The following is a 101,885-nucleotide window of genomic DNA, read 5'->3' as shown; positions in this document are numbered from 1 at the left end:
TTGTTTGTAGGTTTATTTGAAATGACTGATAACTTTATAGCTGTGGAAGAAATGAGTAAATGTATGGGCATTATTATTATAGCTAATATTATTAGCTTTATTAGAAAGTGTGAAACCATTGTCTTTGAGCAGTGTCTTTTTATATTTAAATGCTCGTCAATTCACATATATCAGTAAGGATGAAGGCAGTTATCTTTGCATTTTGAGAGATTGGTTCTATTGACTCTCTAATTATAAAACACCTGGCACCTTACTTAAAGCTGCCTTTTAAACAGAGGACAGTTGCTCTTCCACCTCAGCGTATTCACACTAATGCGGCACCCACCGTTCTGTGTTAATTGTTATTCACTGCAGACTATGCATGTAGTAGTTGGGTTTAACAAGAACTTATTCTCCTGTCTACAGTGTGTGCTCAGTGATGCTATAAGTGTTTGTTTTCTGCAAAATACCAATTAACTCTGCGAAATAATCCTATGTGTACTGTGTGTATAGAGGATTACATAGCAGATGACTTGGCCCGGCTGCTGTTGGCAGATTTTACAGCATAACATTTCAAATATGCACCATTGATATGCAGCTGGTTTCATTTCTTCTGATAGGAATGTAACATACTGGACTCCAGCCCTGAATGCAAACATTTAATCAGTATGTTCTTCTCATGAATCATGTTGATGCCACTGTTAGATTCCATTAAGGGGTTAAATGCTGTTTCCAAAGCCTTCACATTTGCGGACTAACTCCCTGCACTATTTTGAAAATGGAAAAATATAAAAATTTCAAGAATTGCCACCAAATTTCATGGATCAGTTCTCAGGTACTGTGCTATATAAAGTCAGTATCCTTGTGAATTCAGAAAGCTGACCTAGCATGACGATGTGTAGACAATACAGCTTGTTTACATTGGTAAATATGTCCTGAATTTAGAGGACACATCTGCTTTACTGTTCACTTTCAAGTCTTACATTCAAAATTCAAAAGTAATCAAATATTAAAAGTTAATTTAAATATTTTTATGGGGTGGTATACTATGACCTGTTACATTTTTAAAGCAGGCTTCACAACACTACTTGTTTATGCAATGTGCTCTACATCTCCAAAAGTTGATTCTGTTCATCTGGACGTAGCGTTTTGTGGGAGAAACGTTTCGTCATCATCAGGTGACGTCTTCAGTCTCAGCTGACTGCAGGTTTCAGTCTTATAAACAGGACATTTGCATAATGACTGAAACCAGCCCACTGAAGGAACAATGGGCTGGGAGGTCAGTTCCTTAATCATAATTATGCAAATTCTCATGACCATTGATCAACAACCACTGATCAATGGCCATGAGTCCCATTCACAGAGAGCTGGGGAATGGCTGCAATCACAGCGTTGTAAAAACGTGCTCCACAGTTTCATGCATGTTGGCTTCTCTGTGGCATGTTTTCTCCTTGGCTAATTGCTGGTGTTTCTTATTCTTTTTTTTTCCAAGTCCTGTTATCTTCCCTGTCTTTACCTATGTCCCTCTCTTTGTTGTTACTTCCAGTCTTATTTTATAAGTGGCTTGTGTAACCAGCACAATAGTGCACCTATGTGGAGTTTGCAAGTTCTCCCTGTGGCTCTGTGGATGACCTCTGCATTCTCTGGCTATTTCCCATAGTCCAAAGACAAGTTAGGCCATTCTAAATTGGCTATGGATGTGAGGTAGAAAAAATACCTAGAAAGTATAAAACAAAACACTGTATGTTTGCACGGTTAAATGTGGCCTTGGTGCTCACTTTTCAGTAGGACTAGAAAAGTGCTAAGCAAATCGTTTCTTATGTTTTTTACTCGTCTCCCTGCCTTTATTCTTTCCCATGTCCCATTTTCACTTGTGTTTTTCTTTGGTTCCTGTTTTGTTTGCATAGACTTTTGGACATTTGTGTTCTTGTAAGTTTGAACAAGTTTAGTTAAAACTAACCTTTTATTAGACCATTTGCATTGGGCTTCTCCTTTTGATAATCAACCATGCAGTACATCAACCAGATTATGATGAAATGCTAATATTCTCTGTGCTTTCATTGATCGGGTGAAAAAACAGCCACAACTTCTCTATGATCAACTGATCTGACCACTCAAACAATCACAGTTACTTTCAGCCTTATCTGGCATTAATCTGAGTATGGTTATCACAATACTATTATCCAGTCTTAGACATGTTAAAGAGACATCTGTCTGTTGGCTGGAGATACTGGAGTCGACTGCAAGCACTGTGTTTGAGTCAATAATCACATTTCTGGGTTTCTGTGTTGTTGCTCTGGCATTGGATCCCTGAGAGCACAGCAGGTCATGATAGTCTCACCATCTGCATCTCTGAGCTTCTAACCAACTGTGTGTGTGTGTGTGTGTGTGTGTGTGTGTGTGTGTGTGTGTGTGTGTGTGTGTGTGTGTGTGTGTGTGTGTGTGTGAAAGTTCACCATGGCTGAACAGCCCAACATCTTCATTCACTGCCTGTCGCAATAATCTGATACACTCCTTCACCTTTCACTGAAGCCTGCACACATGTGTGCGTGTGGATGTGTGTATGAGTGAGTATAGTGTGCGCAGCTTGTGGCATATGGACAGTATCCTGTCACGGTCATCAGCATGCTTTCAATCCTGCAGGTGCTCAAAACTCCTGCTAATCTTTTCATGAACAGCTTTGCCACAGCAAAAATCTGTAGAGATGTGTGTGTGTGTGTGTGTGTGTGTGTGTGTGTGTGTGTGTGTGTGTATTCATAACTACATCTTTGTGTGAACAGAACAGAACTGAGCTTTAGATGATGAGAGTGAGCACAGAGGCAGGTTTGGGGAGTGAAGTATGCCACTGAGGGTAGAACAAATGTATGTTTCCATTTGCTACATTTGAGGAGACAACGTGGAAACACTGCAGACATCACTGAATAAAACTGTGTGGGCATTGAGTTGGTATGCTTTATTTTTCATAATATGGTTTCTGCTGCTGCTGGGCCGTCTGTTAGACAACAAGGAAAACATAATATTAATATTACATAGGATATTACGTGCTGTGCATTTGTCTAGAACATTGCTCAACAATACATAAATAAAGAAGAAGGACCATAGTTTATAAAAGATAAAGATGTCACTGTGACATCATCACAGGTTTACAAAGGCTTGAGGTGTTCTCGCCATCACCTTTTCAACTCTTTCATAACTCAGGCCTCACCGCTGAACTCAAGGACAACACATGCTTATCAGTCAGCAGGTAGTCCTTCAGTATCCTGTTTTTCCTCTAATGTGGAACATAATTTACTAAGTGGACATCACTTAGTGATGTTAATGAGACATGTCTTAGAATAAGACTATTTTCAGTCTCATTAGTTAATAAGACATAAAACTATGAAAGAAGGGAGATTTAACACGCATCCCCACTGGCTTTATCTTCCGTCATCTCAGGTACATATAAGACAGTACTACAATATTAGCTAGTTGGTTGTGTCACAGTCTGCAGAAGCAGACACAGTCTGGACGGCGCGTTAACGAGCTAACCTCGCGTCAATCCGCGCTAAGACCCGAACTCTTTCACGGCATTTTTAATTTCTCTTTGATATTTGGGCATATTGGGACTCGATGAATTTAAAAACAAAGAATTACCACTTTTTTTTTGTTTTTTTAAAAAAAATTTTACCTAATTTTTGTTTCTAAGAAACATCAGAGCCACATATGAGGATATTCGTTTAAACTTTCGATAGAACAGTAGCAGGATAATGTCCTCGTAAGTAGATATCAGGCCCTTATAGAGCAAAATTGAGTATTTTGGTCTAAATAACCCAAAATGTGATGTCCACATGTGGACGCCAGGTCCTAGGAGTATATGTATATAACTGAAGCTTCCAATGAGACAAAACGGAGGACAAGGCTCCCAGGGGGCGGACCTTCAGGAGACAGCATGACTTTTGAATATCCTAAGAATATGTGAAAAGCACAAGAACAGAATGTGGTTAGGTGAGAAATACAAACTAGAGGATATAAGATATACATGCAGTGAATTTCCAAATGCAGTAACCTTCCAAATGCCATTTGTTTTTCAGAGCAAAGATGTGCATGTATCCATTCATTTTATTTATCCTTTCCTAATGATGTCCATTCATCTATTTCCTTATTAAACCTATTTCTAGTTTCTTTTTATTATCTCTCTCTTAGCTTTTCAGCTCCACCTCAAAGTGCTTTTCAGCGCTTTGAGTGCTCAGAAGAGTAGAAAGGCGCTATATAAGAACCAGTCCATTCCAACCAGTCCACCTTTTTACATTTGCCTGCCCAACTTTATCAACCACTTCTTCCACACACTTTAGGGTGGGTGCACAGTAGCTCATAACCTGTCATATTACCAGTCCAGCTCTGCTTGTAGTGTGGAGTCTGTCTCACAAGAGCTAGTTACCAGTCTCTTCCCACTTTGCTGGGTGACCTTTTTAACATTGAGGTAGTGGGCACTGTCAGCCCCAGTGGCGAGCTTTCTAAGGCTGCCAGTTTCCATCAAGCTCTGTTGCTGTCAGGAGCCTAGCACAGAGTGAGTGGTCCACAGAGTGCTTTTCTTTGGTAGCCATATCTGTAATCTACATATGTGGGGGTGGGGGAGGGGGGCATCTGCAGGTTGCTCATTAAGCCTGTGTACTGAGGGCTTACCATATAAAAATATCAGGCCATATGCAGCTCATCGAGGTTACAGACATACACCAAGCACACACGCACACATTTAAGCTCAGTGTGGTGCTTCAGCCACAGAGTGCCTTAGCTAATGAGATCTAACCAGCAGAAGTGGGAATGAAAAGCACTCTGTGTATTCTGTGATTAGATCATCCATCATCAGGAAAATGTCATTTCCTTTTGTCTATTTTACTGATTTTATGTTTAAGTTTTGTAATACTTGTTTGCCACGCCACTACAGTCACTACAGTCACTTTTAATCTAATGTCTAAGCATTACTCAAGCTCATTTACAGCTTTTTTCTGTTGATCGCTATCACTGGTCCTGAATGCATCATAAATTAATCAGATAAAATATTTGCGGTTTTAAAACTGTTCATAGCTTTGAAACATATGTGTTCAGGGAACAAAAGGAGACCTATATCTGGCCTTGGTTCCAGAGGTCTGTCAGCAGTTCTGCATCTCGTATACATACATGCTTTCTCCCCCAGTCCAAGGATGAGCTTTTCAAATGGTCTGGAGACTAAACAGCTCATGTGATCATGTGAAACCACCTTCCCAGACTATTGCAGCTTATGGGTGCTGTGCTGGGAGAGGTTACAGTGGGAATGAATGACAGTGAGACTTTTATGGAATACCAACAAAAATGAGGCTGCATCCTTCTGCTCATGCCCTGAAAAAGGCCTTTATTGTGGGAGCTGGCTTAATGCACTGTGCCATGATCATAGGGCATAGACTGCTGACCAAAAAAATCATTTCAGTCCAATTAGTGTTATACTGAACACTTGAGTATAATTAGTTGTTTGTTTCTTTTCTCTAGCCGCTAATCTCCTTATTCACCTTATATTCACCTCTGCACTGCTGTTCATGACAGGGAACAGAGCCAAACAGCTGAGGAAGTAGAAGAAGAAAGTCAGCGAAGGTGATGATCTGGGGCCATAAGGGAGAGTGAAGAGTGCTGAGATGGGATCTGGACACTGCGCTATTCCATGTCAGCTGAAGGGCTTTTTCCATCATCTGTCAGTTTCCTGTAGAGAGAAACCTGCTGATGGCTGGAAGATCCTCTCAGCTGGGTCAGTCTCCTCCATATGTTTCTTGCAGGCTGTGTCAGAGTCTGTTAAAGACTGCGAGGAGCCCTGATGGCTGACAATATCCAGAGTTAACACAGGGCTCTTAAGGCTCTCTACTGTAAAGATGGGATCCCACCACCACAATTCAATTCATTTAATTCAGTTTTACTCATACAGCACCAAATCACAACAACAGCTGCCTCAAATCACGTTATATTGTAAGGTAAAAACCCTGCAATAACACAGAAAACACAAACAGTCTATGAGCAAGCACAAAAAAGTTTCCTTTTAACAGGAAAAAGCAGAACCAGGCTCAGGGAGGGGCAGTCATTTGCTGCAACCATTTCGGGGTGAAGTGAGGGAGACAGGACAAAGACTTACTGTGGAACAGAGCCAAAGATTAATAATAACTCGTGATTAAATGCAGGGTGGTGTGTAAACACCTATTAAGTGAAAAAGGTGTGGAAAAGAATCATGAGAGGCCTCCAGCAGTCTACACCAAGGATTCATATAGTCCTAACTATATGTTCTGTCAAAAAGGAAACCACTAATGGCATGAAAGCATGGATAAGTCTAGAAGTGGTATGTAACTGTGTACATTCACTCAGTACATTTATATTTAAGAACTTTACTGAAGCAGAGTTTTAGTGTATTTCTGTTTCTGCATTTTGGTACTTTCTACTTCAACCTCATATTTTGGATGCAATATTTGACTTTGTACTCATACAACGACCAAGGAGGAGAGGAGGCTGCAGTGGAAGCGGGTCACGAGAGCACCCCGACTGTCACAAAACGGCCGGAGGCCGAGCACCAAAAATCAAACCCACGTGCAGAAAACCCAAAGCGGAGGCTGAAGAAAGGGTTTAGCAAAGGTTTATTAACTAGCACAGAAATGACGTTTACGATAGTCCTTGATGTAAAGCTTGACACATGGGGCATGAGAGTCTTGGCCAGGGGAGAGGGATAAGCAAGGGGACAGGTCCAAGAAAGCATCGGGAGCTGCTGGTGATTAGGTACGTACTGGAAGAGAGGAGAGCAGTGTTAGAGCGGTAGCCAATGAGGAGTTCTGGAGAGGGTGGAAGCTATGAAAATCTTCGTCTTACTGTGCAGGTGGGAGATGGAAGTGTCGAAGGAGAGGTGGTGCGGTTCAGGTGGGTTTGGTGGTGTGTGGCAGCTGTCCTGAGCGGTGAAGGTCCAGAGGTGGTGTAAGGGCAGGAGGGCAGGCAGGTGAGGCAAGGAGATGATTCTGAAAGCAGGCGGGTTAACCAGATTTCCAAGACGAGAGGTTCAGTGTGATGGAATTTCCAGGAGTAACTAGAACACAAGATGCAAGCTAAGTAGAGCACTTGAGATTCATAGACATGAAGCATGATGCCTGGTCACCAACATAGGGTAGTTGACGAACTGGCGAGGAAGCAGCGTCAGCAAGCAGCTTAAATCTCCAACCTGATTGCCTCAATCAGCTTCAGGTGAGGGAGGCAGTAGGCCCTGCCCATGGGTGGATACCAGGGAGGGCCAGACCTTCAGTGGAATTTTACAGCCACACACCCAGACCATGACACCGACCTCCTCGAGCACCGGAGCTGCCTTCAGCTGTTCAGCGCCAACTTTAAAAAGAATGAAGAAATTAAGAGATATTGGAGAGCAACAAGGAACCATTTACACTGAAGAGAATTCTCGGTCTCACTGCCAAGGAGGGTCTCCAAGTTGTTTTCTGCTGTGGTAAAGAATGTTGCGAGTGAAAATATTGAACTCAAGAAGCTGGTGTACGTGTACCTGATGAGGTATGCCGAGGAGAAACAGGACTTGGCATTGCTGTTTATTAGTATATTCCAGCGGACCCTTAAGGACCCAAACCAGTTCATTAATGTCATGTATATGATTCTGAAAAGCATCTTTCTATATTATTATTATTATTATGTGGCCTTGCAGCAAGAAGATCCCCAGTTCAAATCTGCTGGTCAGCAGGACCTTGGTCTGTGAAGTTCGCATGTGGCTTCCCTCTGTTCATCGTGGTCTATGGACCACCATGAACTTAAAAGGCTGCAGAGACAGATATCACCGTGTGATCCAGGTGATGGCATCCTTTCATCAGGTCCAGCATCCCCCACAGCTTTCTGCCAAACACTAATTCAAAGGGAGAAAATCCTGTGGAGGCCTGGGGCACCTCCAGCACTGCAAACAACAAAGGGTCTAACCAGCGATCCCAGTTGCGTTCATCTTCGTGAGTGAATTTATGAATCATGGACATGTCAGAGGTTGGTAGATGCTGGTCCAAACAGATTTAATGTCCAGTAATTCATACAGTTCTTTTACTTTGTGAGACATGAATATTGTGCACTGGTCAGTCGATATCTCTTTCAGGATGCCAAGTAGGGAGATGACCTGAAACAGCGCCTGTGCTACACTTGGCTCGACAAGGTCCATGCTAATGTGCTCAAATGGGACTTCCATTAATGGTAACGGGCACAAATGCGCTTTTGGAATTACCAACTAGTTAACTAGGCTGAGCTGAGCATAGGGTGTCGTCACAAGTCTGTTCTAGTGGAAAATGTTCCATGAAGTGAGTTACCGGGACCGGCGGTGCCTTCACGCCCCCCTCAGTGTCGGACGACTGCTTCGCTGCTGAGCTCAGCACAAACCCTGTATATACCCTTTGGCACCTTATTACACTCAACAAAAATATAAACGCAACACTTTTGTTACTGCTCCCATTCCCCATGGGATGGACATAGAGACCTAAAATTCATTCCAGATACACAATATAACCATCCCTCCCAAACAGTGGTCACAAATCAGTCCAAATGTGTGGTAGTGGGCACATCTGCTATATTGAGATAATCCATCCCACCTCACAGGTGTGCCACATCAGGATGCTGATCTGACATCATGAGTAGTGCACAGGTGTACCTCAGACTGCCCACAACAAAAGGCCACCCTGGAATGTGCAGTTTTTTGCGCTATTGGGGGTCTGGGGACCCAGAACCGGTCAGTATCTGGTGTGACCACCATTTGCCTCATGCAGTGCAACACATCGTCGCATGGAGTCTATCAGATTGTCAATTGTGGCCTGTGGAATGTTGGTCCACTCCACTTCAATGGCTGTGCGAGGTTGTTGGATATTCGTGGGAACTGGTACACGCTGTCGTATACGCCGGTCAAGCACATCCCGAACATGCTCAATGGGTGACATGTCCGGTGAGTATGCTGGCCATGCAAGAACTGGGACATTCTCAGCTGCCATCTGCCCTGAACAATGTGAACCATGATTCATCCGTGAAGCGCACACCTCTCCAACGTGCCAGACGCCATCGAATGTGAGCATTTGCCCACACAAGTCTGTTACGGCGACGAGCTGGAGTCAGGTCAAGACCCCGATGAGGACGACGGGCATGCAGTTGAGCGTCCCTGAGACGGTTTCTGACAGTTTGTGCAGAAATTGTTTGGTTGTGCAAACCAATTGTTCCAGCAGCTGTCTGGGTGGCTGGTCTCAGACGATCTTGGAGGTGAACCTGCTGGATGTGGAGGTCCTGGGCTGGTGTGGTTACACGAGGTCTGCGGTTGTGAGGCCGGTTGGATGTGCTGCCATATTCTCTGAAACGCCTGTGGAGACGGCTTATGGTTGAGAAATGAACATTCAATGCACGGGCGACAGATCTGGTTGACATTCCTGCTGTCAGCATGCCAATTGCACGCTCCCTCATTGCTCGTGGCATCTGTGGCATTTTGCTGTGAGACAAAACTGCACATTCCAGGGTGGCCTTTTGTTGTGGGCAGTCTGAGGTACACCTGTGCACTACTCATGATGTCAGATCAGCATCCTGATGTGGCACACCTGTGAGGTGGGATGGATTATCTCAATATAGCAGATGTGCCCACTACCACACATTTGGACTGATTTGTGACCACTGTTTGGGAGGGATGGTTATATTGTGTATCTGGAATGAATTTTAGGTCTCTACGTCCATCCCATGGGGAATGGGAGCAGTAACAAAGGTGTTGCGTTTATATTTTTGTTGAGTGTAGAACCCAATACGTCTCTCTGGGGGAGGGTGTCAGAGGGCCAGCAACGCAGAACACTAGTCCCACCTCCATCAGACACTGATGCGATCGCCAGCCTCAGCTGTGAGCCTTCCAGCCACACTGACAGGTGGTCCTCGGCCAATTTTACAGCAATTTCCAGGATAACCAGCCGATGAAAGTGGACCCACTCCACCGTTCCAGCCCGAAGCCACTCGTTCCACATCCCTGAAGGTCCTCTCCATGACAGGGAGGCTCATGGTGTAGTCGGGCCTCTCCCCACAGGAGCGGCAACAAGCGGTAGGGCCCACTCCTCCTCCGGCCACCAGCACACCTCCACCATGGGCGCAGAGATCTCCTTCTCCTAGGCGTCATCTCCCTCCACCATCCGGTGAAACATCACAGGGAGTTTTCCAATACCTCTGTCTGTCGCTCGGCTTGGCCCTGCACTGCCTTCAGTCATTTAGGATGACTGTTACATTACCGCAACTCAAATCACCATTTGCGCCAGTGACTCAGGCGGCTGCGCGGGACGAGGCTCCGACATGCCGGCCGGGTTTTGGCACCATTTAAAAGGGCCGGCACAACTCAGTACTAAGCCTGTGTTCTTTGTGCTTCTTTCACACATGCCTGCTTTTCCCAAGACCTCGCACCCAGAGGTGGAGTGCCTGCTTGGTGCTCCGTTCCAGTCGTTGCTCCATCAGCTTCTTCGCACTCTCTCCTCTTCCCAGTGGCTACTAAAATGTGGAAGGCATGATTAGATGACGTTCACCATCTGTGACAATCAGCCTCCCCCTGACACCATGCCCTAAACCCACTGCTCCACCCGTCCTCTGCAGTTGAGCCACCAACCACACCCCACGACAAATTCATTCATTTCTCATTACTATGCATTACTCTCATATACTGGATCATGTATAACATGCCTACAGTCTCACACACTTACCTAAATCCCTATCTAATGAGGACACGCTCCCTTTGAGTGTTTATGTTTTTAACACAAGCTAACAGCATAGCTGAAAATGACGATGCGTGCACTTCAGGTGTTCATTGTCAGCCAAGGTTTTTCTGTCTTGTGCGTAGTTTGCACTTTAAAATCACATTCATGTGATTAAAAATAAAATCAGTCCAATGGCTACTCCTCAGATGTTGCAGACCTCTCTTCCATATCCTCCTCCTTCCACATGAAATGAGCTAGGATGACTTTATGTACTTTAAATATTCTTTAAAGATAAAATTTTGTTACTGTGTCAGGTGTGTATGTGAATTACGTGCACATACAGTGTGTTGGTAAACTTAAAAGCATAAAAATGCGGTAATTTTATTTTTCTGTTTTTGTTGGCCATGGCACCTAAACTATGTAGCATTATCTGTCTGCACTGACATGAGAGTCAGAGAAGTATTAGCACACAACTTCTGAGGCCAGTAAACAGCCCCCTCTGCTGGGTATCCTAGCAAACTACATGGAGCCGGTCTCTGGTACCTCTGCAGCCTCTTGATTTTCCAGGTAATTTCCAACCGCCTCAAAAGTTTGAAAAAAAAATCTCACCTATACAATCTAAAACTATACAATCCATTTTTTTCTATCCATCCATCCATTTTCTTTTCTTTGTCTGTGGCTGGGTCGCAGGGGCAGCAACCTAAACTTATCTGAGGGAGCACGAGGCATATCGAGGCCAGTCGAGAGCTGGGGCCTTCTTCTGGTAGGTAATGCCTGAAACACCTCACTCAGGAGGCATCTTAGTCAGATGCCCAAACCACCTCCTCTCTCAGGTTGCTGAACGCCTCACCCTATTTCTAAGGCAGAGCCCAGCTACCCTTGGAAGAAAGCTTTTTTTCAGCTGCTTGTATCTACAATCTCATTCATTACACTAAACACATAAGTGATTGTGGTGTCGTCCAAATCCAGCATAACATTCTGCCTACTGACAGGTAAATTGAATAACAGTGATTATCTCTTCATCATGGCAGCTGTGAGTGGGTGGAATATATTAGTGAGTAGTGAACATTTAGTCCTCAAATGATGTGTTGGAAGCAAGAAAATGTGCAAGTAGAGGGGTTTAAGAAAACAAAGCCCAGATGACTGGATCAGAGTATCTCCAAAACTGCAACTCTCGTGGGGTTTTCCTGGTCTGCAGTGGTCTGTCTAACAAAAGTAGTCCAAGGATGGAAGGGTGGTGAACCAGAGACGGGGTCATGTAGGGCCAAGCACCACTTAAGCCCACGTGGTCCAATCCAATAGATGAGCTACTGTAGCTCAGACTGGGAAAAAGGTTCATGTTGGTTCTGATAGAAAGATGTTAGAATACACAGTGCATTGCAGTTTCTCAACTCACAACTTAAAGGACTTAAAGGTTACGGTTGTCACTTAATTGTCCAGGCTTTCTTCTAGTTCGTTTTTGTAGTTCATGTGTTAAATCAGCTTGCCTTGTGTTTGATATCATTCACCTACCTGCTTTCACAGACCAGTGGATATGGGCTTTGGACTCATAGTAGACACAGTAGAAGCCTGCCTCCACATCAAGCCTGCACAGCATGTCATACATGCTCTTATTCCGGTCTGAGGTGGTGATATCCACCGCTCAGCCGTGATAGTGCAAAGACTCTTCAGAAAAATAGCCATCCTGATATTTCTTTCCATTAGCTTCAAAAATAATTTTAAGTTAAGCTACACCTCATGATATAATAGTTTTCTGTATTTTTGTATTTCCACTTAGTTTTTTTTAACTAAACAATGACCTGGTTTAATATGTCTTGTTGTTGATCTGACTTTGCATTTAAATCATTTTAGAAACTGTTTCGGACCAGCTGATTCTTTTAAATAGCATCCTCATATGCAAACCATTAAAGGTGGTTGGGTGTCATCAAGGGGTGTAGACTAGATCTCCTGAAAGCTGCACGCTCAGTCCTGTCTAAGTTTACATCCACAGTCACAGTTTGTATTTGTGAACATTGCAGCATCTAACCTTTGGATGAATTAACTGGGATATGTGCATTACCCGTAGATTAAACAGAATATAAAAGAATTTAAAATGAGCTTTAAACCTTCCCCAAAGGTTGATTCGGTTCATCTGGACGCAGCGTTTTGTGGGAGAAACGCTTCGTCACTCATCCAGTGACGTCTTCAGTCTCAGCTGACTGCAGGTTTCAATCTTATAAACAATATATTTGCATAATGACTGAAACCAGCCCACTGAAGGAGCAATGGACTGGGAGGTCATTTCCTTTAACTGACCTCCCAGCCCATAATAATGAAAACACAGATGACATCTGACCAGGATTTTTACATTTAGTCTTCAGTATGAGGTCCATTTTGATTTGTTTGAGTTTAGGTACCAGAACTACATCCTTCGGCTTTGGAAAATATTTAGAACTGGGTTCAGACACAGCCATTTAAACCCTTCAATACATTCAAGAAAAGTCCATTCTCTTTGATCCGTGTCGGTTCTTAGCCATCCAAGTCATTGTAGAATAAGAAGCTTGGAAAGAACGCAGCTGGACTTGTTTAAGTTTCGTGGAGAAGTTTCACTTCTCATGCAAGAGGACTCTTCAGTTCTGAGAGTACTCTGAGCAGGTCATCTTGAATACATCTGGATGCCTAAATACACTTCCTGCAATTTAACTATCCAATTAGTATAACCGCACAGTAATAAACGGGTATACCTAATGAAGTGATTGTTGAGTATTAGTACACTGTCTAAAAATACCTTAAGCTCAAGTATAAATCTTAGGGGTTTTTGTTTGTTTTTTAAAATAAGGATTCCAATTCCTTCATGTTCAAATGACATCCACCTATACAGTGTGTAGTGTTACTTTCCTAAACACTTAAGTCACCCTCGCCAAACTCCCGGTGGCGCCATCTTACCTAAGGTGTCCTTCTGTTCAACTTCCCTGTCAGACATGCACCATACACACAATGCAGTTAACTGATAGCATTATTTAAAAGCTTTATTCAACTGAAGCTGGATATCTTAGTTTAATATCTTAAGTGACCTAGCCTACCTACTTCCAGAGGCGCAATATCCACAGACTCAGTCAATACAGGCTGATGGACATCTCAGCCTGCACGCGTGCGATTGTGACTTTATGACGACACTTACCTTTGGTTTCAGACGTGGAGCACCTGAACTGGCTGCTTTCCAAAGCAATGCTGAATGGTCTGTGACAGACAGGGTAAGGCTGTAGCTCAGGAGGCTGAGCATCTACTGATCGGCAGGTTAATGGATCAATCACAGGCTGTTCTGGTGAAGCGCTTTGAGTGCTCAGAGTAGAAAAGCACTATATAAGAACTGTTCTAAATATATTCAAATTTTGATAATTATCAATACAAATTTATATACTATGCCATCCAGAGACCTGAAAGCGGCACTGTTTAGTGCACAATGAGATGGAAATGTCCAGTGAGATCCCATTTGTGGTCGTCTGTCCTTTCACAGTGGCCTGACATCTAATTATGACACCTTATTTATTCATCATTATCTGTTTCTTATGTCATGAACTGGCTCAAAGAAAGCAGGAGATTGCAGGGTTTACTTTAATATCGAGTCAGCAAATCAGTGTATGCTACTCGCTTCAAAGTCCGACACATTTTAAAAATGCTTTTTATGCTTTACATTTCAGTGTACACCATTTTAACCTGCCTGTCACTCAAAGTACTTGAGTTTGCTTTACAGTAAAAAAAAATGCAGCATTATCATTGGCAGTGTTCCAGTCATCCTTCAAGTCAAGACCGTAAGCAGAACTACTGCCTACCACCTACGTCATCAGCAAGATTTACTGTATACGGTCCACGTTGACTGTGCATCTGAGAAAACCGTGATGATGGCTTGATAGTATTCTTACTTTCCGGAACACTAAGCAGCAAACAAAAAACCTTAAATTAAATAGAACTTGAATAGTTACATAATTATCATTAAAATACAGACTATTTATTCAGAAAGGTGTTCTGCACTTGCACCGATGGATTAAACATTTCCCGTGAAACGCTAATTACATCTATAATAAAAATATCTCACAGGCTACACTGATGTGGCTCCGTTGAAAACTCACCACCATCAGCTGACCATATTACTGTATTGACTATATTTAAAAGAATCAAACGTTGAACTGTTTTCCCACTCAGAAAGATTCTGTGGAATACTCGGCCACGCCCACTTGTTGGAGATTTCCCACCAGGTGTTTCTTTCAGCATTATACAACTTCTCTTAACTCTCCTCAAACTTCTTTTGAAATGTTTTGCTGGTATAAAATGTACAAATGCATTTCAAAAAGGTCATGATTGGTTTCGTTTTGTATCATTTCAATGAGGTCTGCAAATCCCAGGATTATATTTTTATTACATTTTGCACAGTTGAGTCTAAATTCTAGCACAATATGTATTGTATACATTACATCAACACAAATATTAAATGTATTAATAGCACAGGGCATCTCTCCAAAGCACGGAGTTGGTATCTAATCAAAACGCTGATTTTGACAGTGGTCAAATTAAAGGAAAAAGAGCATCTCACTACGAGTTCAAGCCGCCATGTGCCACTGATTCTCCATGTCTATGGATCTGTAGTGGAGAGATGGGCCGCAATTCTTCTGTAAGATATTCCATGTTTTGATGATGAAAGTGGAGAGCGTTATCTAACACTGGTCCAAACTCTCCCCGGACGGGGGAGATGTCACTCATTTGCAAGTCTTCCTTGCAAAATGTCGCACAGAGCCGCCTCCACGGTGCTGCTCATCAAATCTGAAGCAGAGCGCTGTAGCTCTAGTCAGGCTCACTGCTGCTGGGAGAGGACGGATGGAGCTGGGTGCAGTACTTCAGAGGGACGTCCAGACCCACCACAGGACCCACCACACTGAGCCACAACAACACATAGTTCACTGGCCTGCCCACACACACACAGACACACACACATATGTATGAATCCAGCTTTTCAAAAAACAGAGGAAGCAACAACTGCATCAAAAAGAAAACTGCAAAGAGTCACGATGTTTGAGTCGACACCCTCTGTCAGCTCAAACTTTTATATACTGGGACAACAAAGGAACCAGATCTTTACCAGGTTTTAAAATGATTTAAATACAGACTCGGATAAACAACAGAACATGAGGTATTATACCACGCTGTTACTTATTGAACAAAAACTAATCCAAAACGCAGAAGCAGAGATGTCGACAGCAGGACTGTATTTCATGTTACTGTTCTCAGACTGGTTTGATGTTTCAACGCAAGATCGTAGTGATGTTAAACTCGTGTTGCAAATGACTCTGAAAAGCAACGAGACTGAAAATGTAACGAGTTGAAATCACAGATATTCGTATAAAAATGAAGGAAGATGTTAGAAAAATAAAGAAAAAAGTACCTGAAAATTCTACTTAAGTACAAAATCAAAGTACTTGTACACACACACACACACACACACACACACCTGTATTTCTGCTTCGTTTTGTTAGTTCCAATATGTCTTGTTGTTGATCTGACTTTGTATTTAAATCATTTTAGAAACTTTTTAGGATCAGCTGATTTTCTTAAACAGCATCTTCATATGTCACCATCAGAGGTGACAGAGGGTGTAGACTAGATCTCCTGAAAGCTGCACGTTCAATCCTGTTTAAGTTTACACCCACAGTCACAGAGTAACAACCAGAGCTACGAGTGGACAGCTGCAGAGTCCTACGGTTCCCGAGTTAATACTTTGAACCAAACTGACATTCAGTTAGTGAAAGCAACAACATGGTGTATGCGTCAGTGTGACACCATGTGTGTTGATGTGATCTGATTTTGCAGCAGCAGAGTTGGTCTTGAAAAAGCGTCCAGTTTTCACTAATGTGGACCTAAAAATAAGTTTGTTTTTTGAAATGCAATCCAAATCCAACCAGGCTAAAAATACAAAATCAGAAACATGCCACAAAAGCCTGAGAAATATTTTAATACAGGAGTCAATGTTCCCGAGCTGCCTGATCAACAGAGCAACACTGAGCTACCTCAGAGTTTTACATCAACAGCGCTGTGGTTCGGCGACCCTACCTGGGCTGTTCCTGAGCCTCCTGCAGCACAGGCCTCATGAACTCCTCCGTTCTACAGGGGTGGAGCATAAAGAAAGGCTGACCCAGCAGAGGATGCTCCTGGCACACAGACACAAGAGTAAGTGGACTGTCAGGAGAAAAGTAGAGATAATGATGCCGAGACTTCCTTTACCTGTTGAGTGATTGCAGTCAAAGGACTGTTCTGAAGGCAGTGTCTGAAGTTTGGATGAACAGAGCTCCACACGTCCTCTAACATCAGACTCCGACCCTCTGACAAAGAGCAGTGCAAAACGGGTGAGTTTATACCACAGGGACCTGCTGAGGGACGACCTCCTGCCACAGGTTAGTGCATCATCACCAACATTAAGTCTGAGTCGCCTTCATACTGATGAGTTTAGTTTTCATTCTTCTGCCCTTTGTTCTGCTGTTTATGTTTCGTGGTTGTGTTACTCGAGTTTAACCAAACATCATCACTTCCACCTGTGTACTTGATTTACACAAAATACCGAGTCCCTTGAAAGAGCTACACAGCAGTTGTGGAGAAAGCTGCTGCGGTGAAACATCATGTTGGTGGCGAGTGGCAGCAAAGGCAAACGCTGCGGTATCCTGCTCAAACAGGAGGACACGGGGGTAGGTGTGTGTGTGCCGTGGCTGCCGTATGTGTGACTAACCCAGGGTGAAAGCTCTGAAATACAGCACAGGAGCGCTGTAGCTGCAAGAGTACAGGATGTGATACTCGTACTGAAGCACGTGGCTGCTGCCTTCAGACAGCACGCAGACTGCATCGTCCTCATCACCGCCGTCGCCTGTGATGCCATCAGAATGAAAACGGGTAGCAACAACAGGCTGTGGAGGAAGAGACACATTTAGTGATATTTACTGGAGAGACAGCTGGAAAATGAAGCGCTGTTCAAGTTTCACCTGCGTCCTTTCCTGCTGCTGCAGTTCTTGGATGGGGTGAGCGAAAATAGGGGAAACTGAAGCAGCTTCCTTCTGTTTCTGTGCATCACAGCAGTCAGCTACGACTGACCTGAGAACAGTCTTCCTGAGGTAGCCCTCTTCTGAACCCTGTACCAAAATCAGACTGCCTTTAAAGCACAGCTCCAGGCTGCTCATCAAGATCAAGATTGAGAGGCCTCCTCACCTGGACTGCCTCCCAGCTCCAGCCATCTCTCAGATGCTCAGACTGCTGCAGGAGGAGCTGACAGCAGGAAAAGAACTCCTTTTCATTCAGCGCACACCCACTCATCTATGCAGAGGACACACAAAAACAAAACAGTATTTCATGTATAGTCAGACTGTGGATGCACGTGTGCCGATATAAGTTGGGTGCATAAATATCAGGACCAAGACAACTCAGATGCAGGTGAAGTGCAGCCTTTCAGCTTTCATTCAGCAAGTTGAACTAAAAGTTTGCATAAAAATATAAGTAACTAAAGCATTTATTTAACACAATCCCATCATTCCAGGGGCTCAAAAGTAATTGGACAAATCAAATAACTGAAAATAAAATGTTCATTTCTAATACTTGGTTGAAAATCCTTTGCCGGCGATGACAGTCTGAAGTCTTGAACTCATGGACATCACTAGATGTCCTCCTGACTCTCCCAGGCCTTTACCGCAGCAGCTTTCAGTTGCTGTTTGTTTGTGGGCCGTCTGTCTTCTACATGTGAAATGCTCAGTTGGGTTAAGATCAGGTGACTGACTTGGTCATTCAAGGATATTCCACTTCTTTGCTTTAATAAACTCTTGCAGTGCAAGCTGTCCAGCGTTCTTCATGGAACACTGGATATGGACACGCCTTACTCATGGAGAGTGTTGTTCACGTGATTGGCTGTTGTGAAGTCTTTTCTCATCACCATGGTAATGATTCTGCAGTCATCTGTAGACGTCCAGGTCTTTTTGTGTTTCTGACTTCACCAGTGCTTGCTTTCTTTCTCAGGATGTACCAAACTGTAGATTTTCCATATTGTGAAGACATTTCTCGGATGGGTTTGTTTTTGCAGCTTCAGGATGGCTTGTTTCCCCTGCATGGACAGCTCCTTTGACCACATGTTGTCTGTTCACAGCAAAATCTCCAAATGCAAGCACCGCACCTCAAATCAGCTCCAGGCACAAGGAAGGAACTGCCCACACCTGCCTGTGAAACAGCCTTTGAGTCAACTGTCCAATTACATTGGTCCCTTTAAAAACAGGGTGGCACATGTTAAGGAGCTGAAATTTCTAAACTCTTCATCCAATTTGAATGTAGATAGTCTACACATCATGTCCACGTCCATTATAGAACTATAACTGGAATATGTTTCAGTAAACAGGTTAAAAAACTAAACTTGTGTCAGTGTTCAAATATATATGGACCTGATTGTCTTTGAGCTCATTTTACGTACAGATGCACTGACCTCATATTTAGATGGAATATTGCTTAAAGGCAAGATGACTCGTGTATTTCACCCTTGCTGTGACAGCGTTTTTCCTACGTTTGCATAAGTGTTTAAGTTGACTGCTAACTGTGAGTTACCAAACCTAAATGCGCTCACGCTAGAGATGCTCTTCTGCTTCTTCACTCCCTCTTGCTCATTATGGTTGATGTAACAGTTGTTGGGACACTTTTGTTACACTTACAGTAACGTAAAGCATAGTCTTAATTGATATTATCCCTTATTGTCAGGGATTCCACATGGGAGGTGAAGAACCACAAATTGTTCATAGTTAAAGCAAAGTTACGTGCTACATATCTTTATGCATGCTCAAACAACTGGGTAAGTACATCCCAGAAAGTTGATTCTTTTCATCTGGATGCAGCATTTTTGGTGGGAGAAACGTAATGCAAGCTCTTCAATGCAACCACAGCATTGTAAGAGCTTGAAAGTACCCTTAGTGCACAACCAGCCAAAGCGCCACAAAGACTGCGGGCGCGACACGTGATGGGACACAATCAGTCTCCTCAGACCGTGACCTGTCCTGATGATAAGAGGTTAAAAACAGAGCCAAAGGGTCCGACTGTCCAAGGTGGACGGCTGTGCAGGTCTTGGAGGATCCTCTGATGTTGGTGTAAACCTGATCCAGTGGTTTTCCATTCCATGTTCCAATGGGAACGTTTTTGTGGCACTTTGGTAACACAGACTTCAGGTTTGTGTGGTTAAAGTCCCCCGCCATAATAAAGGAACTAGCCGGAAGTCTTGTTGTTTACTGATGGCATTATGCGGTCTACTCACAGCTAATTTTGCACTGGTCCATAGATGACTGTACACAGCAAAGACAAACAGTGTGCTACGTTCAATGCTGAGATGAAAAGGTGTCCATTTTAGCAATGTGAACTCCGAGTCTATGGAAAATGTTTTTCTCCAACAGCAACATCAGTCCAGAAGTTGTCTTTCAACAAATGCACACACCTCTTCCTTTGTTCTTCTCAGCCTCTGGTGTGCAGTCCACTCTGTAGACACTGTGTCCCTGTGTTTCCACAGCTGCATCTGGCATGTTCTTAATACAGCCATGTCTCGGAAATTATTGTTCCACACCTGTCACTGACAAACTAGAGCCTCAAATCATCCGTTTTGTTGAAAAGTGAGCGAGAACTAAACTGTGCCGAGACTAACGTAGCCCGGCTCTAATCAGAGAGTGTGCAGGTCCAGTCGGTTTTGATTCCAGGGCCGAATTTCTAAAAAAGAGATTTAGCTTTGAGGTGGATCAGTGTTCTTTTTGTACTGACGAAAATGAAACCCTAAAACATTTCTTCCATGCCCTATCACACAATGCTTTTGGTGTGACATAAAAAATTGGATTTCTCTAAAAATGAATGATGTGCCACCATTTGAACTATATCATGTTTTTTTATATGGATCATCTAGCTTTGGATGTCTCTGTCAGAGATATTTACCCAACATGGTATTGAGTAAATATCATATCCATTGTGCTAGATGGGGGAACTCTAAGCCTTATTTCCCTGGTTTTATTAATGATTTTAAGTTTTTTTTCTTCGCTTAAAAAGACAAAGAGCAAATATGCCAAACATTTTTACCAGGGTATTGCCCATCTCCTGCTATTCTAAATTTTGACTTATTTTATGTTTTTTGTTTCACTGCTCCCTTTTATGCACAATTTAAATGCCTGCCATGTATCTTTTGTTTTTTTAATTGTACTTTTTTATTCATTTACTTTTTTATTATTACCCTAATTCTGTATTTCTTGTACTGTTTCTAATTTTCATTTGCATTATTATCCGTGTTCCTCTTTGAGAGTTTGTATTTTGCAATTGCTCAATAAAAAAACAGTTTGTTTTCCGGATCACGTGACCACTGCGTTCATGATTCATACGTGGGTTCCTCATCCGGCTCCTGAGACGTGTTTATACCGCCGCCATATTGCAACGGGGTTCCTCGGGTCAGCCCAAAATAACAGAACATGCCAGACTTCTGTGCCGCTCTCGGGTGCTCTAATCAAAGGAACGCCAACACCAAGCAGCAGGGAATAACTTTCCACAGGTGAGCCGCTACAATACTACTGCTGTACGACCATAGCATCTAGTTTACGACTATTAGCGTTTCTTCACACAGCAGAGTGTCAACAGCTTTAACACAGTTATTTAACTTTAAGCTGCCAAACCATTAAAGCGTCAGTGAGGCTGAACATGGAAGCTGTGAGTCAGCTGGGTGCTGTAGTACTGACCCACGGCACGCGACGGATGCGTTGTCTGTGGTAATGTTGCTCCTGTGTGCGGGTAGAAAACGGCTCCAGTTTATTTCATCTGCACTCACCAAGCACAGCACTGCGCGACGGGTCCCGTACGAAACTGCCACATCCGTTTTACGACAGTTCCTACCGCTTTCTGTCATGGCACCGAGTGACGTTGCAGCAAACGTATTTATTATTTATGCCACAGTGATGTGCGACACCACTGATTTCCTTTCCGATCCTTTGTACAGAAACTTCGTGTGATTTAAACTTCTAGCTTCATAACGATCACAGGACATCAGACAACTTGTCCTTATTGTTTAATTATGAAGGATTATCATGTAGAAATAAAAGCCTGAAGTTGTGCGTTAACTGACGTTATGTGAACACGTATATCGTGTCATTTAACATGTATGTACTTGCCTGGACATTTCAACAAAAATACTCTATTCACACTTTCCCTCATCCACGGTAGTGCAGCGCCACACTACAAATTTTGATACCAAGTAAACACAGGGCCACTATTGCCGATATCCGTACCAATAATTGTAAGTTATTCAGGCAGCTGATTGGGGGAGAGTGGTGTGCCATCACTTACCAGATTAAGTCTCAATTTGCAAATTCTGAGCACATTTTGTTCACCACTATATCACTGTCATTGTTACTTTGCAGAATAATTAGTTAACACAACAAAACACACCTTTCAGCTTGTCATGTGTTTTGAAACTGGGTTTTTGGGGACCTGGAATGTAAATGTTTCTGTCTCTAAAGCACACAAAAAGGTTTGGAAATTTTTTGTAGTGCATGTTTGAGGTTTATTTTTTCAAAGAAATAATTAACACAGTTCAGCGGGCTACATACTGAATTTGAAGGATGAAAGCGAAGTTGGACCGATCCACCCGCCTCTAACGTTTACGTTGTAAAGTGGGACTCCAGTTATTGTTCAGACAACAAGAACAATGAATTGCATGGCCTTCTAAAAGTGATATTGGAAAAAAAATAATAGCTGATTTTTGAATCCAGTAAGTTCAGGTAACAGATGTCTTCATGTACCTGTATGGAGATATTTCCCCATTCAAACAGCAGTGCCCACTTTGTCCCAATGCGCCTAAACAAGAGGAAAATGCTGCTCGTTTGTTTCAGGCAATCCAGCACACCCAGATCTTTGGAGAGTCTCAGCTGCTGGAATAGTTTTTGATCATTTCAGTTTCTTCAGATGTTAACTGTAATTATTAGAGAGATTATTATATTTTTGTCACCACTCTTCCTTGAATACTTGAGATAAAAAAAATCTAACTTTAGTGCTTTGTATGTTAGAACTTTACTCTTCTCATTGACTGAAGCACCAACAACAGCACAAGCAAGCTTGGGCCGGGGGCTAGTTACGTGGTGCAGACGGGGGGGCCTGTGACTGCCCCTGCCATGCTTTGTGTTCCCCTGCTGAAGCATGAAAGAGGCTGGGGGTTTATGAGTCGTGGTTCAGTAGAGCACGCCTGTCCTTGCAGTGGTTTGTAGCCTCTTGGATGTTGATGTGACTCACAGCCACAGGTTCAGATTCAATGGGGGAAAACAAGAGACAGTTCATCACGAGAATGTGCTGAATTTCAGATCTTATCTTTCAGATATCAAAGTGAACATGAAGCTCATTTTCCACATTATGGTCATTCTAGGAGCCAGAAAAGAGAATTCTCCTGGGTATGCCCACTGGGTAATGACTTGCAGCCAATCAGTGCACAGTGTCCTTTGTTTCTCAGTCAGAACCAGCACTTCCACACGGTCAAGGGAAAAACGGCTTAAGGCTCCATAATGGGATATGGTGAACACAAAAACAGGCAGCTGTGTTGAATCAGCAGTGCTAACATGAAATGAGAAAAGCTGAGAATAGTTCATTAAAAGGAGGACAGGGTGCATCAACATGTGGTTGTGTGTATACAGCGTTGACTTTGAAGCTCAGAGGGGGGAAACCTCTGAGTTCTGAGGGACCACAGTAGTGTACTGTGTACCTTGTTGCTACAGACAACAGGACTACATGCTGTTCTCCTCATAAGGCTCTTATCTCTGTAGGTTCCCGAAGGACAAAGTTAAAAGGCAGTTATGGAAAATGGCCCTGAAGAGAAGAGACTTTGAGCCAAATGACCGCTCGGTTGTCTGCAGCTGTCATTTTAAAGCAGAAGACTTTGACAGGACTGGACAGACAACTCGTATAAGAGAAGGAGTGATCCCATCAGTTTTTTTATTTACAAGACATCTTGGCAAGGTGAGTATCACATATCACAGGCTGTGTTGAACCGAGTGATAACTGTGAGGAAAACCTTTTGCACTCTGAACCTTCCCAGGCACATACTGCAACCAGAACAAGCAGGACCTCTCAGAAAGCTGCAGAAGAACCCCCACAGGTGCAGGATGTGGAGCAAACAGCATCTGTGAGTGACAGCTGCCGTTTACACATTCTGGACCGTCATCAGTTAGAAAGCCACTTTTCATTCAGTCGTAATATTTTTCAGGATCATCAGTATGCGCTAGACCCAGTGCAAGTAAAAAAGCGGTTAAATGAGGCCCGGGAGAAGTTGGAAGAATTGCGTCGGGACTTAAGAAATGCTAAGGATCGGGAAAGAAGGCACAAAAAGACAGTAAAAAGCTTGCTGGAGGATTTGAAACACAAACACATGCTCTCAGAAGAACTGCAGCAAAGACTGGATGATATTCTGCTTGGCTAAACCGTGGCCTCTCTTTGTCGCTCCACTGGCCTGCGATGTTCCTAAAAAAACAAAAAAACGTTGCTCAGATTTGATATTAAAGTTCTTAAAAAAACAGTGTTTCCGTGACAACATGTGGGTTATATTAGTGTGATCCTTTGTAAATGTTCAAAATAAAATCTATAACACTTTTTTAAAAACCATAACAAGTGAAGTGATAAACAGTGATAGAAGTTTATCAAACATAACATTCATACTGGAAGCAAAGGAACCTCTCACTCATGTCTCATTAAGTGCTCGTCAGCAAGCAGTAGACAAACGTAGCAGCACAGGTCGCTGTGTGCTGCTGTTCCAGGCTTTAGAGCAATTTAATGGAATAATCTGACAAATAATCTGACCTGCTGTGTTGTGGTTTCAAGGCCTGATATTGCACATAACCTAAGTAGTCTTGCAGACACAGCATGCTAACGATGTCTTAGTCAGGAGCGTCTAAGATCCACTCCAGAAGGCTCGGCTTGTATCTCAGGGCAGAATTGTGAATAATCCCGCAGCTTTTTACTTTCACATTAGATTTTATGTGACTATTATCAATTCTTTCCCGTTTTGTTGAACTATTCCATTGTCTGCTACACAAACCCAGATTCTTAAGCATTAACAAGCTGTTCTTTTAAGCTTGGTTCATGCGTGTTATAGAGCTCAACCTTCGTGCAGCTCCTCTGCAGTAACATTAAGCACACCTTTGATCTCACGAGTATCCAATCAGATCTCGAGACATATTTTTGTACTTACAATAAATCATTTCATCTCTTATAGTCACTCCCATTTATATTTATTTAAAAGCCCAGCTCTATCATTTAGAGTTGCTAGTATTGAACCGATCATTGTAATACTTGAAGTTAACAACCTTCACCTTGAACGAGTTCAGTTTATTTCTGTAGCACCAGATCACAGCAGTCGTCTGTGCCAGCCCAGCTTCACGTTTGGACTGAAGAGAGCAGCCGCTGCTCAGGTTCCACCATCTTAGTTTAACAGGTCAACACTTACAAACATGAGCGGCAAGACATGGGAAAAGAAGACATTTATTGAAATAATGCAAAAGAAACTAAACACGAAGACATTTTTGTAATTTTTTTCTCCCAATCAAGCAAAATGTAACAGTTTCCACATCAAAAAACATGATCAACACTGAAACAGTCATGCCCGGCTCAATCCGACAGTTCTGTTTGAGGGCAACAGCAAAACAGCAGAGCTTTGTTCCCGGTCTTTTATAACACAGAAAAAACTGAAACACAACACACCGTCCTTTGAAAATCAAATATACATTTTCTTACAATATTTACACTTTGAATGAAAAGTAAAACAATTACCACTCTACATCCTTCTGTCCCGGAGTCAAAGGAAAAGCACATCATGTCGACAAAAGTGAAAATGGCACACAATGTCGCTGCTGCCGTACCATGCTGTCAGGGAGAAGCAGCAGGGTTTGCTTGATTCCACAAAGGATGCTGGGAAGACGTGAGACAAATGAAGGGTCAGGAACATGCTCAGCCTCAGGACAGGGCCAGTCCTCCAGCTGGCTTCACTTCACATCCACTGTCTTAGGAACATTAAACATCCCGCAACTCATGACAACTGTGTCCACACACTTTAGGATCACTTGGTTGGTGTTTTGTCTAATAACTCTGAGCTAGGGGTGGGGTTGTTGCTATTGTGAATGGGTGTATGTTAACCTAAATCATCAGAAGCCCCTCGGACACTGCACGACTATGGTAACGAGTGTCCTGCTTTACTGTTAATTATCTTTTACACAGGAAGCATCGCATTGTGTTCACTAAAACATCAAACTAGTGACTAAGACCAAAAACATAGTAAAAAAAGGGTTTAGGAGAAGTGGGCTAATTGTGTCACACATTTGCATACATGCAGTTGGAGGGCTCCCCCTGCTTGTCATTAAAAACAATGCTTTGACTTATTAAACATTTTAACCCAAACCACATAACCTGCAGCTGATAATCGGGTGTTGTCGCTGCATGTTCCTAACCAAACAGAGTAGAAAAGCGCGATATAAGAATCAGAGTTTAACAATGAATTTCATGACTTTTTTTTAATGTTTTCAGAGCACTAGTTTGACATTTTTAGAGGTCACATTTATATTCAGTATGCTGACAGTATCACTGTTCAGCATCATCTAATTATATCCTCTCCAATGTTAAGTGGGTATCTTCAGTTACTACCATTTTCACTTGTGCTGGCAGTGTGTGCTCGCTGACTGAAGAATCAAGCGCTGGTTCGGGATCTGACGAGAGCCTTTTATACTGACACTTGGACTCAAGACACAACTCATTGCGTCTCCTCTAAGGTGCAGAGGCTGCTGGGAGAATGATGAGTCCTCAGAGAAAACCACTGCTTTCCTAGTACTTGTTTCCTTGTTTCCTTGCAGCTGAACTGAGTTTTTGTGTTTCACGAGGCACGTGTTATTTTCAAGAATTTGATGTTTGGAGGGTTTTTGAGATTATTACAGCTGTACACTTTGTTCATAATTACTCAGAAGAACAAGCATTATACTGTGACCCTAACTGCTCCAGCTCAGCAAAGACACGTCCCTGTGCATCATTTCAGGAAACAAGAACTTGTTCCTGTACCTGAGAGCACTATGTGAACAGCTAACCAGTGATGTACATTTAGAAATGTTTCATATGTTACATTCACTTATGACTGCATCTACGCTGCACCTGGAGTTCTGCAAGTATGAAACATTCAAAGCTGTAAGACATCTGGCAGCAGCTGTGTCCATTAGGTGAAGCTTTTCCATTCTGACACTGATTGTAAGCACGAAGGTGCTTTGAGCAAGCACCTTGTTTTTGGTTGCATTTGAAAGTGGACGGCTTTATAGGGAGCTTAACTAACATGTGAGTCATCTTACCCCCAACCCAAATTCAGTTTAACGTGGCAGAGCAGACTCCAGCTGTTTCAGACGTTTATGCTTCCACAGCACCAACACTATCTGCAGTGCAGGATGAGGGGCAGTGAAGTGAAGCCAGCAGGGTGCTTGGACCTTTGCAGACCTGTAAGTGAGCTAAAAGGAGGTGGTGGTGGGGTAGATGGAACTGCTGGCTGAGGCACTGCATTCACACCCATATGGCTTCAGGCCTTCAGACATGTCAGCGGCTTGCAGACAGATGTGAAGGGTGGTGTGGAACTCAGTAATCCGGCCACCGTCATTATTAGGAGCAAACAAAGGCAGAACGAAAGACTTTGCTCCTGTGATGGACTGACTGAGGGTTTGGATACAGTAGAGAGATGGAGTCAGCGCAGGGTGGCAGACGCACTGCTGGAGCTGTGTGTGGCTGCAGCGTGCAATCAGCGTGAGCAACACTTCAGTCTGACACCTTCATACACTGTTCTGCACTGCAATACGGTATGCATAATATTGCTTTCAGTGTAGGTGTTTGCACGTGGTGACACATGATGATTTGTACCAACACTGTTTCGACAGGAGAGTCTTGGTGTCCTGCAGCTTCACTCACGTTCTCAATAAAGGTTTGGACCGTCTGTGGATACATCTACAGGTCTGATTGTTTCAGCTTCTTCAACACCGGGCGTTTGGTTTATTTGGCTGCCACCAAAGAAAAGTCAGTAGTTGTGGTCTGTTTAATAGTCCCACTGACATCGGCGGCATGAAGTCAAGGTTTGGTACTTTAACACTTCTGTTGATGTCACCCTACGTCATGAAAGCAGCCTCACGGAAGAAATCTGTTCATTACCACAGTTAATTTTGACTTGAGTGGTACAATGGCTGTCTGAATGGGGAAAGGCTCCAACCCTCTGTGACCTTAAGATGGAGAAGTAGTTGGGAAATTCCCATTAAAACCACGGCTCTAATATCAAAAGCTTTCAAATTGAAACTAGAGGTCATGGTTTTCTCTAGAATACTGTAGACTCTTCACTTTACAGTGTAAAGTGCTTTGAGGTGACTGCTGTTGTGATCTGGTGCTAAATAAATACACCTGAATTGAATATGTCGTCTACAGATATCCCACCACAGGACACCTAAACTCTCCGCTGAAATGTTCTGTTGGCTGACACGGCAGCGTAATGAGACATTTGGCGATAAAGGCCAAAGAGTGCAATGATTTGATGGTGTAACCACATAAATATGCTCAGAGTTTGTGACATTAGTTTTTGTTTCATGTTCCTTGCTTTCCTTCTTGTCTCACTCACCACCCGCTCCGATGTCTTTATTTTGCAACTCTAACACCGTCTGTATTTCAGAGTTTTTCAACAATTTGCAGCAGCTTCATTGAGGCAAGTGACGAAGTCATCAATCCATCCTTTAACAGTCACTTTACGCAAATATCAAGTGATTTTACCGAGTTTGCTCTGACAGTTCAGTCGTGTTTGCAGCGGCGTCTTTCACAAGGTGTGTTTAGCAGCCTCATCAGCACTGCGTGCGGGCTGTTCTCACAGTGGACATTTGGACTTGTTACTGTAGGAAAGCACAGACGATGACTCCGTTCCACCAACTTATGAACAGTGACAAGTTATGGAAACAGGTGCTACTTGATAAGGATTTTCACTTTTTATTTAAAATTCATGTGCTGTTTAACCGTGGGTTATAGCAACAGGCATTTTATTGGGGCCATTTGTTAACTGCACTGTTACCCAAACCTCACAGTGTTGCTGTCTGGGGTTGCCAATTGCCCCGTTTTAGCTGTATAATGAGCAAACACTGGTTTGCCCCTTAGTCCACTTTAAATGTCCCATTTATTGACCATTACCTGCAATGTCACATACAGTGCATATGTGCACTACACCCAGCTGGTTGTGTATTGTGCTTCTGGCATGCCAGAGTGTCCCGTATTTGTTAGCTAAAAAGTTGGCAACCCTATTACTGTAAGTGAATGATGCTACTGATGTTTCTGATAAGGCAAAAAGCTGGAAACTGGGGAGCTGATCACCTCAAACAATCAGAAAAGTACTGTGAGGAAGAACTTCTGTGAGGTGCTAGACAAACCACAACGAGTGTGACGTCATTCACCAATGGTTTAGCAATAAGCTACATGCGCTGCATTGAGTGCAAATTTAGGCAGAAGACAGCTGCCTCCGTCCAAGAAATGTGCTGATTTAACGGGTCTTTGTTGTTTAAGCTTTCAGTTTATCACATGTATACATTTACTATGCAAACTTAGTCACAGGGTCAGAGGTTAGGTTTTTTTTGTTTCTTAGTGTCCCAAAGGGAGAACATATCCAAAGTATCTGTAATGAGCGATAAATGTAAGCAAGACTGAGGCCTGTATAAAATATTTCTGTGCTAGCTAAAGACAGTTAACCTGTAGCTTTATTTTTCTAACAGACAGCATTTGTGAGGTAAGATGATGTTCAACCACTTACAACTGGCCGACTGTTTCCTACTTAGGATGTGACCATGAAAGAGCACAAAAGTGGACTGAGGAACATTTCAAAGACGATGAGTGCAGGTGTCAAAGGCTACATTCAACAGAGTGTCAGTCGTACTGATGTCTGACAAGTCCAAATGTCCTCTGTGAGAAACGTCTTCAATCCTTTCTACTGCGATGGCCACATTATGGATCCTTGGACAAATGTAGTGCATTTCACTTTTGTTCCTGTTGCTTACACAACAGTTCATACAGTGTCCACAGAGAAGCAGTTAACGGCCACTCTAGAGTAAGCACTGAATTTGCTTTTCCTCTTCCTGTTCTTGGTGTTTTTCTTGTTCTAAACTTTGGAGGACTGCAGTCTTTGTCTTTTCTATAATCTTCAGACACTATTTTGTCTCTTTCCTTACCTGGCTTGGGTTATACCTGTGCACTCCTCCCTCTTTCATTCAGCTACACACAGTTGAAAAAGTTTTCGTTCAGCAATAAGACAACAGCCTCTTTATCTGTGAGAAATGCCGCTGCAGTGATTCCTTCAGAGATTAGGACAGTTTGTCTTTAGCCTAAAGAACCTCCACTTCTAAACATGGGACACTTTGTGTGACTCTCTCGCCTGCTTAATGCTATATAGCCATTTAATGACCCTTGCATTTCGCTCCACAGCCGAAATGCCATATGGCACACGCTCCCCAGCCTCCTCCTCTTCGTCCTCACCCTCATCCCCATCTGACAGACCATCATTGGAAGATCGCCGAGAACGGTCGCAGTCAGAGGAAATCATAGAAGCTGATCGGAAATTCAAACTGACGATATCCGAGTTGGCCCGTGCAAAGTTCTCCGGACCAACCGCCTCCAGCTCCTCAGGGTCGAGTCCGCAGTAGTTAAAAAAGCGTTCCACATCAGCTCCGGCCCGGGCGTAACGGTCTGACAGGTCTGATTTAGATCTGTGCAGCGAGGAGCGACGTGCCACTGACGAACCAGGTTCTAGCTCGAGGTTAGGATCAGCTAACATTTTTGAAGGATCTCCAAGATCACAAGGTAGCGACTGAGGGGTGGTGTTGTCACAAGGTGAGGGGGATGGGGCAGGACGAGGGGGAGGCAGTGACAAAGAAAGTGCAGGAGGAGGGAGGGAAGCAGGTTTGGGTTTTGGAGGGAGGGGCGGAGCTGAGGAGCTACTGGATCGTGCAGTACGGAGCGGCTTGCCATTGCACAGTCGCAGGAGGTCGGAGGATGAGTGGGAAGTAAGCAGAGGTGGCAGCGGGGACCGAGAACGATCCATAACGCCTCCTTCGCCGCTTCTCTCATCTTGGACTCGTCTGCTGAGATTCAGGTTTCCTCCCTGTTGCGGACTGCGACGCCCCCCGCTGTTGATCGGGGGAACCTTCAGTGAATGGGAGAAGGATCGGAGGGAGTGTGAGGTGCTGGGACTGGGAGTCGAGTCGGGTGGTTGTTCGTTAAGAGTCATGGTAGACCGATAGGTTAACGGCATCCTAGGAGCAGAAAACAGAAAGCTAAAATCCAAGGAGTCCAGCACAAACTAAATAAAGACACAGACACAAGTATTTGGATGGTAGCTTAGCTTTTGAAAACTTGCCTTTATAAACCACCACCATCAGCAGCCAAGTTAATGAACACCAGCCAACTGAGCGGTTGCTATAAGCACAGAGCTAGATTTACTTTTGATGTGCACCAGAGCAAGCCCCGATTTTGATGTTGGAACCTCCTGGTACTAAAGAGAATCCGTGACCGCACAGCTGAATGTTAGCACCGCCCACAGCTCTTACAGTATTTGGCTATGTTAAATAGGTACCATCTGTGGACAGCCGAGTCAGTCTGGGCTGATGTCACCACGTGGATTAGCATTCACAGCGGAGTATGGAACTATATTTATTTCAAAAGTTCAGAGTGAGAAAAAACATTATCTAAAGTCCTGTCACGTAATTTCAAAGTGCGTGCTGTGTGCATGCTTCTGCCGTTTAGCACACACATGCCGCTGAACGCGCTCAAAGCCAAATCCTGCTCGCCAAATTACTTTTCACAGTTTGGAGGCCAAAGAAAGAGACGCCCTGATGTGACAATGTAAAGTTTGTGAGTTGCATCATGGCAGCAACACGAGCACCGTTTTACATCGGATTTGTTTACAATTTGGAAAATAAGTTATTATCAGCAACTATTGTTTACTGTGTAGCAGTAGAAATGCTGACGACTGTCACTAGATCACTTAAATACTGAAGAAACACTTCAAACCAGAAGATTTTAAAGTGTTGAAACCATTATTCTGGTGTACAATATAACATACCTTTAAAAAAACAAAACAAACAATCGTCATATCAAGGAGCAATAAAAAGGAAAAGTATTTTTTGTAGTCAGTTGAGTAAACTTCCTTTTTCAGCAGCAGTCCTGTGAAAACTAAACTGAACCACCCTGAGCAGCCATAGCTGGAGGAGTCGTTTTCTTTATGGTTTTATCAGACTCTCACATTGCTGTGGAGAACTTCTGTCTCCCTCTTCTTTACAAGTCATCGAGGTTTTTGGATCTTTGTTTGCGCTCGGCTAGCTTAAGGTCTGTCCACAGCTTTTCAGTCAGGTTGAGGAAAAGAATCAAGCCTCTGCAGTGGTCCAGTCATTCTGATAGAGTTGTTTCTGTGATTGGGATAACTGGGCCTTATCACTAATACGTCCCAAGAAATATCAGGATTCTTGAAACGTGCCCACCAACCTATTTTGTTCTTACAACTAAACTAAACCAACAGCCAAAGTGGAGAAAGAGGTAATGATGCTGTAAGACAGAAGCCTGCACCGCTGAGGGAAAAAGAAGGACAAAGTTTGACTGAACCTGAAACTATCAGAGGAGGAAGCCAGAAAGTTGTAGTGATGACTGCAGTGACGAGACAGGAAACAAAAGTAATTCACCAAGAAAGCAGCAAAGCTCGAGCTAATAAAAACAGAAACCAGGTACATTTCTATCAGAACAAAAAAACTCACAAAATTGAGATTCTCCAGCATCTCTGGGAAATGAAACTGTAAGACATTCAGCAACAACGGAAATCATTTCATTCTTATTATCATCAGTAATAGCAAAAGCAGTTTTCAGTGTCAAGGCTTGTCTATGACAGCCTGGTCTAAATCGTACTTCATCGTCTTCATCTGTGGGTCTCAGTGAGTGTGAGGCGCTCAGATCATCATCCCACCGCCGCCATGCTGACAGTTGGTGTGAGAGGTTTGTGCCGTTTGGTTTTTCTCTTAAAGTAGAGATGCTGCTGTCTCCACTTTGGTCTCGTCTGTTCATAGGACATTAAACCTAATTGAATCGCGAGTACACAAAAATCTGTACGTAAATTGTGTATACAAACGTTACACGTACAAATGTTGGTTATTTATCATCTAGCTGACTTTGTTTGCGCTTCATGAACACATATTTAAAGTGCAAACAAACAAGTTATGACGGCCCGGCTGTCTTTTGGTCATTATCTATAGGTTTCGAATACACCAGAAGCCACATTTGTCTTCACTGCAGCTCATCTCAGGCTGACACTTCACTTCCTGCTTTCTTATTTTGCTTGTCATATTTTTGTCTTTTGCATATCAACATTGACCTCCAGACTTTTTGTTTAACTTAGTCACAGTGAGCATCTTAGCAGAAACTATTTTCAGAAGCTTTTCCGAGCTGGAGCTTTGATTTTTCATTATTAATATTTTTTAAAACTGTCCTCACAACAGTGGAAACATTTTGGGAAGCTGTGCCTTTTCAGGCTTCCTCTTTGGACACAACTTTTACTTCTTTCAGTCAGAGCTTCTCCAGTTTTGCTGGAGGCGGTCGTGTCTCAGGTGGTAGAGCACGCCATCTACCAATCAGAAAGATGGTAGATCTATCCCTATCAGCACTTTCTCTGCTTCACCTGGAGGTAAACACTACACGTCTTTGGAACTTCATGTCAGGGGTTTGATTCCTGACCAGGGCATCTGTATCCAGTAAGGGTCCCTAGGCTAGACCCCCCTTCAGACTCTGCAGGCCTGCTAACTGAGGCCTGCAGAGTCTGGCGTGTAGCTCGTGGGCTTTTTGCAGTTTCTCTGAAGGCTGCATGGTCTGAGCTGGGGGGAATTTGCTGGAACGTGCACTCCTGGGAAGACTGTGGCATTGTGTTAACACACCTGACTGCTGCAGACTAGCAAACTGCCAAAACCTCTGATTTTACAGCTGCGGTCACACTTGATGATCAGTTAATCAAATGCTTTTGATTAACTGGACAGCAGTGAGGTTGTATATAGCTTTTCACAGGACTGTACCAAATATAACATACATTACCAAGTTACACTCAAAGTAACACGTTTAGAGAAACTTTCTGAATGGAGATATTTGAGCGCCACATAATTATTGATTACATATGTACACAAGATAAAAGTATATTATTTTACCCCGATGGTGTCCAACTCCTGGGCATTCCACCTGTTGACCTCATATGCACAGCACTCTTAGCTCCACCTCCAGATCCTGCTGCTGAAGAAGACGATGAGTTTAGCAGATTTTTTAGGATCTCTAGGTTTAAATTCTCCCGTTTGATGCTGCCACAGCTTGTTGCGCACGTGTCTGACTTGGCATTGTTATTGGATGCTTTGAAAGGTAACCCGCCTCCACTGCCTCCTCCACCGATGCCAGGACCTCTCTTGGATAGCAGGGGATGGCCAGCAGGTGGTTTAACGAGCACAGGTGGTTTGATTGGCTCCTGCTTGGCATTGATGACTTCCTGGCTCTTGACATACTTGGCCTTATCAGCTTCTAGTCTTTCAACAGCACTGAGGCGCTTAGGGTTTGGTTCCACCTGAGACACAGGTTAAAAAAGAGAGATGGCATTGAATCAGTCCCTTACCTTATTCTATATGCGTGCAGCAGGGGTAGGAATCGAGTTGTTTTGGGTTATTTCTGTGTGTTTTTTAAAAATCTGTTATTGTGTTCTTCTCACTCCTTGTCTGAAACAAGCGATAGGAGACAAACATGATACAACCCCGTTCATTTGGTGATGCAGCTGCAGATCATCTCGGAAGAGATTCACGAGTTCATAAAGTCAGGAAGTGTTACACTGCCTAATGTTGGGATACAACGAGTGAGCATTGGAAATTTATCCACTCATCTTTTTTCCCTTTTGCATCACATAACGTTTGGACACTATAGAAACAGACACTGATACATCCTGATTTTTACCAAAGTCTTTCTACAAGCACGTCTCACCTATGCAGCACTGATGTACAGAATCAGCAAATGTTATTAAAAATGCTTTAAAATTTGGCAGCTTTGCCTTAGAAAAAGCTTTAAAACGCTTTTTCCCCAGCACGTTATATTTGTACTATACAGGCACAGCTTCGCATCTGTACGAATTCTCTGGCTCGCCTCAGCGTTTTAAAGGAAGAATGCAGAGGTGATGAGCATTACAGGAACAAGAAAAACGACAGCACGCAGCTCCACCTCTGATGTGCATTTGGAACTGAAACAAGATAATGGCTCTGTGGTGATCGGGGCAGGTTAACTGCCATCTTTGCCATTACACAATTCTATTCTATGCTTATTTATATTTAGGACTTTCTGAGTTTCTCACAGCCCTAAATTTGCAACAAGCTTCCACACTTTAAACATTTACAGCTAAGTGCATATCTACAAGGTCATGTAAAAGTTGTTGCAATTGTGTCTACGAGCAACTTGACGGCAACAGTGACAGCCTACATGATCAGCAACAGACGATGGAGCCCCGTCAGCAGAGCACAGCAATACTTCATACAACTCTAACTGTGACGTGGATTAAGACCAGTCAAAGGAGCTTGCAAAGAAAAGCGTCTGGACTTCTTTAAGTTGCTTGAAGACGTTTCACCTCTCATCCGAGAAGCTTCTTCAGTTCTAAGATCAAATGGTGGAGAGTCCCAGATATAAACCTAGTGGGAGTTTCCCCCCACAGAGGGACAAAAGGACCCCCTGATGATCCTCTAATCGCCTGAGTCAAGGTGGGAAACTGGGTGTGGGTCCCAATCAGCCAGAGTTTCGGGTGTGTTCATTGTGAAACCTGGCCCCACCTTATCATGCGAATTCCTGAGGTCAGATGGCCCAGGATGTGAGTGGCCGTTAAGGCGTCTGGGAAGGGATCTCAAAACTGGATTATAGATGACAGACAGTTGGTGTCGTAAACCCCCGCCTCTGTTCAAAGATGGTCGCTCACAGTGGACATAGATGGCTTCTTTCACTCCTCTTTCAAACCATCTGTCCTCTCTGTCCAAAATGTGAACATTGGCATCCCCGAAAGAGTGACCTTTGACCTTTAGATGCAGATGGACAGCTGAGTCTTGACCTTAGAACTGAAGAAGCTTCTCGGATGAGAGGTGAAACGTCTTCAAGCAACTTAAAGAAGTCCAGACGCTTTTCTCTGCAAGCTCCTTTGACTACAATGACCTGGATGACTGAGAACCTTCACAGACAGATTAAGACCAGTGTTAGTTCCAAATGGATGGACACCTTTTTCTGACAGTGGTACAGTGGGTGTTACTACAACAGGATATTAATTGCATTGTAAAGCGCTAACTAGTTCTTTTTAAGACAAGTTTCACTGTACAATACAGTCACAAATGGTGCAGGCATTTTGATCAGCGCTTATTAAAACACGGTATTATACGACTCACAAATGACCAATTATTATGGAATTATATTGGTTATACAAATGAGCTCGACCCTGGAATTTTGTGGCCAAAACACTTAAAGTTATGACCTCTGATGCTTCAGTTCAATCCCACATTTACCTGAACAGATCTCTGTACATCCTAACACACACAGTACCTGTCTCCTGAAGTACTCGGGGCCCTTGTTGAGGATGCGGAGGGGTACAGTGGAACTGAAGGGCGTTGCAGGGCCAGCAGCCTTGCTATCTGGCAGGGCTGGAGTCAGTGTCTCTGTCGGCATGGCAACAAGGCGATTGGGGTGGTCTGCCGTGGTGGCAACGGGTGTGGGGGGGTCGACACGGGGTGGGGGCACCTGAGGACCCCCAAAGCATGAAGACAGAAGGTGTAGAAGAAAGTGTCTAGAGAAAGATGAAGCTCCTGGCTCGTCTCATCGCCCGTGGGACTGAACCGAACTCTGTGGGTGGGGGCAGTTACATCCACTTGTGTTCTTTCTATTAGCAGTGCTTCTACAGAAACAGCTGAGATGGTCTCCTAGTCTTTGGCGCTTGGATTCTGTTGACCTATTTGTCGAGCAAGATGGGCAGATAGATGATAGGAGAGTGAACGAACAGGAAGAACAGTAGGAGTGTACTGGGCAGTGAGAGAAGTGGAGTTTCCAGCAAAAACACGGGACAGCAGGAGACCAAAGTCCTGCTGCTCTCCACCTTTGCTTCAGCGTTCTTTTCAGTTCACCACACGATCTGAAAGAGGTTAAAAAAACAGAAAGAAAGACAAAAGCCAATCAGATTAGGGTAACACACTGACATGCACCTAGCAACAATAGCAGGAATAGCCAGGACCACAGAGGAAGTCCCTGCAAAGTGTCATGAATGGTTTGTCATCACACCAACAACAAGCTACACAACATTAAAAAGTGACAACAGTTATATAAACATCTTAAAACGTTGTTGCCTTCATCCAATCTGGAAAATACATTTGTTCAAACACAAGGCGCTTATTTTGGGCATTTCATCAGTCACACAAACTGATGGCTGCACCAGGGACAGTTTAGGATTCAATATCTTGGTCAAGGACACCTTGTCATGCTGTGAGCCACAGTGGGCCCACTGTCCACGCACAGTTCAAAGCTAGCATTTTGCACAGCACGAGTAGCTTAGAAGATCTTTGGGGGTGTTAAAGCAACACATGTTGGTACCCAGATGTCTTCTTCTGGAAAAGTCTTGATTACTTCAGAAATTCAGTATCAGACCACACTCCTGATGTACAGCAGCATGGCTCCATATCACAGACTGCTGGTTTACCTGTCACCCACTGAAAACACTGGGACCACTGTAACACAACAACAGTCCTGGATGACTGAGCAGCTGAAATCCTCTATCAAGCACCGATGGGAAAACCTTTGCCTTCCAAAGAGCTTTCTGTTTTCAGAATTTCTTCTCTTTTTATTTTCATTGAATTGCTAGTTGTGCCTTTCTGTTTAGCTAATATCCTGAAACCAAACGCTGTTCTTCGACCATGCAGCAGAGATTATTCAAAACGTAGAGACTGCAACGGGATAAAGAAGGCACTAAAGGAGAAAGGCATTCGTTTACAGACACTAATAAGAGAATCGACTGTGACAACGGAATCTGAACCTACAGCAACGCACACGAAGCAGCGCTGAAACTAAAGAGACGCAGCTTCAGCGTAGTGGTATCCGCTCTGAGAGAGGAGGATGCCTCAGCTGCAACCAGACGGAAGGAGCAACTAAAATGGCAACGCCTGGAAAAGAGCCAGAAGGAAGGCTGATCTACAGCTGCAGGGAGAGCCAAAGAAAAACTCTGGATATTCAAAAGGAGCACCCCGGAATGACTACGATGGTGTGGTGTGGGAACAACAACGGGTCAGATGTAAATTTGCTTCAGATGCTTATAGCTGGGAGCAGCTTTCGAAATTAAGAGCGCTGGACAAATAGGATGGTGCTTGTTTCATCACTAGCCCCCAGCGTAGGGCCTTGTCTTTACGACAGGCCTTTCCCATGACCCACCAGCAGGGTTATGGAGCAGGACAGTTATCTGCCCCACCATTGGAGTTCACAGTATTATTTGGTCTTCTTCCATGTTAGATGTTCCATTACAGTTCTGGACTCTTATAGAGTATCATTTTTGTTTATAGGGCTGACTGTTGGAATGTTAATGGTCTTGGCAATCCTATAAAAAGGAGTAAAGTCACTGCAAAAATGAAAAAGGCAAGAGCAGCTTCTCCCAGAAACACACATGAAAACGAACATGAGAAGATGAAAAGCTAGGCCAGGGGTGGCCAACCCGCGGCTCTCGAGCCGCATGCGGCTCTTTGCCTGGTTTCATGCGGCTCTTACGTTCATATCAAAGTTTATGTTTGTGTTTTGATTTTTTTTATGTTGTTGTTTTAAAATGTGCGCGTTCGCTTCGCTTGAGTTCAATACGGTATTTTCATCAAATGCGCATGTGTGTGAGATGAAAATACCGCAGTTTCCCAGTAGGAGCAAGTTCGCCCTTAAAATGGCAGGAAAAAAATGCACAGCAAAAAGAAAATATGAAGATGAACACAGGACGTTTTTAACAGAGTGGGAGAGTTTATATTTTTTTGTTGAACGCAATGGTAAGCCATTCTGCCTTATATGTCAGACGTCATTAGCGCATTTCAAAGCTTCAAATCTTCAGCGCCACTTCAGCTCACTCCATGCTAACATCGACCAGGAATTTCCAAAAGGGACTGAACTTCGCAAGCACGAGTTGGCCACTTTGAAAAGTCAGGCAGAAAAGCAGATACAGTTTTTCCAAAAATTTACGAAGCGGTCAGAGACCATAACGCTCGCATCCTATCAGCTGGCTTGGAACATTGCACGGGCTAAAAAGCCATACAATGAAGGGGAGTTCGTTAAAAAATGCCTCAGTGATGTTGTTGAAATCTTGTCTCCTGAAAACGACAAATTAAAACGCATGGTATCAGACGTCCAACTGTCCCGCCACACTGTTGAACACAGAATATCGGACATTAACACGGCTATTGAATCACAGTTGCACTCTGACCTTCAAGCATGTGAGTATTTTAGTGTCGCATTGGATGAGAGTTGTGATATACAAGACAAGCCTCAGTTGGCAATATTTGCACGGTCTGTTTCAAACGATTGTGTGATCAAAGAAGAACTCCTGGATATTGTGCCATTAAAAGACAGAACCCGTGGCATAGATGTGAAAGAAACCATGATGGCTGCATTTGAAAAAGCAAATCTGCCCATAACGAAATTAACTGCAATAGCCACGGATGGAGCACCAGCCATGATGGGATCTGTGAACGGGCTTGTGGGGCTGTGCAAAGCTGACCAAACTATTCCTGACTTTTGGAATTTCCACTGCATCATCCACATGGAGCAACTCGTGTCTAAATCATTGAATTTAGATAACGTCATGAAGCCTGTGATGGAAATCGTCAACTATATCCGCACACATGCGCTTAACCACAGGCAATTCAAGAATCTCATCGCTGAGCTGGACCAAGGGCTTCCAGGTGACCTGCCGCTGCACTGCACACACCCCACTTTGCAGTTATTTATTTGTAAAAAATGTTTGGAATCATGTATGATTTTTGTTCCACTTCTCATGTGGCTGTCAAAAGGCCAGGTACTCTCTCGCTTCTTTGAGCTTTTGGATGCCGTGAAACTGTTTATGGAAAAGAAGGACAAGGACTATCCCGAGCTCTCGGACCTCAAGTGGATTATGGATCTGGCCTTTTTGGTCGACATGCTGTGTCACTTGGACAGACTGAACCTGACCCTGCAGGGTAAGTTAAAAATGCTCCCTGACCTAGTGCAAAGTGTGTTTGCGTTTGTCAACAAACTGAAGCTGTTCAAGACACATATTCAAAAGGGAGATTTAACGCATTTTCCCACTCTGCTAAAAGCCAGCGGGCAAGTCGCCAGTGCTGCCCTGAGTAAGCAAAGAGCCAGATATGCAACGCTGATTGAAAACTTGCACGAAAGCTTCGTGACCCGGTTCCATGATCTACAATTGAAAAGGCCACAGATTACGTTCCTCGTCGACCCATTTAATGCAGAGACCGGCTGTTTGAAAGTCCCGCTAGTCACAGATGAAGCTGCGGCTGAGTTGGAGATGATCGATCTTTGTGAAGAGGACCAATTGAAACCTGCTTTAAGGGAAGGGACCATTGAGTTCTGGAAAAGTGTGCCAATGGAAAAATACCCCAATGTCAAACGGGCTGCGCTTAAGATACTGTCAATGTTTGGGTCAACATACGTCTGCGAGTCTGTGTTTTCTACCCTAAAACATGTGAAATCAAAGCATCGATCTGTTCTGACTGACACACATGTGAAAGAATTGCTTCGAGTGACAACAACGGAATACAAGCCAGATTTAAAGAGGATTGTTCAAGGCAAGGAATGCCAGAAGTCCCACTAAACAACATGCATTATAAAAGTAAATGCTATTGTAGATTATTATATTTTTGTTTGTGGACTTGGTTGAACTGAGAGTTTGTGTGTGTGAGACAGTGCACACAATGTTCATTGTTGAAAATGACTGGCCTGTGGTTTTAGTACTGTAGGAGTCCATTTCTGTCATTATCATGTTGGTGTGTGACATTTACAATAAATCTGGCTGAGCAGAGATGTGTGTATTTTGTGTGTGTGTGTGTGAGTGTGAGTGTGAGTGTGAGAGAGAGAGAGAGAGAGAGAGAGAGAGAGAGAGAGAGAGAGAGAGAGAGAGAGAGAGAGAGAGAGAGAGGCTCTTGGTCTCTGACTGGTTGGCCACCCCTGAGCTAGGCTATATAAACTCTTTCTGCAGTTCATGTAAGAACAGCAGAAGGAGGGGGGTTATTACACTAATATCTAACCGCGTCAATTTTGAAGTGATGAAAGTGGAAGCCAATAAAGATGGTAGAGATGTCATTGTTAAAGGCAGAATCAACAGCACTGTGTCAATATAGACGCACCTCCAGAGAGTGACCTGACATGTCTCAGGCTTGTTTTTGATCAAGTAGTCTCCCTGAGTGAAGGTATTTATAAGAAGAAGGAATATTATATCAAACTACAACGAGCACTGGACAGCATTCACACAACATACTGTGTCTAAAAATGTGGAAATGTTTTAAAAAATTAAGGAAAGTGAACTATTTGAGGTGCTGAGGGATTTCCATCCAGAAGAAAAAGACATTACACATTACTCTGCAACTCACAAGGTCTATTCCAGAACTATTTCCTGATGAACACTACAGAGAGACAGAGGGTCTCAGATTGTACAATTGGGACAGCTGACACATCAGATCATAACACCATTCACCTGACAGTTAACCTGGAAGACTTAAAACGAAGGACCCAACAGAGACTAAACATTGGAATTTTGAACAAAAAAACAATAGTGCAGGAAATAAAGAAAGAAACTCGAGATTGTAATAATTTAAACAAAGATAATGAAGTGGAACCCACAACAGTCTGGGATACGGTTAAGGGTGTAAACTGCAAACACTGATGAGCATCTGGTTTAATCACATTGTCAAACACCAAAGTGGTCTCTAACAATGAAAAACAAAGCGTTTCTTTAAATACAGGGGTGAACAAAAACACACCTCTTACATATTGTCCCATCGCATGAGCCTATACCCTCAGCTCCCTCCTTCAAACCTTTCCTTTAAACAGAGAGATGCACCCTTGTTTTTCACTTAGCCGTCACCCAGAGATTTACCTCTCGAATCCTCCCTGATAAGGGAAGGAGCCTCACCATCTGTTTAATGTCTCCCATGAACTCACAATGCCCCACTGTGTGTGTGTAGAACACATGCGATGCTATCCTACATGTATATAACTACAGTGGCTTGCAAAAGTATTCGGCCCCCTTGAACTTTTCCACATTTTGTCTCATTACAGCCACAAACATGAATCAATTTTATTGGAATTCCACGTGAAAGACCAACACAAAGTGGTGTCTGTGAAGGTTCTCAGTCATCCAGGTCATCATAGCCAAAGGAGCTTGCAAAGAAAAGCGTCTGGACTTCTTTAAGTTGCCTGAAGACGTTTCACCTCTCATCCAAGAAGCTTCTTCAGTTCTGAACTGAAGAAGCTTCGCAAGCTCCTTTGAATACAAAGTGGTGTACACATGAGAAGTGGAACAAAAATCATACATGATTCCAAACATTTTTTACAAATAAATAACTGCAAAGTGGGGTGTGTGTAATTATTCAGCCCCCTGAGTCAATACTTTGTAGAACCACCTTTTGCTGCCAGTCTTTTAGGGTCTGTCTCTACCAGCTTTGCACATCTAGAGACTGAAATCCTTGCCCATTCTTCTTTGCAAAACAGATTAGATGGACAGCGTTTGTGAACAGCAGTTTTCAGATCTTGCCACAGATTCTGGATTGGATTTAGATCTGGACTTTGACTGGGCCATTCTAACACATGGATATGTTTTGTTTTAAACTGTTCCATTGTTGCCCTGGCTTTATGTTTAGGGTCGTTGTCCTGCTGGAAGGTGAAGCTCCGCCCCAGTCTCAAGTCTTTTGCAGACTCCAAGAGGTTTTCTTCCAAGGTTGCCCTGTATTTGGCTCCATCCATCTTCCCATCAACTCTGACCAGCTTCCCTGTCCCTGCTGAAGAGAAGCCCCCCCAGAGCATGATGCTGCCACCACCATATCTGACAGTGGGGATGGTTCAGAGTGATGTGCAGTGTTAGTTTTCACACACAGCGTTTTGCATGTTGGTCTCATCTGACCAGAGCAGCTTCTTCCACATGTTTGCTGTGTCCCCCACATGGCTTGTGGCAAACTGCAAACGGGACTTGTTATGGTTTTCTGTTAACAATGGCTTTCTTCGTGCCGCTCTTCCATAAAGGCCAACTTTGTGCAGTGCACGACTAATAGTTGTCCTATGGACAGATTCCCCCACCTGAGCTGTAGATCTCTGCAGCTCGTCCAGAGTCACCATGGGCCTCTTGGCTGCATTTCTGATCAGCGCTCTCCTTGTTCGGCCTGTGAGTTTAGGTGGACGGCCTTGTCTTGGTAGGTTTACAGTTGTGCCATACTCCTTCCCTTTCTGAATGATGGCTTGAACAGTGCTCCGAGGGATGTTCAAGGCTTGGGAAACCTTTTTGTAGCCTAAGCCTGCTTTAAATGTCTCAATAACTTTATCCCTGACATGTCTGGTGTGTTCTTTGGACTTCATGGTGTTGTTGCTCCCAATATTCTCTCAGACGACCTCTGAGGCCATCACAGAGCAGCTGTATTTGTACTGACATTAGATTACACACAGGTGCATCTATTTAGTCATTAGCACTCATCAGGCAACGTCTATGGACAACTGACTGCACTCAGACCAAAGGGGGCTGAATAATTACGCACACCCCACTTTGCAGTTATTTATTTGTAACAAATTGTGGAATCATGTATGATTTTCGTTCCACTTCTCACGTGTGCACCACTTTGTGTTGGTCTTTAACCTGGAATTCCAATAACATTGATTCATGTTTGTGGCTGTAATGTGACAAAATGTGGGAAAGTTCAAGGGGGCCCAATACTTTTGCAAGCCACTGTAAGTGAGAAAGTGATATTACTATTACCAAAGTGATCAATACATTAAATAAAGGAATTTCCATTACAAGAGGTAAACTGATTTCTTGAGTTGAATATGACAATTTAAAAAAAGGGAACTAGGAACTAGGCAACACCAAACTGACCGGAGTGAGGAATTATCAAAAGAAATAAGAATAATAAAACACACCCTGGACAAAAAACACATGTGAAGAACGGGGAAAGAAAATGCTAAACAAACATTTTATGAATTGGGATCAAAAGCAACACAAATTCTAGCGAGGCGCCTTAGAACACAAAGAACTAAACACTCAATACCTAAAATTAGAGACCTATCTACTAATGAATTTACATTCGACCCAGAGATGATTCAAACAATCTTTAAAAGTGCCTATGAGATGCTGTGCTCTTGTTCAAATTGGACCTTCCAACAACAGACACAAACCTGAGCGAAGCATTAACATCTATGAAGGAATTAGACAACGTTAGCAAACTGAAGGCAAACAAAAGCCCCGGGAGTGACGGAGCTTTTCCTTTAACTGGACACTTAAGGCTACTATCCAGCCCTCAGGGACGCTGTCATCCCAGTAATCCCAAAAGAAGGCAGAAACAAAGACTACTGTGAGACTACTGTTCTCTGTTATAGAGAGGATGGGTTTTAGTAGGAATATACAAGCCCTTTACATTGAACCAATGGCACCCTTCCAGACAGATTGACACTCTATAGAGCCGCTACACTTGCTGTTTAAGCCCCTCGTTGTTTGTCTTGTTCACTGAACCCTTGGCCCAAGAAATCAGGCAAAACAGTGACATTAGAGCAGTGGTTCACAAGTGTGTGGCGCACCCCACCACACACTTGTGAACCTCGCAGAAAAGTCATGCAGAACTAATGTTGAACATCAGAATCACTTTTATGGCGCAACAAAGAAATTTAATATACTATTTAATAATATGTGCATCCGCTGCAGCCGCTGAAAAGCTGCAGCCGCTGAAAAGCTGCAGCCATGTGTGTGTCGACAGCCGCAATAAGAAGTGTACTGAAAAGTGTGAACATGTGGTCGGGTCTGTCATACATCGTTTACAGTGATGCCGAAACCCAGGATTGGGGCACGAGACACCCAGCCACATGTTCGCACTTTCAACTTACACACGCGGCTGCAGCGGCTGCGCATATTATATATTATATAAATATCAGGCAGGCAGGAGGCCAAGGGTTTAATTCAAAACTTTGCAGTTAGAGAAGGAGCACGGAGGACTCTCTTTACCGAATTTAAGATAACGTTTGTGTCATGGTCCGTGGTCCTGTGTCTGTGGAATGCGTGATGCTCGGGTAGCCACACCCCCGGGCTGGGCCATCACCAGCACACCTGCTCTCCATCCCGGTGGTTACACGGAGATCCACTTAATCCGGCGCTGACGGATGCTCCACGCCAGTTCGTAGTCATCCCCACAGTGGTAACCAGACTTCCACGAAAAGTGTGCATTCTCTTCTGCTTGGAACTTTGTTTAACCTGCCTACTTCTGTCCAGGTTTCTACTCGGCGTCTGCTACCTGCCTGTCCTCCGGCTCAACTGGATCTCGCGGTGCTCACCTGGCCCACTCGCCATTCCACGGACTTCCTGCCCCCACGGACTGCCACACTTCCCTCCCGAGCTCCCACGGTTCCGTTCTATCGTAAGCCCCTACTCTAACTCAGTCCTGATATGTTCTCCCCGCTTCCTGGCTCCCTAGTAATCATCTCCCCTTTCTATTGCAGCCCCCCGCCGTCCCGATCCCGGCTTCCTCGTGTCATTGTTTCCCCGGATTTTTAGTTTCTGTTTTGCTCTCTACTTTCCCCGGGTCGCCTTTCGTTGTTTTATTAAAGTGTCTTTTTGTTAGCTCGGAGTCTGCGCCTGGATCCTTTCGTGCCCGCGCACCACGGCGCATGACAGTTTGTAGTCCACCCAAATGAGATAAATAGTGTGTTGATGCTCTTCAGACTTCCACTTCCAGAGTTCCACCTCAGGCCAGAATATGAGAGAAATATATCAGACCCCAGGAAGAGGATAACATACTTGTAACAGAAACACTGGCAGTATGGACAGAGATAGTAAAGAGATATGAACTGGAGGGAGAGTGCCATCTGCTGCTGTGGCCTTCACACACCAGGAGAGACTGACCAGACTTTTACAAGTGGACCGACAGAGGCATAACAGCAACAGGCAGCGTGGCTGATGGAAATACCTTTAAGTTATTGGAAAAAGTAAAAGAAACAAATAATTTAAAATAGAGAATAAAGACTTGTTCCAGAATCTGCAGACACTTCTATAGTCGTGTCCAAATTCATGGGCTGCATCCTCCTGAGGACCCGGCCTTCGCGGTCTACGTGGGCCGGGTCCTCAGAAGGTCGGGTTGGCCGGAAGTAAACGGCTGTGAAATTGGACGGTCTAGCCTTCTGATTAGCGTCACCGCTGTCTCAGCGTCTGCTCCTTGATATCTAAAATATAACAGGACACTGGTGTAAATTCTCGACCATCTCACACTTCTGTTTAATCAGTTTTCTGTTTGATGTTTATTCAGCTGTGTAAAAACCACCCGGGGGATTAATAAAGTTTTATTTTATCTAATCGAATCTAATAACTTTAATCTCAGCCAAACCGATTTACTCACGAACAAATAAAACACTGAAAAAAGCCAAACATTAACATTTTTAGATTATCTAAGTGAATTATATATTACGTTTAACCTGAGTAGCGAAAGACCGCGGTGATCTGAAAATGATGTGCCGGGAGTTTGCTGTTCTCGGCGGCTCCAGTGACCCTCGAGCTTCCAGCTATCTATCGAGCTGGTGGGTAGCAGACGTCTCCGAAAACGTCGGAGCACTTTTGAAAATATGTGATAAGATAAGATAACCTTTATTAGTCCCACACGTGGGAAATTTGTTATCTTGATAACAAATAATATAATATCTTGATAAACTGACAACCAACAGCTACATTCTCGCCTGAAAATGTTTATTTATAAAAGTTTATTTTGTGACCCAGAAAGAGTAATAAGAGTAATATTAAAAACTTAGTAGCGTCCGCCATTGTTGAAAACTGGAATTGGCTGAGCTGTGCTATGAATTCTAGGATAAGGTGGGCCACGAAGGACACACCCGACCCATCCTTCAAATTCGGAGAAAAGGAGGACACATTTGTCGGCTGTGTTCAGAGGAGTCCACGAATTTGGACAGCTTTCCGTCGCATCGCTGTGATGTAATCGGCCTACAAATGCCTCAGGAGGATGCAGCCCATGAATTTGGACACGCCCTATGACACTCAGGTGAAACCACAGCTACCAGTTAACTGTAGTATGCTGATGAAGACGATGTGGAATCCTATCAAACAGGTGCCATCTACAGCAGTTTCTAAACTTAACAATTGGTACTTTTAAATACTCTAGGAACAACAAGTAGGCCTGCAGAGCGAGAGCGAAGTGCTCTAATGGGGTGATATGGTACTACAAGGTCATTAAGATAAGATGGGGCCTGATTATTTAAGACTTTGTATGTGAGGAGCAGGATTTTGAATTCAATTCTGGATTTAACAGGAAGCCAATGAAGGGAAGCCAAAACAGGAGAAATCTGCTCTCTCTTTCTAGTCCCTGTCAGGACTCTTGCTGCAGCATTTTGGATTAGCTGAAGGCTTTTCAGGGAGTTTTTAGGACTTCCTGATAATAATGAATTACAGTCGTCCAGCCTGGAAGTAATAAATGCATGAACTAGTTTTTCAGCGTCACTCTGAGACAGGATATTTCTAACTTTAGAGATGTTGCACAAATGGAAGAAAGCAGTCTTACATATTTGTTTAATATGTGCGTTGAAGGACATGTCCTGGTCAAAAATGACTCCAAGGTTCCTCACAGTGTTACTGGAGGCCAAGGTAGAGGCCAAGGTAATGCCATCCAGAGTAAGAATCTGGTTAGATACCATATTTCTAAGCTTTTCAGGGCCGAGTACAATAACCTCAGTTTTATCTGAATTAAGAAGCAGAAAGTTAGCGGCCATCCAGGTCTTTATGTCTTTAAGACATTCCTGCAGTTTAACTCATTGGTGTGTGTTATCTGGCTTCATGGACAGATAGAGCTGGGTGTCATCTGCATAGCAGTGAAAATGTATGCTATGTCTTCTGATGATGCTGCCTAAGGGAAGCACAGAGATGAGTCCACTGTCAGAGGCCATAAGAAGATCATTTGTAACCTTCACTAAAGCTGTTTCTGTGCTGAGCTCTGAAACCTGACTGAAACTCTTCAAATAAACCTCTGCAGATGATCTGTTAGCTGTTTGACAACTACTCTTTCAAGGATTTTTGATATGAAAGGAAGGTTGGAGATTGGCCTATAATTAGCTAAGACTGCTGGGTCTAGAGATGCTTTTTGAGTAAAGGTTTAACTACAGCCAGCTTGAAGGCCTGTGGTACATAGCTGATTATTAGAGATAGGTTGATCATATTTAAGATCGAAGAATTAATTAATGGCAGGACTTCTTTGAGCAGTTTTGTAGGAATGGGGTCTAAAAGACACGTTGATGGTTTGGAGGAAGTAATTATTGTAGTATTATTGTATTGTGGTTCTCTTATTTAAAACTGAAGTAAAAAAACAAAACAAACAAACCCTGATTTTCTTTTTTTTTTCTTTCAATTTGAATTAAGCTGCAAGCACCAATCAGCAGGCCCTGGCACCTTTGCTCACCTCCGTAGTCATAGCCCTTTATTGTGAGGATGTAGCCCCAAATGTAGTCATGTAGTTCTAACAGTGATCAGTATGAATACATATTGTGCACAGTATCATTTAAGCAATGCTATCAAACCAGATTAGATCAATATTAAATGTGTTCTATATTTGAAAGGTAAGCAGCAGAGCTGCTCTCCATGCTATTCCAAATAGCCTTCTATAATCTCAACTTTGGTCAGACCCCCCCTAACCCTGACCCTTATAGAAGTGCTCTATAAGGGTGACACGGTACTATGAAGTCTTTAAGATTAGATGGGCCCGGTTATTAATGACCTTATCTATGAGGAGAGGGATTCTATGTCCTTTTCTTTTTCAAAGTCCTCCATTTGGAAACAAATGTCTCTTTGTCCAAATTATTAATTATTAATTAACTGTATAAAATTACAGTAAAGTAACAGTAAAATTTGTTTTGTTCCCAAATGATTCTGGAGATCATCACAATGAAAAGTTAGTCGACACGTTTGCATTGCCCTTTTTAAAATTATGCTTTTGTGACATGAAAGTGCGTCAGGTGGTGGTCAGGGCTATCCAGACTGACAAGTGGGACATTGAATTCCACCTCTCTGGTGGGGAGGGAGCCTGAGATTGTCTAAATTGGGGTCTGTACAATAGCAAATGCAGAAAAACATGTTTTAAGAAAGCAAATAAGTTGGTGTTCAAAAGAATATGATCGTTTGCTTGCAGAACACCAGGAGAGACGAGTCCTCCGTCACAGATGGTGTGGTCAGTGAGGATGGTCACCTGCAGGTTCAAGGTCATTGCATCTCCAACCCACATCCACTCCCACTGTACCTAAGGGAAGTTCTTCTGCACATACATTTGGATCACCCAAATCCATGACAGTCGTTCAGGCAGTCATGCCTGGACTGGAAACAAACATCTCTAAAATATTACAACATACCAGCTTCTGTGACTGAATGCAAAACAAATGTGTTGTTTGACCTAGAGACAATAAATACATTTTATATTGATTATATCAGTAATGTACCTTCCAATACAAAGTTATGGAAAGTCTAACCTTCAGACTAATTTCAGAATAATTAAATCTTTCTTTCATTGTAAGGTTTAAATTGTCCATCAAATAAATGTAAAAAATTCTTTTTAAGGCAACGAGTTTGCAGATTTTTTAAGTTCAAAAAAGTTCAAACTAATTCGATTGAACAGTAAAATTACAACAGGATTTGAAACGGTGCAGCATATTGAACTGAAGGTTTTAAATTCTAAGGGCAATGGAGAAAGCATCATCGGATGGCTGTTCCTGCTCTTAATGTGTTATAACCCGGTCCTCTCTGGCACAGCTGGCTGCCGGCAGAGCCCGCGGGCACGCCACTGCAACCCCCTCTGGCCTCTGCTCCGTAGCTGCGGGGTGACCTCTCGTTTGGGGCTCTACTCAGCTCTTCCCAGGATCGTGGCACGCCCCCCCCCCTTTGGTGGTCCTCCTCGGGTCCTTGTACTCTGGGGCCTCTGGATATCTGGGGCCTGGATCTCCTCCATACCTGCTTCATGCCCTGGAGGACGGGGCTGTGGCCCCCCCACACCCTAGCAGATCGTTACATGGAGAAACCTTTGGAATTCAAGCATGCTGATCCACACAGGTGTGCACACAGGTGTACACACGGGTATTCACAGACGCGGACTACAGCTTTCTTGGCTGCTGCCTCAAAGCACATTGTGCGCTGTCTATCTTGCGTGCTGCACAATATCGTTTATTATTTAATATCTACTGATATCTACTGCTAGCTAGTTTATTGTGATGGTGCTGTTTTTTTTTATTATGTTGCTCTTTGTTGTTTGCTTTCTCTTCTGTTTTTTTTCTCCATACAGGTGACCCAGGTGTTTTGTTTGTTTTTCTTTTTTTTCTTTCTTCCCCCCCTTCTCACCGTCTCTTCTCCCCTCTGGTTTTCTTTCTCTCCCTCTCTTTCTTTCATTCTTTCTCCCTGTCCTATCCCCCAGTCATGTCTGTCCCGTTTGTAGCAACTGAAAATAAAATAAATTCATAATTTAAAAAAAAAAAGTGTTATTGCTACTGTTTTTTATTTTATTTTTCATTATTTTCCCAGTTATTTGGTTATATTGTAGCGTTGTACGGATATTTAAAACAGGTCACGTGTCTTAGTGACAAGCTGAGCTTGCCATTATTAGATTTTGCCAGCAACAAAGATTTGGAGAGGAGATTGCTACGTTGTCAAGTGGGAAAGGTTCTGTGAGCAGACACAGCTCAATTTATAGATTAGATCCTTATCTTGACGATGAAGGCCTCTTAAGAGTTGGGGGACGACTGACAAAGGGCTCCTTATCAGAAGAAATAAAGCATCCCTTTGTTCTTGCAAAGGATCAACATGTAGCAAGTCTCATCCTAAAGCACATTCATCAACAGCTTGGTCATAGCGGTCGTAACCACACCTTATCCACACTAAGGAGAAAATACTGGATCACAAAGGCCAACTCAGCTGTAAGGAAGGTTATCGCAGAATGTAATTTTTGCAGAAAATATCATGGAAAAGCCTTGGAGCAAAAGATGGCAGATTTACCCAAGGAAAGAATTTTGCCAGATAACCCACCATTCACCAACGTCGGAGTTGATTACTTCGGACCTATTGAAGTGAAAAGAGGACGAGGTACAGCTAAACGCTATGGAGTCATTTTCACCTGTTTAGCCAGCCGAGCAGTGCACTTGGAAGTGGCTAGCTCTCTAAGCACAGATGCCTGCATTAATGCTTTGCGCCGTTTTGTGAGTCGAAGAGGTCAAGTTGCTCACATCCAATCGGACAATGGAACCAACTTTGTCGGAGCAGACAGAGAGTTAAGGGAGGCTCTTGAATTGCTGAAACATACCCAAATAGCGGATGCTTTGCGACACATTGGAATAAGATGGAGTTTTAATCTGCCTGGAGCGTCACATCATGGTGGAATTTGGGAACGGATAATTCGTATGATCAGAAAGATTCTGAGATCCGTTCTTCAGCAACAACAGTTGGACGACGATGGATTAAATACGGTTCTATGTGAAATTGAAGCAATTTTAAATGACAGACCCATCACAAAGCTTTCTGATGATCCAAAAGACCTAGAGCCACTTACACCAAATCACATCCTCCTGATGAAAGGAAAACCATCTTTACCACCCGGACTATTTGACCCTCAGGATATGTATCTGAAGAGAAGATGGAAACAGGCTCAGTACATCTCAGATCTTTTTTGGAAACGATGGATACGCGAATACCTGCCTTTGTTACAGGAGAGACAAAAATGGAACCAAAAGAAGAAGAATCTAAAACCTGGAGATATAGTCATTATAATGGATTCTTCTGCACCACGTGGTTCCTGGCCACTTGGAAGAGTTCTGGAAGCCATTCGTGACAAAAAGGACTTGTGCAATCTGCACGTTTAAAAACAAAGACTAATATTCTGGAAAGACCTGTAACTAAACTTTGCTTGTTACATGAGACTGTAATCTAAAAGTGTGTTACTTATGTTTATTTATGTGAATGTATAGGTCTAAAGTAGACTGTATTAGTGGCTCCTTATTTTCTTTGTGATTAGAATTGCCATGTCTGATAGCCATTTCAATTAGGGGCCGGGGTGTAGGAGCCATTCTTGGGTTAATACCTTATGTGGTCACTAGAGGTCACCTTTTTCTGTTTTGATTATGTAATGTAAAGGTATTTAAGGTAGACGCACGTAATCGGTGTCAGGTGTGTCATTAAGAAGGCAAACAGTTTGTGACCGTTGCGCTGTTATGCTAAGTCGATACGGAATAAAGACCAAAAAGGACAAGATACATACTGCTGGATTTATTGGACTGTGAACTTAATTCATGCATACCAGTGACATCGCGTCACCCCCGTTAACGACCACCTCAGTGGCTTCAAGCGTAGGCTTAGCCTCTACAATCTGTATAAATAAAGGTGAAATAAAAATTAAAAAAAAAAAAACCCTCTGCAACAAAAACATAACAACATGGTCAAATACTAAAGCTGTGCTAAAATGATAACAGTCCCCGCTTTAAACATTTCTCAAAGAACCAGTCATATAACAGATAAAAATGTGTTGGTTATTTTGTTGTTTTAGAGCCCGATGGGGAGTTTACAGAGGGACAGGACTGATGGTAAATGGAAATGAACTGGTTCTTATATAGTGCTTTTCTACTCTTCCTGAGCACTCACAAGTTTTATACAACATGCCTCATGATGATATATTTGGGCATGCAAACTGGAGCAGCCAGACTGAAAAAACAGCCTTCTGATTAGTACATGAGCTGCTCTACCTCTTGAGCTACAGCCACTCAATCAGGAAGTCAACTGGAATTCACTTTGGAAGATTTATTGGCTTTTTAGTAATCTAAAACTGTATGGGCACAGCCTGGGTCTTCTTTATTTATTTGTTCTTGTCTCCTACATTTAGGCAAAAGTAAAACAGACGCCTGTAGCACTTTGACCATGTTGGGATCTCAGTGTTAGCATGGTTCACACCAGCAGGTTGGGAAATGAAGGGTCTTCTCACTGAGTCGGCATCAAGAAACCGTGTGTGATGACTCAACTCCACCTCCTCTCTTTTTTCTCATTTCTCTCTCTCTCTGTTACTTCTAGGCATAGAGCCAAGGAACACAAGCAAACACACACATGCTCACATAGCCTCTAGCTCTTTCTATTTCCTGAGTTAGCAGCATGGTGAGCAGAGGCAGTACACTCCACATTCCCACCAGTATTCATCATACTTCAGCGTCTCTTTCAGAAATGAGCTTTTGGTTCACAATAACCTGGATGAGCAGAAATATTGATTTACATGACCTCCAAGCTGTATTTTTACCAACAGACAGGTAGTGAGGAATAAAGCAAGCTGACACCCATCAGCTATCTCACGTCAACATTCAGATGCAACATTTTCTTTTTATATGATTGTTTCTGAACCTCTGCGCTCTCTCTACACTATACACTGAGAGGGTACCAACCAAGAAAGAAGGCCCTGCTCTAAGATTGACACCTTCAAGTTTGACTGACATTTTCAGCTGCCCACATGAGCAAGCCAAAAGCCTTCAATCCTAAGAACACTGTTCCAGATGTCAAGCATGGTGGTGGCAGCATGATGCTCTGGGGCTGTTTTGCTGACAGTGGTACATCACACAAAGTACACTGAATAATGGAGGACAGCCTCCAAAATCTTCAACTCATCTTCAAACTCAACAGCTAGACATGTGACACTTGGAATATCAGGCACCTCTGGCAGCTTGGAACACATTGAGGTAGTTACACAGCTGATCAGAGAACCCCAGAGAACACAGGTGATCTAGTCGTGCTGTGGTTGGATCTGGCTAATGCCTACGGATCGATACCGCACAAACTGATTGAACTTGCACTTCACCACAACCCTGTTCCCAAGAAGATTAAAGACCTAATCCTGGATTACTATAACAATTTCAGGATGCGAGTCAGAAAAATCAGAATGGCATTGCCTAGAGAAGGAAAAATAACAGGTTGTACCATCTCTATAGCTGCGTCAGCTGAGGTTGTGTGCAGAAGACCCCTGTCCAAGTCTCAAGTATGGCAGCCCCACCTAAGAGCCTACATGGATGTGAAAGAGTGAGCAGCAAGGAGCATGGTCAAGGTGGGTACACTCCAGTTTAGGATTACCAAACTGAATGCAGGCAGACACACGGTTGGGCATTAAAGGAATCGCCAAGGAGAAGCCCATTCAAGCCACACAGACAAGGTGGCTTTAGATTAAGGGGGCTGATCAGTGGACTGCTCCTGGGACATAAGTCGAGGCCTGATCAACCCCAACCGGGTCACTTGGGTGAGTCAGCTAAGACCCAAAACGCCCCATGACCCCAGGCAACGGGACTGTTCATAAATGGTAAATGTACTAGTGCTTATATAGTGCTCTCTACTCTGAGCACTCAAAGTGCTTTACACAACAACACAATATCAATGATGATGCACACCAGCGCATCCTAGGAGATGTTTCTTGCATATGTACATATCCTTGTTTCTTTATGATCACTTCCACCTAGATGAGATTCCCAGTTCCAGACTCACTGAAGCTTCCCCGCAGCATATTACTCCAAACACCATGTTTCACTCACAGTGTGCACTGTGTCTCTGCAAAAGTGGAGGCAGTCCATTCTTGTCCAGGGTTTTGGTGCTTTCCTTCTTTGAGACTACGATGGCCGACTTGACAAACTCATCCATTAGTGTCTTTCTACAGTTACTCTGTAGAAATTTGGAGCTAACCCTCAGTTTGAACTTGATTTTGCAAGCTTTGTGCCTTGGCTCAATAAAATAAAGATAATTTGTGCTTTCTGAAAAAAATAACTAGTATGTTTAAAAATGCACTTTTCATTTTATTTTTATAGGAGGGAAAATAATTTTACCCTCATCTGCACGCGGCCATTTGGTTATAACATCAGTGATACTACAGCCTGGGGAGCTGCTATTCAAATTCCAAAATAGCATTTTATATGATATGATGATATTGCAACTTAATGAATTACAATTTCTACACTAATACAACACAGACCAGGAATTCTGCTCTCTTGGGTTTTGTTTATTCATAAAATAATTTTGGTAAGCTGTTGGATCTTCAAGCTGCATGTCTCAGGTTTTTTTTTAAACTAATAATATCTTTAAAAAAAATGTCATTACATAAACTGAGTTTTTTTACTTGTTTAGAGCAGTCGGCCTCCCTGGACGCTTTAAGCTTTCGCTATTGGCTGTCAGAGCTGGACTCCTCCTCCTTCTCTGCCAGTTGCTCCAGATTATCAGTCGGTGTCACAGTGCCTAAAGAAAAGAAAACACATTAGAAAATAAAAGATTTGATCATGATGAGTGACATTACTGACATCGAAATAGAGCATCTTACATCACTGGTGCTGCTTTTACTCCAAACATAAGCAGCGAGCAATATAAGCAAATCGAGAAGCTCGCTATATTCCAAGATCTAGAAATGAAGCCATTTAAGCACATGTTGCAAAACAATCCAGAGAGATAAATATCAGAGAAAAGGATTCCTTGATGCATGTTAGTATCACAGAAAGTCATTATTATTATTATTATTACTATTATAGCAGTGTCATTATTATAAAACATTATAAAAACAGACAGTAAGAGTGGGAGGCCAGTGCTTAATGGAACCAGTCCTGTTGTTTGTCCCAGGATTTGGACTACTGATATGTTACACATATCCATCCATCCATCGCAGCCAGGTCAGCCAAATGTCCCAGAAACAGAAAACTGTGATCTAAAAGGAGTTTGACCACCACAGCTAGAACAAGCTGCCTCCATTTGAACCAGATGCAGGTACGGCCTTTTCTCCTTGACCTTTCAGTGCTACTGATGCTTCAGCTGATTGATGTGATGATAACTGAACTGTACGCATAATGCGTGCTGCTGGAATGACTTTCAGTAGTTGAATAAATTAACAAAAGCTTATTTATCTTTGCTTCTAATCAGGATGAAATATGAGAATTTAAGGCCCTTTTGAAGTGGTTTTCTTTCTTCAAACATTTCAGACATTTGCTATCAACCTCTCTCCTCAGCTCTCACACACTGTAGTTCAGCGGTCCCTAACCATTTTTTGGGCCACGGACCGGTTTAATGTCAGACAATATTTTCACGGACCGGCCTTTAAGGTGTCGCAGATAAATACAACAAAGTAAAATGATACGACCAAGACAAAAACTGTGGTATTTTGTAAATGAAGTAATTAAAGCGAAGTCACTGTGCAACTGTGTAACTTTATTAGCAGCGTACTCCTGAAATGCGGCAACAACACTGAGAGTAACATCCTCCTCTCTGCCTATAGTCTATGGCTGTATCCCAATTCAGGGTCTGCAGCCTTAAAGGCCGCATTTTAAGGCTGATTACGTCACAGCGACGCGACGAAGGCTGTCCCAATTCAAAGGCTGCTCGAAATGCAGCCTCAAATGCGTCCTTCATTTCCCTGAATTTTAAGGATGGGTCAGTCTATCCTTCGTGGCCCAACATATCCCAGAATGCATAGCGCAGCGGTGGGTGTGGATAATTTTGCCAAAAAAAACGGCGGAAATGGGGCGGCCAAAGAGTAAACTTTAAAAAGTAAGTACTGAATATTATGTCACTTATTTATGTGCGAATGTTTAATAAAGAAGAACATTAAAGCATTACTGTTGGCCACATGTCGGCAAAGTTATGTGACATTAGCGATGTTAGTACTGACTTGGTTTTAAAGCCTTTACTTTTAAATATACGCCGTTCAATAGTCGACCTTAATCTTACAGAGAATGTGATGATTTTGTGGATAATTAAAGTCAGTCATATATCCACAAACACAACAAGCTGAAAGTCAGTGATGCTGCTCGGTTTGCAGTCCTGAATATCACGGCACAAGCAGGATCCACTGCACTGTTAATGTTAGCTATGTTATATTGCTGCCTCTGTTCGGTGGTGTCAAGCCAAACGGACTTTAAAGTGTGTTTGAACGAGCTGACGGTTTTTATAGGCCGATGATTTTTTGTAACGGTATAAACAATGAAAGGTGGTGGATTGGCCAGATGCTGGCAGATGTGTAAAAATAACTCAGTTGTTTGGTGGTGGCTATTGCGGAGCTTCCACAGAGGCAGCAGGTGGATGAGAGAAAGGGGAGGCAGGAGGAGGAGAGACCCGAGGCGGCCACCGGTCCGAGTGTCAGGTGAACTGAACTTCAGGTAAGAAGTTATGACCTGCAGTCTCTCTGGGTCAGATATAAACCAAGTTTAGGTGGAGTTTATTTTCGTTGTGCTGACTTTTTACAGTCAGTTACAATAACTCGTGCTGCGTGCTAGCTAGCATGACGGAGTTTCTATACAGCTGGGTGGGTGCTATGATGTTACTGATGGTGAACTTTATTTAATTCATAAGGTTAGTTAGTAGAGTTACCAAATGTTCCGTAAAAAATGGAATCGTCTCGTATTCAGAGAAAATATTACGCGTTTCATGTTGAGCTGAAAAAGAACAGTTTGTCCCGAACTTCAGCTACAATGGAAAAGACACAAAGCTGGAGTTACTCTGTGTTTACGCTGCACAGCTGCCTCTTCTTCTCTCCTGTTGCTACTTCAATCATGAAACTGATCAATGATCAGCTGATCGGCTTTTCTCTCTTCTTTGTTTATCGTCCACTTTGTGCCAGAAACAGGAAACCAGTGGATGTCGTGCTAAACAACAGCAGCACGTTTAAGCTTGATCAGCTGTTGTTAGAATTTATTTAATATTACTTTCTAGTATCAGCTGATGTTTGCTGGAGCCACAGCTGTAAAGCTGCTGGTCATGATGTCGGTTTGGATATGTGGTGAGAGGGAAACATGAAGATGAAACCAGGAGATGTCCTTACTGAACCATCAGAGCTGTGATGGAGAAACAGGTTTACCTTTTAGGTGACATGAATGAGTTGAAGGGAAGTTATGAACTGTTTCTGAGAGACAAATAACACCAGGATCCTTTTCTAAGCAGCTGACAGCTGGTAACTGTGCAGGGGCGGGTCTAGCAAAGTTTTGCCAGGGGGCCAGGTAGGGCATTAACAGGGAGAGGGGGGCACAAAGAAACACTTTCTTATTCTCATTTAAAATGTCTCGCTTTTATTAATTAATGATCTGAAGCTTACAACCAAAGTTTTTATCTGACGTAAAATGTATAGAAACCAACAAGACTGTACATCACTGTCACAACAGCGTTTGTTTTCATTCAAAGGCTTTATGGCTTTAATACCTGGGGGGCCGGTCTCTCGTCAAAATGCCCGGGCCGATTTTTTGTCCCAGTCCAGCCCTGGACACGACACGCAGTGAGTTAATCCGAGAAGATGCATTAAAAAAATTAATGGCCGGGCCAGCGGTGCACATCGCAAATCAGCTCGCATAGACACATTAGTTGTGCCGCTTCTTAATGACGGTATCTTAGCAACCCCAACTACCAGATTCATCTTATAATTGGCTAAAAATCACTTCGCCTACCGGTGAGAGGGACGTTGCTAGCTGGTAGTTTTTTCAAGTGATGTTGAAATTTCTTCATTCCGACACTTCAAATGCTTCAGGAGCTGTCCGCTCAGCGCAGTATCAGCACCGCAGAAATACACGGATACATCCGTAGACTCGAGACAGAATTCACAATGGGTTTTCGGGGCTTTCAGGTGTTTGGACCAATGTTTTCTTTTCTAATCAAATCAAAAAGCTTTAATGAGCAGCTGGATTTGTCTCGCATTAACTGGTTGGACACAGAGGACATCGAAATGCAGCTGATTGAACTGAAAAGCTCGACTCTGTGGGGGTCAAAGTTTGTAGAATTACGGACGCAGCTGGAATCCACAGCTGTGCGTGTTCATGGAGCTGCATGTTCACCTGCTGGACATCACTACCTGACAGGTTTACTGTCTTCAGAACATTGCAGAGGCCTTATTGACAGTATTTGGCTCTACATGTCTGTGTGAGCAGATTTTCTCTCACATGAGTCCTCAGGTAGCCGTGTGAATGCTGGACACTCGGAGACCTGTGTCTCTGAGTGGGAGACCAGAGGTCACATTAACATGTGTGTCTCTGTATTAACAAACATGCCATATTGGCCCAGTTTATTTTTCATATCATTGTTGTGAGGAGACCGTAAACAGCATTTGCATTTTCTGTTGTTCAGTTCATTTGCTGTTATGGATAAAAAGTCTTTTTTGTTTCAAAATAGCTGATAACTATTCGCTGATAGCTGCCAACATCTGTGAACAAATATAATTCTATAAAGTTTTTCTATATAGTGAGTAACTGTTAATTTAGAGTATTATTAAATTTATTGCTAATGCAGTCATATGGCACACTGACCTCTGAGGAAATTTTAGATGCACTCATCACCAGAAAGGTTGCCGACCCCTTTCTGTTCCCTGTTTGTGAAGGACTGCTAGAAAAGTTTAACATAACTGTCTGTGCTGAATCAGTCTTATTAGGTAATGTTCAAATAATGTGATCATCCCAGTGTTTTCAGTGTGGGAGAAAGTACTCAGGGCCTTCAAGTTACACACTATGAAAGGCAGCAACAAGTTTAATATTCAGAAACCTAAAGTCTGTATCAGCAGCAGAATGGAGCTAAAATAAATGTTGGTTTCAGTTCTATGAAGCTTTGAGTATTTTGGATCAGTAGCTGCTGTGTTTGTTGCATCATATTGCTGTAACTGTTTATATGCTTTATATATTCTGAGCTAAGTTGATCTATAGTGTTACATCATATTCTATAAGGATGTTATGTGTTTGTAGACTTTCTGCCCAGTTTGACCCATTTAGCAGACGTCAGCCTGTTTAAGGCTCTGATATCTATTCTGTGTGACTTACAGCAGTTATGACATGGTCTGATTTTCTCACCCAATAAAGGAATATTTCATATATCAGTCTACTCTTCATTCTATCAGACACAGTTATCACAGCTCGTACATTTTCATTTCACACATATATGTAAGCATTGAGCCAAATTTAGTAATGCCAACAAATTAAACGAAGAATATTATATATAATACATCTATATACACTGTCAAAGATACTTGAGTGTCTTTGAGTGAAGATTTAAGGTGATAGGAAATATAAATAACTGCAACTTGAATCTTTACTGAAGCTCAGAGTTTGACAGAGTTCAAGTTCACTGCTGTAATAACTAATAATGATTAATATGATAATAACTTCGATATTGGCCATATTATATTTACATTTCCAAAGTGAGATGACTTTAGTCTCATGAACAACATTAACTAATTGTTATTTACTAACTAATCTTAAATGACTGTTCAGCACAGACATGAAGCCCAACAATCATGTTTACAGTCCCGTGGTCTCAGCCTCAGATACTCAACTAATCAAAGTGATGTCATAAAAAAATGAACAAAAAAAAATGTTTTTCTCCATTTCTGTCACACAAAGCTGTATGAAACGTTTCTCGCGGTTAGATCCATGGTTGCTAGGCAACCTGAGCAGCGCGACGAAGGCTAGACCGTCCCATTTAAAAGCCTCTCACTTCTGCACTTCTCGTACTTCCTAGTACGCACCGTACAAAAAATAAAAATAGTTGTTTTTCTGTTTCAATCACTCATCTTAGCAGTAGGATTTACATGAAAGGAGAAACAAATTAAGTTTGCGTGAAAATGTAAATTTCTGTCACTCTCTGGTCAACTGACTCAGTGACTCAAATGACTCCAAGAACCCGATTCACTTTGGTGAGTGACTCATCCAAACTCGATTCAGTAAAAATAATCGAATTTACCATCACTGATGTAAACAAACAATCGCTCTACGCTCTTCAAACATCAAAATATATCATTTGATTTTTTTTATGACAGCAATGGTGAGTGTTCCACCCTCTGCTCTTTTTAACTTAACGTAATCTTTCCGTTTTCGTATTTTGGACATGATTTTTGAGTCCACCTTCGCAGTAGCAATTGACTGCAAAATAAAGCTACCAGAAATGTGCAACCCTACATCCGGTCTTAAAACAGGAAGTTAGCATTTTCTCGTGCACGGGGTCTATTAATGCTCTCTGGTTGCTATGGTAGTGCGTAAATATTTCTTTCAGAATAAGACACACAACTACAACATGGGAAAAAACCCAGGGAAACCGTTTTACTCACCGTCTATACCTAAAAACACAAGCCGACATGTATTTTTACATTTCTGTTTTCTTGCATTTTACTGTGACTGTATGTTGAACTCTGAGGCCAAACTATGGGTGACCTGAAGCTGTAGTTCAAGGCTTTCTGTGTGGACACAGACAGCACAGTAGAGATGATCCTTCTGCTCTGCAGATGGCGTTAAAGCTCCACACTGCAACAAATACCCACAAAATATGCACAGTAGGTGCCCACCATCCACAGTCTGAGTGAGACCAGATTCATCACGCTTTTCCATTTGAGTCTGTCTCTGCTGGCCATTTTGTATCAGCAATTTTAAATGTTTTCTCCTGGATTAAGACATATTTGTCTCTCCAGTCCACATGGACACTCTCAGGCTCCTCTCAGTGGAAAAGCACAACCTGGTAGACACATGCAGAGTTTTACAGTGACAAAGTTGACAGGAATATTAAAATTAATTCAAAGTGGAGACATAGCTGTGAAGCAGAGACTTGTAGAGAAGCCACTGGCTGAATGTTGGATATCAGTTCAGGTCAACACCGACGCCTGATTGACAACACACTGAAAAAATGTCGCTTCTTCACATCATCACATCTCTGTGAGGCTCTTCAGTGTGAAGAAAAACTGCAAAGCTGCAAAGGAGTACTGCAGCTTTTCCTCAGCCCGACTCAGCTTCGACTGGAACGCATCACTGCCTCCATGCAAGTACGTGAAAGGAGTTCGTGCAGTGCGTCATACTAATGGCTGTGATAGTCTACCCACAGCTCACAATGAGGTCATACTAGGCCAAACAGTCCTTACAGTATGACTTCATATTTGTATTGTTAATTACAACTAGGGCTGCCACGATTACGTCAACTATCAAAATCGTCGACGACTAATTTAATAGTCGACACGTCATTTGAAGCTTTGTAAGATCCCAAAAGATGCAGGAATAAGTAGCAGGATTTAAGAGAGTAATAACGGACTGAAACAGAAGATGGCAGCACTGCATGTACAAGGATGCAGGGGCAGGGATAGCTCAGTAGGTAAAGTGGTCGCCCCATGATCGGAAGGTCGGCGGTTCGAATCCACTTAACGGCTACCCTGAGGTACCCCTGAGCAAGGTACCGTCCCTACACACTGCTCCCCGGGTGCCTGCTTAGTGGGCTGCCCACTGCTTCACTGAGTGAATGGGTCAAATGCAGAGAAAAACAAGTAATTTCCCCATGGGGATCAATAAAGTATCCATTATTATTATTATTATGCCAGCTGCCGTTAAACTCCGAAGAAGAAGAAGCTGTGTCCGGTATCGTGCCAAACTAGGGCTGTATCCCAATTCAGGGTCTGCAGCCTTAAAGTACGCAGCCTCAACGATCCTCAAGGGCCGCGTACTCGAAGACCGCTAAGGCCGGAAGTGCGAGGCTCGTAAAATGGGACGGTCTAGCCTCCGTTGCGCTGCCCAAGTTGCCTAGCAACCATGATACTAACAGCTGGAAACGTGTCATACAGCTTTGTTTGACAGAAATGAAGGAGACAATCTTTTGTTCATTTGTTTGTTTGTTTCTACATGAGCTTTGATCATTCTCTGTAAGATTAAGCTCAGCTATTGAACGGCGTATATTTTAAAGTAAAGGCTGTAAGTTAGTACAAACGTCACTAATGTCACATAACTTCGCCGACGTTTAACATATTTTCAGGCGAGAATGTAGCTGTGTAAACTTCAAATAAATATCTGCTCAGTTTATCAAGACACCACATATTTTCAAAAGCGCTCCGACGTTTTCAGAGACGTCTGTTACCCACCAGCTCGATAGCTAGCCGGGGTTCAAGGCTCATTAGAGTGTGAGATGCTCGAGAATATACTCCGGTGTCCTGTTATATTTTAGACAGCAAGGAGCAGACGGCTGAGTTTATTAAACTTCACTCAAACAATCTGCAAATTTCTTTAAAATTTAATAAACTATCATCTTGTCTTTATTTTTAGTTAGCACAGACCTTAAACACTTCAAGCTGTAAGATAATGATAGTTATATACGAGCAGATGCTGCTGGTGCAATAAGCTGTACGTTTTATGTCCAATGGATGATGATCTGATTAGTCGACTAATCGCAAAAATAATCGGTGACTAGTCGACTATCAAAACAATCATTTGTGGCAGCCCTAATTACAACAAATTAAACATGGCTAAAGGAGGTGACACACAGGTATTGTGTTTGTGTAAAAACGTTACAGTTTACACTTACTGTAAGTATTGACTTCCAGCTGTCATCTTAGTTTAGTTCTTCCTGGTCCCAGCCTACCTCATTTACTAGCTGACATCATCTGGGCCTGTGCTGATTGGTTCTACATCAGTGACTCACAGTGGTGAGTGTGTGAGTGGTATGTGGCGTACATGCACCAGCTCAGAGGTCCAGATGGTCACTCAGTGGGAGCTGGAGTCCCACCAAATAACCTGCTAGCTATACTAAAACTACACAGCAGTAGTGCTTCTGTACATTCAGAAGGAGAAAAAACAACAGAACACCTACACCGTTAAAGTCAGCAACACTCAAAAACGTTTGTCAAAAACATTGTTAACTCTGCAGTGGACTGCAGTAGCAGGTTTTCTGGCAGGTTGTTTGTGCAGCATATTGATATATAAGCATGCTGCATTGCATGCAATGCATGAGGGGCGGTTTGGGGTTTAGGTTCTTACTCAAAGACATGTTGATACACAGGCTGGAGGAACAGGGGATTAAACCGCTGAACTTTTGATTCGCATACTATCCACCCAAAGATACCAAGGCTGCTTCAAAGCGATAGATATACACAGAGAAATAAGCTTATAGTTAGGGCTGCATTAGCTGACCATGAACTTCAACAGGTGGGGGCTGGGGGCTTCCCATGATGCTGTTTCTTTGTGTTTATACACCGCTCTGCATTTAATCATTGGTTATTATTAATATCTGGCTCTCTTCAACAGCTTTGTCCCGTCCCCCTCCCCTTACCCCTAACTGCTCACGGCAGATAATTGTCCCTCCCTTGGTTTTGCTGGAGGTTTCTTCCTGTTAAAAGGGAGTTTTTCCTTCCCACAGTCGTCAAGTGCTTGCTCATAGGGGGTCATCTGGTTGGGGTTTTCTCTTTATTATGGAGTTTTTGCCTTACAATATAAAGTGAATAAAACTTATAACAATATTAAGCCCACACCAACCCCATTTTTTTGTTTTTGTTTTAAAGACTTATAACACAACAGCAGCAGTAATGATGCTGTGAATGATGTGAACGTCTTAACAATTTATATCATGATTAATTCATCAGCTCTTGGACTTTAAATTCTCCACAACATGCCACAGAGTCTGTTTTCCCCAAAGATGTTTTTCCTCATCTAAGTTACTGAAGCTGACCAAAAGGAAAACAGAGTACTGTAAAATTAGTTAGCAAACTACCAACAAATCTGTTAAAATTCTCAAATCCAAGTTGTGTTTTGAGTCAGCTGCTTGCCCACCCCCCACCCCCAGCCTTATATTTAGCAGCTCCCTCTTGTCCAGTAGGGGGGCCTTAGAGCCCACCCCCACACAGAGGTCATCTGGTGGAAACGCTCCTGAAGATTTAACTGTATGTTGAGAACATAGAATTTGAAAGAGGATCGGGGTCTGTCACATGTGAAGAAGAATGCTGTGGGCTCCTGCTCTGTGGCAGCCTGTCCACCTCAGTGCCTGCTGAGTGTGTGGGAGGAAAAGGAAAAGAGGCTCAAATTAGCAAAGCACACAGTGATGTGAGCTGATGGGGGAAAGTGGACCAGGACACACAACAGAAAGGAGAGAAAACAGAGGTAAGCCAACTCCAATTCCAAAAAGGTTTGAATGCTGTTTGCTGTAAATCTGATTTACAAATCTTTCAATCTATTCAACATAGGAAACATATCAAACGTTTAAACTGAGAAAACAAATAATTTCAAGAAAAATATGTAATATTTGAATTTGATGGCAGCAGCACATCTCAGACAGTTGGGGCAGGGTCATGCTTCCCACTCTGTAGCATCTCCTCTTCTTTAACATCACTCCACAAACTTGTGGGAACCGAGGAGAGCAGCTGCTGGACTTTTGGGACAGAGGAATGTTGTCCCATTCGTGTCTGATAGAGGATTATAGCTGCTCAGCAGTCCTGTGTCTTTGTCATATTTTTCACTTTATGATGCTCCAAATGTTCTCAGGTGGTTAAAGGCCTGCACTGCAGACAGGCCAGCTCAGCAAGGTGCTTTCTGAAACACATCTTTCTGGGTGGGAGTATATGCTGCTCTAAAACTGCCAACTCCAGAGGCACTAACGCACCCCCACACCACCAAAGATACAGGTGTTCTTGAAGTGAGTGCTGATGGCAAGCTGGATGGTCCTTCTCCTCTTTAGTCTAGAGGACGTAGTGTCCATGTTTCGATCCATTTTGGTCTGGAGGTCCGGCTTTGGTCCAGAGATGATGGCTTCTGTGTTCACAGACAGTGATTTCTGTCTGTTCCTGAGCCCATGTACTGATTTAATCACAGAATCACATCTGTGTTTAATGCAATACTGCCTGAGGACTTGAAGACCATTCGGGATCTAATGCTGATTTTCAGCCTTGCCCCTCATGCACAGAGATTTCTCCTGAACGTATGACTTTGGAGGATGAGATATTCACACTATTTGCATTCCACTGAAATTGTTCCACAGTTTTGGAGCTCTACTAATACAAAATAACATTTTGCTGCCCCATCCCAACTTTTTTGGCACGTGTTGCTGCTAAATTCCAAACATCCTGTTTACAATTATATATTTTCTCAGCGAAGATTTGATAAAACAAAATAAAGATTTATGAGATTTGCAAATCATTGGATTCTGTTTGTGTTTACATTAACCAGAAACCCAACTTTGCCCAGACTGGAGCCTAAACATAACATGTCTCACTATATGCTCCACTGTGGATGACCCACTCTGTCACCTCCCCGTTTCTCTGTCTCTGTTCCAGTTGCACTTCCAGTTCTCTCTAATCCTATTACGGCTCTTCCAAGCAGAGCGTGAGTATGTGTGTGTTAGCATTCTTACATTTTCATATAACTAAGATCTCTGTCGAGGCAACGTGCAGCAACATCGTCTTTTAATAATAGAGAGAGAGGCTGGAAGGAGAATGTATAGGCTACACTACACGAAAAACAAATCGGAATAATTTATTTCTTCTGGAAATGTGACCACAGTACAAAAATTGTTTAAACGTCATACTGAAACTTCAGACTATTTAGATACTCATTCCCACAACAAGGGCCCAAACTAGGGGCACTGGAAGGGTTGAGGTCAGGCAGCACAAATCCAGCTGTTGTAGTTTCGCCTCTGAACGCCACCACAATGGATCGGAAATCAAATAAACAATACGAGCAGCCTAATTCAAGGGGTTTTACAAAAATGTTAGGTTCATCTTTTAGGTCTTTCAGTGATTTTCTCCACTTGTTAGAGGCTGACAACCAGAGATGTGTAATCTGATTACTTTTTTCAAGTAACGAGTAAAGTAAGGGATTACTATTGCAAAAACGGTAATTAGATTACCGTTACTTTCCCGTAGGAACGCTGCGTTACTGCGTTACTAAAACCGTGATTTTTTTGTGAGAATGTCTCACGACAGTGACGTAAGCGAGTGCGACGTTGGTGACAACAGCTGTGTGCAGATCAACAATGGATCATATATCGAGTGCGGGAGAGAGTATGAGCGTGCAGCGTTTAAAGCGTGGAAGTACTGACCTTACTTTGAGTTTGATTCCATAAAAAGTGACAAAAACATTAGTGTCCGCTGTGCGTAGGAAGAAAACTTCTTTTTACACCGAACCCCCCCCCCCCCCCCCAAACAAGCTCCGAGTGCACAACGACGTAATGGGAAACTCACAGAGAAACTCGCGGATTCTTCCACTGACCGTGGCACACCTGCACCAGGGTAAACCTCCGCCTACCCCACTCCTGCTTTACAGGTGAAAATAGAGCAACAGGACCGCTGAGTCTTTGATTTTATTTATTTTCTGCTGTGTTTTACTTGCATCTATTTGAAAGACTGAGTGTAAACACAAAAAATATTTTATTTTATGAGCTGGAATGTGCAGAAAATAGGTTTAAATGTTAAACTAATTTCTTCCAGTCAGAGAATGTTGCATATAATTAAATGTTTGCTTGATGCATAAAGTTAAAAGATTAAAACTAATAAAACAAGTTTTAAAAAGAGACTTTTCCATTTGATTACATTTTGTATGATGGATTATGCAGAAAAAGTAGAATTGGGCTGAGAGATCTATCGCTTTATCACCTCTTCAGGTTGTAAATCGTGTTTTTAAAAAGTAACTAAGTAACTAAGTAATCAATTACTTTAGAAAATAAGTAATCAGTAAAGTAACGGGATTACTTTTTTGGAGAAGTAATCAGTAATTAGTTACTGATTACTTTTTTCAAGTAACTTGACCAACACTGCTGACAACTATGTGGACAAACTAGGACCATTTCAAATATAAGGATTGTTTTCCATACTTAGGTGAAAATTGACTGCCTGAAGTCTTGAACCCATGGACATCACCAAATGCTGCTTTCCTTGCGATGTTCTGTCACACTTTTACTGCAGCCATCTTCAGTTGCTGCCCATTTGCGGGTCCTCGTCTTTAGTTTTGTCCTCAGTAGCTGAAGCTGCTCTGTTGGGTTGCTTTTGTAGCATATTTGGGGTCAGTATCCATCTGTTCTGAGAAGCCCTGGAAAGCATCAGTCTGAACCCGAGCAAAGAGTAAAACCCTGTACAAATCACAATTCATGCTTCTGCTTCTATCAGCATTCACATCATGAATCAACACTATGCTGAGTTCCACTGGCAACACTACAACATTACCTCCACTATGTTTGACAGATATTTGGATCATGGACCGTTCCTCTCCTTCTCTGTGCTTTTGTCTTTCCAACATTAGTACAAGTTCATCTTGGATTAATTTGTCCAAAGACTGTTTTTCACCTCTCAGAACTGTGAAGGTTTTACATGATTCCTATGAAGTCTACACACCAGACGTTTTCAGCTTGTTTCACCTAAACTTTGTATTTCCATTCATTCCTGCCTTCTCGAGAGGCTTCTTATCATGGTTAGATATTGTGAAGTTGGTTGTCTTAACCAAGGAAATGAATCTGTGATTGTACACCTCAGTTTCTGCAGTGCTCTTTCAGGCCTTGTGTTGTAGCTGAACAGTTCATCCATTCTTTTGTAAAATCTAAGATTTTTTGCTCTCTCTCTCTCTCACACACACAGTTTTTGTTTCAGACCAATGAGTGCTTTGCTCATTTGCACCAATATCTCTTTAACTTCAGATAATAACAAAGGGCACAGGACATGCTTGCCACTCAACTGTCCAAGTCCCATTGAGGCTCCAAATATGGGGGACCGTGAAAAAAATGGCTGCAATTTATAAACAGTTAAGCCAAATCTTTTGTTGAACATCTCAAATTAAAGCTGTAAGTCTGCACTTTAAAATCCACTGTGGTGGTGGACAGAGGCAACGTGACAAAAACTGTGTTGCTGACCAACAAATTGTGGAACTAACTGTATAGTAAGACTAATATTCTGCAACATTTAATTTGCAGACTTACCATAAGTCTGCTAAATTCCACACATTTGATGACTTGGCGAATTATGAAGCACACAATTACTGTACACATTGTTGCCCGAGTCAGGCAAAAACTGGCATCATCTCTTTGAGCAAACTACAATTTTCAGGCAAATTTAACAAGGTTCATGAAGAAACCTGCAGAAAGTAAGCAAAAAGAGTGGCAATAGAAGGCTGAAGAAGCCCTGGGTCAGATAAGGGAGACAAGATAAGCTGTGTGCTGGAGCTAATGGGTTTACCAAAGACACAGATCACATCTTACAAGCAGACTTACCCTACTGCTTTAATCACAGCACTTCTACAGAACAGCTTTTTCTTCACCACCTCAACTTATTGGACTCGTGTCAACGGAAATTACTGTTCAGAGATTAAGTGGCTCAGTAAACAACTTGGAAACTGCTATAAAAAGATTCCTTCTTCTTTGTTCTTTCTTTCAGGATATTTCTAGGAGGAGACTGAAGAGTAGCAGACTATAGCATCTATTATTCAGAAGGTTGCTGGTTCAATCTCTGGCTGTTCCAGTCTGCATGCTAAAGTATTCTTGGGCAAGACACTGAACCCTGAGTTGGTCCTGATGCATTCATAAGAGTTCAGAGCTCAGCACGGTTCTCCGCTGGCAGACTATAGGGGGCCATGGACAGCCCATCTATGAGAAGAGGGTATCTGTTGCCATTTGTAGGCAGTGTCCAAATGTGGTTCAACCGATCTATGGGACACTGTTGCTTGTGCTGCTGCTGGTCCATCAGCAGCTGTAGAGAACAGTGAGGTTTTAACAAACAAAGAGATAAAGTGAAACTGAGTGTTAAAAACACTTAAAGTACCCACAGCACCCACAGTGTGTACTTTTTATGCTGCCTTTTTTTAAAAACTTGGATATTTTTTAAAATCTCATTTCTTCCTCATTATGACGCTCAGTTTGAACTTCAGCATCATGACCATGTTTGACCATGTCTACAAATTTACATTGCTGCCATGTGATTGGCTGATTAGATATGTGTGTTAATGAGCAGTTAAACAGGCTGGTGAGTGTATACTGGACGTGAAACAAAAGAATCAACTGAAAAGATGGCACATTAAACCAAATGTCTGAATATAACTTGAGTGGGAGCAGGTTATGTTCAACATAAATTTCTAATCCCGTAATCTCATTTTGTAGCACTTCTTTCTTCTTTAAACTTGTTCTACACACCTGTAAAGTTTTATCACTGTATCTTGCAGGTTATGTCACTATTGTGTTGCACTATTCACCCACAGTCGCCACAACGTTCACAAGAACGTGTTTTGCCACACTTCCAAACATATATGCACACTTTACAGAAAGGGTCAGAGCAGACTACCTACTGAGGAGACTGAGATCTTTTGGAGTGTAAGGGATGCTGCTGAAGACCTTTTCTGACTCTGTGGTAGCGTCAGCCATCTTCTGTGGTGTTGTGTGTTGGAACAGCAGCATATCTACAGCTGAGAGGAAGTGGCTGGATAAGCTAATCAAGAAGGCCAGCTCTGTCCTAGGATGCCCCCTCGTTTTTCCATTGTCTGTAAAAAGTCTCGGTTTTTTAAGCACAAATATACAGCACATTTTGTACATTCTTTTTAAAAACAATTACCCTACTCCGTTGCACATTTCTTTGAATCCAAGTATGCTATTTTTAATAACAGTAAAGTATTTTTTTTTTCTTATGTTTTAAATTTCACTTAAGAGACCATACAGTCTCTTATTCCTTATTTTTGCTCCATGCTGGTCACTCTTCTACTGGAACACTTGAATTTCCCCAGTGAGGGATGATAAAGGATATTTCTATTTCTATTCTATTCTGTACATACAGACTGACTGGGATCAGAGACATTAGAGTGCTGAGAGCCAAGTCAAAGCAGCACGTGTTAATCCAGGCAGGGTTTGTGCCACAAATAAACTGACAGCCTTGTGAAAAACTTGTGGTTTTGATGGCCTCAATCCAGCTGCTACACATATACATTGAAACGGACACAGAGAAACCCTAGGGTCTGTAATTTGGACACAAAAAAATCCCTTAATCTGCAATAAGTACCAGTCCACTTTACGAGTAAAAATGCAGCCCTACTGCAAACTAAACATAAGACAAGCAAACAAGATTCCTCTAAAAAAGATAAATAGTAATAATCTGCATATCTTCCTCTGCAATTTAGACATTAGCTGGAACAAAACAATCCTCGCAATATTCACCAGTGTTAGCACTAGTTTAAGTTTATTAGATAAAGGTATGAGGTAGATAAAGGGTAAACAGTACATTTCAAATCTCCTGCACACATGTGCTAAGATGCTGTGGGTCCTATACAGATACTGTGACAGGCCTCTAACTGAGAACACAGATGAACTCTCCAGCCTCAGTTCCCTCACAGTACTGCAGACACTGCTGAAAAAAGCTGTTATGTAATGTTATTAACTCACCAAATGAATGGCACTAACACACCGTGATGAACACATGCATGTCAGATTTCAGGAGTCAGTGTGGGGATGCTCCACCTCCACTATGCCGAGGAATTCTCCCTGCAATGGTCACTATATAAGCATAGAGGCCAATGCAAGGTTCAATAACTTGTACGCTGACTGCTGAATGAGAATATTTTTAAAAAATTAAAAATTCCCCACTTGCCCATGCGGGCGGTCTACTCTTCAAGCTCTGGTCCTCTACCAGAGGCCTGGGAGCTTGAGGGTCCTGCGCAGTATCTTAGCTGTTCCCAGGACTGCGCTCTTCTGGACAGAGATCTCCGATTGTTGTTCCCGGGATCTGCTGGAGCCACTCGACTAGTTTGGGAGTCACCGCACCGAGTACTCCGATTACCACTGGGATCGCTGTTACACCTCTGTCCACATTTTTTCGAGTTCTTCTCTGAGCCCTTTATTTCTCGTGTTCCTTCTTCCTGATGTTGCTGTCATTGGGAACCGCTACATCGATCACTACGGCTGTCTTCTTCTGTTTGTCTACCACCACTATATCCGGTTGGTTAGCCACCACCATTTTGTCCATCTGTAACTGGAAGTCCCACAGGACCTTAGCTCGGACATTCTCCATCACCCTTGGGGGCGTCTCCCATTTTGACCTCAGGACTTCTTGTTCTTACCGTTCAGCTGACTCCTCAGGACTTGCCTGACCCTCTGCAGGTACTTGGTGGTTGCAGCCTTTCTAGCGGCCTCTTCATCGTTCCCATTTGCCTGCGGGATCCCCAGGTACTTGTAACTGTCCTCTATGTCTGCAATGTTACCTTCTGGTAGTTCGATCCCCTCAGTTCTGACTACCTTCCCTCTCTTTGTTACCATCCGACTACACTTCTCCAGTCCGAAAGACATTCCGATCTCATTGCTGTATATACTGATGGTGTGGATCAGTGAATCGATGTCTCGTTCACTCTTGGCATACAGCTTGATGTCATCCATGTACAGGAGGTGTCTGACAACTGCTCCGTTCCGTAGTCGGTATCCGTAGCCAGTCTTGTCAATGATCTCACTGAGGGGGTTCAGGCCTATGCAGAACAGCAGTGGGGACAGAGCATCTCCTTGGTAGATCCTGCACGTGATAATGACTGGTGCTATGGGCTTGAAGTTGGCCTCTAGTGTTGTCCGCCACATCCCCATTAAGTTCCTGATGAAGGCTCTTAGGGTCCTGTTGATCTTATATAGTTCTAGGCATTCCAGGATCCAGGTGTGGGGCATTGAGTCATAGGCCTTCTTGCAATCAATCCAGGCAGTGCACAGGCTGGTCAGCCTAGTCTTGCAGTCTAGGCTGACTGCTTGGTCTATCAGTAGCTGGTGTTTTGCGCCTCTGGTATTCTTGCCCATCCCTTTCTGTGCCGTACTCATGTATTGACCCATGTGCCTGTTCATCTTAGCAGCTATGATGCCTGACAGGAGCTTCCACGTGGTGCTGAGGCAGGTTATTGGTCGGTAGTTGGAGGGGACCGGTCCCTTCTGGGGGGTCCTTGAGGATCAGGACCATCCGGCCTTTGGTTAGCCATTCTGGGTGTCTCTCGTCAACCAGCATGGTTACTGGACCCTGTTCAGGGAGGTTGCTGTGGTCTGCTCTTAGATCCACTAGCCACTGAGCATTGCCATTATGAGTTGCGTCCTTCTCCCATATGCTCTTCCAATATTGCGCCGTCTCCTGCCTTGGTGGTGCCGATTTCATATTGTTCCTCTGCCACTGAGAGTACACCTTGGCTGGTATACACACACACACACGCACATATATACACATGTATATGTAGACCCAGTTTCGGTGTCTGGTTGCTGGGTTGGGGTTAACATTCATTCAGCTTTCACTTTGGGTTCTTGGGCGATATGTAAAAAGTTTCCAACTGACAGTCCAATAACCGATGATAGGCGATATATTCATGCAGACTTTTTGATGGGCAGAGCAATGTAATCATGTATGGACTGATTTGCGCGTTTCAAATTTGTACGTTTTGTTTGGAGGGAATATTTCACCTTCTTATCTTGCTTGTTTCAGTATTAACATAGATACTTTTTGGATTACTCATTTATTTATTTGAGATGCACCAAATCGCACAAAAGACTTAACTTTACGTCAGAGATTCTTTTTATGTTCGCTGGCAGAGACATTTTTAACTTACTTTGTGTTTAATTTTGTATTTGTTGTTTGGTCGAGTGTGTAAAACACATAAACACTGGAACGGCCTGTAAACACAGTTATAGTGGAAAAAAGAAGCCATTTCTTCTTTGTTTCCCTCCCCACCATTGTGTTTTGGGTTTTTTTGTAATAATATGTTTTCTGAACTCCTTTCTTTCTTTCTGTTATGAGTCTGAGTAAATGGTAAATGGCCTGTATTTGTATAGTGCTTTACTAGTCCCTAAGGACCCCAAAGCGCTTTACATATCCAGTCATCCACCCATTCACACACACATTCACACACTGGTGATGGCAGCTACATTGTAGCCACAGCCACCAGTAGGCAACGGGTGAAGTGTCTTGCCCAAGGACACAACAACCGAAACTGTCAAAGCCGGGGCTCGAACCGGCAACCTTCCAATTACAAGGCGACCTCCCAACTCTTGAGCCACGATCGCCCCACCCGAGTAAATGAATTGCTGCATTTGTTCGCAGCTGGAAGAGGATGCTGTTAAAACAGCGCTATTATTTTTACGGTTGACTGCTTCTCTTAGCTTCAACCAACATTTTTAGCAAACTTACTCATGGGCAAATAAATAAATCACTCTTGTAAAAACGATCAGCGGAAGGCTCAGCCTATCTTCAATATATTCGTCCAGTCGCCCAACCTTAAATTGAACTACTCGTTCTTGTAGAGAACCAGTTCTCGATTCCCATCCCTAGGAGTGGTACTTGTTGTTGCCCTGAACCAGGGAATACTTGCAGCATCCATTCATGAATTGCAGTCTGAACTGAAGCACAGACTGATGACAGTGCTTGCCATGTTTTCCAAGGATGGCAAAGCAGAAAGATTTAACATCTCTAATCTGATTGGAGTAGACATGTAAAAGCCCCTCCCCCACTTCATCTGCCTGATGCTCACACATCCCTGGATTCATTTTCACCCAGACGCCCTGATGTGACCCATCAGATTCTAATCTTAAATTACCTGAAAGAGTCCAGCAAGTACAAGAAGGAAGCTGAGTTAATGTATTCTTCAACTGCAAGTGTGTGTGTGAGACAAAGAGAGAGTGAGGCTGTGTGTGGATCCTACTTCCTAGGTAAAATCAGCTCACACATTTGACAGGTAGTGCGCCTCATGCACATACATAGTCTCTGCAACATGGAGAGCATGTGACAGATGGCTCATGGAGGATTTATTTCCATGGATACACACAAAAATAACTGCAAAGTAAAACGCTGTCTCTAATATTATTACACTGTGACTAAAGGACAAGGTGAAACCATTAAGATAAAGATATAAAAAAAAACATCATAAACAATAAAAGAAAATCATAAAAAGAAAGAAATGAAAGTCTACAATCGCTGTGTTTTTTTTGTTTGTTTTTTAAATTCTGTTATCCAAATCCCTTCAGAAAGTATTATTCCCAATCGTTGTTTTTTTGTTTTGTTTACACACTGAGGTGGACAACAGCACAACGACAACACCTTTACAACCAAATATGGGTGTAGGGCACAATCAGCCAAGGTTTCGGGTGAGCTCATTGTGAAACCTAGCCCCACCCCACCATGTGATTTTCTGAGGTCAGATGGCCCAGGATGTGAGTGGGCGTTAACCCATTGTGACGACCTACACCCATTTTCACACCTTGGCTCATGTGATTAGGTAGAGGATCATTAGGGGGTCCATTGTCCCTCTCAGTGGGTTGCTCCTACACGGCTTAAATCTGGGACTCTCCAACATGTGACCCTAGAACTGAAGAAGCTTCTCGGATGAGAGGTGAAACGTCTTCAAGCAACTCAAAGAAGTCCAGACGCTTTTCTTTCCAAGCTCCTTAGACTACAATGACCTGGATGACTGAGAACCTTCACAGACATACTTCATCTAAACCTGCAGCATGCATAAAGTCATTAATCAACCACTTTGCCAAGTTGACAGAGGCTGCAGATCAGATCAACAGTTAAGACTCCACATCGCGAATGGACAAGCAACTGATTATGTTACTTTGTCATTTGTTTGTCATAAAAAAGTAATAAAATAGTTACAGAGACTGGGTCCTGTGTGTGTGTGTGTGTGTGTGTGTGTGTGTGTGTGTGTGTGTGTGTGTGTGTGTGTGTGTGTACATATTTAGACATCTTTGTGAGGACAGAAAATTGACATGCTACTATACTTGTCGGGACTAACAGTCAGTAATGGGGACGAAATGCCGTCCCCACAAGTTTGAAGGCATGTTTGAGGCTCAAAATGTGGTTTTAGTGTCAGGATTACAGTTAGGTTATATATAAATGTCTCACTGTGACGCTAAATGCTAAGCCATCAGGTGTTTTAAAAATTAATCGGCTATGTACCACAGGCCTTCAAGCTGGCTGTAGTTAAACCTTTACTCAAAAAGCATCTCTAGACCCAGCAGTCTTAGCTAATTATAGGCCAATCTCCAACCTTCCTTTATATCAAACATCCTTGAAAGAGTAGTTGTCAAACAGCTAACAGATCATCTGCAGAGGTTTATTTGAAGAGTTTCAGTCAGGTTTCAGAGCTCATCACAGCACAGAAACAGCTTTAGTGAAGGTTACAAATGATCTTCTTATGGCCTCTGACAGTGGACTCATCTCTGTGCTTGTCCTGCTAAAAAGCTGGTGGCCTAAAAACATGCAAAAAAGCCTTATTTTTCCTCTGTACAAATGCTGAATATAAACTTCAGTTTCATTGGATACTGCCTTTACACTGCTATGTTCGTCTTGCTTTCATTTCTAGAAAATAAACGTGCAGATGCTTAAATGTCTTCTTTATCTTATCCGGTCTGTAAGTCAGTGACGTCAGACTTACAGACGAGATTCTGGGTCCAAAGTCAAACGAACACTGTGGGTTTACTGAGAGTTAAAAACTGTCTAAATTCTTTCATCTTTAATAAAAGGATCAGTGTTGCTGCTTTACTATGGAACGCCAGGACTGCCATAATGAATTAATTAAATACACCATTAAATAATTAATTAAATGTGGCAATAATTAAATACAAATGGGAAATAATTAATTAAATAAATATTTTTGACACATTTAATTAATTATTGACACAAATGGCAACTGTTCAGAGACGTGGTTACAAAGAGGATTTCAAACTCCAGGCTGTCAGTCACACAGTAGAAGTTGGGAACAGAGCAGCTGTGAAATCTGTCTTTCATATTATGCTCAGCGTCTTTTAGTTTACATTTTGACTGCACAATTGTGAGCTTTTTGTTATGCACAAAAACAACATTGTTTTATTTTAAAATTAAATATCGCGATAGAATATGGGTAAAACGCGCATGCGCAGTGCCTTTGTTTTCATACGCACATGGCGGAAAAGGCACGGCGGTGACGGAGAATGACAAGGGCGAAAGCGGATCGTTAAATGAAACGGATGAACCAGAACTGGTTTGTAAAAATGCTGCAACTTCACTGGTGTGGAACTGGTTTGGCTTTCGTCCGTCAGATACACAACAAAACACTATTTTTGGTAGAGCATGCTAGCGGGCCGTCGTTATTACCGTGTTGTTTGATTTTAAGTGTGCCGTATTTTCCAATCCTTTGATTTTTCTGAAAATCGGCAGTGCCCCTTATAATCCCGTGTGCCTTATATATTAATCCTGGTTTTGTTTACCGACCTCGAAACGATTTTATGTGGCGCTCGAAAATCTGTCAAATGTTTAGTACGACTTTGCTAAGCTACGAACCCGCACCACTTGATGGCTTGTCGGAGCATTACGGCTATCGTAGGCTTCAACATAATATTACCGTATTGCGTGTGTATAACCTCTTTTTCAGTTTTGAGGATATTATACATGGTTATGCTGAGGATATGTTGGCCAATTTCCACTGGAAATGCCTTTTGGTTAAACTGTCAGCAAAGAATTTACATTTGCATTGTTAAAGTTTATATAACTGTAATGCACATAAAAAAAACAGCTGCTTGTTTAAGAGAAAATACATTGATGGGTTTTTTTGCAATAATAAAGTTGAGGAGTTGGAAAGTATTTTTTCTAGTGTCAATTATATCGTCAGCTATATCGTTATCGCAAATTTTCAAATCTATATCGTGATAAATATTTTGGGTCATATCGCCCTGCTCTACTACTAACAACTGCGCTGCCAAAAATGTGTCAGTGCAAAGAAAAAGAAGAGACCATGATTAGCTCTTCATTCACTGTCAGACACCTTAATAATGTTCAGTTCAAACTGCAGAACACACACAATGCAGACAGACGCCGAGCTGTAACAGAGGAGAGGCTCAAAGTAGCACACTCTGCTTTTTATTGTTTAATCTGAGAGTCACTGGAAATGGTAAAAACTAGTCCCTAAGGACCCCAAAGCGCTTTACACAACCAGTCATCCACACATTCACACACTGGTGATGGCAGCTACATTGTAGCCACAGCCACCCTGGGGCGCACTGACAGAGGCGAGGCTGCCAGACACTGGCGCCACCGGGCCCTCTGACCACCACCAGTAGGCAACGGGTGAAGTCTCTCGCCCAAGGACACAACGACCGCCCCAAATGTAAAAATACTGGACACTGGTGATCATTTACATGGGTGAGTACAAATTCAGAGTCGGTGCTGTTTCACAGTTACTCTGCACAGCTCTCTGTATGTCACCACTGATAGCAGAGCTGGTTGTACAGTAAACTTTATTGGAAATGTCCCTTAGCACAGCAATGCACGCTCCAGTGTTGGGTAGTGTCACATCCTGAGTAAGCCCTGCCTTCACTGCGGTCGCTGCAGTTTGATTCATTTACCTCCATCATTTGAATGTGCTCCTTCTAAAGGGGTCAAGTCATTGCTGCAGTAGGTTTAGCCTGATTGTCTGAACTGATTCTAAAGAAGAAGAAGCAGCAGCACTGTCTTTGGAAAAAAGAAAACACTTTTCAATAACTGCTAATACATGACGTCTGTAACTTCACAGATACCTGGGAACCCATCATCTCATGCATTTGATTAAATCCCTGTCAGCTGTTCCTGGTAACTGCAATCTAAAGCTCCAGCTAGAGCAGAGAAACAGCCTGACTAAATCATTCACAGCAGAATTCATAAAGGCTACAGACAGAAGCTGTGCACTATGAGCAAGGACACCTGTGGCTCTCAGGTAAAACTTCCTCAATCTACATCTCAGTCGAAGCTGGAAGCACTAAACTCTAGGCTTGTTTCTACAACAAAGCAAAGACTGTGCAACTGACTGCCCAGACAAATTTAAAAGGTTATTGCATCACTTAAGTGTGCACAGGATGAAGAGGGAGCGCAAGGTGAGAGCTCTGCAGTGTTACCAAAGCAAAGGCCAGGTTTTATAAAGGGCTCTTCCATCTTTCTTCTTGCTTCTTTGATGCTGGCTCAATGTAGCAGTGATCTGAATGAAGAGTGGAAGTTACACTACTTGTTAACTGCTGAGCACACAGTGAGAAAACTAACTTAATACTGGTGCAGGACTGTTAATGACAGCACTTTAAAAAACAGCTTCAGTCATGTTGATGTTGACTTTTAAAGCGGAAAAAGCATTGCCTTCACGCAAACACACTTCACACATGTTTTTGCTTTTTTAGGCAGACTTTAGCTCATTGAGAAGAAAAACTAGACTCTGTAAGAAAGCAAGAATTTGATTCAATAACCGCTGGTCAAATTCAACATTGTTCACTTCTGACTCAGACCTCCTGGTTGGGGATAAACAGAGGAGTTAGTGGCTTCCCTGTGGCCATGTTTTCTGCTGCTTGGCCTCCCTCAAGGTTTCCCGTTCACACGGAAGGGCAGAAGGTTTTCCTCGAATAGTTGTCCAGTGGTTTCACTGCTACCTTAAGCCCTCTGTGTATGAAGCTGCTTGTCTCTTATAGCTGTTTTAGGATAGTTGCTCTCCCTTTAACTGGTTTTCTATGTACATACACATGGAAAGTTGGGAAGGTGCAGATGGAAAACGTCTGCCTTTTCTATTGGTTATAGTGGTCCTGACTAAAATACCCAGCAACAGATGACATGAAGATGTACTTCAGCTGCACCACAGTGTTCACTCAAGCCTGATCAGAAATGGACTCAGTGGAAGTGTGGCTTCTTAAAGTGGACATGAAACACTAGATGTATAAAGGCCATTGCTGCTGCTGATTACTGCCACACCTGTTCTCGATCAAGAATAAGGTGATCCAAGAAAATTCAGGAACAAATGAGAAACAACCCTCAGGTCTGAGTCTGAAAAGGCTAAAGCTGTGTAACTTCAGCCAAACACAGTACGAGCCATTTATCCACAAATGGCGAAAACATGGAACTTATATTGTCTTTGTCTAACGTTTACATTTGCTTGATACTCTGAAACACTGAAGTGTGACAAACATACAAAAAACAGGAATTCAGGAAGCTTGCAAACACGTTTTCACACCACTGTAATTTCCTCTGGTGTTAATAACGTACACGACTGAAGAGCTGGCAGTCCTTACAGGAACAGCATCATTTACAAAGGTGAGACACGTGTCCTTGCTGGAGATTAAAGAGCCTGGGATTTTCACAGATTAAACTTTGTCTAATCTGAATGACAAAAACTCAATCTTCAACATCCTGACCTGGAGTTAGCAGCAACTTTCTTTAGCCTCACTGAACTACAGCTTAGCAATGCATGAACCAGTCTCCCACCTGCAGCTTGTGGACAGTGACCTTCCAAGTACAAGCACTGACTACTGCTGCCAGAATCAGTCCATGGCAGCAGAGTCCATCTGACTGCAAGATGAGAGCCTGTCCAGCAGTGACGGGGCTTAAAAATTTGGCCTATAAGGAAACTGATGGTGCCGTTTTCTCAGAAGGATGAAAAAATGAAATCATAAAGCATACCTGGGGTTCCTGCCCAGTAATGTCTGTGTGGGAAACACTGCACTATGAACTGTACTATTCAGTCTGAAAATACAGAGACATTGTTTTTGGTCTGTATCTTATATACTAAACTGTATTCTGTGTACAGTTTCACACAAAACTCTATGTGATCAAGACTTATTTGCTGCCCTAAATGACTATAAGATGCAGGAATGATGCCCAGAGAGCAGACGGTGAGCTGCTGCTCTGTGACAAGCTTAATGAATGTAAACTTACCCATAATGTAAAAAGCACTGTTGTACTGTTGGCTGTGATTTTTAAGCTGAGCACATGTACTAGACCAGTGGTCTCCAACCTTTTTTGCGCTACGGACCGACTTTTTTTTCATGGACCGGCCTTTAATGTGTCACGGATAAATACAACAAAATAAAACTAGTACCGGTACCAAAAAACAGAAGATTTATTCATAACACAGGTGAAAAGACCCAGGAAAACCGAGTTAACGATAAAAACGATAACAAAATAACGCTGAAAACCGATAAAACCCTGAAAACTAGACATTTCACACCTGAGCCTAAACTCTCGCGGCCCGGCACCAAACGACTCACGGACCGGTACCGGTCCGAGGCCCGGGGGTTGGGGACCGCTGTTCTAGAGTATATATTGTAACAGTAGTGATTTCATTTCTGTTCAAACCTCTTCAGCCCTTCCTCATTTCTTTATATTTCACTAGGTAAATGTGTAACAGTGATTTACTGAATCGATTCCATGATGTAAATATTTGTTCTGTAAAAATTGTGTTTCTGTTTGTATAAGTGCTTTTCTTCTGTTGCTGTTACAACCAAATTTCCCCTTGTGGGACAATTAAAGGATTATTCTGTTCTATATACGCTGCATAACAGAGTTTGTACAATGTTAACAAGCTTGAAAGCTAACACTTGGTATTACTACTAATAACACCATGACTGATGTTCCACTGAGTTTCTTGTGTTTGATTTTGTTTTTAAATCCATGAATGCTTTTACCGCAGTGGCAGCGTGTTTGGGATCATTGGGGTCACAGGCTGAAAAATGAAGCTGTAACAAATCAGTTTTCAGACGGTAGCTAAAATCTGATGGTACTTTGCAGTTTTCGTAATTCCATGAATTTTAACACTACTGGGTTAAATACAACCCTAAACCATGGCAGAACCTCCAACGTGTTTGCCACTCACTTTCCTGACCTCCTCCATACTTACTGATGATGAAGCACACATTGTAAATTTGGATTCAACACTAAAACTGGTCAATGGACTGGTTCTTATATAGCACTTTTCTACCCCGTTGAACTGGACTGATACTGACAGCGACTTGTTGCCACAGCAGCCTTTTCTCCCCGTTTCCTTTCAGTAAAGTGGACACGAAGCACTAAATGTATAAAGGCTCATTTACACCATGCTCCCAAACGCTGACATAGATGTAACACTGGCTGTTTGGCTGAATTTAAGAACAAGTGCTTAAAGTTTAGGGCCATCTACTGTCAGTATGATCCCTGGGTTACATTGATTACACTGGTCCGGCTTTTTGGTCTGGTGATTCAAACGGACTCTGCTCCACACTGTTGTCATTTAGAGAGTCCTTCACGACATTACAGCTAACAGGTGGAATTTCCCGTGTAACTGCAGCTAGCCAAAGAACCAGCTACTGCTAAAGACAGCGTGAAAGTGGACAGTGTTTCTTATGGTTAAAGGGTGGAACAAGCACAAAATGGTCAGGCATAATCAACAGCCTACAAGTAAGTGAAAAGGTGTGTGTGTGTGTGTGTGTGTGTGTGTGTGTGTGTGTGTGTGTGTGTGAGAGAGGGGGGGGGGGGGAGAGAGAGAGAGAGGGGGGGGGAGAGAGAGAGAGAGAAGTGAGTGTGCGCACACCAAAAGACAATATTTTCCTCCCTCAAAGCTAGCATGAGCATCATATACTGCAGATATATCTACAGCCACTGTGACATGGAGGAGGAAGACAAACGTCCCCAAAGCATTCAGAGGTGTCCCTATCTGTGATACCATGTGTCACGAGCTGTTTACAACACCAACTACACCTGCATGCGCGCGCGTCCCCGCGTTGCTACTGCTGCTGCTGGTGGTGGGGGTGGTGCAGTGCAATGCAATGCAATGCGACCCCCCCCCGTCACAGCAGCACAGCCATGGATGTTACACCTCGGAATGCCTGTGTGCTCCTGCGCTGGAAGCTAGCTCTGCACCACCACCCCTAACCTCACACGAAATCACATCAGCACCTCTCATAGGGCTTCGTCAGAACAACGGATAAGTGCTACGTTATATGATTTGTCCTCAGCGCCTGACTGGATCGCATTATCCCGAACAATAGCCTTAGTTACGACAAGACTGCTAATGAAGAAAAAAAGACAGGTCCTGCGTTTCATCAGAAGTGTCAGTGCCGTTTCAGCCATTGCAGCTATGAAATGCAGACAGGTTAACATCACAACTAAGCTAGTTAGTTGTCCTTACCTGGATATCCAGCTCCAGAAAACAAAGGATGATGCTGCGGTTTCTCTCCGTTAGGTCAGAGCGTCTCTTCGGCCTGACAGCATCCTGTTTCCAGTCAGCAGCACCGCTGTGAGGCTGCGCGGCAGCACGAAGGCCGCTTCCGGTCACAACTTCAAGCATTATGGTCGACTTTGACCCTCGTTAACGTTTATATAGTTGTCTATTTATAAAGGACAAAGAAGATATTCATTATACCCTAACAGATTTTAGTGAACCTCTGATAACTTGTTTATGTTGGCGTACTGGCATTTTATAAAGTCCAATCATAAGATGCATCATAAGATGCATCCAATCGTAAAAACAACAGTTAAAATGAACTACAATGAATGTAAAAGCATAAAAAAAATCAGAAAGACTAGTCGTAATAAATATTGTAGCATAATATAATTGAGTGATGAGTGAATGAATTAATATACAGATACCTTTGATGTACTGTAGCTGGGCCTACTTTTACTTTTATTTTGAAAGGAAAAACCCTTGTTTTCCGCTTAGTGATCCACTACTGCGGCTACCTTGACGGGGGCTCAGCCCCTGCAATAAAGTAGATAGATGCGGCTGAACGGGAAAGCAGCCTTGGACTGTCTGCTTCTTTACTTAATTTTAAATCCACTCTTAGCATAGACAGTCTTTTATCTCGATTTTCTACGTGGTGTCCTTCACTTTCCCCCCGTGACTCTTTGTATTTATGTTAGACGTTGGCATATCTAGTTCTTTGTTGGTGAGTTCTCCCCTGTGGAATGAATGGAGCGGTCCAGTCATTAAAGGGCCAGTGCGAATCTTATTTTTGACAGCTGGGTGGCCCACATGCATGTGCTAACAGCTAGAATAAGAAGCGGGTTTAGCATTTCTTGCAGCAGCACCCCAAAACTGGCTGAACAATTTCATTGTAAACTGTCCCATTAAACACATGAACACTGATTTAAGTTTTGATCAGGAATGGAGTGTTGCAAGGTTTTTTATTAGAGCCTGCCGATAGAGGAATTTTCAGGCAACCTTGGTATCCTGGGTGGGTAACATGAAGCCAGAACAGCATCTGGTTTTGATACTGAAAACAAAATGTAATTGAAAGATAAAAAAAAAACGTGAACTGAAAAAGCAAACACTGACACTGAATTTTTACATTTACAGTGTTTTTCCTTTTATGCTTGCAATTTCTTTTTTGCTTTTTTCTGTTTCAATCCATTGTCACTGCTTTACATAACAGCAGTTAATGCATGCAATAATGTATTCAATAATCGTGCTGTCTGTCCAGACGGCACAAGTGTACTTCACAGAATAGGTGCACAAGTGAAAGTCCATTACACTAGAGATGTACCGATCTGATATTAAGTATCGGTCTGATATTGACCTAAATTACTGGATCAGATATCGGAGAGAAATAAAAAAATGTAATCCGATCCATTAAATATCAAAAAAGCACCTCACAAAACTTGCGACATGGCGTAACTCGGCTCATGACCGTAGCGCGGCGGAGCAGTATGCATCACGTGATAGAGCGGCTGTGGCATGAGACCTGTTGTCTGGTTGAGCATTTGGAGGCTCGCTACCAAACTGGCATTTCATCTACCAGAAAGTGATCCCAGAGAGAAGTAAAGCAAGTGTGTAAGTTGTAACGTGCGGTGGAGATGAAGCCAGCCGCGGAGGTGTGCAGGTGGATAGCGAATGAGCAACAGCTTCTGACTTTCCAAAAAGTACTCATTTATTTACAATATCAAAAATAAGTGCTACCTCTACCACACATTACTGAAGAGCACACTAGTCCGCGTACACACGGGAGCATCCATTACAGGAGGAGTGCGAAGAAGAACAAAAAAGGGGGTGACACCAGTCGTGAGACAGGAGGCGCCGCCATGTGGTGATACACTGCATTACGATAGCAACTGTTACAAAGTTCATCTCTGAATGTTTGTAAAGCATTCCAGCGTTAAGTTTAACAACCGATATATGGACGACTGCCTCTCTCTCTCCCCCTCTCCTGCTGCTCCTCCTGTATGCAGATGATGTGTGCCTACAAGCATGGAAAGACCGGCTCTTCGAAAACGGCATGCACCTGAACATCAAGAAGACTGAGTACCTTGAATGCGGCCCCCAGATCAACAGTACCATCACTATCGACGGCGAGCCGCTGACTAAAGTTGCCCAATTCAAGTACCTCGGGTCCCTTGTCACCTCGGACTGCAAAACTCTACCAGACGCCAGACTCCGTGTCAACACATTGTGGAGGAAGTGGCATCAGGTGAGTGGAGTCTTATGTGACAAGAGAATGCCAATCTATCTTAAGGCAAAAGTCTATAAGTCAATTGTGCGCCCAGTGGCACTCTACGGGTCAGAGTGCTGGCCAGCGACGACCAAACACGAACAAGCTCTTCACACCATGGAGGTGAAGATGCTGAGGTGGCCTCTGGGTCTCACACGACTTGACCGAGCGAGGAACGAAGATGTCAGGAAACAATGGGGAGTGACACCGATCACAGACAAGATGCGAGAGGCGAGACTCCGATGGTACGGCCATGTTGTCCGTAGCGATAAAAATTCCATCGCAAAGACACCCCAGCAATTAGATCTGGATGGAAACAGGCCACAAGGAAGACCAAAAAAACTCTGGATGGACCGAATCAAGGATGATATGAAGGCTGTGAATGTTACACCAGAAGACGCCCTTGATAGGAAGAAGTGGAGGAAGGCATGCAAGATAGCGGACCCTGCGTCGCGGGATATTAACTGCTAGGAAGAAGAAGAAGAAGATTAAGTCTAATATACCCTAGTAAGCTATAGAACTTTTTCCTTTGGGAAGGTACCATCTGTGCAGTCTGCAGTTCTGTTGAAGAAAGATGTTGACTATATTTAATTATTCTTGAAAAATAATGGATTTCTTTGCATTTTTTTTCACACTGCATCAAATTAAAGTTGATTACGTCGATTAAGCATCATGAGGTGGAGGGTGGTTCCCTATTTATTTTTTTTTTTTTGCTGGGAGCTTGCAACCCTATTAATTAGGTTGCTTACTGTCAATGGAAAATTGTATTTAGTAGTCAGTATAATCTTTTAGTGATATAAGTTTGCATATGGTAGAATACTGCATGTAGTTATTTGTATTAGAAAATATTCAACCATGTATACTTAGAGGCATATAATTAATTGTGTGTGATCTCTAACAGGCTGCAGGCTTGGGGTGCATCCCAGGAATGCACCCCCACGTCTGGGAGCATGAGAGCTCATACCTTGTTTTATTGTTTTACGGCAGGATTAACGTAGCTATGTCTGTTTTAGTTTAAGTGCTTCTTTACATATAGATGAACTGCTGGACTTCCTCACCATGTTATCTAGGGTGGGGGAGACTACCCCCTTTCCTGACCAAGGATGTACCTTTTGTGCTCTCATGACCCTTTGATCAGCAGGACACACACACACACACACACACACACACACACACACACACACACACACACACACACACACCTACTGAAGTATAAATAAAGATTGGGGCAGTTTCTTAGTGCGAGTCTCAGTCTGGAGGCTGCCCTTGCTAGCAAGAAGTTCTGTGTGTTTCTCTTCTCTGAGTCTTTACTGAAGAAGTGTTTTAGAATATTTTCCCTAACACTTACTCTTTAAAATACCAGAATAGGGAGGATGGAGTAGGTTTAACCCTTTAAAGCCGGTCGGAGCGGCACGCTCTGTTTTGCATAACTATTTTTAAATCCCAGTAGCACTGCAACCACGTAAGCTAGCGCGATAATTTTTTTTGCATATGAAACCGGAGGAGTTGTACTTACATCTTATGCCATCAGGAATACACGTCAGCGCGAACTTTCGCATGTCCGCCATTACCTGCCCGAAACCGGAAGTGACATTTTCGCGAAAATGTAGTTTTTTACCATCAGGGCTTCATGAGCCTATACTGGTGTTTTTATAAGTTATCTTTGACTTTATGACTTTCTGTGTCGTTTCTGGGATGCTTAGGACTCATATTGCATTGCTGGATATAGTTTATTTTGATGCATATGCTGCTTTTTTGCAAATTTGCATTAGTGATGCGCAAATCATGAACGAATCGTTCAATACTCGAGAATCACTTTACTGACTCATGAATCATGATTCACAAACCCAACTGACTCACTGACTCATCCCTGTTGCTGTTAGCAGCAATGTATCTAGCTTATAATTAAAATTGTGGAGAAAAACACAACATCCAGTATCTTAACAAAAAAAATTCTGCTCTGAACTGGAAGAAAAAACCCTGAGTAGAAGCTCACATCAAGACAATAGCTCCTCGGTTCACAGTAGCATCCCTCTGCTAACATGCTAACAGCACATTTGAGCTACTCACCCCCTCCCTCCTGTGCTGAATCATAGAGCAAACTAATCACTCACTCACCCCCTCCCTCCTGGCTCACAGCTTCTTCTTCTTGGTTGGCAGCCAATGTTAAGGCGCATTACCGCCCCCTGGCTCACAGCTCAGTGGACATTTAGATGAGAAAATATATACACTCAACAAAAATATAAACGCAACACTTTTGTTTTTGCTCCCATTTCCCATGGGATGGACGTAGAGACCTAAAATTCATTCCAGATACACAATATAACCATCCCTCCCAAACAGTGGTCACAAATCAGTCCAAATGTGTGGTAGTGGGCACATCTGCCATATTGAGATAATCCATCCCACCTCACAGGTGTGCCACATCAGGATGCTGATCTGACATCATGAGTAGTGCACAGGTGTACCTCAGACTGCCCACAACAAAAGGCCACCCTGGAATGTGCAGTTTTGTCTCACAGCAAAATGCCACAGATGCCACAAGCAATGAGGGAGCGTGCAATTGGCATGCTGACAGCAGGAATGTCAACCAGATCTGTCGCCCGTGCATTGAATGTTCATTTCTCAACCATAAGCCGTCTCCACAGGCGTTTCAGAGAATATGGCAGCACATCCAACCGGCCTCACAACCGCAGACCTCGTGTAACCACACCAGCCCAGGACCTCCACATCCAGCAGGTTCACCTTCAAGATCGTCTGAGACCAGCCACCCAGACAGCTGCTGGAACAATTGGTTTGCACAACCAAACAATTTCTGCACAAACTGTCAGAAACCGTCTCAGGGACGCTCAACTGCATGCCCGTCGTCCTCATCGGGGTCTTGACCTGACTCCAGCTCGTCGCCGTAACAGACTTGTGTGGGCAAATGCTCACATTCGATGGCGTCTGGCACGTTGGAGAGGTGTGCGCTTCACGGATGAATCATGGTTCACATTGTTCAGGGCAGATGGCAGCTGAGAATGTCCCAGTTCTTGCATGGCCAGCATACTCACCGGACATGTCACCCATTGAGCATGTTCGGGATGTGCTTGACCGGCGTATACGACAGCGTGTACCAGTTCCCACGAATATCCAACAACCTCGCACAGCCATTGAAGTGGAGTGGACCAACATTCCACAGGCCACAATTGACAATCTGATAGACTCCATGCGACGATGTGTTGCACTGCATGAGGCAAATGGTGGTCACACCAGATACTGACCGGTTCTGGGTCCCCAGACCCCCAATAGCGCAAAAACTGCACATTCCAGGGTGGCCTTTTGTTGTGGGCAGTCTGAGGTACACCTGTGCACTACTCATGATGTCAGATCAGCATCCTGATGTGGCACACCTGTGAGGTGGGATGGATTATCTCAATATAGCAGATGTGCCCACTACCACACATTTGGACTGATTTGTGACCACTGTTTGGGAGGGATGGTTATATTGTGTATCTGGAATGAATTTTAGGTCTCTACGTCCATCCCATGGGGAATGGGAGCAGTAACAAAGGTGTTGCGTTTATATTTTTGTTGAGTGTATTTAACACATTTAAGGAAAATACTAATAAAATAAAAATAAACAAAATAAATGTTTATTAAGCAATTTTGATAGGAAATTGCTTAATTTTAGAAATGTTTTTGCTCTTTTTTGCTCTATAAAATAGTTGTTTTTCTTTTAGAATCATTCACCTTAGCAGTAGGATTTACATGAAAAGAGAAACAAATTAAGTTCGAGTGAAAATGTACATTTTTTGCACTCTCTGGTCCACTGACTCAGTGAATCAAATGACTCAAAAAAACAGATTCACTTTGGTGAGTGACTCATTAAAAATCGATTCAGTAAAAAGAATCAAATTTACCATCACTAATTTGTATTATAATATTTATTTTCGTTTTTCCTGCAGTGAATAAAAGTTGGTGTATTTCAAAACTAAAACTATGAAGACACTCAAAATAAATTTCCTGTGGAAACTATTTTGTGCAACTGTTTTGTATTTACAGTTTTGAGGGATAAGCCTCTTAAATTTCTCTAACTAGAAATATATGTTAAAAAAACAAAAACGATTTTCAATTTTTTTGTAGTTTATTGCACTTTTTTGCAATTTATGTAATTACTATGCACTTAATGCATACATATTATTAAAATTTGGGCTATAATGGTTGTATTGATGTATATCAACTTGAAATGCTCCCAGAAATGGCACCACAGTGTCATGGTCCCCGTGCCTGCTCGGCTGGCCCTGTGTGGCTACATGTTATGTTTTGTCTTTTCTCTCTCTCCTCTCTCTCTGCTCGCTGCCTGGGCGGAGCTCATTGTGAGCTCCCGGCCTCCACCACCTGTAGGCAATCACCTGTGGCTCCTCACCTTGTTTGCTCCCGCTACTTAAGGCAGTGACTGAGAGCACCTCGCCGCTGGACTATTGAGTAACGCTCGTCAGTGCTACTTTAGCCTCAGCCAGTTTTGAGCTCTGTCTGTGAAAGTTCCGTGCTAACTCTTGTTCTCTGTATGCAGATTTCTCGTGCTTGGTTTGGTGACTCTGGACGCTTTTCCCGACCCCTCTCCGCACCCCTGGGAACCCTGGCCCCCCTCTCCTTCACCTGTATATAGTGCACCTGGAGTGTGTAAATAAACCTGTTTTTCTGAGATTTCAGTCTGCGCCGAGTCCTCCCTGCTCCTCCGTGACACACAGCATGTAAAAATATAATATAAGCTCTGACGGACTTGGTTCTATGGTCGGTCTTAAAGGGTTAAGTTTATTAGATTGATCAGTGTTGCTGAACTATGAAATATTTTGGCTGCAGTGTATTTTTTGCATACAGGTATAACAGAATAGCTTTAGTGTTTGTTTGTTTTTTTTAAAGTTGAACTTATACAAAATGCAGCAAGATATTAAAAAAACAGTCTTAATTAAAAAACACACTATATCGGATTCATATCGGTATCGGCCGATATCCAAATTTATGATATCGGTATTGGACATAAAAAAGTGGTATCGTGCCATCTTTACATTACACTAAACATTATTTTGGTGTATTGCATTCAACTGTGTCATAAAATGTAAATAGAACCCAAGTGAATGTAATAATGTCATAATACTTTTATAACCGTTTTATAAAATTTAATGCTGGAAAATTGTATGTTAAAAACAAAACAAGGAAATTACTGCCATGCGATATTTTCTTAAAAGAATGACTAGCAGAGAAAATGCTTGTCACATACATGCACGTAAAGATGAACAAACAAATATTTTTTGAATTAAAGTAAATATACCTGGTGAAACATTTATTTTTACACTTTAGCATCATGCTTACATTTTACAACATTTAGCTGCTACTTGATAATAAATGTTTATAAGTCTGCTTTATGCTACATTTCTGAAAGGAAAACAATATAAACATGCTGAGAGAGGTGCTATTTTAGTAAGACATCCTTATAAATACAAAATTCATTAACATATGTAACTATTGATTTTTGTATTATTTTTATGGCATACAGGTGGAAAAGATTCTGACTGTAAACAGCTTTTACAGGTTGGATATTCTTTGACATAGATATTAGGTTTCTATGTCCCAATGAGCCATTTGCACTAACCAGCGACAGGTTAACTGTAACATGTTTGCAATACAGATCCCAAGTTTCTACGAGACTGAATTTAAAATATAGCAGACTTCAAGCCAGATTGAATTGATATATGCATGCATTATGAAATGTACCCTAGATAATTGTTTTTCATATTGTCATGGGAGACCACACCTACCTCCCAAGTTAACTGCAACCAAAGATAACCAGTGGGGGTAATAGTGATGGGATTTCCAGCTCTTTTTAGAGATCCGGCTCTTTCGGTTCGGCTCACTAAAAAGAGCCGGTTCTTTCGGCTCCGAACCGGCTCTTCAGGTTGTTTTGTTGCTTTAATTAATTTATTATTAACAATAATATAAAATTATGCACAAAAGGAATTACTAACGTAAAAAAAAGTGGTTTTATTTATATATGTTTATATATAAATATATGCGGTGGCCCCTAGAGACAAAACACGTACAAACTCCAAAACACATTTCTAGCATTAACTGAACTTCCAAAGCAGAGCTACTAGATCACTTAAATTACACAATTGAAAGCATATGTGTGTTGTTTGTGTATTTATACACAAGCATTCATATAAATTCAAATAATTAAAAAAAAAAAGTTCATTTACCTGTTACTACCACACACCAAATCTGGTCGTTGGTACTTGTTGGCTTGTGTAGCCACGAGGTAACAAAAGCTCAACACTGCGCCCAGCATCCTGGAGCACTTCTGTTGTGTTTTATACGTGTTTTGAGCTTTTATATGCTTCTGAGTTTTTACGTGCTTCGGAGTTCGTACGTGTTTTTACGTGTTTTGGAGTTTGTACGTGATTTGAAGTTTGTATGTGCTTTGTCTCTAGGGGCCACCGTAAATATACTTTTATTTATTCACTCCACATAAAATGTAATAAATAAATCATATAATACAAAAATCAACTATTCACATTTCAACTTTTAACTATTTAAATTTTCAGCTTTTTCCTTTTACAAATTTAAAGTGAAAGAACACAAAACACTGCAAACCACAACACAATTAAATATAAATGAAAATATGAAAACAAAAAGAACATGCATATTCTCTGTCATATGGACCTGCATGAATAAACTTTCTGAATCCTTTATTATCTGCAACCGAAAATAGTTGTGGATACCTTTCTAATGTGACGTTGTTGTCCCTGGCTCTCTTTCTCTCTCTCTGGCTCTGTTCCTGTGCTACTCAGTGTAACTACCGCCCCTCCCCCCTCTGCCCAGCGTAAAGCACAAGGCTCGCGTGCAGAGTGAAGCGGGAAAAAAGTGCGAGAGAGAGAGAGGGTGAGAGAAAAAACAAACAAACCACGTCACGAGCCGGCTCGCGTCGTTCACGTCAAAGAGTCGGCTCTAAGAGCCATTTCGTTCGCGAACGACCCATCACTAGGGGGTAAGCCACTGATGTGCTTCCAAGCTAGAAGCCCTGCTCACATTCACTGCCAGTTAAACACCTTGGAGAAACTCACTAACCCTAACAGCAAAGTGACATGATGTGACTGGTTTCAACTCAGATATTCTGCTTTTTCCTTTTGGTGGATGAAAGCAACTCTTTGCTGTTTCTGCTTCCATGCTGATGCCAAGAAGAAGGAGAATCCTTCAAAGAAGTGACGTTCATAGTCTCAATCCACAGTGTGCCAATCATGGTAACACACTGCATGTGGTCATACAACAATCAATACACTGATCAAAAACTGTGAAATATTTATTTTTGTTTGGAGATGTGTTATATCCGTGCATGCAAGTGTTTGTTATTGAACATTGTCCTGTTCTGTTTTCTACTTTGATGCCCACCTACACCCCACAATACTGTTTTAAAACATGTTGTTTTCAGTGTCTGATCATTGTCATATAAATTAGTTTTACATGAATGTTGCTGTTTCATTTGTGATCTTTTAATGCTTACTGCGGTACACGTCTACATTCGAGACATCGATGCCTATTTATGAGACCGTGTATGCAAACAGTACATGCAGCATGCTGTAGTTTCTTTTTTAATTTGACAGACTGAACTCAGAATGTATCTGCTTTTGACTAAGCAAAAATCTGACCCAGTTTCTACCTGTCACGGTCTGGCTGGCAGACCGTGGGGATGTGGGGAAAAGGAGGACCCAGGCGCGGTACTCTGTGTATAAACAGTGCGTTTATTTACAGTGATGGAAAGTAACAATAAACCCCAGTGTATTCCCCAGACTCCCGTGTCGTGTCTCCCTCGTGCCCTCTGCTCCCGTGTCAGCAACCCCCGGTGCTCGCTGCTCTCCCAAGCCTTCCACGCTCCACCTGTGGGAAACAATAGCGGCAGCTGTCAGGACACTTAGGAATGGCAGGCATACACTTTAAGACAAAACCTAGACAGGGTGACTAACGTGGAGTCTCATGCAATGATCCCGCGTCGGTGGGAGCTCCAAGACTCTCCTAAGTAGCTCCCCCGACGAGCCCTGATCAGCGGCAGGTGTGTTGCTTCGGGTGTGGCCAGTCCCTCCGCAGGGCCACACCCCTCAGGCCTGCAGGTGGCCGAGCTCCATCCTCCAGACATACACACCCATACCTCGCCTAAACATATGAGTGGGACACAGACTAACACAGCACAGAGAAACACACATATGTACACGCACAGAGAAGGGGAAACGACACCAAAAATACATAATAATACACAGGTCCATGACTGCCCAGGGATCCTAGGTCGCCCAGTCCCAGGACCCTGACACTACCTGTATCTACTGTTTCATGATTTAACTGAAGTTTGCTAAACTATAATTGTCAGTGTTTCTCCTGCTCTCAGAGGGCAAAGGAATGAAATAGACTATTCAAACTCTCTGTCATTAGATACACAGTGTGAAATTCATAATTCTCTCAACAAATAAAACTATAATGGCAAACATGAACAGCTCTGCTTATTTCTGAGACAAAACTTTATTCTTCGACTGTTTTAATGTTTAGACAGTGCACATTTGTAGGCTGAAACTGTCAAAGAAAGCAAATATATATCCATTTACTTTCTGTTCACCATAACCTCAAAACTATATTCAAAAAATGTCTTTATCCTGTGCTGTGTGTGGAGGCTGTGCTCGATCACCTCAGTCAGTGCTAGCTAACATGACTGAGTTATGGTCTCCATGGTTACATCACATTTTACATTATTACATGTTAGCAGCTTCCAAAGATATAGCTCTCTACAGCTGTAACACTTTCACTGTTTGCAAATTATTTCATATGTTTGATAGTTATGAAGACTGGATATGTTGTAAGCTCATGCTAGGCGGTTGCTATGGTGTTTGCTGTTTTTGGGTGGAAGGCGCATCCGATTCCTGTTGTTGGTTGTCCACCGTAGGAGGGCTGCGTTCCATTTCAAAGTGCTGACAGTCTGCTGTAACTCGGATTCAAACCCCACTTTCTCCTTTAAGAAAAAGCCTTTTATAGCTGTTGGTGACACACACACTAACACACATATATACTGTCACTTCACCATAACAATGCAACTTTACTAAAACCTTTAGAGTATCTGATATAAAATAGAAACATGAAGCAACAACAGGTTTAATGATAAAGACCAGGCTCTTTAGTTAATGTTTTACAGTCCTGAATGACTCTTTGGGCATTCATATAATTCACCGAAGTGGAGTTTAGAATGCACTTTATATTCAGACTGTGTAATTTTTTACATTGTTACCTTTAATAATGTCATGACTAAGGTTTACTGGCTGGAGGTTTGATGGATCAGGCGGACGATAGAGTCAAAGACAGACTTGAATACAAACAGCCATGTTCTCATTTGCAAGAATCCTACTTTGATTTTAGTTTACATTCATATTCTTTTAACCAAACAGTATATAATTTTCCTTTGAGTTTTATCCTTATTTTTATTTGTATTTTATCATATACATCTGTATTTATGTAAATACGTACACTATAGCTCTTAACTATTACAGCGTAATATTTTGCACGATATTATACATTTTTATACTTTTATATAGATATTTTTTATTATAAGTTTAGTAAGATGCACAGTCGGGGGGGGGGGAGTACTTTTTAGCCGGAAAAAACATTTCACTGTGTGTTGTACTAGTTATAACTACATGTGACAAATAAATAAAGAATTGAATTGAATTGAATTGGATGTACACTGCCTTTTACTCAGGGATCCCAGGACACATCCCTGCCCCACCATGAGCCTGGGAGCATATGTGGTTATCAAATGAAAGGACTGATATTGAATATGAATATTACATGCAAATTGAATTATATTACAAATTCCTAGATATTTGTTAAATCCAGCAAGAGTAATATCGATTACATATGTCTGAATTGCTAACCCAAGCTTAATAAACATCAGTGTTACATGGGTAACTTTGATTAAAGTTTCAAGTATAAAAGAAAAGCAGCAAAAAAAAAAGCAAAATAAAAAAGAAAGTCTAACATTTTGAGGTCATTTTCTTCCCAACTGACAAGAAAAATGCTTGTCAGACTCTCATAGCGAACGATCACTATTTATGATGACTTAGAGTAGTAAGGCATGTTAGATTGCGAGTTGTGTACTTGTTTTAGTATCCTTCTGTAAAGTTAGAGTCACCATCTCTAATTTATACATGACTAACAGCATTATTAATAGCATATATCCCACAACTTAGACATTCACATTACTCACACTCTCATTACACATACATATAGGATCTTGGGGGTGGGCACGATACACGGAGTCCAAATTACGGTACCATCAGGGTGTATACCTCACCCCTGGCGTCGTTGCCCACCTCTCAATTTTAAATACACGTAGACATTGAGGGCCAGCAGGAGGGACTATGCGCTTACCTGCTGCTCTCTGGCAGGTAGCTCTTTCTTCCCCCCTTCTCACCGTCTCTTCTCCCCTTTGATTTTCTTTCTCTCCCTCTCTTTCTTTCATTCTCTCTCCCTGTCCTATCCCCCAGTCATGTCTGTCCCGTTTGTAGCAACTGAAAATAAAATAAATTCATAATTATAATAAAGGTCAATCAAATGGACCAATATGGCAAGTCCATGATGATCCACTTGGTAAAATAAATCTGCTTGGCATCTTTCTTGGCCTTAGGACAACAATTCTGATGGCTAAAGATCCAAACGGGACACAAAAAAAAGAAAAAAAAGAAAAAAAAGAGCATATTTCTTAACATAATTAGAAAAACGACACTTTGTAAATAAGTGAAAGTATTGTTCCTAATCCCATCTGCTTTGAAATACTGGACTTTCAAATTTACCTCATGAAAGATAATAACTCACTGTGGCTCACAGTCATTATCTCCTTTCTCTGTGATACTGTGAATAAATGCTGCTGGTAACTCACTGTGGGAAAGCTGTGTTATTAAAATGAAAACATCTGTGTCATGTGTAACACATTCACAGAGGAAGAGGACACGCAGAGGCTGTATTAAAATCAAAAATCCAAATCTTTAGTCAAAAACAGGCTTAACAGAAAGATAAGCAATCCATTAAACAGTCTACAGGGTCAAACATACAGAGAATTCAAACAGCAGTAAAAAAATAACCAGACACTGAAAAACTTAACACGGTGATGTGGGAACAAAGAGACACAGCTGTTTACAAGCTCAGTTACAAAGGAGAAAAACTGTTAAAGGCAGCACGCAAACAGAGCAGAACACAGAAAGAGTAGAGATTACAAAATAAATATGGAAATTACTTCAAACTTACTGAGAGCAAGGGTTACCTGGACTACTTGAATATTTGATAAAGTCACTGAGTCAACAATTGAGTGTGGCTGGTAAAGATGAAAACACATACAGAATGTAAACTGTCTGAGTTTGGTGAACTTTGTTAGTAACAACGCCAAAAAACAAGACAAAACACACAAACATACTAATGATTCATAAATAATTAAAAAGCATTTAAACATTCTGTTCATGAATTTTTACAGTCTTAGTTCTGCTCATTTTCATCTTCATAATCATACTTGACACAGGGAGGTCCTGAGGTGGGCGGGGCTGTCTCTGGTGGTGTAACTATGAATGGCAAGAACAGCATCTGGCACATGCTGGTGAAACATCACAGCACACTGGCATGGTTTCCTTTCCAGCTGACACTTCAAGATTGAAGGGAACAAGAAGAAATAGTGATATGGCGTGTGTCTAGAGTGACCGCATGATGGTTACTGTAGGTCACTATACTTACCAACAGCAGAAGCAGACAGACCAAGAAAAATCAGATGCTGAATGTTGCAGGAACACACTCATCTGTGGTGATCACTGAGGCCTGCCATGTTCTTTTGTTGAAGTTGGCTGGTTGGACGGCCTGACAGCGATATCCTGCCCATCTGTGGAAGTTTGAACACACACATGCAATGGCTTGTCTGAATTATGGTCAAAGTTGGATGTTAAGTTTTGTCCTTTAAAAACTTTTGTGTATTTGAAAGTACTAGAATTTAAGGCTAAAATGGCTCAGATCGTCTGTCTCTAAGAGTATCTCATTTGAAAGTGGAGACAAGTTTATCCACTGATCCGCGTCGCTTTACCTGGATGTTTTCTTTGACGCTGGATGAAGACTGCTCTCTCTCTCAGTCCTGTTCTAGCTTTGCAGACCAGTTCGCTCTGGGGTTACAGTCATCACCTGCAGCAGGAGACTGGAAATTCTCCATGTTCAGAAAAACACTCCTAAAGTGACCAACAAATAAATATTATTAAAGATTTAAACACTTCATTAGACAGTGAAAACATCTGCATCTCATTCCACTTTCCATTCCTACTCTAAACATCAGCCGACAAAAATCACAGTAAAATGTAAAGAACACACTACGTACAACATGAGAGGCCATAAATTCTACAACTCACAACTATTTCTTTTCTAGCTGTGGATGGTTTATCTTCTGCCTCTTATGAGAGATCAGATCTTCATTTTCTCTGCTTTGTCTAACCTCTACAGAGCCTCTGCATCTGTACGCATAGAAAATGTGGAATATACATTTGATGACACAGCACAGGACTTGTGCCCTCTGGTAGTTCTTCTGAGGAAACACCACAGTCTCTCACACCGTCACCATCTGTGAGCACAGGCTGCTGCTCTGCCAAATGTAGAAAATCACACACAGAAGTGAAGAGTATTGCTACTATTAAACATTAGAGCTTCTTTGTGATGTGTGTGAATGAGAGGGAGATAGGTACTGTATAATACTGAAGATGCAAGGAGTAGTTTAAATACCTGGAGTCAACCGTAAAAGGCAATGGGCACCTGATTCACATGTTAACAGTCCATACAATGGGCATTATTAGCAGAAATCAGCCCCATAGATATGGGCCAGTAGGGGCCTTCTACACCTAGTTTGTTCAGAAGGTTGTTATCATCCATTCAGATGGGGGATCACTAACAGGAGGATGGGAAGACTCCCTAGATAAATATAATATGATAATTTTAACCGGTGATTTTAACCTGCACATAGATAATCCTTCTGACCCTGCAACAAAAGAATTCTTAAACATTCTTCACTGTTTGGATTTTACCCAGCACGTCACGCAGCCGACTCACAACAGAGGACACACTCTGGACCTGGTCATCACCCATGGGCTGTCCACCAGCGTGTCCTCTGTTGTTGACTTGGCTGTCTCTGACCACTACTGTGTGTTTTTTAACATCACCGGTTTTATTCAGCGGGAGACCTCGGTGCGAACTGTGAGGAGGCGCTATCTAACCTCTGAAGTGGCTGCAAATTTTACCAGGGTTTTAGACGAATGCCCCCCTGTGATTCTACCTGCACCCTGCGATTTGATTTTTAATCATTTCAACAGCAAACTGAAGAAAAGCCTTGACTCCGTTGCTCCACTCACCACCAAAAAGATTAACGTAAAACATGCATCACCCTGGAGAAACGAAGAAGTCAAAACACTCAAAAGAAATTGCAGGGCAGCAGAAAGGAGATGGAGGAAAAATAAAAATAATATCAACCATCAAATATTTTCCGAGCAACTTAAAATGTACAATAATACACTAAGGAAGTCAAGAAATTCATACTTCGCCAAAATAATCAGTAAAAACAAAAATAATCCCAAGGTCCTCTTTTCCACCATAGATCATTTATTTAACCCTGATTTTAAAATCTCCCAAAGAAACCCCACAGACTCGCTCTGTGAGCAGTTTGCAGACCACTTCAGGGGAAAGATCAGCGCCATCAGATCTGATATTTTATCTAATCGTGATATGATTTTAAATACATCTGAGGGCTCGATTGTACCTGAGGAGACACTGGACAGCTTTGTCCTGGTTAATGCTGAGAACTTTCAGAAGGTTTTCTCCACAGTGAGACCCACCACATGTCTTTTAGATCCAATCCCTTCTTCACTCTTTAAAACACTTTATGGATTTTTTGAGGCTGAGCTTTTATACATGATGAATTGCTCTCTTCAGTTGGGTGTCTTCCCTGCTGCCTTTAAAACGGCGGTGGTGAGGCCCCTTCTGAAGAAGAGCAATTTGGATTGTAATGATTTTAATAACTACAGACCTGTATCCAACTCACCATTTTTAAGTAAAGTCTTAGAAAAACTTGTTTTTACTCAGATTACTGATTTTCTCAATGATAGACATATCCTGGAGATATTCCAGTCTGGATTTAGGGTGAACCACAGCACAGAGACTGCTCTCCTAAAGGTTTTAAATGATCTTAGATGTAACTGGGACGCCCAAAAGCTCTCAGTCCTGGTGCTACTGGATCTAAGCGCAGCCTTTGATACAGTAGACCACGCTATTCTTTTAAACAGACTAAAACACATGGTGGGCCTCTCTGGTGCTGTACACAACTGGTTCACTTCCTATCTCTCTGACAGAACTTTTATGGTGAGTATGGATACATGCTCCTCTAAGATCCATAGAATGACATGTGGTGTGCCTCAAGGGTCGGTTCTAGGCCCTGTACTTTTTAATTTGTATATGTTGCCTCTCGGCGGTGTCATCAGGAGGCATGGAGTGAACTTCCACAGTTACGCTGATGACACGCAGCTGTACATCTCTGTGTCTCCTGATGACACCAGACCAATGGATGCCCTTTTTAACTGTATCTTGGATATAAGATCTTGGATGGCAGAAAACTTTTTACAGCTTAACCAGGACAAAACTGAAGTTTTAATTGTCGGTCCTGAGGCTCAGAGAGAGAAACTTTTGTCTAAATTAGAGGCATTTTCACTATGTCCTTCGCTACAAGTGAAAAACCTGGGTGTTATTTTTGACTCTGAGCTTGGTTTTATCCCACATGTTAAACATGTAACCAAAATTGGATTTTATCATCTAAAAAATATAGCCAGAGTCCGCCCTATTCTCTCTCGGGCCAACACGGAGATGCTGATGCATGCTTTTATTACCAGTCGCATTGATTACTGTAATGCCCTGCTCTCTGGTCTTCCTAAGAAGAATATTTCAACTTTACAACTCTTGCAAAACTCGGCAGCTCGTGTGCTGACGAAGACCAGAGGGCGGGCCCACATTACACCGGTTTTAGAATCGCTGCACTGGCTCCCCGTGTGTTTCAGGATCGATTTTAAAGTTCTTTTATTGGTTTTTAAATGTCTTAATGGTCTTGGGCCTTCTTATCTCTCAGATCTGCTTTTACCATACGAACCCTCGCGGACCCTGAGGTCCTCTGGTACTGGCCTTTTGATTGTCCCTAAAGTCAGGACACATACTCACGGAGAGGCAGCGTTTCAGTGGTATGGTCCTCGTCTGTGGAACAGCCTGCCGGAGGAGCTCAGGGCCGCAGAGAACGTACATGTTTTCAAGAACAGGCTCAAGACCCACCTTTTTAATTTAGCTTTTACTTAGCGTTTATTTATTTTATGCTTATTTATTCTATCCTGTTATTCTATTATTAATTTAGGATTTACCTAATATTTTTTGATTTTATTCTTATTCATTTTTTAATCTTCTTACTCTATTTATATTTATATTTATATTGTATCCTGTTCTTATTTATTTTATCGTTTTACCCTGTATACATCGTATTGCGTCATATCTCCAGTGTTTCCTCGGAGGGCGCTCTCTGCACCGGGGCTGTTATTGACCGTGGCTGCTGGGTCTCTGGGGTCCTCTCAGCCTGGTTGGGGGGCTCCTTTGCCTCCCTCCTGCTGTGTGCCCAGCCCGGAGGCTGCGGTCTGTGACCGGCTCCCGGTGCAGACGGCTCCCTGTTATAGTGTTTCCTCACTTGGCTCATGCGAGCCCAGCCCAATTTTTACTCTTTAAGTGTGCGCGTGTGTGTATGTATGTGTGTGTGGGGGTGGGGGGATATATGTGTATTGAGAGTGTGGGGAGTGAGTTGGAGGGTGGGGTGGGCTGCTTTTAACTATGTAAAGCACTTTGTGCTACATTTTTTCTGTATGAAAAGTGCTTTATAAATAAAGATTGATTGATTGATTGATAGATTCTGGTGGACATGGCAGTGTTTACAGGTAAGACCATTGCAATGGAGAGCATTTATAGGGACTATAATAAGTCAGCGAGTGTCAGTAATGTTAATGTGGTTACCAGGAGTGTTATTATCACGTGCTTTACCGTCTTTATGGTGCTGGCTTAAAGTTTCGGTGTATAGGTTACTCATACTGACTCAGGGTCAGTGTAAAATAAAATTCTACCTGTCTGAAAGAAATCTGGCTCCTTTAATCAGCCGGACAGATCATCAACAAACCTCAGGATGCAGCTTTAATGACCCTCTTAACTGCTGCCGGAGCATTAGTTAGAAACTTCATGACATCAAACGTCACATCAAACATCATGCAAACACTGTCTGGGAAATACTGTACAAACATTTGCTGTCCTTGACTTTAAACAATGCCTGTCTGTCTGCGCTGAACCTTTTCTAATCAGGTTGGAGTCAGGCTGGATCAGCTGAATGTGTTATCTGTAAATATCAGTATTTTTTATTTAGGTGTGGGAAAAATACTCAAGTCTCATTTAGAATTGTTAAAATGAAGGTGGTGAGGAGATGTATGACCAAAGGTACCATAATCAATTCAAAATACTGGACTTTGTGAGGTCTGTTTAAAGTAGACTAAAAATGAACTGCAGGTTCCTGAGAAGTGGACCGTGGGCACAGAGACACATGGTCATAGTTGCAGCCAGCTTGCAGTCGTTTTAAACAGACTTGCTACTCTAATGTCTGTCTCACTGTAAGTCCTGCCACAGACTGGAACCCATTGTGACCCTGAATTGAATGGGCAGAAGAAAACGAATGTTTTTTTTTAAATTGTTCTAGAAATCCGAGCTGTCGGTGTGTCCTTGGATTTTGTGCTATTAATATTAGAGCTAGCAATCTTTCTCACAGAATCCCTACAATAAGCTATTTCCCCTGAGATTACACCAATATTTAGCTGGAG

General features: G+C 42.5%; 3 protein-coding genes and 2 long non-coding RNA genes across 9 annotated transcripts; 2 read left to right on the top strand and 3 right to left on the bottom strand.

The window, feature by feature from the left end:
* Nucleotides 1-6,594: 6,594 nt before the first annotated feature.
* Nucleotides 6,595-7,168, bottom strand: LOC147309162 (uncharacterized). Its single transcript, XR_015125940.1, has 3 exons — nucleotides 7,119-7,168; nucleotides 6,835-7,045; nucleotides 6,595-6,751 (listed from the first exon to the last, which is right to left on the bottom strand). It is a non-coding gene; the product is annotated as an uncharacterized LOC147309162 (long non-coding RNA).
* Nucleotides 7,169-14,280: 7,112 nt separating this feature from the next.
* On the bottom strand, nucleotides 14,281-21,618 carry atg10 (ATG10 autophagy related 10 homolog (S. cerevisiae)). 3 transcript variants are annotated; one of them, XM_086272021.1, is made up of 7 exons: nucleotides 21,526-21,618; nucleotides 17,916-18,020; nucleotides 17,693-17,839; nucleotides 17,443-17,617; nucleotides 16,944-17,041; nucleotides 16,773-16,870; nucleotides 14,281-15,630 (listed from the first exon to the last, which is right to left on the bottom strand). In XM_086272021.1, the coding sequence occupies exons 1-7, from the start codon at nucleotides 21,601-21,603 to the stop codon at nucleotides 15,510-15,512; spliced, it is 822 nt and encodes a 273-aa protein (XP_086128147.1). In that variant the 5' UTR covers nucleotides 21,604-21,618; the 3' UTR covers nucleotides 14,281-15,509. The 3 variants fall into 3 exon arrangements, with proteins under 3 accessions (XP_086128147.1, XP_086128146.1, XP_086128145.1); XM_086272020.1 differs by having other exon boundaries at nucleotides 14,281-15,600; nucleotides 21,437-21,574; XM_086272019.1 differs by having other exon boundaries at nucleotides 14,284-15,630; nucleotides 21,437-21,574.
* LOC147309160 (THAP domain-containing protein 6-like) lies at nucleotides 20,872-30,582 on the top strand. Of its 2 annotated transcripts, XM_086272023.1 has the most exons (4): nucleotides 20,880-21,252; nucleotides 23,507-23,699; nucleotides 23,779-23,865; nucleotides 23,947-30,582. In XM_086272023.1, exons 1-4 carry the CDS (start codon nucleotides 21,173-21,175, stop codon nucleotides 24,157-24,159), a joined length of 573 nt encoding a protein of 190 aa, XP_086128149.1. In that variant the 5' UTR covers nucleotides 20,880-21,172; the 3' UTR covers nucleotides 24,160-30,582. The 2 variants fall into 2 exon arrangements, with proteins under 2 accessions (XP_086128148.1, XP_086128149.1); XM_086272022.1 differs by having other exon boundaries at nucleotides 20,872-21,252; nucleotides 23,779-30,582.
* fam110b (family with sequence similarity 110 member B) lies at nucleotides 25,200-82,759 on the bottom strand. 2 transcript variants are annotated; one of them, XM_086272017.1, is made up of 5 exons: nucleotides 82,623-82,759; nucleotides 55,157-55,272; nucleotides 36,348-36,930; nucleotides 33,950-34,353; nucleotides 25,200-31,024 (listed from the first exon to the last, which is right to left on the bottom strand). In XM_086272017.1, exons 3-5 carry the CDS (start codon nucleotides 36,468-36,470, stop codon nucleotides 30,115-30,117), a joined length of 1,437 nt encoding a protein of 478 aa, XP_086128143.1. In that variant the 5' UTR covers nucleotides 36,471-36,930; nucleotides 55,157-55,272; nucleotides 82,623-82,759; the 3' UTR covers nucleotides 25,200-30,114. The 2 variants fall into 2 exon arrangements, with proteins under 2 accessions (XP_086128143.1, XP_086128144.1); XM_086272018.1 differs by lacking the exons at nucleotides 55,157-55,272; nucleotides 82,623-82,759 and having other exon boundaries at nucleotides 36,348-36,949.
* On the top strand, nucleotides 45,280-50,510 carry LOC147309159 (uncharacterized). Its single transcript, XR_015126049.1, has 2 exons — nucleotides 45,280-45,418; nucleotides 49,181-50,510. It is a non-coding gene; the product is annotated as an uncharacterized LOC147309159 (long non-coding RNA).
* Nucleotides 82,760-101,885: the final 19,126 nt, after the last annotated feature.

The sequence above is a fragment of the Aulonocara sp. 'chitande type north' Nkhata Bay genome, linkage group LG18 (assembly GCF_057382095.1).
Source record: "Aulonocara sp. 'chitande type north' Nkhata Bay isolate Kocher_YH1m ecotype deep benthic linkage group LG18, A_spYH_male_GT1.1, whole genome shotgun sequence".
NCBI lineage: Eukaryota > Metazoa > Chordata > Actinopteri > Cichliformes > Cichlidae > Aulonocara > Aulonocara sp. 'chitande type north' Nkhata Bay.
Note: the sequence above shows the minus strand (reverse complement) of the source record. Positions and strands in the feature narration are given on the sequence as shown.

What these genes read in the sequence shown, in the direction of transcription:
- LOC147309160 (XM_086272022.1), top strand. Translation starts at nt 21,173, where the DNA reads ATGCCAGACTTCTGTGCCGCTCTCGGGTGCTCTAATCAAAGGAACGCC. An exon ending in CAGGGAATAACTTTCCACAG is followed by an intron (nt 21,253 to 23,506) that starts GTGAGCCGCTAC and finishes TTATCTCTGTAG; the next exon opens with GTTCCCGAAGGACAAAGTTA. An exon ending in TTACAAGACATCTTGGCAAG is followed by an intron (nt 23,700 to 23,778) that starts GTGAGTATCACA and finishes GAACCTTCCCAG; the next exon opens with GCACATACTGCAACCAGAAC.
- atg10 (XM_086272021.1), bottom strand. Translation starts at nt 21,603, where the DNA reads ATGACAGAAAGCGGTAGGAACTGTCGTAAAACGGATGTGGCAGTTTCG. An exon ending in GTCGCGCAGTGCTGTGCTTG is followed by an intron (nt 18,021 to 21,525) that starts GTGAGTGCAGAT and finishes TCCTCTGCATAG; the next exon opens with ATGAGTGGGTGTGCGCTGAA. An exon ending in AGCAGCAGGAAAGGACGCAG is followed by an intron (nt 17,618 to 17,692) that starts GTGAAACTTGAA and finishes CTTCCTCCACAG; the next exon opens with CCTGTTGTTGCTACCCGTTT.
- fam110b (XM_086272017.1), bottom strand. Translation starts at nt 36,470, where the DNA reads ATGCCGACAGAGACACTGACTCCAGCCCTGCCAGATAGCAAGGCTGCT. An exon ending in CCGAGTACTTCAGGAGACAG is followed by an intron (nt 34,354 to 36,347) that starts GTACTGTGTGTG and finishes CCTGTGTCTCAG; the next exon opens with GTGGAACCAAACCCTAAGCG. An exon ending in AGGAGTTGGACACCATCGGG is followed by an intron (nt 31,025 to 33,949) that starts GTAAAATAATAT and finishes TTCTGCTCCTAG; the next exon opens with GATGCCGTTAACCTATCGGT.